Source organism: Juglans microcarpa x Juglans regia, chromosome 1D, assembly GCF_004785595.1.
Source record: "Juglans microcarpa x Juglans regia isolate MS1-56 chromosome 1D, Jm3101_v1.0, whole genome shotgun sequence".
NCBI classification, from domain to species: domain Eukaryota; kingdom Viridiplantae; phylum Streptophyta; class Magnoliopsida; order Fagales; family Juglandaceae; genus Juglans; species Juglans microcarpa x Juglans regia.
In genome coordinates, this window is record NC_054594.1 from 25,330,463 (window position 1) to 25,474,641 (window position 144,179).

Here is a 144,179-nt window from a genome sequence, read left to right on the forward strand (position 1 = left end):
TGAGTCCTTTGACAAGCCATGTGTCAGATAAATGACAAAGTATTATGGAAGATGAAATGCATTCTATGGGACAGAATGGAGTTTAAGAACTTGTTAAACTACCTTCAGATGCTAAGGCTATAGATATCAAGTGGATTTTCAAAAGTATTGTAACGACCAAATCCTATATTATTAGGGATAAATTATGGATAATTTTATTAGACTCAATAAATGAGTTAAAGCCCATAAAAGAGCTTATCGGATAAGTTATATTTATTTGAAGCTAGAGTTAAGGCTCCATTAAATTTTCTTAAACTCCAAGCTTGTGAGTGTTAACTCCAAATATTATTAGTATTCTAGATTCCTCTTCATAATAAAATCCTAACTGAGTTTTCTCTATGAACTTCAAGCCATGCACGACTTTCACCATCAAAATTCACTAGGATTACAACTCTACATAACCTCTTCACATTAAAATTACTTAAACCAACAGTATACAATATATACGTGCTTCTCCCTCCGCCACCTTGATTTTTCGACTCCCACAGCATAAACCTGAACCAACCGCACCTCATTCCTCACGTTACAACCAGGACCAAAACACCTTGACATCTCTCTCCGTTTGTCACACATGCATGTCTCTATGTATATTTATACACTTCATGCACAATCTCCAGGCCATATCCAGGAAAAAGCAACCTAGAGCCACCCTACACTGGAGAAACCACCTCAAGGCGCAACCTCCCTCTACGTTCAGAGCATCCCAATGACCTAAGCCCCACATTCAAGCAACAACCAACTCGTGAACCACCAATTGCTGCTCCTCTCCTCTCCCTCCACTGTAAACTGCACTGTAACACTCATGCTTAGCACTGCCCAGCCCACACTCAGCCCATTTAACACAGCACAAAAACCCCAAACGGAAGCCACCCAACATGTTGAGACCCTCCATAGCGCTGCCCTCCACCACCATCGCCCAACTGCTGAAGACCACCAACAGTAGCACCCTGTTTTGGCTACACTGAAACAGGAAAAAAAAAAAAAAAAAGGCCACCAGCCAAGCCTTCACATGCACCACCATGCCGCAACCCCTTGCAGTTGCTCAGCTACCGTGTGATAGCCAGTGCACAAGCTCCACGCACGGCACCTCTATTTTGCTTCTAAAAAACAGAGTGCTTTTGGAGTCCCCAGTAGAGCCACGTTCTCCCTCGTCAGCCACCATTTCTCGTCAAAAAAAACCACACGTCACGACCACAACCCGGTCGTGCTACCCCAATGCCACCATCACCTCAAATCCGCCTTGTCGCTCACAGTGAGCCATCGCCAAACATTCTCACTGCTTCTTCGTCCCTTTTTCTCATTGTGTTCACTCTTTCTCATCTCTCTCTCTCTCTCTCTCTCTCACTATCTCTCCAACCTTGAGCCACCAAGGAACCACCCAACTCCGTCGTGAATCACCACCAAGCTCGGAAGCCACGACCATTGTCTCGTAAGCCTCCTTTGAATACATCAATAGCATGAAATATTAAGTGTAAGTGGTTTAGTTAAATTACAAAAATGCCCCTATCCTTTTGAGATTTATAGTTGAGAATAATTTAGTGTTAAGAATAATTTAGATTTAGGAAATATAGTTATTTTAGTAGTTTAAATTAAATCACATATTTAATTAGAAATTTATGCAAATTACGTGTTTATTTTTATGGGAAACTAATTTCGTGTCAAAAATAGTGGATTAGTGCTACAAGTTAAGTAACATGATCATACCCTTACGCGTATGTACGGTAAATGACATGTCTTGTATAAAAATATTATGCATGTACGCCCTCCATTGGAATCCTTTTTTTACGTACCCAAGTAATGATAAAATTATAAAAATTCATGATTTTATGTGAACGTTTATGCATTAATTTTTTTATGAAAAGTCTTGATTTTATGAAAGGAATTATGCATCAACAGATTTATGAAAATACATAATTGTATGTGAAAGTTATGCATTAAAATATTTATGAAAAGCCATATATGGTTTTATGTGAAGATTTATGTATCAAAATATTTATGAAAAATCATGATTTTAAGTGAGAAAACCATATATCACGAAAAATTATAAAAGAATGCGATTTCATTTGAAATCTATGATATGACAAGCATGCATGCGATTTCTTTTGAAATCTATGATATGACAAGTATGCAATTATGATTATGATGAACTATGTATGATAATATATGTAACGGCTTATGTTATGATATAAAAATGGTACCTATGTTATGGACATATTACATTGCCAGGTAGTACATGCTGGTAGTGCACCTAGTATGTCTTCCTTATGTATAAATTCCACAACTCGCGACTATGGGTCAAATCAAAATCTACTTAGATTCACTAATCCTAACTCACGGGGGTCAATATGGGGTATAGACCTATGATAAGTGAAAGATAAGTTCATATTCATATTCATTTTATTTATGTATGTATTTATGAGTATGCACGTTTTTTAAGAAACCTTATGTTTATTATGTTTATTGTATGATGTGTTGCTTATTAAGTATTCGATTAATTTTTGTATATTTGTATGTTTTTAAACTACCCCATGTAATGACATTTATGAGACTGCAGGTCAAGACTTGACCTAGGAAGGCCAGACAGAAACTTAGATAGTTTATGTCATGTTCAGTTTGTGATTTAAGATTTAAATAAATTATTTGATGAACACATGAGATTTTAATTTTTTTTTTAAATAAGTGCTTCCATAGACTCTATTTTTGGATTTTAAGTATTTAATAAAATTTGTTTTATTTATGGAATCTTTCACATCCGGTGCGTCATTAAAAGAAAAGTTTTTAGTTAAGTTTAGTAGCACACTAACTCTCAAAAAATTCTAAAAATGTCTTTATTGGAGAACAGAGTGTTACAAAATTGGATTCAAAATGGAATGTTGAACGAAAGAATGCAAGATTGGTTGCAAAAGGGTTCGCTCAGTGATAGGGCATTGACTATAATGAAACATTTTCACCAATTTCGTAAAAGTATTCTTTTAGAATTATTATGGCACTTGTGGTACACTATGATTTGGAGTTTCATCAGATGAATGTAAAGACAACATTTTTTAATAGAGATCTTTATGAAGAGGTTTACATAAGACAACTTGAAAGTTTTGTTGCGGAGGGAAAAAAATTGGTATGTAAGTTAAATAAATCTTTATATGGCCTGAAGCAAGTATCTCGACAGTGATATTTGAAGTTTGGCGATGTTGTAATTTCTCTTGGTTTTATTGAAAATACAGTTGACCAGTGTATATATTGCAAGACCAATGGAAGAAAATTTATTTTCCTTGTTCTGTATGTTGATGACATTTTGCTTGTTAGTAGTGACTTGAGATTATTTCATGAGAGAAAGAAAATATTATCTGCTAATTTTGAGATGAAAGATCTTGGAGAAGTTTCTTTTGTGCTTGGCATTGAAATATGTAGTGATAGAGCTCATGGTTTGTTGAGACTTTCTTAGAAATGCAAAATTAAGCACATGGTGATGTACCCATCATAAAATGGGATAAGTTCAACAAAACTCAATATCCTAAGAATGAGTTAGAAAGGGAATCTATGAAAAATATACCATATGCTATGCTATGGGGAGCTTGATGTATGCTCAAATTTGCACTAGACCAGATTTAGCCTATGCAGTCAGTGTTCTTAGTAGGTTTTAGTTGAATCCAAGGCAAGAGCATTGCAAAGTAGATAAGAAAGTTATGAGATACTTGAAGAAGACTGAAAGTTATATGCTCACATTCTAGCGTTCAAATCACCTTGAGGTGGTAGGCTACTTAGATTTTGATTTTGTTGGATGTTAAGATGATTTGAAATCAACCTCAAGTTATATTTTTATGTTGGCTGGGGGTGCTAGTTCTTGAAAAAGTATTAAGCAAACTATAGTGGCATCTTCTACTATACAAGTTGAATTTGTGGCATGTTATAAGGCTACGATCCAAGCTGTTTGGTTAAGAAATTTTATTTCTGAACTGAATGTTGTTGATTCCATATCGAGATCAATTACTATTTATTGTGATAATAGCGCAGTAGTGTTCTTTTCAAAGAATAATAAGAGTTCTAGTGAGTCCAAGCACATTGACATTAAGTATTTGGTGGTTAGAGGAGGAAATAAGGGAGGACAGACAAAGATAGAGCATATAAATACAGAGACGATGATTGCAAATCCTTTGACTAAGGGACTTGCTCCTATAGTCTTTAAAACACATGTTGCTAATATGGGTATCGTGGAAACTTTTGATTTTTTGGTTAGTGGAAGTTACTTATATAAAAGGAACTACGTTTTGGTTTGATCTCTTTACGAGATATATAGACAACCCATTTGTTTTAAGGTGCAGCCCCTATCCAATAATAATAAAAATACAAATATCTCCCTAATTGTTGTATATAATATAAATCATACCAAGAACATAGTCACAATTCCCAAATCACAGTTTAGAAAATATACCTGTGGAAGACATCTTGAAAGGAAATCTTGATACTCCACAAATATTAGCAACTAAATCTCCATCTCCTTACTCTTCACAAAAGTATTAGCCTTGCAAGCCAATAGATACATATGGAGGGGAGAGGGGAACTAGTCATATAAAGAAAATTTATGGAGTCCTCTCATTAGAGACTCAAATTCTCATAACAAAAACCCGGAAACTTCCTAATAGGGTTTAGGAAATTTCCAGAATAAAACATTTAAGTTTTCTGGCTTAAATACGTAATTTATCATATTAAATAGGATATAATCCTATATTATTAAGGTGCAAAAATCCCAAATGGTCACTCAACATATTGGGTTTAATTAAAGTACTATTATGAGCTATAAATCTAACCTCTTTTTTATAAAATACAAAATATGCAATCAAATGAAGCCCATATTTTGAAAATATTCTAACAAATTGGACCCTTCAAAATATGAAGAGGATAATATTTTTGTGGGTTGTTTTTTGTAATATTGTGAAAATCTTTTATTATGGAAGTTGAGGTAAGATGTTTTGATAATCAAATGTTTTGTTATGGAATTATGAGAAATATTTTATTTCTAAACATCAACTTACCAAAAGGCACCTTTCACGTTTAAGGCTTCAACGTAAGATTTAGAACAACATCTATTTTTAACTGATGGAGTTTATTCTAAATTGGGTTGGAGAAGAAAATGTTAGGAATTAACAAAATTGATATGAGTTACTTAAAAATATGAGAAGACCCATATCAAATTTTTAAGTCTAGAAAAAAATGAACACCTATCGTATTTATAGATGTGTTAGAGAAAACTCAATTTCTAGGAAGAGAAATGTTTTAATCATAAAGAGATTGTACCAAAATAAATTTATAAATTGATATAATTTGATGTGACATATTAGATTGTAAAACTACTTTTATTATAAAGTAGATCTAACATATCAAATGAAATTATGTCAGTTTATGAATTTATTTTTATAAAATTTATTGTATAATTGTACACTTATCTTTAATTAAACCTATTATCTCCGTTTCTTTTATTACTTTCTTCATCTCCATCTTCGAAAAGGAATCTACACACCAAACCAACAAAATGCCTTCTATTTCTCATAAAGCTTGGTTTGGATGGTAAAAACTTTTCATCTCATCTCATTTTATCTTAACATCTAAACACCACAAACATAAACATGAACACTTTTCAATTTCAAATATTTAACATTTTTATCTAATTATAATTATCTAAATATTATAACTTTTCCAAACTTCTAAACAACACAAAAAATAATTTAACATTTTCAAATTTCAAAATAAAAATAATATTAAATTCTTACAATATTTTAATTTTATAATATTTTAATTTAACTTTTTTTTCTTTTTTAAAATTATTTCATTATTATATACATATCATCTCATTTCATATTACTATCTAAACCAAGCATTGATCAATCTTTTAGAGGAAATAGAATAAACCTCCCACAAAACTGAAATCCCACGGGGAGAATTTTTCCGTGGAGAATAGACTCGTAACTATGTGTGTATTTGTGTGGTTGTGGGAGACCAAAACCAAGCCATAAGTGAAAAAATATGGAGGGCAGACATGGCAAGGAGAAAATGCAAATCCACACGGTCAGGTTAGTTTGGTGGATGCCCAACAAGCATGATACATGGATTTGGACAATTTTCAAAAGAAAAATGCTACTATGCCGTCCCAAATATACCGTTCGATTTGATCGCTCAATAATATTTTTTTTACCGAATGATGATAAAAGTGATTTTAAGTGTATTGATGTATTTTTTTAAAATATTTAATTACATTAAAAAAATGTGAATAGAAAAATGAAAAAAAAATTTACTTTTGCAACTTGCGGTAACACTGAGCGATGTTACTCGGGTAGCAGAGTAGCACCGCTCTTTTCAAAATATACATCCTTCCCCCCATTGTCTACTTTTAGACAGCCTGGAGAAAAGGAACGTGCAAAAATCCCCAGCCCCACCAATTTCAAAACAGTAATCATATATTCTTATGCTCGTTTGGTTATATAGTTCAGATGAGATGAGATGATATAAGATGTTAAAAGTTGAATAAAATATTATTATAATATTATTTTTATTTTAGAATTTGAAAAAGTTGAATTGTTTATTATATTTTGTATGAGAGTTTGAGAAAGTTGTAATAATTACATGAGATGAGATAATTTAATTTTGTGTAATCAAACTAGCCCTCGGTTGCCCAAACGCGGTCCAATAGTTCCTTGAAATTCAATCCCTTGTGATATTTTTCTTCCTTTATATTTTTTATTTTATGAGTATGATAGGTATAAATCTCAAATAAATAAATTTTGTATAAATCTTTTGTAAAAATGTAGGTTCCACTAAAAAAAGTTTTTATTTTTAATTTTATGTTTTTATGGTGGGATCTACTTTTTTTATAAAGAGCCTATGCAAGATTTGTCTATTCGAGTTTGTACAAATCATTTATCATATTTTATTCCGTCTGCCATTTTGTCCCAGTAATCTTGTATAATAATTATCTTTTCGGAAATGATTTTTTCTTCTCTTCAACTCTAATTCATCTAATAAATTTATTATCAAGTTTTAAAAATTATCACTCAATGATTAATCCTGAATTTAAAATATTTTTATACATTTTTCTTTTTCATAAAGATCTAATCAAGATGAACAAAAAATAGATATGATCCGTTAGTTAAAACTTAAAAAAAAAGAAACACCAAATTGAGAAAAATAAAAAATTAAAGTGAGAGTACTGATACTCTATATTTTAGATTTTGTTATCTATAACCACAGTTGTTGATTTGGTACATTTTACTATTTCAATTTTTAGGTAATATTATACAACTTTTCATTTAGTCTGCGTTTGGTTGTAAGACTTAGTTGAATTCAATCTAATTTTAAGTTAAATCTAACATCTAAACACCTAACTTTCAAATTACTAAACTCATATCAACTCAAAATCTCCTTATATGTGGGACAATATTTTTCAACTTAACACATCTTTATAGGTGAGACTCACAACCTTTTTCAATTTTTCATAAAAAATATTAATCTCATTTTAACATCCAGATACACTTTAAACTTAGTTTAGATGAGCCTCACATAACTTCATCCATTACTCAACTCACTACTATTCATAAATAACTGAACTTAGTTTAATTCAACTCAACATCCAAACGCGATTTTAAAATAAGCAACAAGTTAAAACGCTTCAATGTTAATATTCACGATTGAGGTAAAAACATTTATAATAAACAATAATATTTATTAATTTATAACTTGATGGAGACTTCCAAAATCGTATCATATCGTCTCGTCTCGTTTTCATGTACGAGGATTTAGGTTCCATTTGAATATAGAAACAATTTCATCTCATCTCATCTTTTCATTACAATTTTTTTAAATTTCTATATAAAATATAATAAATAATTTTATTTTTTCAAATCTCAAAATAATAATATTAAAAAAATATATTTTATTAATATTTTATTAAACTTTTATCTAAAATTATCTTATCTCATCTCACTATCCAAATAAGATTTTAATAGTCAATGTGATGGATCAACATATTTTTCAAATTTTTTGACTTGTTTTAAAAATTAAAGAGATATAAATAAAATATGTGAATTTTGTTAAATTTAATGTTGGATCGATAAACAAATAAAATTTTGTACTCATTTGAACGCTTAGAATATTTTAAAATTTTATAAATAATAATTAAATAGTTTAAATTAAAATATTTTATTAGATTATAGAAAATGAGTAAAAACCAATTAAATAAGAATACTATAAAGTTAAATATTTGTTTGAATATAAATTTTTAATATAATTTTTATTTTAGAATTTAAAAATCATATTGTTTTATGTGTATTGTTTGAAAATTTATAAATTTTTAATAATTAGACTAAAAGTTGAAAATTTGAAATTAAAAACTATTTTAAATTTGAGTGATATTGAAAAATAAAATATCTAAGAATAGTTAAAAATATTTTTGTTATTAAACTAGCATTTATGATTGTTTGAATAAAAAGAGACTTTCAACTCATCTAATCATTACATTTTTATCAAATTTTACATAAAAATATAATAAATAATCTAACTTTTAAAATTTCAAAATAAAAATATTATTAAAATAAAAATAATATTATAATAATATTTTAATTAACTTTTACACCGTCTTAACTCATTATCTTTTATCATTATCTTTTATTTCCATGTTAAAAGTTCACCGGTTGCATTTATTATCGGTCGAAGTTAAAGAAATGATAAAAATGAGTGTAAATTATAAATTATAAATTTCGATTAAAAATCCAAGTAGAGGTAGTCAACCAGTGGGCAGTGAGTATATGAAATTGAAGTTAGACAAGCGTAAACCCTAGAGCTTTATAAACACCGCCTCGATCGATTGTCCCCTTCCGCATCCTTCCTTCCTTCCTTCCTGAACACACTCTCGGCTGTATCCTCTTCTACTCTCTAGTCTCTGTGCGTCTTAAAACCCTATAGAGACGCCGGAAAAGGAAGGGGGGTTTAGATTCAGATCATTTTCGATCGCTGATTTTCTCGATCCGAATTCGTTTCGGATCCTACATACTCCCGCTATGGACCTTCCTAGCCTCGTCGTCGTGCTCCAAGGTGCTCTAAGCCCCAACCCCGATGAACGTAAGGCGGCGGAGCAAAGCCTCAATCAGGTTCCTCATTTCACTGTTCCATCTTTAATTTATTTTTCAGGGAACGATTTGTATCAGAATTATGCTTATTGATTATTGTTCGTTTCAGCTCGATTATGTATAATCTCTACTTCCATGTGAAGATCGTTTCTCAAGAATACAAAAAAAAAAAAAAAAGCTTTGTTTTTCGTAATTAAGAGAGGCTCGTAGATCAATGCATGTTTGTTTTATTTTGGTTGGTGCTGTAATTTCCGTATGGCAGTTTCAGTACACGCCTCAACATTTGGTGAGGCTATTGCAAATCATCGTGGATAACAACTGCGACATGGCCGTCCGCCAAGTCGCCAGCATTCATTTCAAGAATTTCATCGCCAAGAACTGGTCGCCTAATGAGCCTGGTACGGTATGCCGCGTGATTTGTTGTCTTAATTGTTTGCTAAATTTCGATTTATAATTTTGTTCCTTTTTTGGTTCGATGTAGATGAGCAGCAGAAGATTTTGCAAAGTGATAAAGACATGGTGAGGGATCATATTCTAGTGTTTGTACCCCAACTTCCTCCTCTGTTAAGGTAAAATTTTCTAACTGCGATAGATTTGGTTTTGCTTTCATTTTGTTAGTTGTAGTATATAAATGTTCCTAACTTACCTATCAAAGAAAAACAGTATATGCATGTTTCTAACGACCACTTCTGCATGTGTCCATTCTGCTTGACGCATGCTTTCCAAGTTTTAATTTGTTAATTGTAACTTTTCATGATTCTCTGATAAAGCCTATTGCTATTTGTCCAATCTGATATAAAAACTCATTCGTATATCCATGATAAATCATATACTAGCACTTGAAGTAAATTGAAATGCTACGTTGTACAGGGTACAGCTAGGTGAGTGCCTCAAGACGATTATCCATGCTGATTACCCTGAACAATGGCCACGGCTTTTGGACTGGGTGAAGCATAACTTGCAAGATCAACAAGTGCATGGAGCTTTATATGTGTTGCGGATACTTGCTAGAAAATATGAGTAAGTTTATGTCTCATCCTAGTTTAGGCTTAGAGCTGAAAGTAAGAGATAGTAAAATCAAAGTAATGTTCCTTTAAAATTATGCAATGGCTTGTGCCCTTTATTATACATTTATCCAGTTTAGAACTGTTCTTTGGTCCCTTTTTTTACCTAGATAGGAAGGTCAAGAGAACTGACGTAATCTATTTTGTACATGCATGCATAAGCTAATGCTTGCTTTTAAGTTATATATCTTTCTTGATAATTAATACTTTTATGTAAATTAGAAGGATGAAATATTGTTTCTTCCAATGAATTCGTTTTCCTTATTTTATTTTACTTTATGGAAAAAATAATCTGTTGCATTTACATTTCTTAGAGTTGCCTATCTTAATACTTATAAAAAAAAAAGAGTTGCGTATCTTAATGAAGAAAAACCTGCTTTGCGTGAAAGGCTACAAGGGCTTGCATTTATCTCAGTTTCACCTTCATTATTTCAGTCCTTTAGAGCCTGTCTGTTGATTTAACCAACAAGGAGCAATATATTGTCAGGTTAAGCCTTCGGTGTCATTATCTCTCTCTCTCTCTCTCTCACATGTTGAGTTTTAAGGTTCAACATCCTTTTAGTCATTTATGTTCATTCATCTGTGTCCTTGGGCTATGCCTATTTTTGTATTAATAAAATTTCTTTTACTTATAAAAAAAAGTTATTTCTGTTCATTCATTCTTAAGAATCCTTTATATGTTCTCGTGGAGAGGCATCTACTTGTGTTAATGGACATGATTGTGAACACAGTCCCAGCATTTGAGTATTGTAAGTGATTAATAGAGTACACTCAAACATTAGTATTTTAGGAAAAAAATCATGGCTTAACTTTCCGAAGTGTCCATCATATTGTTTTTTATGTATGCTGTTGTCTTGAGCAATGGTACTTATTGATACATTTCTGATTTTTGAGGAACTCTATCCCTAAATAAATTTGCCACGTTGAAGCCTCTTTTATTTCCGTGTTTACTAGATGGACTTTGTTCATGTCAATCTTGCTTACCGAAATTTATTTTATTCTTTTTTATACTTAGGTTCAAGTCTGACGAGGAGAGAACACCGGTTTGTCACATTGTTGATGAGACATTTCCTCATTTGCTCGATATATATAACAAGCTTGTTCAGATTGTCAACCCGTCGTTGGATGTAGCAGATTTGATCAAGCTTATTTGTAAAATATTTTGGTCATCCATATATGTAAGTTGGTAGATGGAGAGTTTGAAAGTCTACCGTCTATCCATGAATTTCATTCTACTTGGTGCTTCAATTTGGGTTTCAATTTTATTTGGTTGCATGTTTGTAGACGTTGCATTAAAGTTGTTTTATAAGAATATCCATTGAAATCCTTCTCTCTCCCTCTCTCTGTCTCCGATCTAATTAGTTGCGAGTATGAGTCTTTTGGATGGCTTCAAAATGGCCTTCCATGTGCTGCAAGCTGTTTTCTTTGGTTTCTCTTTCAACACTCTAACCTACTAGGATAATCATATTGGATATGCATTACCTTATACTTTTTCTTTTTCTAACATGTGGGAAGGTTTCTGGTTTGTAAACAATACTGCCTTGGGGCTAATGCATTTTTTCAAATAAAGTTGGTTTCCATAAAATTTAATTTTTCAGTTTAAAGACTTGGAAAAATCTTGTGGTAGAAAATATTTTAACTATCTTTGTACCCTTCCCTTTCTTGTTCTTTTACCTCTCCATGACTAATTATTAAATTTTGGTTTATGTTTGTTCTTTTCAGTTGGAGATTCCAAAACAGCTTTTTGACCCGAATGTGTTCAGTGCTTGGATGATTCTTTTTCTAAATGTATTAGAGAGGCCTGTTCCATTGGAAGGGCAGCCTGCTGACCCCGAGCTTCGGAAATCATGGGGGTGGTGGAAGGTTAAGAAATGGACAATTCACATTTTAAACAGGCTATACACTCGGTAAGTTATTAGATTTGAAACATGCCAAAAATTAAGAATGAGCTTTGAGACAAGAGGCATTCTGACTTGCCATCGGCATTTAAACTATAATTCACAGGTTTGGTGATTTGAAACTTCAAAACCCAGAAAACAAAGCTTTTGCTCAAATGTTTCAGAAGAATTATGCCGGCAAGATTTTGGAGTCTCACTTGAACTTGCTGAATGTGATTCGTGTTGGTGGCTATTTACCCGACAGAGTCATCAATCTGATTCTTCAATACTTGAGCAACAGGTTTTGTTTTGGCACTTTTTTGTTTTTAAGACTTAACTGTCATATATTAAGCCCATTGTATCTTCCTCTTTTATGAATTTTCTGATTCATTTAATCTTCTTATCAGTTGCATAATCTGTTTGTTATGCGGTTTTTTAGAAGAAGTGGATATCATTTAGTGATTTTCATTTTTCTATGATATCATCATAGGTTTTAAAATCCTAGAAGACCAGTTCATGTTGCACTCAGGCTCATACAAGTTTTTGTGCAACTGAACCCAACTCACTTATTCTTTACATCAACTACAAAGAGTTTGCTGTATTAATATAGTTAGGATAAAAAAACTGATTATCATGCGGAATTCAAATGAAAGAGAGTTTTAAACCATATTCTCCTTGTCTGGTACCTTCCTCCCCCCTTTCCCCCTTCTTTTAGATTTTACTTAATTATTTTTCATTTGAGGATGTTATGGGTAGAGAAGACCAGAGAGAAGCGCTGTTGAAGGTAGAGTAAAGCGATGTGGAGGATGATCCCATGTTGCTTGTTGTGTGTATTTGGAGAGAATGGAACGAACAGAGCTTTGACGATAAGGAAATGATGTTGGCAGATATTAAGGACTGTCAGTTTAAGATCCCTTTTTATTGGATTTGTGCTAAAAAGATCTGGATTTTTTAGCTCTTTTTTTAATTATCTTATTAGGTTTTTGGCTTGGATCTCAGGCAACACCTTTTCTACTCATTAATAAGTTTTAACTTATACAAAAGGGTAGAGGAGAGTGTCATTTTTGCCAATGTGTTCTTGAAGTCATGGATGATGTATGTTTTAAAGGGTGTGTTTTTTATTTTTACCAATAAAAAAGGGTTTGTTTTGAAAAGAAGTATCATAAATGACTCTGGGTGTTGGGGATATGAATGCTTGCATGTCATTGTGAGAAGCATCATATTTTTCCAGGATTGTTACTTTGAAATCTTTTGGGTGGAGGGAACTGGGAAACTTGCATGTTAGGAGAAGAACAATAATAATTTATTTGATTTTCATCAATTTTATTGCATTGAGTTATGATGCATGTTTTTGAAGTTCTGGATTCCACTGACACTGTCTGTCTTTATTGTAATATAGCTCCATGACACGTGAAAGTAGAATTAATGTCATGCCATGCTATCCATCTAGTTTATCTCAAGACCTTCAATATCTTGGTGCATTGCTTCACTTACTGCTGCTCGGTTGCCACGCTATATATCAATATATGTTGAAAGAATCTATTTAACCCCCCCCCCCCCTTTTTATACCATGTATATGCAGTATCTCGAAGAACAGTATGTATAATCTGCTCCAATCTCGACTTGATACTCTTCTTTTTGAGATAGTTTTTCCGCTCATGTGCTTCAATGACAATGATCAAAAGCTTTGGGATGAAGACCCTCATGAGTATGTGAGGAAGGGTTATGGTATGGCCTCATGACATTAATTTATTGCTTTAAATACCTTGGATTGTTGTAGTTGATTCAGGACCTCTTCTGGTTGGCTTCAGATATAATTGAAGATTTATACAGTCCAAGGACTGCTGCCATGGATTTTGTCAGTGAGTTGGTTAGAAAACGTGGAAAAGAAAATCTGCACAAGTTTATTCAATTCATTGTGGAAATTTTTAAGAGGTATGTATTTTAATTTCATTTCATTGTTGCCATGTATGTATCAAAAAATTGAGTGTCTTAATTGTTTCTTGTATTTTTTCCTATACTAGTTATGATGAAGCTCCGGTAGAGTACAAACCCTACAGACAGAAAGATGGTGCTCTTCTTGCAATCGGAGCTCTCTGTGATAAATTGAAGCAAACTGAACCTTACAAGTCCCAACTCGAGCGTATGTTAGTGCAACACGTTTTCCCCGAGTTCAGTAGTCCGTTTGGGCATCTTAGAGCTAAGGTTTTTGAATCTAAAACTCCATTCTGTTCAGTTACTATTGTAACATTTGGCTAGTTATTAGTTTGCATGTTTCAGTTTGTTGTGATATTTGACAATACTCTGCTGTTGGCATGTCTTCTTCAAACACCAATTTTAGAACTAAAGCATTGCATGCCAAATTATCAGAGAAATTTTATTTTCAAGTGATTTATTTTTTATCCCATTTGATAAGGTTGAGAAATATATATTTTCATTATTTTTTCGTAAGTGTTCCATTTAACTGGGAATTTATTTAAGTACACTGTTATTGTACTGCCTTTGGAAAATAGCTTATTATTGTGAATATTGTTCTGGATGTTAGGCTGCATGGGTTGCAGGACAGTATGCACATATAAATTTCTCAGATCAGAACAATTTTCGTAAAGCTTTACACAGCGTTGTGTCTGGGATGCGTGATCCAGAACTTCCCGTTCGTGTTGATTCTGTTTTTGCATTGCGCTCTTTTGTTGAGTCTTGCAGAGGTATATATATACACAATGGGGTTTATGTGTGTTGTTGTGTATCTTACATTTATTTCTCCATTGGTTTGGATGTTGTCTGCTTGATGGAATTAGCACCTTGTTAACTATGCAGATTTGAATGAAATCCGCCCAATTCTTCCTCAACTCCTAGACGGTATGCAGTTTATGACACTTTGCAAAGGCTGTTAACAATGTGACTTATTGAATTTTTCTTATTAGTAAACAAAAAGTCAATAGTCTTATATATCAACTTATTGAATGAAAGATATAACATATGTAATTTTCTCTCATGCAGAGTTCTTTAAACTTATGAATGAAGTTGAGAATGAGGACCTTGTATTTACTTTGGAGACTATAGTGGACAAGTTTGGGGAGGAGATGGCACCATATGCTCTTGGGTTATGCCAGAATTTGGTAATATTTGCTATCACATCTTTTTATTTTTGTAAGTGTCTTCAATGCTTGACAGTCCCTTTTTTCTCAGGCGGCTGCGTTTTGGAGGTGTATGAACACAGCTGAAGCTGATGATGAAGCTGATGATCCAGGTGCTTTAGCTGCAGTTGGTTGTTTACGTGCCATTAGCACCATTCTCGAATCAGTGAGCAGGCTTCCTCACCTTTTTGTGCAAGTCGAGCCAACTTTGCTTCCTATAATGCGTAGAATGTTGACAAGTGATGGCCAAGGTGTGCATTTGATACTCTGATTTGGCTTCCATTGACGATGATTTTCTTTTTTCTTTTTAATTTTCCAAAAATTCTCATTTCATGCAAAATTTTTATGTTGCTTATATTATTTAGTTAGTCTTGTAGACAAGGATTTTTAGGTCTCTCAACGGTATCTTGTTTGATCATCTATTACATTTTCTACTACAGCTGGTCAATCAGTCTTATGGAACCTTTTAGTGGGCATCATTTCGTGATTGGGTTATTTATCTTTCAGAATTTTTTTGTTCGACTTGTTTAGACGATCGGTATCCATGCCATCTATAGGGGTGCGTAAAGGGGTTGAGTATCCTGTCTTTATGCCAGCACATGTAAATTGTTTTTGAGAAGTGAGCACATGTAATTTTTATTTTTGGTAAGAGAAAAAAATCTAATTGGTGTGCATACATGTAAAATTGAATTGATAAGTGTGCAGAAGGGTAAAATTTAATTGATATATGAGAAGTGAACACTTGGAGATACTTTTTCTTTGGCAACATCTCTTTGCATAATGATGCTTTTTTGAATGCCTATATGATTATTTTCAGATATTGGTTGCAAGCCTTGTTTGCGAGCTTAGACGATGGGAGTGTTGGTAAAAGCGCGCTTAAGCACAAAGGCTGAAGTGCTTTCCTTACTGTAGTCGTACATAGAGAGAGAGAATGAATACGTAATCTTTATTAACATTCAACTTCCTGTACATACTACATACAAATGACCATTGTACACTCCTAAACTATACTAATTACAACCATGTCCTCTAACACTCCCCCTCAAGCTAGGGCATATATATCATATAAACCTAGCTTGGAACAAATAAGGTTTAACCAACTACAACACAGTGGTTTAGTAAACATATTTGTAAGTTGATCAGCAGACTTCACAAAGGGTGTAGAAATGTCACCACTTAGTATCTTATCCTGAATGAAGTGACAATCAATCTCAATGTGTTTAGTCCTCTCATAGAATACAAGATTAGACGCAATATGGACTGCAACTTGGTTATCACAAAGTCACTGAAGAGGGACAGGAGTTGGAAACCCAATCTCTTGAAGAAAGTGTTGCAACCATGTCAGCTCACTAGTAGTGTGAGCCATTACTCTGTATTCGGCTTCTGCACTAGACCGAGCTACTACTGTTTGCTTCTTACTCTTCCTTGTAACCAAGTTTCCTCCCACAAAGGTATAATATCCTGTAGCCGATCTTCTATTTGAAGGAGATCCAACCCAATCAGCATTTGAAAAAGCTTCAATTTTAAGGTCTCCATTTGGTGTATGCAATAGTCCAATGCCAGGAGCTCGCTTAAGATAACAAAGAATATGGATTACAACATCCCAATGTGAGACCCTGGACGTTTGTAGAAATTGGCTCACTACACTCACTACATAAGAGATATCAGGTCTAGTGATAATAAGATAATTCAATTTTCTAACAAGTCTTTGATACCGACCTAGATCTCCAAACAACTCCCCTTCATCTTTCAAGAGTTTACGGTTTGAGTCCATAGGAGTGTCAATAGGTCGTGCACCTAACATGCCAGTTTCTTCCGGAAGGTCAAGTACATATTTTCTCTGAGATAGGTTAATGCCTTTTTTAGATCTACCGACTTCAATTCCAAGAAAGTACCTAAGTTTGCCCAAGTCTTTTGTCTGAAACTGATTATGTAAAAATTGTTTCAGCCTAACAATTCTAGCTGAGTCACTTCCAGTAATTATAATGTTATCAACATATACAACCAACAAGATATGACCTGCATCACTGTGTAGGTGAAATACCGAGTGGTCTGTTTGGCATCTATGAAGACCAAATGCTAATACAACATCAGAAAACCTCCCAAACCTTGCTCGAGGAGATTATTTCAAACCATATAATGCATTTTTTAACTTGCACACAGTACCTCGATACTCCCCTTGAGCAACAAATCCAGGTGGTTGCTCCATATACACTTCCTCATTTAAGTTGCCATATAAGAATGCATTTTTAATATCCAACTGAAATAAGGGCCAATCCAAGTTAGCAGCAAGATAGATCAATACTCAAATAGAAGAAATTTTGGCAATTGGAGAAAAAGTCTTGTCATAATCAATGCCATAAGTTTGAGTGTAACCTTTAGCAACCAAGCAGGTTTTCAGACGATCAACAGAACCATCCAGATGGAATTTAATTGTATATACCCATCTACAACCAACAAGGTGTTTACCAAGTGGTAGAGGAACAAGATCTCATGTCTCATTATGGTGAAGAGCATCCATTTCATTTTTCATAGCTGTCCTTCATTCTGGATCAGATAAAGCATCCTGAACTGAACATAAAGTTTTGAAAGTTGAGAAGTGAAGCATGAAAAAGATGGAGATAAGGCATGACCGGAGACATATTGGGTAATCGGATGTTGAGTAACACAAGAACAAGTACCTTTTCGGAGAGCAATAGGTGGAGAGTCTGAAGTACTAGGTAACTCAGGATTCGAAGATGGAGACGAGGTTGGTGGAGGCATGGGAGCTGGGGGCCGCACGCGACGCGAGTACACCTGTAAAGGAACAAGGGAAGGAATTGAGGAGGATTGGGTAAAAGTGGGTGAGTGTGCAGGAGGAAGGGTAAGAGTAGGTAATGGTAGAGGATCACACAACAACCGAAGATGTTGCCGAAAAATAGGGTATGGACTCAAAGAAGGTAACATCAGCACTAGTGACGTAACGTCTAAGAGCAGGACTATAGTAGTGATATCCTTTTTGAGTCCGGGTAACCAACAAAGAAACACTTGATAGCACATGGAACAAGCTTATCAAAGCCTGGGCCAAGATTATGAACATAGCAAACACACCCAAAGATTTTTGGAGGGAGAGAAAAAGTTGGAGAGGAAGGGAACAAGATGGAGAAGGGAGAGGAACCATCGAGGACTGATGAAGGCATATGATTAATAAGGTGACATGCAGTAAGAACACCATCACTCCAAAAACGTTAGGAACATGCATGTGCAGTAAAAGTGCTCGGGTTACATCTAACAAAAGGTGATTTTTGTGTTCAGCCACTCCATTTTGTTGGGGTGTATAAGAGCATGAAGTTTGATGAACAATTCCTTTATTACTTAAGTAAGTAGCAAAGGCACTAGATTGGTGTTCTTTAGCATTGTCAGAATGCAAAACTTGAACTTTTTGTCTAAATTGAGTTTTAATTTCTTTCCAAAAGACTTCGAATAAGGAAAGAAGTTCATACCGTGCCTTCATCAGAAACAACCATGACATACGAGAATAGTTATCAACAAATGTAACAAAATACTAAAACTTGTTTGATACAATGTTGATTCGTCCCCATATATAAGAGTGAACCAATTCAAAAGAACTAGATGCTTGATTATCAACTCGAGGTACAAAAGACACGATGTTGTTTGCTAAGCTTACATGCTTCACAAGGAAAGGAAGATACATTTTCAAGATTTGTAACTTGACTTTTCAAAAGAGAAAGAGATGGGTGTCCAAGGCGACAATGCCATTCAAAAGCAGATGATGAGGATGTGAGGGCTCGAGTGGGTGATGGTTTGACATCAAGGTAATACAGACCACCAGCTTCATGCCCCGTACCAATCTTCTTCCCCGTCTTGAGATCTTGAAAGATACATACAGTGGGATAAAAGGTCACAGAACATTGAAGAGTTTGAGTAATTTTACTAATGGACAACAAACTAAAGGGAAAACTAGGAGCATATAGAACAAATGACAAAGATATAGAATCGGTGAGCTTAGCGGATCCACTTTAGCAAGAGAATCATTAGCAAGAGTAGCACTCTTTGGAGATGTCAAAGTATCTAACTTAGATAAGGAATAAGGCAAACTGGTTAAATGTTCATTAGCTCCTGAATTGATGATCCATGGATCTTGAGTAGATGAGATAAGACATGCAGACGCTGTACCTGAATGGGCACAAGTAGCTATGGAAGATGAAGTCGCTCGTGTGCGATCCATAAACGGATTATACTTATCCTTCGATATGCTAATCATCTCGGGAGTCGAGTTAGAACTCGTTGACGGTGATGTAGTATTTTGGCAAATAGCTTGATTAGCAAACCCAAATGGTCTACCGTGGAGATCCCAACAATAGTCCACTGAGTGGTTAGTGCGACCACAATGAGTGCACTTACGAGATTCACGACCTCGAGTGTGATTACTTCTGGCATCGCGCCCCTCACGTGCACTTTTACCACTCCCGCCTCCACTCCCACCAGGAGTAACATAGGAGGCAGCTAAAGCAGATCTCTCATTACTCTGATCTAAAGAAAATTGAGATCCTTGTCCAGATAATGTGGCTCGCTGAAGTCGGAAGAACACATAAGAAAATGAGGGAAGCTGTGGACTTGCCAGAATTTGAGAACACATTGACTCATACTCAGGTTTTAAGCCAACAAGAAACCAGACACATTAAAATCTTCCTGTTGTTTTAGCATACTTGAAACATTAGAAGTGATAGGTTGATACATTTTGAGTTCTTAACATATGCTTATCACTTGAGAATAATACTCTTCCAGGCCCAAAGCACCCTGTTCCAACCCAAAGAATTGCTGACACAACTCATAAATACAGGTTATGTTCCCAGCACCCGAATACATCTGTTTGAGATGCCTCCACACCTCTTAAGCGGTGTCAAAATGTATTAAGTTGGTGCAAATATTAGGCTCAATACTGGTCAACATTAGGGACAGTATTTGAGCATCTTCTTGCTCTCATTGAGCAAATGTAGAACTAGCTGACTCAGGCATTGGATCAACCAAGTGAGTATGACGAAGACCCTTGCCTTTCAAAAATAATTCAATAGATTTTGACCACAAAATATTTTTTTTTCCATTCAACTTCACTGAAGTCATAGGCATATTAATGTTTGGTGCAAGAGACATTGACTCAAGTTTAGTTGTCATTGAGAAAAGTATCACAACAATTTAACCTTTTTTTTATAAGTAAAAATATTATATATATATATATAAAAAGGAGTAGTCAAGTACACTGAATGTATACAAGAGAACACCTTGCCCATAATTTAAAACCCCTAATAACCCAAAAAGCCCGTGAAAAATAACCCAAAATAGACCAAGCTTGACTCCAACCCCTTGCTTCCCGTAGAACTAAAATTCTATCCAAAATCCTCACTCCAACCCCTTGTTTTCCCGTCTTCACAATGCCCTGCCTTTAGATTTCCGTCTAGATGAGCTACCACCCTTAGCGTTGTAGTTGATTCCCTAAAAAAGACGTAACTCCTTGCTTTTCTTGAAACTTGATTTGGTTTCAAGCGCGTGGCTTGCCTCAATCATAGTAATTAGTTCTTTAAATTGGTCTTCACATCTTCCATGTGAAATCCCCATGAACTACTGAATCTTGTGAACTTTAGGCTGAATCCAATCTGCTATTGGAGGAAGAGAGACCAGAGGAGCCACAATATCCACCTGCACCAACGCCAAATCCATATTCAAATCCGGTACCTTCTCAGCAACTCCGTTGGTTCTCTCCAATGGTATGACATCAAGTCCCTTTACCTCTGGTGACCCTTTATACGCTACTTCAGCGGGTCCCGTCACCAATGGTCTGACACCATTTTCCTTCAACTCCGATGAGGGAGCCATATTTTCTTGAAGTATGGAAGTCACTTGAGGCGAATGACATTCCATTGCAGATGTCTCGATGCCGATACCCGATGTAGAACCCATTTCAAATAACCCAGACTTCCTTTTGACCCGCCATACTGTTCTGGATCTGGGTATAGGAATAGGGCCGAATTTGATTTTCCATTTTCCTTTATCTGAGTTCAAAGCATTCGGGCCTATCTTGGTCTTGTTTCTTACAACCCTATTGTCTCCAGCTGAAAGTAGGTCTATTTTCGTAGACAAAAAAGCTATCGCTGCCTTCAATTCGATAAGTTGTGTTTCCATCTCCTTTAAGGAATTATGCGTCGCGACAAGCTGGTTTTGTGGCGTGATCTACAAACCACTTCCATCAATCCCCTCACTATGAACCCCTGAAGCGTGACCCGTCTTTAGAGCTTCCACATATGATCGCCTCGCCACCATGAATGTACTTGGGTCTTTATGATTTACCTCCAAGTTAATGTTCTCATTCTTCTTTTGGTTTTCTTTCTTTGACCCATCGGCAAAAAGCATATCCGCAGCTCTGCTAATTCCGCAGCAAATTTCTCCCAACCCAGACCTTCATACCCTTCGGGAATGACTACAATACTCCGTTGGCCTCCTCCACCATATTCTGTGACCGTTAGAAACCTACTATTCTCGTTGGAGCATTGTTGAGCCATGAATGTTCTGTTTCCTTCACGCAAGTGTTTTGTGAAATCCAAATTTCTCCCCACCTGTAGTACTGCTTCCACCGTAGCCATCAACCATTCTATACCACTATGACCCATCACTACAAATCTTCAAACCCTTCTACTCCTCCCCACAATTTTTAAGGAAGACATCCATGTTTCTAGCAAAAGTTCGAAAGCCTTTGATTCCACCCAAAAGCGCATCGTCTGACCAATACTAATCAAACCTACTTGCAGGAGCTTCCCAAGCTGCATGTCTTCACTGTCGAGAATGCATGAAAGAGGAACAGAAGCCCCTAACATGAGTTAACAGAGAAAACTGAGTCGCCGGAGGATGATTGACGTCGGAGGCCCACAATGTGGTTGCCAAAATCCGTTGAAACAGTATGTTGAAAGCAGTCCGTCGAAACAGCAGAAAAGCGGTAAACTCCCAGTTGCCGAAGAAGACCGATGTCGGAGGCCCCACAACTGAGTCGCCTGGGTCTGTTGTTCAGGTCTGTGGTGGTGTCGAAGATGACAGTGACAGTTTGACACTTCTGACAATGAAGAAAATTGAAGGAGCCAGTTTGCCGGCGAGGATTGATGCCGGACGACCCACAACGAGGACACCATGGCCTGTCGCCTCGTATGTGACAGCGGTGTGGTGTCACTTGCCGGTCAATGGTGGGTGGGGTGGCGGCGGGATAGATGGGTAAGGTCTTTCTCTTGACCCACTGCTTACTCACGAGTCTCGTATGGAGAGAAAATTTTTAATGTCATCAGCCGTGATCAAACAACAATTTAACTTGGAGACAAGAATCCACACAAAATATGAAACATGGATGAAAAATTTGGAGAGACAATCTGGAAAAGTAGAAACCCAAATTAAAAACCCAAATCTTAGCTCTGTATTGGTTGAAACAAGCCTGTACCAGCCGAAACAAGCATCAGTTCATAATGGGCCTGTATCGGGTTTGAACCGCTTTGTTTCGAGTCTAAACCTATATGTATCGGGCATTGCTGGTGCTAGCTTCAAAAACTAACCCTAAACAGGAATTCTTTTACCGTAAACTTGTTACCAAACGGATGTTATTCTGGGTAGAAATAAGACCTTACTCCAGATTGGGGGCATACGTAGTCGAGGATAGGATAGCCTATCCATGAAAGGGAAGATGATATGTTCTGCCAAGGTTGATGATCCAATTGTCCAACAACAATGGATAAATCTAAGAAGAATGGCCAGCCTTGCACTATTCATTGTGACAAACTAATTTATATGGTGTATGTGTGGCCAGCCTTGATGTCTGGCAAATGTCCAGTTGAGAAAATTTATGCCTGCGTGACTGTTAAGTAATGGACATATAAATTGCTGTGCAATGCATTTAAAGGGATATCTTTTTTCATGACTGAAAGTTGAAAGTCGGTGTCGCAAGTTCCCTCAGTATAGAAGAATCTAGTTTCTAATAATTCCATGGTAATGTTTATTGTCCTACAATATAATCCATTTAAGTTAGTACATTTTTAGCATAGTTTTGGTCATGGAAGTCCGTGAAGCTGAAGTTACAAGTTAGTAGATTGCTTATTTGAGTTTTTGTCACTCTTGAGTTGTTGGAACGTTGCCTGGACAATTTGCCAGGATTTCTTCCTTAGTTGGAGTCTTAGGACGTGAGTGCCTGGCATTTTGATCTCTTTTCCATTTCAAGTAAGCAGGGACCTACTTATAAAAAGGAAAAAGAAAAAAAAAAGAGTAAACAGGGACCTAGGCAATAAAACTTTTTTGTTTTATGAAATTATGAAATACATATACAAATAGCAGCTAGATCTCTTCTTCTGTGGCTGCATTAATCCTTTCAGAAGATAGACTTACAAAAAAGTATATAATATTTTCTACCTTTTTTGTCACTTAAGACCGCTTATTGTGGAGTCCCATGACAGCAGCACATGGATATCTCTTCTGAGTCTCTAAGCAGCACATGCGGTTTTTCAATTTTGAAGCTTTTATACTCGTTGAAATTCAGAAAAGATATAAAATTTTCTTGTTTAAGGCTTTCATTGTTTCAATTAGCCACTGGAGTCCTAACATATTTGTATGAAATTGCAGACTACCACAGCTTTAGTTGCTCTTTTTCTTCTATAGTTTGGTATTCTATTCACACTGCAGCACCTTTTTTTTCCTGTTACCTGTGCAGAGGTTTTTGAAGAAGTTTTGGAAATTGTTTCGTACATGACTTTCTTTTCTCCGACGATATCTATGGATATGTGGAGTCTTTGGCCCTTGATGATGGAAGCGTTAGCAGATTTCGCTATTGACTACTTTCCAAGTACGATTCTTTCTGACCTTTGTATACTTGGCTGGATATACAAGGGCAATTTCATTTGTACTATTGCATTTATTATCTTTTTTAGGGTAATTTGTTCTATTTATGCAGATTTCTTTATGTATCTATGGTTTTTATAATCAATAATTTCTCTACCCCATGACATAAAGCTAGAATGAAACATGTTTATTATAAGTCTTGTGATATAATAGGTGTGTCGGTGGCCGTTAAGCAGTGACACAAAGGTCTGGTTTCACCTTTTGGTTGTCAACTACATTCTTATTTGTGTAATAATCTACTTATCAAGCCCCATGTCACAGGTTTGATTCCCTTTGGGATCAAACTGCGATTTAAGTGGGAGGCTATGGTGGGGGATGTTGTGCTAGTCTCCCCGGGGGTTTAGGTTCCATGGGTGAGTCCTAAGGGCTCTGCTGTGGGGTGGTTCCCCTGTCATAAAAAAAAAAAACCTACTTATCAGTTAAACTAATAAGACGACGCTGTTCCAGACACCCGGTGCCAATAAAAAAGAAAGTTAAAACTGATAATAAGTTGAAAACTTATTGAGCATTATTGTTATTGTAGAATATTTCTAAATTTTCCCTCATTGCACTAATCAAATGGGACATCCATTTTGGGACATTTTAAAATATAGGAGAAGGTATTAGTTTTTGTACGATGGAGGGAGTATTAAAGTAACATCTTGGCAACTTATTTATCAGATAAACGCTGTAACAACTTTTTACCGTATGGCTTAGGTTGCGTTTGGATGTTGAACTGAGTTGAGTTGAGTTGAGTTGAGATGATAAAATATTGTTAGAATATTATTTTTTAATATTATTATTATTTTAGGATTTGAAAAAGTTGAATTGTTTATTATATTTTGTATTGGAATTTGAAAAAGTTATAATGATGAGTTGAGATGAGTTGAGGTGAGTTGAGTAACCAAACGAAGCCTTAAACTTGGCTATGAAAGTCAGTTTGTCCACAGAATTAAGCATTGGTGGTGGACAACCTCCAATAATTAATTATGCTGTACCTATTTTGTGGATATCAGTTATCAAGGTCATGTATTTAATGTCCAGAATAAACAAGTTCCGCCAATCTTTTTGTGGTGCAAATTCTAATCCCATGGCACTTCCTGTTTATTCTGATTTTTTTTTTTTTTTTTTTTTGTCCTCCCTCACTTTACTCCATTGGTCAATTGTAATTCATTTTCATGGCATGACTTTTCACGAATTTCTTGTATCATTAAACTAGCACGCTTAGGCATTGATCTTGTATATGTCCCGTATACTGGGCTCTTGCCTACTCTTTTGATCAATAAAATCTTGTTTCTTAGTATCCTTCCCCCTTCTTCTCCTCCCACCCTTCCCCAATAATAATCGCAAAGCATGGCACCTGATTGATTTTGGTCGTCGAGTTCCTTGGAGATATTATATAAAAAATGCCAATGTTAGGACTGAACAGAATGGAGCATTGTCAAAGGTCCGTGTAAAACTGACAAGTTTTTATTCAATTAGTGGTAGCAATGTGTTATATGTGTCATATGTAGACGATACTGGTAAGTGGCATATATAGACAAATGATGAATTGAAGCATTCCAAGCTGAATCTTTTCTTTAGAACAGATTATCATATTCGTTTTCCATATTTTAATTCTAAGAAGTGCTGTTGTTTTGCAGATATATTGGTTCCTTTGGACAACTACATATCCAGGGAACAGCACGTTTCCTCACTTGTAAAGAACCAGACTACCAGCAAAGCCTTTGGAATATGATTTCATCTGTGAGTTTCTTTTTGCTAAATAAAATTTTTTTTGGTGCCTAGCTGTCTATCTAAAGCATTGGATTGAGAATGAGAAAAGGCAATATTGTTTTGATACATTAATTTTTTTTCATTTAATTTTCTTTCCTTCCATCCCCTTCAGCTGATAAGGTCTGTGTGTTTCTCTGAATTTGCAGATCATGGCAGATAAAAATATGGAGGACAATGATATTGAGCCAGCTCCTAAGCTCATTCAAGTTGTATTTCAGAACTGCAAGGGGCAGGTGGATCAATGGATCGAGCCGTATCTCAGGATCACAGTTGAGCGATTGCGTCGGGCTGAGAAGTCGTACTTGAAATGTCTTCTCATGCAAGTGGTAGGGACCATGAATAAATTTCTTTTTATAAATGCGTTTCATTATCCATTAAGATAAGTCCCTGCTTTTCTTTGGAAATACCTCCCTTGTAACCCCCAGCCAGAGTTTTTTTCTGATAAGTAGTAAAATTTCATTAAGTGCAATAGATGCAGTCCAAGTACACAAAATGTATACGAGAGGGACACCTATCTAGGAACACAGATACAAGAAAATTATGGAAATTAAGCCCATTACTGTCTATAAAAGCTTTCCGAAGGAGTGTTGAAAAAGAAAGTCTTGACCTTCTCCATCATCTGTTCACGGTTCTCTAAATTTCTAGTGTTTGGTCTCTTCAAATACACCATATGAGGCAAGTAAGAACCATTTTTCACATTGCTGCAATTTGTGGGCTACCAACTCTCTCCATGTGTCGAAAAGCTCTACTATTCCTCTCGGCATGACCTAAGCCAAACTGAATTGAGTCTTGATGAATTTAGGCCTTGTTTGGATAATGAACTGATCTCAACTCATCTAAACATTACAACTTTTCCAAACTTACAGATAAAATTTAATAAACAATTCAACTTTTTCAAATTTCAAAACAAAAATAATATTAAAAAACTATATTCTAACAATATTTTATTCGACTTTCAACTCTTATCTTATCTCAACTCAACTCAACTCGCTATCCAAACCTCCCCTTAGTATGACAGATTGAATCTTGCACCGATATTCATGTAAAAAAATAGAGAGATATAGAAATCTATGAGAAGGTTATTGGATATCTAAACTTGATTTTTTTATAGGTAAATCTAAACTTGAATGAATTGAAAAAACTTAGAAGACAACTCACCTAAATGATCAAAGGGAGGCCCGTGTATAGAATTTTTGCTACAGGATGAGAAGGGCTGCAGTTTTAGGAAATCCTCCGAGTTTTGGGGGCTGAAAAGGGGCAACAACGAGGGGGAATTGTTTCTTGGTTGAAGTAATAAGGTTTATTGTTCTTTTTATAAGAAAAAAGTTAGGTTTTTCTTGGGCCATATCAAGGCTCACGAAAAAGTTTTTCAACTCCTTACAAGACTTGGTTTCCTTAGAAAAATATTTTGTATAAGCTCTTAGAGTTTGGCAGCAAGTTTTAAAAGAAAAAGAGTCTAAATCTTGGATTTATCCCAAAAAAATAGGGTTGGCAACTGAATGGCATTCCTCCTTGTAGGAATTGATTTTCCATATGATAAACTTATAAACAACTCCAAACTCGTCTTGGATTCTGTTGACTATTCGTGTTAGAACATTGATTGGCCTTGTTACATGTAGCACCCCATTCCTGTAGGCTAGGAATGTTACATACTTTTGTAGCTATTATTTATTTATTTATTTATTTATAAGTAATACTTTCGTAGCTGTGCCCTGTACAGGGTCCCAACATAATTTGTTTTTGTTTGGTAAACAAAATTTTATTGATCATAGGAATGGGCAAGAGCCCAAGTATATGGGACATATTCAAGAGCAATGCCTATGCGTGAAGTCATGCCATGAAAATCAATTACAATTTACCAATGGAGTAAATTATTGAAAAAGAAACTTCTAAAGCTCATTCATTGACTACTCTTGATCTACAGAACTTTTTATCTTTGACCCCCCTATCAAACGGGTAGGGTACACTAGTTCATAGAACTCCGAAAAAGTGTCTATTTTCCAATCTTGTGCATCTATGAGGGATGTTACGTTCCATTGGGGAGTACCATTGATTAGGATTAAGAGGTCCGCTATCGAAGTTTCTTTCATTATTGCTATACCATGAACTTGTGGGTAAGTTTCCTTGAGTGCCCTATCACCACACCATTGGTTAGGATTAAGAGGTCTGCTATCGAAGTTTCTTTCATTCTTGCTATACAATGAACTTGTGGGTAAGTTTCCTTGAGTAGTGCCCTATCACCACACCATACTCCTTTTTTATTTATTTATTTTATGTCAGTGAACCTCTCCAAGGCAGGGCCCTTCGGATCCACCCCTACAAAGTAAGCCTTAGTCCTGCACCACACCCTCGGAAGTTTCCTTACACGGAACTAGTTAAATCGCTTGCTTTTCCACCAGGAGGTGTGGCCTCAAATGATTGTTTGCACCTATGAGGTGTTGAACCTTGGACCTTGAAGGGAGTGATACCCCAAGAACTAGGCTTTCACCACTTGGGGTTTATCACCACACCATACATAGGAAGTAGGTTGGCAAGTTGGAAAGAGTAGTTTTGATTGAGGTTACCCTACCACCTTTGGATAAGTACATCTTCTAACCAGCCAATTTCTGTTCCATTTTTTCCAGAATATCATCTCAAATCAATTTGGATCTTAATGGAGCACCCAACTGGAGGCCAAGATATTTCATAGGCAGTTGAGATATCTTGCATCCCAAAATGGAAGTCATGCTCTCCGTATTAGGAACATCCCCCACTGACACTATTTCTGATATAGCCAAGTTCACTTCAACCCCGATGCTACTTCAAAGCATAAAAGGGGAGCCCTCAAAACTCGAAGTTGGTCATGACTAGCCCCACAAAAGATTAGGGTATGAACCCACTCTCGCGAATCCAGCTGGAAGTTGCCTCCCCCAGTGAGAATCCAGATATGAACCCACCCTCCACAACACCTGTAGGCTAGGAAATGTTATGTACTTTTGTAATTGTGCCCGGTAAAGAGACCCAACATGTTAAAAATACCTCATTTTTCAAAAATAAATTCCCAAAAACATAACATAATAAAAGAGTCTTATAGCAAGAAAATGGAAAACTGGTCTTTTTGTGTAAAAACACTTAAGTGTGAAAGTCCCTTCAAACATGATCTATGCATGGCTCTCTACTTGTCAACACTATCTTCTTTACCTGGAGATTTTAAAAACATAAAAACAGAAACAAAATGAGTCGAATGCTCAGTAAGTAGTTCATCATACAACAAACATGATAGACATATTGTTTTCTTGAAAATGTGCATATACTTATAAAATATGAAACTTGTGTGGTTCATACATATAAAACATAACATTCTACATGCACTATGCATAACTTTATTGAACTCGTCTTTCACTTTCCTTATTGGGCCAACGCACATTAACCCCATATGCATGGTTGTGCACGATTCCACTGTTTGTGGCCACAAAGGGAACCGCTTAACTTATTAATAACATAAACATGGTGGACCACGCTTAGGTATGTGGCTTGCACATCCATCCTTTTGCATTGATACCATGCATCTCATATGGTCGTTCTTAAAGCTTCTTTCATAACTTTTCTTTTATCTTTATTATTATGATGCATGTAAGACACGTAATAACACAACTGGTCGTTATCATAAATGAAAACATATCATGATTCATGTAAGACACATAATAGTAATTATGGAATAGATCTATGGAAATTATGATGATAATAGTAATTAGAACAACAACAACAAAGAAACACAATTACATATTTCTATTTTGGACCCTTGAATAAAATCGTGGGTGTGACATTGTCACTTGCACGGGCTAAAACTACCTTATCTCTTACTGGGTCTGTTTATTATTTATTTTTTAATTTTACCTGATTGCCCGTTGTTATTTACTTGTTAAAATACTTAAGACCGTTGGATTCAGTAATCCCTTGGAGGTTGTATTAGACATGAAACGATTAAATAGACCACCATGGCCTTGTTAATGGTAGTATTTATTGTACTTAAGCTAATCAAGGAAACCTTCAGAGCCTTGCTAATTGATAAGAACATTCAGAGAACTACAAAGGATGGATTTTATACCTCAATGTGTCTCTAAACTAACAACTGGTATGTTGAATCTAGAATATCACTGTTATATTTCCTCTGTGGCTTGCATAAAATGAACTTTTTGTTAAAAGGTATCTGCTTCAAAATTACTTATACTGAAGCTTCTTTTGAGGTGAAATTGTTCTTAAAAAAGAAAATCATTGCAGATAGCAGATGCTCTTTACTACAATGCAGCCATGACACTTGGCATATTGCAAAAGCTAGGTGTTGCAACCGAAATCTTTAACCTTTGGTTCCAGATGCTGCAACAAGTTAGAAAGAGTGGTGTACGTGTTAATTTTAAAAGGTGAACAGTCAATCTTGTTTCCCATTCTTAATGCCCTCCTCGCTCTTCTCCTCCCCAAGAAAATATGAGGAAAAAACCCTCTTTTTTCCACCACACCCTTTGTCTGATACTTGCTTCTTGACCCTTTGAGAAGGTTTGGCATGTCATAAATTTTATGTTACAGGGAACATGATAAGAAAGTATGCTGCTTGGGATTGACATCACTCCTGTCACTCCCTGCTGATCAGTTGCCAGGTGAAGCTTTGGGACGTGTTTTCAGGGCAACCCTTGATCTCCTAGTTGCTTACAAGGATCAAGTCGCCGGTCTCTCTCTCTCTCTCTCCCCCCTTTTAACATATCTGCATCATTTGTATAGATAATTCTAAACTTGTGTGCTTAATGGGCAGAAGCGGCAAAGGAAGAAGAAGCTGAAGACGACGATGATATGGATGGATTTCAAACTGATGATGAAGAAGATGATGGCGATGTATCTGACAAGGAAATGGGAGTTGATACTGAAGATGGTGATGAAGCTGACAGCATTAGACTTCAAAAGTTGGCTGAACAGGTGTGGATTTTAATCAGCCGTTAAAATTAATTGTATGTGCACTTTTTGAAATAATGGCATGATGGCTACAGGTAATTTGCATAACCCATAAATTTCTTTGGTGTGTATGCAACTTTCATTTGAATCCCAGATCTTGAATAGAACCCCCAGCTTTTTCGCATTGATTGAGAAAGTGTCATCCGAGGCATGCCTAATTATCTGTAGTGCATGCAGAAGAGACGCTAATTGGCAAAAAATGCACAATTTTTTGGGCTGTTGTAATTGTATTGCAAGTTACATGACATGCACGTAGTAAGTTTTGAATCCATGATCTCACGCTCCTCTCCATAAGAGGGGGAAGAAGTTATTTGAGCTAAAGCTGAATGACGTCATGTTATTGTTCTGTTGGTTTTTTACAATGATGCTTGGACCAAATGACACTCACTCCCCAAGGGTGGGTTTGGAGGCCCCATCTTGGTGAGATCCCACGTCATAGGAAATGTTTTTCATGCTGGTTTTATTCGTTCTCAGGTTGTTGCTTTTATTTTTAATACATTTAATTATCATAACTTGACATTCTGTGATGAGCAGGCTAAGGCTTTTCGCCCAAATGATGAGGATGATGATGACTCAGATGATGACTATAGTGATGATGAAGAGTTGCAATCACCAATTGATGAGGTTGACCCTTTTGTTTTCTTTGTGGATACAGTCAAAGGTAAGTGGGAACTCTCTTCAATCCTGTTTTGCTTGAACTCTTTTAATAATGTTACTATTCTGATTGGTAGTGGCCCCACTTTTTTTTTTTTTTTTTTCCAATTGCCCCACTTTCTTTCAAATCCAGTCTTGCAAGCATCGGATCCATTGAGATTCCAGAACCTTACACAGACACTTGACTTCCATTATCAAGCCCTCGCCAATGGTGTTGCCCAGCATGCTGAACAGAGGAGGGCAGAGATTGAAAAGGAAAGAATGGAAAAGGCAACAGCTACTGCTGCTGCTTAAGCTATCGATGGCATGCTGCGGCCAAAATTTTGCTTTGCATATTGCATCTGATCCGTGACGGGTTGCATACAGCGTTGTTGCTATTCACCCCATCTGAGCATTTGGTTGTTTTAATGATCATGGGTCGGTGAGCCCCAACGATTTATCATGTTCAAAGTTCTTGGAAGCTTTGCTTGTCCAAGTCCCCACTGATATACGGTGGGATTAGTGAAACCCTGGAGGTAGTTCTTTGTTCTATTCTGGCGTTCAGAGTTATGGTCGTTTTCTGGTGACTATGGCTATTCTATGGTAGGAGTAAGCCTGTTTTGAACGGTACGCGTTGTCTTTCCCTCCTTTCTTTTCATGTTCATTAGTCCACGGTTTCTCTGGGTGTAGTATTCCGCTTTCCAGGATTTATTGATTTGGAAACCCTAGGACCTGCTTTCTTGGCTTGATAGCAGTTGGGGGTTTCACGCATACAGGTCTTTAGTATTTGTTTCCCGTTTCTTACGGCTAGTTCATGGCTGTATTGATAATTTTTGCTGCTGGGTCGTACCAACAAAATTTTCCCCTCCCCTTTTATAAGGTATATAGAGTCTAGGGTTCAATATTGGTTTATTTGGGTTGATTGCAGGGTGGCTTCCAATTCCAAGGGTTGCCTGCTGCCGATTGTAAAACATTTACTTTTATTCTTTTTATATGATGATGTAGATTAACGAGGAGCAGTCCATTTTGATCCAATGTTGTGTATATACTTCATTTGGAATGATTTTTCTTTCATAGTTGGTGTTTTATTTAAAAATCCGAGTTTCATGAAAAGGCTACAGCACCAAATTTATAAGAGTAATGTAATGGGGAGAGATTGTATAAAGCTTTATTGATTGATTTACCTCAAGACTAATTCAACCAATGGAAGGGCAGAAGTCACATTAAAATTTCTTTGAGAATGGAATTGCTCAAGCGGTAAACAAAACAAGGAAGCTTGAAGATTTCTCAGGAGATTTGAGGTAGAGAATGGCTCTAGAAAACGAAGCATTGTATCCAAGTTGGCTTCAACAATGGAAATGCATTAACTGATTTTACTAATCTTTTATTTTTTTCTTTCTTTATATTTGTTTTGGATATAGACCGGAAGAAAAACAAAGGATAAGAAACAATAGAAGTGTTAAAGCCGGATAGATCTTACAAAAAGTAAACTTATAAATTGATGTGGTTTCATATGATACATGTAAGATTTATTTTATAGTTAGTTTAACAATCTAACATGCTACATCAAGTCGCATCAATTTATGAGTTTGCTTTTGTAAAATCTCGACTAAAACAATTTTTAAGAAACAAAAATAATGCTGAAGGGTTTATCTTACTGAATGAGAGGCGTATATGCAAGTTCTGTGCAGGACACTTGCATCTTCTGCTCCATTTTGTTGAGAATGCTAGACCCTTCATTTATTTGCTAAACCAAAGTTACATAATGACCAACTACAACAACTGTAATGGCTTCAATGATGGTTGTTATTAAGCACCCTTTATATAATTTGCACCTTGATCATACCCTTTTCAAGATGGAAATGATTTGGTGAATTCTGGTTTTGTTGGAAAACATTAAGGGTGATGTGTCAGCCGCTTATTGGATGGTGTAAAGTCAACTTTTACACCATGATTCAAGATGTACTTATTTTTTTTTTATTTTTTTTTTTTAACAAAAACGCTTCTTGCAGTAGATGGGAGAGTAGCTGCGCGTGTTGCCCATGTGGAAAAAATTAAACAATGTGTTTTGGTTGGGATTAAACGGTGCGTTTGATCAATTCTGCTTGTTTCTCTCCCAAAACTTCTCCTTCTCTCCAACCTCCTTGGTTTCGTTCTCCTCCATCTACTTCATTCTGAAACCTTAAACCTAACCGAAATTGTGTTGCGTTTACTAGGTTGTAAAAATTAACCAGGAAACCAAAAAAGCGGCCCGGACTTGCTCTAACGAGTAGAACCGGTTCGGTCCAGGACTTCTTACCCTAGTTCTAAAATTGGTTTGTATTGGTCCAGTTCCATTTATATGTTTTTTAGAATTGGATCAGACTGGTTCACTATATTATATATTTTAAATTAATTTTTTTAATATTATATATAATATTTTTTTTATAATTTTTATATATAATATATATAATAATATAAATTATAATTATATATAATATAATGTTATTATAATTTATAATATAAAATTTTAATCTTAAACATGAAAATTTATTTGATTATATGTTTTAAACATATAATATATATATTAATAACATTTTATGACTTAATAAATTCTCAACATATTTCTTTTGATAAATTTATAATACATTAGTAATATGAATATACATTAGTATATTAATTATATTTCACTTTAATTAATTAGTATGTTAATGTATATTAGTATATTAATTACATTTTATGCTCTAATACTAATATTATTAAAATCGGAAAACTGAACCAAACCGATCGAGAACGGGTAAAACCAAAGGTACCAGTTTATAAGGTTAACCAGTGCGTAATAGGTTTTTAAAAATACAAAACTGATGTATACTGGTTCGGTCCTAAATTTTATACAAAATTAGACTGATTACACCGTAGCATTCACGCATACTACTTTGAGTGTATTGGATTTTTCATTATTTTATGAGATAGGTTGAGATGTGTATCCAAATGAACCTTTAGACTTTTATGAATCAAATTTTAAGATTTTAACTTTTCGTAAAATTGATATCTAAATTTTAGAAACTTAAAATTAGTTACGTCTGCCAATTTGACATTTGAAAACTAATAGGAGATTGCCATGTAGCAACGTGTCATCTTTTGATTAATTGATGTGGCATACTTTATGTCACCTATTTACCAATCAAAGATTGACATGTTGTATTAGAACGCTGCATTGTAGCTTTATATTAGTTTTTTAACGGGAGATTGATCCAAAATATTAAAGTTAAAATTTTGGGCTTCAATTTGTAAAAACGTAGAACATTTTGTTATTGATAAACAGTCTTATGAAATGCTTGGGTAATAAGATAATGTTATGAAATGATAACTTTGTGAATATTATTGAAATAATAAGTGAATAGTAGGAAAATTGTATGAATTAATATATTTTATTAGATTTTGAAAAATGGGATAGAAAATTTTGAATAAAATATTATACAATTTAAAAACTGTTTGAATATATTTTTTTAATATTATTTTGGTTTTAAAATTTTAAAAAAATTGTATTATTTTTTGTGTTTTATTTAGAAGTTTAGAAAAATTATAATAATTTTATGAAAAAAAAATTAAATATTTAAAATTAAAAAAATATTTTATATTTAAGGAAGAAATTATGAAAAGTTTTAAATTGAGTTTGAGAGGTTCTTCCCAATTTAAGGTGTACAAACCCAAGGCATTTTTTAACCACGAGCACTACTATTTTTTTAAAAGAATTGTTGAAGAATTCCCCAAGGGCCACAACTATACTAACGCTACTCTTCGTATTGTAATTAAAAAAAGAGAAAAACTACTTTACCTCTTTTATTTTATCGCTCAAGTTGATTGTTGGTCAAAATTTTTTTATTTTATTTAGTGATTAAGAAAATAATTTTAAGTGTATTGATATATTTTTTTTTATTTTTTTAAAATATTTAAATACTTTAAAAAAATATATAAAAAAAAAATGCTAAACGATATGCTCAACAATAAAAGTGAGGCGGCATAATAGCTCCACCCTTAAAAAAAATGTCATGCTACTCGGCAGACAGCATTTCCATTTGGGCGAACCACTAGTGTAAAATATTTTTTTAATATTTTTAACCAAAAAATACATAATTTTATTGGTAGTTACTTTTTCAATCATCAAATAAAAAAAATGAAGAAGAAAAATAAAATATATAAGCAATAAAATTGAGGAGGTAAAATAGAGTCATTTCGTTTAATTTTACAAAAATTTTTATTTCATTTAATCTTTATAATTTTTTTAAATTTTCATATATAATAAATAAAAAATTATTTTTTTTTTAAATTTTAAAATAAAATTAATATTAAAAATATATTATAATGATATTCTATTTTATTTTCAACTTTTATCTAATTCATCTCAGCACAAATAAATCATTTAACATTTTCCTTAAAAAAAAAAAAAAAAAAAAAATCCTCCGTAGCTGCTTCTTGACTACTGCTGAAAGATCAAAACAAGAAAGGGTAGGAACTAGGAAGAGTAGTCCGGAAGCTTGTTTCAAATAAATAAGGCGGGTGAGGACGGTGATACTAGGTTCTCTCCCACTCTCAGATTCTTTCCTCAATCACTCTCTCTGTCTCTCCCCCAATTTCGTGAGAGCAATGGACTTGGACCCAGATGACGTGTTCAGAGACGACGAAGATGACCCCGACAACGAGCTTTATCTGGTCTTCTCCTCTTTTATTTACTAATCTAAGCACCCATTTTTAATGTCATTTCGATTAGTTCGTTGTTGTTGATAGTATGTGTTTATATATTATTCAGGAAAGAGAGTCGACCAAAGAGCTTTTGGTTTACCTTGTCGATGCTTCCCCCAAAATGTTCTCCACTACTTCCCTTGCCGTGAGTTTCCCTCTACAGCTTAGTTCACATCTCTAAAAATTTATACATCTTTGTGTATTTAACATCAAAAGTATAAGGTTCTTTCATTCCTGTGAATAGTGATTGGTATATAGTATTCTATACTTTCATGAATAGGTAGTTTTTCTTATCTCATGAATTTTCAAATATTGCCAAACAAGGGAAACTTATACAGTTAAACATCCTCAATATTTTTAGTTTATTCAGCAAGTTTGACCAACACAAACTTATAATGAGCACCCTCCTCTGTTGCGACCTGAGACTCTAGCCGGCAGAGTCTCAAGACGTGACTGCTATAGTCTCTTAAAACGTTTCAATGCAAATAAGCCAAATGAGACCAACCTGTCACATCTATCTCAAATCTGAAATGTTTTACTTAAAACAATATTTTTTTTTTATAATTAATAAAGTTTATTGATCTTCAAAATTAGGCATAGCCCGAGTACATAGGTGGTATACAAATGAGAAATGCCTAATAATAATAAATGAATTTGAAGAAGCAAACAAGATTCAAAACAAGCAGAAAGTCTGCAGGAAAACGGTTAGGAATGAGTCAGTAGAATTCAGTAATATTCAGGATTGGAACAGCTTGATATCACAAAAACATCAAAACCAGAGTCTCAAGGTCAAATTATACATAAAGGGTAAATTACTGTAAAAATACATGAAGTATAATTGTAGAATTCAGCTAGGGCATAAATATGGAGATAATCATTGCTTATTACAATGGGCTCATAAATAAGTGTTGAGAATATTTTTTTTTGTAACGACCCAAAGAAAGCCCAAGCCACATCTAGGCTTTTACTTCAAAAGGATTGGTCACTGTTACATTTAGAGTTATTTGTAATCATTATAAAGTCCAATTCCACCAATAAGAACCAATGTGTGACTTAACACTCATTGCACCTTTATCGTACTCATTCACCTCTATCATACTCTTCTTGCCAATGTGAGACTTAGGAGGGTGCTACGTGTTTTCTCGTGGAATCGTAGGTGTTTGAGTTGATGGTGGAGGATGGCATTTCTCAAGAGGAGTAGGAGGGTTGCTTGGGCGGACTCCTTGGGCTTACTCAATATGGTGAGGTTGTCGTCTATGGTGGAAGCTTGTGTTCAATCAGAGATAAGGCCGGAGTTTGTGAAAACTTTCTGTGTCATAAATAAAGCATACCTCACTCAACAGTGCTCAAATGCTCACAACTGTTATTTAGCATTGGTTGAATACGGTGGAGGTCAGATCATTATGCCGTGGCTTACACTTGTTGGCTATACAATCTTTTAGGGGGAAGAAAGAAGATCGTTCAAGGGGAGTTTGAAGGAAAATATTGAGGATAGTAGCATTGGTGAAGAGATGTGGTACATCTTGTAAATGGATTGGTGTTACACGTGTAAGAAGAGTGGGAAACCATCTCAAATATTGCTTCATTGTGAAGTGGCTAGGACCTTGTGGGCAATAATATTTCAACTTATGGGATAGAATTGGTGATGCCATTTTGTGTGGTGGAGCTAATGGTAGCTTGGCGAGGTTATAGAGGCGGAGTCACAGGTTTAGAGGTTGAAGGATGGCGCCTTTATGCTTGATGTGGAGTATCTGAAAGGAACTGGAATTTCGAAGATTGCAAAAGTATGTTTCTATAGTTGAGAACCTCCTTGATTTGGGTTTATTAGATTGGATTATGATACAGTATAACTCTGGTTCTGTATCGATTATAGATTTTTCAAGTGCTTGTTTCACCTATTCTTACTTATAAAAAATAAAAATAAAAACGTGCTTGTTTCACCAAATGTAATACCTCGGATTGTGAATAGGAGGGTAGCGAATGGGATTGTGCATTGCTTGGGAGGGAAAAATTGAAGCCCTTTATAACGATTCCATGGGATTCTAATTGTAGTCTTGACTAGTCCTTTTGAAGTATGAGCTTAGATGTAGCTTGAGTTTTCCTTTGGGACTTGAGCCAATCCCAACCATGTGTGGGATTTGAGCCATGCTTACCTATGGTGAAATGGCCCAATGAGAATGTCGAGAATTGAAGGGGTGGAAATTATAATATCCTGGATTGTGTATATATAGATGGTGAATATAATCCTGCATTGCTTGAGAGGGAGAAGTTGAAGCCCTTTATAACTTGGACAGGTCAATGCCTTATAAAAGCTTTCAAGTTGTAAGTTTTACAGCCATTGAAGTGGTTAAGTAATATGTGGACTCCACATGATTTGGCTATCTAATATATCTTGGGGATTTGTTTCTTGTAATTTTATGACTCTTAAGTTGCACACGCACTTGATGGGTCTTGAACCCTTCTTCCTCTTCTTATAAGATGTTGAGTGAGCTAGAGCACATTGTCATGACTCTAGTAATGTTTTGTAGTATAATTGAAAAATATAAGGCCATGCGAGGAGTTCTGGGTAGTCTACTGCAGCTTTATTAGAGATGCGGCTATAATTGGTGGTGCCAAGTGTAGGATGTGACATCCATTGATTATGCACTTTGGACACCAATGCATGCCATGATATGCAACAACCATAGCTTGTAATCACTCTATACTAATACTTGTATTGCCTGTGGGAATATTGAATATTTTGGAATATATACTTGTCAAATTATGGAAATTGTTGATTCTATTTTTAAGTCATCTAATAAATTGGTTAATACACTCCATTGAGCAAAAGAGACTATATCATCCATGGACTTTTCTTTCAGTTTATTTGGTCAAACTGGTTACTTATGTCTTCTGCAAATAATTTGTAAAGCCTTGTCCTTTTGATGTCGGTCCAGATTCAACTAGTTAGGCTTCAGAACATGCTGATGTCTGTACTATTGCAAACATAATTTGATCAACATTTCTTTATTTGGCAATGCTGGCAGGGAGATCAAAAGGATGAAACTCATTTCCAAATTGCTCTGAGTTGTATCTCACAGTCGTTGAAGACTCGGATCATCAATAGCTCATATGATGAAGTTGCTATTTGCTTCTTTAACACTGTAAGATGTTGGCCGTGTTCACTAAAAGACACGTTTTAAGTTATGAATTTATTTACCATGTATCTTTTTCTACTTCTTATGTTCTGGTTGCTTTACATTTGTTTAGGCAGTTTCTTCTTTTTGGCTTTTCCATTAATCTGTCCTCTAATCCTTGAACATTGTACTATTAAACTATAAAAAAAAAATGACACTATTAAATGTTGGTGTACAGTTGGATTATTAAACTTTTCAGTATAAAGCACAAGCATAGAGGTGAGTTGACCTTTAATTTGGAAGTAGAGAAGAGTTTTCTCCCTAGCTCTCTCTCTCTCTCTCTCAGCGGGTCACGACTTCTTGTTGTATTGTCTTCTCTTTCCAGGCGTTTCTCGATGGGGAAAATCATTAAGGTCCCGTTTGGATAGTGAAAGTGTTTCATCTCATCTCATCATTATAATTTTAACATAAAATACAAAAAACAATTCAACTTTTTCAAATCTCAAAACAATAATAATATTAAAAAATAATATTCTAATAATATTTTATTCAACTTTTAGCTTTCATATAAAACCAGCTCATCTCATCTCACTATCCAAACTTAATTTTCCTCAGTTTCTTCATGTTTTCTTCAAGTTTTTCTATTTTCTTAGTAAGGCTAAGATGGAGCGTAGACTTCGGGTAGAAGCTAAATTGTTTGTTTTTGTTAGGAAAGGTGACAATCTGTTTTGTATTTCAGAGAAGAGTAGGAAGAAGTTGAATTCCCTTTATCTTAGTAGAGGGATGGTAGAATGGATGGCTAGGGAGGTGGAGGAATGTTTGAGGTCAGCTGGAAAAATGGATTCATATTAGACTAAAAGGGAGGGGAATAGAGTTTTTCTGGTTCAGAGAAGTCACAACTTGCATGGAAGATTTGTGAAGTTGGTTGACTATGGCACTGGCACGATGAAAGGTATCATTGTGATCCCTGACGGTTGGAAAGGGAGTGGTTGGGTTGATTTTGCGAGGAAAATGCGTGAATTGGTTAACATTCAACACTCTCGTTTAGCTCCTGAGTACATAGTTGAGAATAACAGTGGTGGTGCCTTACAGGATTCAAGAGGTAAAGAGGTAATTTTGGCAGCATCTAGTAGAGGTGTTCATTCTTCTTGAGAAGCATTGTACTTGTTGGTGTTGTTGAAGCTAGTGACTGAGTCCACTGGTTTACGTCAGTAGGGTGGCTATGGAGATCATAGGAAGGTCGAGTCTCAGCAGGAAGGAAGCATTAGGGAAGAAAGTTTGAATCAAGTGTCCCGTCGGAATCGTAATAATGGAGGAGCTGATGGTTGGTCTTCCGAGATGATGAAGAGATATGGAGTAGAGGGGTCTTTGTGGCATATCAGGGTGGAGCTTATTGGCTGGAAGGAGAGGCTTGAAGATCTGGTGAAGAAAGTAGACGGGGGCCAGGGTTTGCTAGTGGGCTTGGGTCAGGAATTTGTGGGTAATAAGGTGTCTAAAGGGAAGAAGGGGAGGAGTCTGGGTTGAGTGGGGCTAAGGATAATGGGCTGGTTAAGGTCTTGTTTGGTTGTTAGATTGCACTCAGCTTAGCTGAGTTTGGTTCAAATTTAGACATCTTCTAACATCCAAACACTTAACTCTCAAATCACTAAACTCATCTTAACTCAAAACCTCTTTACATGTGAGACCCATAATCTCTTTCAACTCAACACCTCTTTACACGTGGGACTTACAACCTTTTTCAACTTCCCATAAATACATCTAAACTTATCTTAACATCCAAACACATCTAAACTTATCTTAGGTGGGCCTCACATAACTCACTCCACCATCTCAACTCACTACTATTCATAGAGAACTCAACTCAGCTTAATATCCAAATGTAGCTTTAAGGTCTAGTGATCAGGCCTTTGAAGTGGCGGGCTAAAACCAATCTAGAGTTTTACTAAGGGCTCGACACAAGTGGTGGTTCAGCGCAAGAGAGCGGAGGCTCCAATTGAGGTTCCGTCTTCATAGAAGAGGTTGACAATGACATGCGACTCTTCCGAGGGTACTCTGACGTCGAGTTCTTCTTAGGCGACCCTTAATCTGAGTTCTAAGGGTTCGATTTGTGAGGCAGCTCAGCCCGAGCCTTGGACGGCTTTGCTGGAAGCCTCTTAAACATAGAAGAGGGCGATAGAGGTTGGAAACTCTTTTGGGGGTATTCCAGGGTCGAGTTTCATTTCGGCGACAGGGAAGCAATTGTCTTCTCTAGACCTAGTGGCTTTGATGGAAGTTTTGAACTACAGGAAGAATGTAGAGGAATCAGCGCTCTATAATGGTGGTTCTTGGTTGGTGGTAGGGGGAGTTGAAGTGGAGGAGGAAGATTGTAGTGAGGGGATGAAGGTGTCTGGTTCAGGGTATGCCAAGAAGTTTGTTTCTGGGGTTCCGTGTACCCAGTTTAATCATTCTGATCTGTTGATGGTTATTGGTGGAGGGGAGGGTTCCGAGTTTGGTGAGTTGTTTGAATCAAACGAGGATCTTGATATTGATCCTTTATGCTCGATTCCTCTAGGCATTGAATGGACTAATAAATCTTCAGATTGGGTGATGAGGAAGGTGGAAGAAATTAGGGATTGTGTGGGGATCTCTTGTGATGGTTTTGAGGAGTAGTTTAGAGCTCTCCTTATAGCTATTGAGGCTAGTCAACCTTCCTTGGCCAGATTGGCTTAAAAAAAGGAGCGGGAATTGAAGAGATTGGAGTGTTCCATCAACTACAATGCTAGGGGAGGGAGTGCCTTTATAGATAAAGGCAAGGAGAGGGCTGCTAACAGTTATCCAGGAAACCTAAGATCATATCTTGGAATGTTCGGGGGCTTAATGATTTCAGAAAATGTCTCCGGGTGAAGAATATGATCCATAAGTGGAAGGCTGATGTTATTTGCTTCCAAGAAACTAAACTGAAGTTCATCAATCAATTTGTGGTTAATAGTTTGTGGAGCTGCCATTATGTGAGGTGGGTTGTGTTAGTTTCGAATGGGGCATTGGGAGGCATCATTAATTTGTGGGATAGGAGGGCAGTGGAATTAGTAGAACATTATGTGGGAGAATTTTTGGTGGTGTGTCATTTTAAGAATGTGGATGATGGAGTTGAATGGGCTTTTGCGGGGGTTACGACCCAAACTTGGATTGTAGTAGGAGTATTTTATGGGATGAAATGGCGGGTCTATGTGGTTGGTGGGATCTTCCTTGATGTTTTGGGGGTATTTTAATATTACTCGATTTCCTAGCGATCGAGTGGGGGATTCTCACTTTTTCGCATGCTATGACAGTTTTTTCATATTGATTTTCGAGTTAGATTTGATTGATTAACCAATGTCGGGAGGGGAATTTACGTGGTCCAATGGTAGGGCTTGGTCTAGGTTGGACAAAGTTTTGGTTTCGGTTTCTTGGGAAGCTATTTTTTCTGATTTGAGTCAGAAAAGACTTCCAAGAATTGGTTCTGATCGTTTTCCCATTATCTTGGATTGTGGGGGTATTGTTGGGGGGTGTAGGTATTTTAAATTCGAAAATATGTGGCTGGAGGATGAGGGCTTTGTGGAAAGGGTGAGAAGGTGGTGGTCTTCGTACTCCTTTTCTGGTACTCCGAGTTTTGTCTTGGCTGGTAAACTCAAAGCACTTAGAAAAGATTTGAATATATGGAATAAAGAAGTGGTTGGGAATTTGGACAGCAAGAGGAAGATTTTTATGGATCAGTTGCGGTGTTTGGAGGATAAGGAGTTGTCGGGAGATTTATCTGGGGAGGATATGGAGAGAAAAAAACGGGTGGTTGCTGAATTAGAGTTGATATCTTTAATGGAGGAAATCTCATGGAGGCAAAAATCTCGGGTGCTGTGGTTGAAGGAAGGTGACAAGTGCACAAATTTTTTTCACCAAATGGTGAACTCTCATCGAAGAAATAATTCTATAGAGGCGCTCCATGATGGTGTTAACATTCTATTGGATCAAGAGACTATCAAGGAACACATTATGAATTTTTATGAGAAGTTGTTTAGGGAAGATATCTCTTGGGAGGACCAAGTTAAATGGGCTGTTTTTTGACTCTATTGATCAGGTAAGTGCAGAATGGTTGCAGAGTGTTTGATGAAGAAGTTCCTGATGTGGTTAGAGGTATGGCAAGGGATAAGGCGCCGGGTCTGGATGGGTATTCAATGGCATTCTTTCAAAGCTTGTTGGGACATAGTGTGAGAAGATTTTATGAAGGTGTTTCTTGAATTTCATACATTTATGAAATTTGAGAAAAGTTTCAATGCAACTTTTATTGCACTTATTCCTAAAAAGGTGGGGGCTGTGGAGATGAGATACTTTCGGATTAGTTTAGTAAATGAGGTGTACAAGATTATTTCTAAGGTACTAGCTAATCGTATGAGTGTGGTGATAGAGATGATTATTTTGAAGTCTCAAAATGGATTTGTGAGGGGGAGACAAATCCTTGATTTAGTTTTAATTGCTAATGAATGTTTGAAGAGTAGAATCAAGTTGGGTGAATATGGAATTTTAGTTAAGTTAGACATGGAAAAGGCTTATGACCATGTTAGCTGGGATTTTCTCTTTTATTTACTTGGGAGATATGGTTTTGGTGAGAAATGGTGTTTGTGGATTAAACATTGCGTTTCGACGTCAAGATTTTCCATTTTGGTGAATGGTTCTTTGGTTGGGTTCTTTAATAGTTCTCATGGTTTGAGACAAGGCAATCCTCTATCTATTGAGTAGAATGATTGAAGTGGCGGTGGAAGGAAGTTTTTTGTTGGGTTTTGTAGTGGGTGATGAGACTCAAAGATGCTTAAAAGTCTCCCATTTTCTCTTTGGTGATGATACGCTGATTTTTAGGCTATGTTTACCCAGAAGACACTCAGCTCATCTCAGTTGTGTTTAAATTTAAGCCTAGCCCAAAATCCAAACACACAATTCCCAACCACTGAACATAACTCAACTCAGTCTTACCACTGTTGCATGATGGACCCACAATTGACAAAAGCTGGTAAAATGGATGGCCGTTCTGCATTGCGTGTTCTCTCTCTCTCTCTCCTATCAGAAAGCCTGTCTTCTTCCCCAAAGTTCCCTGCAATAGGCCGAAAGCAATTGACACGAGGGAATTTATGTTTGGTTTTTGTTATTTATTTATAAAATATTTAAATAAATTAATTATTCAATCATTGGTAGGACCCATACCTTTTTCAACTTCCCATAAACACATCTAAACTCATCTTAGGTGGGACCTACAAAACTCACTTCACCATCTCAACTCACTACTATTCATAAAGAACTCAACTCATCTCAGCTCATCTCAACATCCAAACACAACCTTAGTGAGCCTAATCAAGAACATCTTTGTGCTTTGAGAGCACTTTTGCTATGTTTTGAAGCTGTTTCAGGACTGAGAGTCAACTTATCCAAATCTGAAATTGTTCTAGTGGGTGCCATTCCGAATATTTTTGTTCTGGCCAATATTATGGGATGCAATATATCTTTGTTGCCTATGAGATATCTTGGTCTTCCCGTGGGGGCCACTCATAAATCTGTCACAATTTATGGGGTGATTGAGAAGATCAAAATGAGGTTATTTGGATGGAAGAAGCTATATTTGTCTAAAGGGGGAAGAATAACCTTGATTAAAAGCACGTTGTCTAATCTTCTGACTTACTTTCTCTCTCTTTTTCCTTTGCTGGCAGGGGTAGCAAGGAGGATTGAGAGGAATTTTTGGAACTTTTTGTGGGGAGGTCTAGGAGAGGAAAAAAAGTTTCACTTGGTCAGTTGGAATAAGGTTTGTCAACCAGTCTCTTGTGGAGGTTTGGGGGTGTGAAATTTAAGGCTCTTTAACAAAACACTCCTTGGGAAATGGCTTTGGAGATATCATATGGAGAGAGGTGCCTTATGGACAAATGTTGTTGATGCTAAATATGGAAATATGTTGCCGGGGGGGGGGAGGGGGGGTGGGGGTTGGTGTTCAAATGTAGTGAGAGGAGTGTATGGGGGTGAGTTTGTGGAAATCCATTAGGAAGGGTTGGGGGAATTTTTCTAATCATATTAAATTTAAGGTGGGGGATGGGAAAAGGTTACTATTTTGGCATGATATTTGGTGTGGGGATTCTGCCCTTAAGATTGAGTTTCCTTCTTTGTTTAGGATTGGATCAAGAAGCTGTGGTAGCTGATTCTTATTCTTGTATGAATGATAATATTCATTGGAATGTAGATTTTGTTGGAGGTGTTAATGATTGGGAGGTGAATGAAGTTTCAGATTTTTTGGAAAGACTTTCTAATTCAAAGGTTATACAGGGAAGGGAGGTTAGATTATTGTGGGATCAGACAGGAAATTCCAGGTTTTCAGTTAATTCATATTATAAGGTACTAACCTGTCATTGTGGTGTTGAGTTCCCTTGGAAAAGTATCTGGAGAGTGAAGGTACCTACTAAGGTGGCATTCTTCTGTTGGTTGGCAGCTATTGGTAAAATTCTGACCACAGATAATCTAAGAAAACGTGGTATTTCTGTGGTTGAGTGGTGTTTCATGTGCAAGAAAGATGGTGAATCTATAAACCATCTCCATTGTGAGGTGGCAAAGTTTTTGTGGAATGAGATTTTTGGTCGGACGGGTATAGTTTGGGTGATGCCTAAGGAAGTGGTTGATCTTCTTGCATGTTGGAATGGTTTTGAGGGGAGAACACGAAGACTAACGCAAAAATTCCTGATTTGAAGACTGCCTTTCCCCTTCGATCTACTTGGTCAAACAATTCAAGATAAATAAACACACAACCTGCAAAGGAAATAGTTGAGTCTAAGGGAAACTTTTCCTATTCCAATTGAAGAAGCCAAAGGGGTGAACGAGCGCTGCGCAAGCAGTAACTCCTATAAACGCTGTCAAAAGTGAGTGTCTCTTCATCTCCACTCTTATATAAGCCACACCGAATTGAGTTTGGTTTTCCTGTTCTCATGGAATTCCTTGTTTAGGCGGGTGAAGGCTGTCCAAGTGGCTGCCATATGAAAGATGATTTCTTTGTGCTTGATGTGGTGTCTTTGGCTGGAAATGAATGGGAGATGCTTCGAAGACAAAGAACGCTCATTGGGAGACATAAGGGATTTTTTCTTTTGTACTCTGTGTTCGTGGGCCAAGGCTCTTGTACTGAATGCTGATAATTTTCAGGATTTACTTTAGACTCTTTTAGATTCTAGTGTGATGTAGGTATTTGCTTATTCTTATTTATCCTTTCTTCTTGGGTAGCCTAAATTATCTGGGAAATAAATATTGAGGAAGAACTTTTCGGAGGGCCGATTATGTTTGTGTTGGTTTCCACTTTGCTTGTTTGGCATCATGACTTTTTTTGGTATATGATTTATTTTATGTTGGGAACTTATTTTCTGAATCATTTGCAGAGGGAAAAGAAAAATTTGCTGGACATAAACGGAGTTTTTATATTTAATGTTGCTGAACGGGAGTTTCTAGACAGACCAACAGCAAGGCTTATAAAAGAATTTGATTGCGTAGAGGGTAAGTCCTATGCTGAGTAATTTTTTTTTTTCCAGGGTGATGAGTTGTGAAAGCCTGGCTGTAATATGGCTTCTCTCCTTTGGACTTCATACTTTTAAATTTTTTTTATCAATCCAATTTGAGTGGTCCATGTTTTGAAACTTGAAACAAATTTCAAATGGTTTCACTTGGGATTTTTAAAAACTTTTGATGCACTAAATTATACTTAGTAATAAAAAACGATCCTCTTTATATACTGCTGCATTGAAGACATTTCGATTTAATTTATCTAATATTTGGATGCACCATTTTTATTTTTGTGAACTATTTGGATATCATGAACCTATCCATATAGTGGTTTGATATAAATGAGCCCATCCCAATGGGTGCTTGTGAGTTGGGAATTAAAAAGTGAGCCTATTACTTTTGCTTGCTTCATTTTTTTTGACAAGTAAGATAATGTTTTATTAATAGAAGTAAATAGGCATAGCCCGAGTACACAGGAGGTATACAAACATCATACACCTAGTTACATACAAAGGAGTTAGAGAGAGATACAAGAAAGTCATTGAAGCATGTCCATTAAGAACACAAGAAGATGCCCAAAGAAATAAAGAATGGTAGACGAAACTTTTTAGCTCATCCAGAGAATGTTCCTTGTTTTCAAAAGTTCTTCCATTCCCTTCAACCCATAAGCACTGCATGATACATGGAGGAATCACTCTCCATACATCCTCAATATGTGAATTGGCCCTGGATTGTTGTCAACAAGCAAATAAATAAACCACCCTCTTGGGCATTACCCAAGCAATGCCCGTTCTATGAAAGATTTCTGCCCATAACATTCTCTGGCCACTTCACAATGAAGTAAAAGATGGTTAATTGATTCTCCTTTCTTCTTACACATATAACACCATTCCGTTACGACAAGACCCCCTCTTTCTCAAATTATCCAATGTCAAAACTTTCCCAAGAGCTGCTGTCCACCAAATAAGGCAATCTTAGGAGGCACCTTAGGCCTCATTTGTTTTCACAACTCATCTCAACTCATTTAATTATTACAACTTTTTTAAATTCTCACACAATAAAATAAACAATTTAATTTTTTCAAATCCCAAAACAAAAATAATATTAAAAAAATATATTCTAACAATATTTTATTCAACTTTTAACTTTAATCTCATTTCATCTCATTTTATCTGCGAAAACAAACGAGGCCTTAGTTTTTCAAATAGGTTTCCTAGGGAACAAAGTATGGTTTTGGCTTGACAAAGCCTTATACAATGACCGAACAGAAAACTTCGGATTCCCAGTCTTCATCCACAACATTGTCCACCTCATAATTACCAAATTGCAAAGAATACAATAAGTTATAAAACTCAGAAATAATTCCAACTTCCCAATCATGAACAGCTCTACAAAAATAAACATTCCACAAATGGAACCCATTGGAATGATCTAACAAGAGAGGGAAAAGTGGTCTTAAGAGCTGAATCATTACACCATAAATCCTGCCAAAAGCTGATCCTCACACCTTCACCAACCTTTAAATTAATAAGCCGAGTAAAATCCTCCCATCCATTTCTGATATTCTTTCATAAACCAACACCATGCACACTTCTCACTTCATTTGAACACCAACCCCCTCGCAAACTCCCATACTTCAACCTAATAATAGTCTTCCATAAAGATTCCCCTTCTTGATGATACCTCCATAACCACTTCCCAAGAAGTGCCTTATTGAAGATTTTCAGATTACGAATTCCCAGCCCTCCACTAGAGATTGGTGTACAGACCTTGTTCGACTCGACTAGTGGAACTCATACTCCTCTCCAATTCCACCCCACAAGAAGGCTCGAAAAATCTGCTCAATTCGATTAGCCACACTAGCTGGCAAAGGAAAAAGAGATAAAAAATGTGGGAAGGTTAGAAAGTGTACTCTTACTAAGTGTGATTCTTCCCCCTCTAGAAAAATACAGCCTTTTCCAACCACCCAATCTCCTCTCAATTTTCTCCACAACTGCATCCCATATAGCCTTAGCTTTGAAGGAGACCCCAAGTGGAAGACCCAAGTATTTCATTGGCAAAGAAGCAACCTTACAACCCATAATACTTGCCAGCCTTCTAATATTCCTAACATCTCCCACCGGTACCATCTTGGATTTCCCAAGGTTCACCTTAAGACCTAAAACAGTTTCAAAACAAATCAGTAAAGCCTTCAATGTTTGTATGTGACCTGGATCCGTATCACAAAATAATAAATTGTCACATGCAAAAATAAGATAAGACACATTATTGAAACCATTGTTAATGCTTCCCATCGAGAAGCCAGATAAAAAACCAGTGCCAACCAAAGCTTTCAACATACAACTAAGAGAATCCATGACAATCACAAAAATAAAAGGGGAGATCGGGTCCCCTTGTCTCAAGCCGCGTCAGCTGTGAAAAAAACCAGTAGGGGTTCCATTAGCCAAAGCAGAGAACCAAACCATAGTTACACAATGTTTTATCCACATGCGCCATCTCTCCCCAAAATCACATCTCTCAAGTAAGTAGAAGAGGAAATCCCAATTTACATGGTCAAAAGCTTTCTCCATATCCAGCTTACATAAAAGGCCTGAGACTCCCATTCGCTTGCTTGTTCCCTTTTCAGTCATATTCTTCATACAACTGCAATTTTTCAAGCTAGTATCGGGGAAATTATATCCATTAATTATTTTTTGGGTTTTTAATTTATTGAAAATTGTCAAGGTAATGCAAGAAATCAATAAAAAATTATAGTTTTTTTCCCTTTTTTTTTTGTTGTTGTTTGTTTCCTGATGAGTTGTATCTGGATCTACTTCAATTAAGCTAATTAAACCTACAATAGTAAAGTTTTTATTTTTATTTTTATTATCTTAGAGACCTTTTATTTTACTCTGGATGGGTCTTAATATTATGATGTGTTAGAGGACATGGTTGTAATAAGTATAACTTGTGAGTGTATAATCATCAATTGTATGTAGTATATATATTGTTGTACATCAATGAATGAAAGATAGGATTCCCTCCATGAATGTCTACATGGCATCAAAGCCATGAGTTGAACTAGGCACCAGGGTTAAACTCGCTGTCGTCTTCTGTGCATCCCGGTGAGTTTTCCGTCTTCATCGGCCACCAAAAGGGCTCTTTGTTGCCGGCAACGTCGAAACTTCGGAGTGTTTGGTTGCAGGTATAATAAGCTTATCCAATCCTTGAGTGGGGATAACTCCAATGTGGAGTAAGAACGTGTTTTTATTTGAAATATTACCTGTTTTGTAACGTGGATAAGGTAATACCCAGAGCACTTATTTTCGTTTAGGATAACCTAATATGTGTTTAAGGACAACATCAAGCCGGTACAGTTCAGGCCCGATATTGGCCGATTCAGACTCGATACCATTCAATACAGGCCGATACAGAACCAATGCAGGCCGATTCAGAACCGATACAGATCCAATATAGACCGGTTCTGAGCCTATACGTGACTGTTTCGGCCGATACAGACTGATTTTGACCGATACAGATCCGATGTAGGGCCGATACTGTGGAGAAGGTAAGGGCTTGGTGGGAAGCTTACTCTTTTGAGGGCACACCTAGTTTCATAGTGGCAGACAAACTTAAAAGCCCTAAAGGCTGACTTGAAGAAGTGTTTAGACATACGGAAATGCAGAAAAACATTCTCTGGGATGAGTTGCAAGCGTTGGAGGAAGGGGACATGAAGGAGGTTTCTTTGTTAAGGAAGGATGTGGTGGTGACTGAAATTGAGAAAGTTCTGTTGATGGAAGAAATATCTTGGAGGCAAAAATCAAGGGCGTTTTGGTTGAGGGAGGGGGATAAATGCACTAAGTTGGTGGCTAACTCTCATAGGCGTAACAATGCTATTGAAGTCCTTCATTCAGGTTCAAATGTGTTAGTCCCCCGAAGAGATTCAAGAACATATAGTGCAATATTACGAGAAGCTCCTAGCTGAAAAAGTAGAATGGCGCCCCAAACTTGACGGCCTATTTTTTGACCAGCTGGACTTGGAGGTATCAAGTTGGTTGGAGAGGCCATTTGTGGAAGAGGAGGTGCATTTAGTGGTGAAAGGTATGTCTAAGGATAAAGCCTCGGACCCGAATGGTTTTTCTATGGCTTTCTTTCAAGAGTGTTGGGAGATAGTGAAGGAGGAAGTGATGCAGATTTTTCATGCTTTTCATTCTAACTTTAAGTTTGAGAAGTCATTAAACGCTACCTTCATTGCTCTTATCCCAAAGATAGTATGTGCTCAAGACTTGAAAGACTTTCGGCCGATTAGCTTGATAGGTGGGATCTACAAAATCATATTAAAGGTACTGGCTAATCGTATGAGTTTGCTGATGGACAAACTCATTTCTAAACCTCAAAATGCTTTCGTTCGGGGTCGGCAAATTTTGGATTTAGTTTTGATAGCAAATGAGTGTTTGGACAGTTGGTTAAGAGAAGACATTCCAGGGGTCCTTTACAAGTTAGATATGGAAAAGGCTTATGACCTGTGTCCTGGGATTTCCTATTCTATATGTTTAGAAGATGTGGCTTCGGGGACAGGTGGTGCGAATGGATTAAACATTGTGTTTCAACTGCTCGGTTCTCGGTTCTAGTCAATGAAAAATCTTGTGGCTTTTTTCAGTCTTCGAGGGGTTTGTGACAAGGGGATCCGCTATCACCTTTCTTATTTGTTTTAGTAATGGAGGCATTGAGTCATATGGTGGAGGCTGCTGTTAGGGGGAGATTTATTGCTGGTTTCTCAGTGGGCAACAACAGTAATGGTGTTAGTTCCATTTCTCACTTATTTTTTTTGACAAGTAAAAGTATTATATACATATCAATAGGAGTAACCGAGTACACTAGATGTATACAAGAAAATCCATACTACAAAGCTCCTATTGCCCCAAAAGCCCACGAAAAACTACCCAACATACATCAAGCCCGAGTTAGAATAAATCACACCTCCCCAACCCCAGCCCAATGTTTCCCATAGCCCAACCTCCATCCGAAATACCCTTTATCCGAATGACTACCCAACATACATCAACCTCTATACCCTTGACTTGAGCTTCCACCCTTAGCATTATAGTTGATTGCACAAAAAAGACGCTTCAACTCCCTGCTTTTCTTAAAGCTTGATTTGGTATCACGCGAGTGGCTCGCCTCAATCTCAGTGATTAGAGCTTTAAACTGGTCTTCATATCCTCTATGTGAGATTCCCACAATATGCTGAATCTCATTAACCTTTTGCAAAGCTCAATCCGAAGATGATCCATCTATATTGTTTAATGGAGGAAGAGATACTAAGGGGACAACATATTCCCCTGATGTAGCGTCCGACGTAGTTCCAAACAGTACCAACGATAAACCCTTGTTCAAATCTTGTGTCTCCTCAACAACACCAATGGTACTTTCCATTGGAGATTCTGGGTTGACAGCAAGTCCCTTCACCTCTGGCGACCTTGTGTGTGTAGCTTCGACGGACCCTACTTTAGACGTCAACGTTACACCATGATCACATGATGGATCATTGTTATATGTCTTCCCACCGTGCTCCAAGCCTTCCACATACTCTGCTCCTGTCGTGGACTTCTCTGATACCCAACCTATCGCCTTCTCCGCCAATATGATTGGGGACAAGTCAGAAACCTCCTCCAAGTGTTCCGTAGAAGCTTGTGTGCATTTTTGCGTAGGAGCTGTTGTCACCGGCACCGAGATAAGGGTCTCCTCTGGCCCAGGACTTCCGTTGGATCGTGAAACTGGCCTAGAAGTGGAGCCTTCTCAAACACGGGCAAATGGAGCTTCGGCCTTCATTCAGGTTTGGAAGGCGAAGTGGGCTTATGCGGCCCAGCCCAAGTTTGGCCTTCCCTTTGTCTAGCCTCAAACTATTACATCCAGCAGACTTCCTTTTTCCTATTTTGGGAGGCCTCAAACGTTGGCCCAAGCCCAGGCCCAAACCTTTGATTATCTTAAAAATCCAAGACTTTATCTCCTTTCTAAACAATTTCAAATCCTCCTTCATGCATGTTACCTCCTTTTTTAAACTATGTAGATACCTCTGCAACTCGTCTCCTTGACATCTATCCATTTTAGGTAATTGGCGTCTTGCCCCTTCCCTCTTCAGACCAAGTCCCTCCGAAAGTTTCCCTGCCATGCCTCCCTTTTTGTGTTTTTGTTCAACCGCCAGCTGCCACCCTCTTCCCTACACCACCCACCGCCACCTCTGCATATGACTTTGACTGCCTCACAATCTCCTTCCCCTTCTCTACCTCTCTATTCGTTTGTGGTGCAAGGACTGGAGCATTCTTAGCCAAACTCTGTTTTAACTCTATAGAAAAGCTCTTCCAACCCTTTCCTTCCACTCCTTCCGAGATCGCTAAGAGACCACAACCCCCCTACCACCACCATAGTCAGTTACTTCCAAAAAATGCCCATAAGCGTTCGACCTCCTATGAACAAACAGAGCTTTGATTCCATCCCTATAAGTCTTGAAGAAGTCTTTCCCTCCCTCCGATAAAACACATTATTCCATTGTACTGCCCAGCCAATAAGCACTGGCATGACTGAGCATCATCTCTTCGGTTACCTTCCTGCCCTTTTCTGTGATACGACAATACTTTCCACCCTCCATAGACACTATAAAAACCTTTGATTCTATTAAAAGGTGTTTAAGGGTACGTTTGGATCCCAAACCCATCTTAACTCATCATTACAACTTTTTCAAATTTCAACACCAAATATAATAAACAATTCAACTTTTTCAAATCCTAAAATAATAATAATATTAAAAAATGATATTCTAACAATATTTTATCATCTCAACTCAACTCAACTCGGTTCAACATCCAAACGCAGCCTAAGAATGCCTACGATTAAACTTCCCCAGATCAAACACCTTTCACCATATCAAACTTCCCATTGTTGGAGTGAGACCCCGAAAAAACCAGATCTGCGCGGCGAAAAAAAACTAGACTGCTCAAAAACTCGGTCGCCGGAGATGGTACCGGCATCGGAAGTCCCTTGCTAGAGTCGTGGGTCTTGTTTGTGTCGGTGGACGTGTCGAGAACACAAATCAGTGGCTTGAGGAGATGACGGAGCACAAAAACTAGAAACCAGAAACGAATCTAGTAAAAAACCTTGTCGTCGGAGGCCTGCCAATGCTGGACGACTCTCGGCGAAGTCGCCAGGGGCCGGCGATCTTGTTTATGCCGGTGGTGCACAATCACTCGTCGGACTAGAGTGGGTGGGTGAGTGTCGGTGTTGACACTGGAGTTATCTCTGTGCAAGAGAGAGACGGTGGCGAGATCACAGGATGGAGGCTAGGGTTTAGAGAGGCCGCCGACGAGAGTGGGACGGCGACAGAAGGTTGAAGGGACGATGGAGGCTAGGGTTTTTTGGGAGGGAAAAGTTTGTACGGAGAGAAAAGTTCAAAAAACTGATGCATACATACTTAACATCTCAACCTTGGCTAAACCCATTTCTCACTTATTATTTGTGGATGATACACTTATCTTTTGTGATGCTATTAGCGACCAGATTCAAACTCTAAGGGCGGTTTTGTTGTGTTTTGAAGCTGTTTTGGTACTCAAGGTGAACTTGGGGAAGTTGGAGTTGGTACCGGTGGGGTAGGTGAGTAATATTGCCTCTCTTTGTTGGGTTGTAAAATCGCTTCCCTCCTTATGAAATATCTTGGACTTCCCTTGTGGGTGTCGTTTAAAGAAAAGAGTATTTGGGATGGGGTGGTAGAGAAGATTGAGAAAAAATTGTCGGGGTGGAAGCGACTCTACCTATCAAAAGGGGGAAGGATAACACTTATCAAAAGCACTCTCTCCAACCTATCCACTTACTAGCTTTCTCTCTTCCCAATCCCGGTGGGAGTGGCAAACCAAATCGAAAAGTTGTTTAGGGCTTTCTTGTGGGGTGGCATGGGGGAGGATATTAAATTTCACCTTGTTAGTTGGCAAAGGGTGAGCTGCTCGATTGCGAACGGTGGGCTAGGGGTGAGAAACTTGAGCATTTTCAACAAAGCAATCCTAGGAAAGTGGTTGTGGAGGTATCCTATGGAAAGGAATTCATTCTGGAGGGAAGTTATTGACCATAAGTATGGTAGTGAGTGGGGGGGATGGTGTTCTAAGGAGGGTAGGGGGTCTTATGGAGTAAGTCTATGGAAATTTATTAGAAAGGGGTGGAACACCTTTGAAAAATATATTAGGTTTGAGGTGGGGTGAGAGGATTTGATGAAACCACCACACATTTGAAGTGGTGAGTATTTTCCATTTATAGTGATTTACATATTGTATGAAATAATTACATATCAATTACAATTAATATTGAATGCATAGAAATGGAAAGTAAATACTAAATAATCTCCTAGAATTAAGGGTTAGCTGTGTCACGTATGTCAAGCCTTAGATCAAGGTAAAGTATCCTCAACACCCCCTCGCAAGCTGAGCGTTGGATTGGAACAAACGTGAAGATTGAATCGGAAAAATTCAAAAAGTGGTCGAGGAATACTTTTGGTGAAGATGTTGGCAACCTGTAGGTGAGAGGGGACATATTGAGTCTGAAGTTTGCCAGCGACAACAAGTTCCTGAAGGAAATGGTAGTCTAATTCAACATGCTTTGCTCGCTTGTGAGAAACGGGGTTGGAGCTAAAAAAAATGGTGCTTTTATTGTCTCACAGGAGAAGAGGCCGCTGTGGAATTGACACCTGTAGATCATGAAGAAGGCGTATAAGCCAAAGAAGCTCGGCTGCAGTGTGTGCAAGGGCATGATACTTAGATTCACAGCTGGAATGGAATATAGTAGGTTGCTTCTTGGCACTCTAAGAAACCAGATTGTCGCCAAGATAAATGGAGTAGCCAGAAGTAGAACGACGAGTGTCGGGACATCTGGCCCAGTCCGCATCAGAATAAGCAACTAGAGCATCATGAGTTGCAGATGGGCGAAAATTGAGGCCAAAGTCGAGGGTGCCTTTGACATAGCGAAGAATACGCTTAACAGCAAGAAAATGATCTGCAGTTGGAGCGTGCAGAAATTGGCTGACAGAGTTGACAGCATGGGAAATGTCTGGGCGCGTGACGGTCAAGTATTGGAGGGCGACGACTAGAGATCTGTAGAGAGTGGGATTCAAGAACAGAGGACCATCAGCAAACAAATGTTGGGAAACAACCATGGGGATGTGGACTAGTTTGATGTCAAGTAACTGAGCCCTTGTGAGAATATCCCATGCATACTTCAGCTGGCTGATGAAAAGACCATCTGCAGTTGAGGAAGCTTCAAGACCAAGAAAGTAACTAAGGGAAACCAAATCCTTAGTGGCAAACTCAAAATTGAGCTTCAAGTGAAGCTGTTAAGAAGAGAGGAGTTGTTGCCAATAACAATAATGTCATCAACATAAAGAAGCAAATAGATAATGTCAGACTGCTCATGAAAAACAAATAGAGAAGTGTCAGCATGGCTGCAAGAAAATCCAAGTTGAACAAGAAAAGAGTTTAAGTGCTGAAATTAGGCACGAGGAGCTTGTTTTAGACCATTGAGAGCTTTCTTCAACTGATAGACATGATTAGGAAAGCGAGGATCAATGTAACCAGAAGGCTGCTCCATATAAACATTTTCAGTGAGAGTACCATTGAGGAACACATTCTTAACGTCAAGTTGTCGAAGAGGCCATTTGTTGGTCACAACAATAGAAAGTATAACACGAACAGTGGTAGCTTTGATAACAGGACTAAAGGTGTCGGTGTAGTCAAGACCAGGTACCTGTATATAGCCCTTGGCAACTAGGCGGGTTTTGAGACGCTCAATGGATCCATCAGGTAGATATTTGGTTTGGAACACCCATTTGGAGCAGACAATGTTGGTGTTTTTAGGTTGAGGGGCCAAGATCCAGGTCCAACTGGTTTGCAAGGCTTGAACTTCTTCATCCATGGCGGCAAGCCAAAAATGATTCTTAGTAGCAGATTTGAATCCTTTAGGCTCAGTAGAGGCAACAAGAGCAGACATAAGTCCAGAGGAGCCCAAGATATGAAGGTTCGTTGGATGACGAGTGTTGAAAATACCAGATTTGGCTCGTGTGAGCATAGGGTGAGAACCCATTGGAAATGCAGGAGTAGGAGCTTGAGGAGCGGTGCATGGCTCGGTGGGAAGCGGGCTAGAATCAGGTGATGGCGAGGAGGGACTTGCAAAAGAATCAATAGCCTGCAAAGACTCATCCACTGGATCATTACAAATAGCACACGGGGTAGATTCGGATTGAGTAATGTGTGGGGAATGGAGATCAGAGGAAGAGGATGGGGGTCTGCATGAAGAAGATGGGGTTCCAGAAAGTTGGAAAACTGTAGAGAGGAAATGGAGAGGAAATGGGTTGAGCCTGAGAGGTATCCATGAAAGGGAAATGATTTTCATCAAACTGGGCATGTCGGGTGATATAGCCGAGAGGTGTGCGGATCAAGGCAACGAAACCCTTTGTAAAAGGGACTGTACCCCAAAACAATGCAGGGAATACTACGAGGAGAAAATTTGTTAGGCATATAATCACGCAAGCAAGGATAAACACGACAATCAAAGGAATGCAACTTTTCATAATTCGGAGAGGAACATATAAGAGCTCAAACGGTGACTTAACTCCAAGAAGTGGGGTGGGCAAACAATTGATGATGTAAGCTGCAGTGCTGAAGGGGTTAACCCAGAAACGGGTAAAAAGGTGGGAGTGGAAAAGAAGAGCCAAGCCGATCTCAGTTACATGACGGTGCTTTCATTCAGCGTGACTATTTTGGGTGGGTGTATATGGACATGAAAGTTGATGATGAATGTTGTGGTTATGAAGATGAGCTTTGAAGCAATTGCTAGTAAATTCGGCACCACCATCACTTTGAAAAATCTTAATATGAGCTGAATATTGATCTTCTACAAATTTTTGAAATTGAGTGAAGACATCATAAAAGTCAGATTTGAATTTCAAAGGATAAAGCCAGGTAAACCGAGAATAATCATCAATGAATAGAACATAATAGGTAAATCCCAAATTTGATTTGACGGGGGAAGGGCCCCATATGTCGCAATGAATAAGATCTAAGAGCACTCATTGGATTAGCTAAAAGCTAAATCCAATGAGTATTTAGCTATTAGAGAGCAAAATATGCTCACATTGGATTAGCTAAATTCTAAATATTTAGAATTTAGCTACAGTGACTTTCAAAAGTTTTTTCAAATTTGAAAGTTACTGTACATACATCAAATACATATTTTATTAATTATTTCTCTCTCCCTTTCTTTCTATCACATATTTTATCAAAATTGATATATTAATTTGAGTTAGTGATATATTAATTTAATAAGAATATGATTATTAATTAATATATAATAGGTAGAATAGGTAAATATGATAAAATAAAATAAATTAATAATTAAAAAAATTAAACATTTTTGAAATAATTAGTTATTCATTACTATATAATGAATAAATGTATAATCTAATGTGGAGATTTGATGTGAATAACCAAAATCAAATTCATCTTATATTATTTTATTATTATATAATGAAAAAATAGCTATTTCAATGTGGAGATTTATGTGAATGGAATAGCTAAACGTCAAATTTCTCTTACATTCATCAAATATGTCCTTTAACTTTGGCTAATCCAATGAGAGTGCTCTAACACATGAGGCGATCTATGTTCATTACATGAAAAAGGCAAATGATGCTTTTTCGCAAGTTGGCATGTACTACACAATGTTGGAGAGGGCAATAAAGATGTGAGATAAAGATGTCCTTTTTTATTTAAATAAGAGATAATAGAATGATTCACTTGTCTAAGGCGAGCATGCCATAAATCATATGAAACATGGAGAGATTTATTTTTAAGGTAAGAAATAAAAGCAGAGTTTCCACGCTCCGGCACATATAAGCCTTGATCTCTCTTACCGGTTGCCACCACCCTTCCTGTTTGACGATTCTGAACAGTGAAAAGATTATTAGTAAATGTAATAGATAAAGGAAAATCAAATGTTAATTTACTAATGGAAAGAAGATTTTTGGTGAGGTGAGGAACAACTAAGAGATCTAATAAATGAAGATTTGGGGTAGGAGAGAGGATACCAGTATGTGTAATGGGTAAGGAGGCACCATTCTCTACAATTACTGAGTCCTTACTCGTGTATTGAGTGGATTGATCCAAAGTGGAAGGGTCATTGGACATATGGGCTGAAGCCCCAGTGTCCAAGAACCAATTAGAGGCCTCAAGTCCATTTAGGGAACATGAACCTGTGAACGCCTCAACAAGCTGCGCGTTGGGCTCGCTGGAATCACTGCGTGCATATGTATGGTTGCACCGGTCAGCATAGTGACCATCTTGGCCGCAGATTTGGCAGCGGGGAGGGCGGTGCCCTTGGCCAGAGTGAGCTCGACCGCGATTTGCTTAGGAACGGCCATGGCCACTAGTTCGGCCATGGGAGTTACGGATGGAGCTTCGTTGGTTCGACTACTCAGGACCATGATGAGCAACGGTGAACGCTGCGGCTGGAGGAGCAGTGGTCTCAAGGGACTTTTGGAAGAGCTCAAAGCTCTCAGCTTTGGAGACTAAATCTGCAAAACATGGGAGAGGGGTAAGCACCATTTACGCGGTGGAGAAGCTGGAGAAGTCGACGTTGAGACCACGAAGGAACCAATGCACCTTATCGGTGTCATCAATAGGCCGGCCAATCGCATGGAGTTGGTCACAGAGGACCTTGAAAGCTCGGGCGTAGGCGGCAATAGGTCTAGTGCTGCGCTTCATCAACTAGAGATCGTCTTTGAGACGAATTTCACGGTCCTTTGATCGGTGATTGAAAGTGTTCTCTAGGGCGAGCCAGACGTCGCGTGCAGTGGAGAGGCCAACAACCTCTGCCATGGCCTCCTCGGTGAGGGAGGAAAGTAGAAGGCTGAAGAGGCGTTGGTTAGCAGCTTTCCACGCCAAGTGTTTGTCATTTGGCGTGTGAGAGTTGGCAGGTTCAAACTTAGGGGGCGGTACAATGGTTCCATCAACATAGCCTAATAAATCTTGGCTCTCAAGAAGGGAATGAGTTGTCTCTTCCATAGGAGATAGTTGGTGGAGGAGAGTTTGATGGTGACCATATGAATTAAGGTGTTGAAAGGGAGAAGGGTGGGGGAGGTTTCGGTAGCCATTGGGAGGGAGGATGAGGGGATCGAATTTAGGATGTTAATCTAGAGTGGCTCGTGATACCATTAGAGGATTTGATGAAACCACCACACATTTGAAGTGTTGAGTATTTTCCATTTATAGTGATTTACATATTGTTTGAAATAATTACATATCAATTACAATTAATATTGAATGCATAGAAATGGAAAGTAAATACAAAATAATCTCCTAGAATGCAAGAACTTGTTTCTGGTTCGATGTTTGGAGTGGAGGGAGTCCTCTTTCCATTGCTTTTCCAGCTGCATTTAATTTGGCTGGAAATCAACAAGCTGCAGTTTCAGATGTTTTGTGTCGTGCCAACGGGACGGTTACTTGGAATGCCACGTTTACTAGAAATGCTCAGGATGGAGAACTTGATGAGATGGCAGATTTTTACAACTACTTGTAATCAGCAAACTTAGGAGGAAATGCGGGTGACCGTATGTTGTGGATTCACACGGGGAGAAAAAAGTTTACAGTTAAGTCCTTCTACAAGGTTTTGACAGGCCAGCCGTCCACATTCTTTCCGTGAAAGAGTATTTGGAAGGTCTCAGTGTCGTCTAGAGTTGCGTTTTTTACTTGAACAGCTGCGCTTGGGAAGATCTTGACAATTGAGAATTTGAGGAAGCGGGGTATGGTGGTCATAGAGTGGTGCTATATGTGTAAAAGGAATGGGGAATCTATAGATCATTTGCTTCTACATTGTGAGGTGGCTGGTTATGGGATGGTATCCTCAATAGAGCCGGGCTGAGTTGGGTCATGCCTAGGAGTGTGGTGGAACTACTAGCGTGCTGGAACAAGAAGCATAATAGTGCTCAATTGGCAGCAATGTGGCGAATGATACCTTTGTGCTTAATGTGGTGTATATGGTCGGAAAGGAATGATAGGTGCTTTAACAACAAGGAGTGTACAATGGGGGAAATCTGGAATTTTTTTATATTCTCTCTTTTACAGTGGTTTTCTGCTATTGTATTGAAGGGTGCGAATGTTCATGAGTTCCTATCTTCTTTTCAGCTTAATAGAATGTAATTAGGTGTCTCACTTTGTATACTTCTTGTGTACTTGGGCATTGCCTAGTTTCATCCTACTCAATAAAGATTCTGATTTACTTATAAAAAAAGAAGCTTTGGTTTTTCAAGTTGATTTTCGGGTCCTTGAGCTGGATTTCTAGTTTTACAGATTTTTTCTTCGGTTTTGTTATCCATACTTAGGATAGGTTTGGATAGTGAGATGACAATTTTTGGTTTTATATGAAAGTTTAAAATATTATTTTTTGACATTATTATTGTTTTGGGATTTGAAAAAGTTGAATTGTTTATTATACTTTGTATGAAAATTTGAAAAAGTTGTAATGATGAGATGAGATGAGATGAAGATTTTGTCTAATCTCACTTGCCAAACCTATTAGGGGATGCTTGGAGAATGAGATGGGATAAGAATTTTGTGAATAGTAATAAGATAGTTTATGAATAGTAGTGAGATAGTTTGAGTTAATGTTTTATGGGATTTTGGGAAAAAAGAGAAAAAGTTAAATAAAAAATATTATAAAGTTAAAATATTGTTAAAATATAAATTTTTAATATAATTTTTGTTTTGGGATTTGAAAAAGTTGAATTGTTTTTTGTTTGAAAGTTTGAGAAAGTTGTAATGATTAGTTTGAAAGCGTTTGTGTTTGAGTGATTTTTGGGAAGGAAATAAGATGGGATGAGATGAAAACTACTTCCAAACATCCCCTTAATATTCTGTGTGAATTTTCTGTGTCCAAGTTGAATGTGATTTTTGTGTGAATTTGAGCCACGGTTGCCTGATGCCACTCGAGGTCTGCGTGGGGGACGTGATGCCAAAGGTAATCGCACTTGAGGTCGAGAATCTCGTAAGTGCACCCATTGTGGTCGCACGCAAGATCCATGGATCATTGATTCAGGAACTAATGAACATCTGACCAGTTTGTCCTCTGCCTTATCTAAGTTAGGTACCGTGACATCTCCAAAAAGTGTTACTCTTGCTAATGGCTCTCTTGCTAAGGTTACAGGCATTGGATCCACTAAGCTCATCGACTCTCTATATCCTTGTCATTTGTTCTATATGCTCCCAATTTTCCATTTAGTTTGATGTCCATTAGTAAGATTACTCAAAGTCTTCAATGTTCAGTGACCTTTTATCCCTCTTCATGTATCTTTTAGAATCTCAAGATGGGGAACATCATTGGTATGAGGCATGAAGCTGGTGGTCTACATTATCTTGATGTTAAACAGTCACCCATTTGAGCCCTTACATCCTCCACATCATTTGCTTATGAATGACACTGTCGCCTTGGTCACTCCTCTCTTTCCCTTTTGAAGCGTCAAGTTAGGAATTTAGGAAATGTGTCTCCCTTTCCTTGTGAAGCATGACAACTTAGTAAACATCATCGTGTGTCTTTTGTATCCCGAGTTGATAAACGAGCATCGAGTCCTTTTGAATTGGTTCACTTTGATATATGGAGACCAATCAACATTGAATCAAATAAGTTTCAGTATTTTGTCACATTTGTTGATAATGCTAGAGAATATCAATCTAGTGCTTTTGCTACTTAAGTAATAAAGGAATTGTTTATCAAACTTCATTTTCCTGTACACCCCAACAGAATGGGGTGGTTGAACGCAAAAATCGTCATTTGTTAGATGTAACCCGAGCTCTTTTACTGCACATGCATGTTCCTAAACGTTTTTGGAGTGATGGTGTTCTTACTACTTGTCACCTTATTAATAGTATGCCTTCATCAGTTCTTGATGGTTCTTCGCCCTTCTCCATTTTGTTCCCTTCATCTCCACCATTTTCTCTCCCTCCAAAAATCTTTGGGTGTGTTTGCTATGTTCATAACCTTGGCCCAGGCTTTGATAAGCTTTATCCACGTTCTACCAAGTGTTTTTTTGTTGGTTATTCCCGGACTCGAAAATGTTATCGCTGCTAGTCCTGTTCTTAGACTCTACTTCACGAGTGCTGATGTTACCTTCGTTGAGTCCTTACCCTATTTGTCGGACACATCTTCGAGTGTTGAGTGTGATCCTTTACCATTACCTATTCTTACACTTTCTCCTTCACACTCACCCAGTCTTACGCAACCCTCCTTAGTGCCTTCCCCAATTCCTTTACAGGTTTACTCGCATCGCTTGTGGCCGTAGGCTCCCATGCCTTCACCAACTGTGTCTCCATCTTTAGATCTTGAGTTACTTAGTACTTTAGACTATCCACCTATTGCTCTCTGCGAAGGTACTCGTTCTTGTGTTACGCAACATCCGGTTAGCCAATTTGTCTCATATCATGCCTTACCTCCTTCATTCTCATGTTTTAGTTCTCAACTTTCAAAACTTTATGTTCCTAAGACAGTTTAGGATGCTTTATCTGATTCGGGATGGAGGAAAACTATGAAAAATGAAATGAATGCTCTTCACCATAATGGGACATAGGATCTTGTTCCACTACCACCTGGTAAATAACCTGTTGGTTGTAAATGGGTATATACAATTAAATTTCATCTTGATGGTTCTGTGGAACGTCTGAAAGCCCACTTGGTTGCTAAGGGTTACACTCAAACATATGGCATTGATTACGAGGAGACTTTCTCCCTAGTTGTCAAAATCTCCTATGTTCAAGTGTTGATCTCTCTTGCTGCTAATATAGATTGGCCCTTATTTCAGCTGGATGTTAAAAATGCATTTCCACATGGCAACTTGCATGAAGAAGTTTATATGGAGCAACCACCTGGGTTTATTGCTTAGGGGGAGTATCAGGGTACTGTATACAAGTTAACAAGGACATTATATGGTTTGAAACAATCTCCTCGAGCATGGTTTGGGAGGTTTTCTGATGCTGTATTGACATTTGGTCTTAATAGATGCCAAACAGACCATTCGGTATTTCACCTACATAGTGATGTAGGTCACATTTTGTTGGTTGTATATGTGGATGACAGTGACTCTGCTAGAATTTTTAGGCTGAAACAGTTTTTACATGATCAGTTTTAGACAAAAGACTTGGGTAAGCTTAGATATTTCCTTGGAATTGAAGTTAGTAGATTTAAAATAGGTATCAAGCTATCTCAGAGGAAATATGTGCTTGACCTTTTGGAAGAATCTAGCATGTTGGGTGCACGACCTATTGACACTCCTTTGGACCCAAATCGTAAATTCTTGAAAGAGGAATATGAGTTGTTTGGAGATCCAGGTAGGTATCAAAGACTTGTTGGGAAATTGAATTATTCACAATCACTAGACCAGACATCTCTTATGTAGTGAGTGTACCGAGTCAATTTTTACAATGCCCAAGGTCTCACATTGGAATGCTGCAATTCATATTCTTCATTATCTTAAGTGAGTTCCTGGCCTTGGATTGTTGTATCGACCAAATGGACATCTTGGAGTTGAAGCCTTTTCAGATGCTGATTGGGTAGGATCTCCTTCAGATAGAAGATTTACTACTAGATATTGTATCTTTGTGGGAGGTAACTTGGTTACATGGAAGAGTAGAAACAAGCAATAGTAGCTCGGTCTAGTGAAGAAGCTAAATACAAGACAATGACTCACACTACTAGTGAGCTGACATGGTTGCAACACTTCCTTCAAGAGATTGGGTTTCCAGCTTCTGTCCCTCTTCAGTTATTTTGTGATAATCAAGCTGCAGTGCATATTGCCTCTAATCATGTGTTCCATGAGAGGACTAAACACATAGAGATTGATTGTCATTTCATTTGGGATAAGATACCAAGTGGTGACATTTCTACACCTTTTGTGAAGTCTTCAAATCAACTCGCAGATATGTTTACTAAGGCCCCATTTGGATAGTGAAAGTGTTTCATCTCATCTCATCTTATCATTACAACTTTTCCAAATTCCCACTCAAAATATAATAAACAAATCAACTTTTTCAAATCCCAAAACTTGAAAAATTTGAATTGTTTATTGTATTTTGTGTGAGAGGTTGAGAAAGTTGTAATGATTAGATGAGATGAGATGAGATAATTTATGTAACCAAACGAAGCCTTATTGTAAAGTAGATCGAATGTATTGTATGAAGTCACGTTAGTTTGTGAGTTTACTTTTGTGGGATTTCTTTGTGGTTGTAGCACTTCTCTTTTTGAAATATTATATTTGTTCTCAAAGAAAACAACTAATCCTTCTCTATCACTAGCATAAACTGTTTTTTGGCATTGAAATAATGTTTGCGTAGATAATCTTTTGAGCTTTGAGGATACTGGTTAGTATTGCTTGTATTGCAATGAGAGAGGTTCTACTTGCTACTTGCCTCTTTGATGGATTAATGAAGGCCTGCCTGATTCTTGGAATCTTTTTCTTGCAGAAAGATTTATGAAAGAAATTGGGAGTCAGTATGGTATTGTGTCTGGGACTCGAGAAAATTCTCTTTACAATGCTCTTTGGGTAGCACAAGCACTGCTGCGTAAAGGGTAACTCTACTTCATTACCACTGTTGATTTTCTGTGGCAAATATTTTGTGTTTTTTTACTTGAATTTGATTTTATTTCCTAAGACTCCCATCTATATAGTATCTTATAACAATCAACACATTACTATCTCAGATCTGCAAAGATGGCTGATAAACGGATACTTCTGTTTACAAATGAAGATGATCCTTTTGGGAATGTCAAGGGAGCAACAAAAATAGATATGACAAGAACCACATTGCAGCGAGCTAAAGTACTGATTTGCAGATGTTTCCTACTTTATTATTTTCTTTAATATGCTATCCTTTTTAAATCATTCTCCCCCTCTCTCTCTCTCTCTCTCTCTCTCTCTCTCTCTCTCTCCAGGATGCACAAGATCTAGGCATCTCAATCGAAATTCTCCCCTTGAGTTGGCCAGATGAGGAGTTCAATGTTTCTCTTTTCTATGCTGTATGGCCAGAGCTCACTTTGATTTCAAGTAATGTTGATATCTAGTTACCTTACTTACTGGTTCAACCTTGTGCATCTCAGGATTTGAGTGGATTGGAAGGTGATGACCTTGCTCAGTTTTTTCCCTCCACAGTAGAAAAGTATGTTTCCTATCCTTTTTTTAATGGTATTATTTAGTTTTCTGGACTTTGACATCACATCAGAAGTGGGGGAACCAAATGTTGTATTATGCACATGACATTTCACATAGTTGCATTATGCATCTAACTAAATTAGTGTTGTAGTTATGGTTTCCCTTTAGCTGTAGTTCTAGTTTCCCTTTAGCATTTTTTCATTTGCACTTAGAAAAATATTTGCTATGTATCTATGATCAATTTTGAAGTGATACCAACCATGGTCTTGTGATGCAAAGGAAATCACTCTTTAGACAAAAGAACTACAAAACTTCTGTTTTTTTATTGCACATTGGTGCTTCCCATGAAGGAAAAAGCAATATACCTTTCCTATACACTTGCTGATGATATGACCTTCAACAGTTCTTGGGTTACCTATTGAAGAACCATCAAAATAAGTATTGATACATTTGCTTTGGAAGATATAAAAAATCTATATTCCAATTTCAGATTGCAAGATATGAAAGATCAACTGAGAAAGCGTATGTTCAAAAAGCGCATAGTTAAAAGAATCACGTTTTCTATTGCAAATGGATTATCAATTGAATTGAATTCCTATGCTTTGATACGCCCTGCTCTTCCAGGTATGTCACCATTTTCTAGTCAAGTTTTGGTGTTTAGCAAAAGTGAGATTCTGTATGTTTAGTATGCACAGTTAATAGCTGAACTTTTTGGTTTTTTTTAAATTCCCCTTCTTGGTTTTATAGGAGCAATTACCTGGCTTGATTCTGTCAGCAATCGTCCTTTGAAGGTGACATTACTCGAATTATATTTCTTTGAATGCAGATGCTTAGAAATATAGTTATTTACACTGTACTCGTAGTTAGCCCAAGTGGCCACTGCCTGAAAGGACGTGTCTTGGGGAACCCCCTTATATGACGTGTATTTATTCTGTAAGAGATGTGAATTGAGTGTTCAAGAGAGTTGATGATTATAGAATAACCAATGTGGCTTTTGTGGTAATGAGCGTTAAATTGGGTATTGGTCAGGAACGGTATATCGACTCATCTATACAATGCTGTTAATTCTAAAATGGCCTGAATCCAGACAGGATACTGTTAATCATTTCTTTATTTGTAGTTTATTTAAATTAGTCCAATGATATTTCTTTTTCAACTTTGAAGTTCATGTGGCTTCTTTATCTTTTGAAGAGCTTTTGGAACTTTTGAGTTTGAAAGAACATAGTTAGAAGGCATGTAATTCTTCCCCTATTGCTTGATGTGGTAGTGTAGGTTAAGTCTTGTGACAGTCAAGGTAGTTGCCAAGGGACAGTTATCTTTTTGGTGCCCCCAATAGCTCATTTCTTCAAATTACTAATCCTTTTTACTTTATTATCCTGATTCTAGCTTCTCTGCCTGTGAATAATTTAGTTGTCAGTTGCCTTCTATATTTCTGCGAGTAAATATCTACTATTTTACTTTTAAAAAAGCACAGTTAGATTGTTGGGGAACTGTCCTACTAATTAGAAAAGATTTTGATCTAGTGTTTCACACTCAATGTGTCATTTGTTTTCATTTGGGTAGTTACCATGTAAACCAGATTTTTAAATCAAGATCAGTTTTGACTTTGTGCAGACTGAAAGATCTTTCCTCTGTTCCGATACTGGTGCATTGTTGCAAGAACCTCCTAAACGATATCAGTCCTACAAAAAGTAAGCGTGTTGTTTTTGTTTATCATAATATATCATACAAGAAGTGCAGTGCTAATAAATCTGTAGTTCTTCATCCTTTTTGACTAATACCTCTCTGCTGCACACTTTTCCTCAATGAATACTCAATACGCCATTCTGAAGAAACATAAAGTGATCTTCACTGACATTAATTGCATAGTTTGATACCTTTGAGGCGTGATTGTATACTCGTGGGATGATAGTGCAGACTAGGATTAGGGCTCAATTTCCAACACATTTTTTGGTGTTGGGATCTATTCGAAGCAACACTGGAAAAATAGTTCTAGTTTAAGCATTACTGTATAGAAATGATAAACTTTGGAGAAGCAGTGCACTGTCCAGGGTGGCATTTTTTTATCTGGTTGGCAGCTTTGAGAAAGATCTTAATGATGGACAACTTGAAAAGTAGGGAGGAATGTCATAGTTATGGATTGGTGTTGTATATGTATGTAGGGTGGAATAAGCATTGATCATCTTTTGCTTCACTATAAGGTGTGTCACGCCCTGGACCCGGAGGGTTAGGGGGTGAGTCCTGTCACTCAAATCAATTATCAACAATAGTAGTGTAACTTCAAGTAAGATAAGGTAACCTCAATAATATATAACTTCATTGTCTCCAAAAATATTCTTCCAATGAAACATAATTGAACTCCTAAGCAAAAATGAAACTCCAGAAGAACAATCTCAATAAATGAATAAATATCTCAATATAACATTCAAGAAAACATTTATCTGCCTAATGAAAATCCTTTGATAAGTTCACTCGTGCCCTTTGGCACTTATTCCAGTATGCTAAAATCACTTGTGCCCTTGGCACTTATTCTACCATGCTCAATAGTCCCACCCATTTGCTTCGTATTTTTTATCCTCAGGTAGAACCTCAAAAAGTGTAATGCCCTAATAGAAGGCCCAAGTCACATGGCTTTTGTTCCCAAGCAATGTGGGATCCTATACATCATTTACCATTATCACTTATCAAAATGAGGTGTCACAATCCCCCCCCCCCCCCCCCCCCCCCCCCAATCCCCTTTATATTATCGATGTTCTCGTTGAGCCAGTCCATCATAGGTGGTATGACTCAAGTCTTACATTTTTGGTTGGGATAAAACTTTGATACCATTTGTAACGCTCCAATGGAAGGCTCAAGCCACATGACCTATACTAAAAAAAGACTAGTCAATGATACAATTAGAGTCCCATTGGATTTGATACCATTTGTATGCCCCAATGGAAGGCTCAAGCCACATGACTAGGGGTGTCAAATCGTGCTAACGGGTCGTATTTGTGTCGTGTCAAAGCATGTATATTATACTATACTATATGGGTCAACTCGAACACGACCCGTTAAGCTTATCATGTCAAAATCTCAAATCCTAACACGACCCATTACCATAATGGGTTGACACGACACGACCCATTTTGACCTGTTAGTGAATACTATGAAATAGGTTAACACGACCCGTTTCAACTCGTTTATGTAAATGGGTTGAACAGATTCGGAATTAACCCGTTTGACCTGATTAAGTTTAGCATAATTTTATATAAATGTTAAAATTACAATATCTATAAAAAAATATAAAACTAACTACTCCAAAATTGCAATCGAAACAATAAAAATATCGAAATTAAAATCCCAACAATTTTACTTTTAGGTATAAGGGTATAATTGTAATTTTAATTTTCTTAACAGGTCATAACATGTTATAACGGGTTAAAACAGGTTGACCTGTTATCAACCCGTTAAACAACCGTGTCTTAATGGATCAACCCGTTTTGACCCGAACCCGTTAAGACTAAACTCAAATCCGTTATTATCATGTTGTGTTCGTATTGGATTAACGGGTCGTGTCACATATTGGCACCCCTACACATGTCACATATTGGCACCCCTACACATGACCTTTACTCGAAAAAGACTAGTCAATGATACAATTAGAGCCTCATTGGAACATTATAAAGAGCAAAAACTTCTTCTCAAACAATGTGAGATCCCATACACCACCTATCCTTATCACTTATTATAATGGGGTATCACAAAAAGTCATTTGAAAAATAATAGAGTTAAACAGGTGAATTATCAACAATCTGTAAGCAGCGAACATATACTAGTACGTAGAACATGAGCCAGTAGTTTGTAAGCAATGCAATGATGGACCAAAAACCAATACCATAGTAGTGTAACTCGATAAAACTTACCCCAAGGTCATGAGCAGTCACAATATCAATAATAGTAGCCACAATTTTACGCCTGTGGTGGAACCAGTAATAGTACGCCTGTGGCAGGTCCAGAAATAGTAATGGTAACCAAGAAGGAGCAGTAACAGTAATTCATGCTCAGGGCTTTTTAAGAAGCAGTACAATAACAATAACAGTGCAATAATAGGAAAACATCTTGTGACTGTAAAGTCAGTACAGAAATTGGTTTCTCTGTTTATACTGTAGGATAAACATGGTCATGTAAAAATAGCTCATCCCTACACCACATTCATGACAATACATCCTGTACAGTGTTCAATACAGAGAATAGTGCTTGGGTTGCTCCCCCCCCCCCCCTCTTTGCTTTGAATATATATCTTTATAAAAAATGATCTGTGGCATATAGAGTGACTTTTTAATAGATAAAGGTGATAGATCAAATTGTATAAGGTTTCTAATTTAATGATACAAAAATTCATGGGTGATTCCTAAGAGGGTGGTAGAATTAGTTGGCTAAACACATGGAACAAATTCTAGTTGTTGAGCAAGACTACATAGGAAGATAGTTTACAAGTCCCTGATACATATGACCATAATATACAACGTACCTGACCAGAAAATGTTAGTAGTGAGAAGTATAGTATAGTGGGCCTTATAATGAAGCCCCATGTGTGTATTTTGCCTTGTCACTCTAAGCCTTCGTTTTTAATTAATATAAAGCTAACGTACCAATCAGGGACTGCAAAGTCACCACTTTTTACTTTTTTTTTTACAGGTAAAATTAAAATTTTGTTATTAAAAAGAAAGCGTAGCCTAAGTACACAGGAGATATGCAAAGAATACACCTAACAACTAGGAACTAGAAATGGATACAAGTAAGTTAATTGAAAATTAGTCACAATACAATCAATGACAGAAGCCCAAGGTAATAGCATGCTGAAAAAGAATCTCTTAAGTTCATCCAAGGAACGCTCCGATCTTCAAAACAACGACCATTTCTCTCCAATGTCTCCATCCAAGGACACCACATAATACAAAGACAAATAATTTTCCATACCGTAGCGATATGGATATAATGGTATTACCCCTAAACCCTCTCCAACACTCAAAAATATCCATCGTCCTTCTAGGCATAACCCATGCCACACCAGTCCGGTAGAAGATATCATCCCACAAGAACCTGGACACTTTGCAATGTAATAACAAATGATCCACCGTTTCCCCATTATTTTTGCACAAGTAGCACTAGTTCATGACAATAAGGCCATGTTTCCTCAGTTTGTCAATGCTGAGGATTTTCCCATGGGAAGCAGTCTAATGAAAGAAAGCTACCTTAAGAGGTACCTTACATCTTCAAATGCTATTCCAAGGAAAGTCACCACTCAACTTTTCCACACGGTGAAATATTCACTAAAGAGTTTCATGAAGTTATCTCAACCAAGCCAACCATTCTTCTGAAAACTGTAGCACATTTTTGTCCCCGGAGATCAATTAACACTTATTAAACATGGTTTTTGACTCCCTTCTGGCCTTACCTTCAAATAAAGTGTTCTCTTTAATTAATCTAGCCGTAGCTGTAATCCATGCTATCCATGGAGTTGGCTTTCATGACATCATTTTAGTTATCATATGCAAGTAGATACTTGACGTGTTTTCTCATCTTATTTTAGCTGTTGTCATGTTAGGTTTCTTCTTGAAATTTCAGTCTTAACTGTTTCATCTGTCTCTAGTGAGAATATTACATTTTCAGTGGAGGAGCTATCAGAGATAAAAAGAGTTACAACTGGAAATCTTCACCTTCTAGGATTCAAGCCATTAAGTTGCTTGAAAGATCATCACAACTTGAGGCCATCAACGTTTGTTTTTCCAAGTGATGAGGTTGCTTTTGTTTTAATTCTTTGATACTATTGCAATGTCTGTTTGCGCTGATGTGCTACTTTTTCTGTTTTACTTTATTAATTGATAATTGAAAACATCTGCTCATCATGATTCTTTTTTTTTTTTTTTTTGTAAATGTGGTGTATATGTGGATTTTCACGATGTGAGGTACTTAGGTCATGGGTTCAACAGATAAACCACATATTTATAAAATTGTGTCAAATTGTGTCCTCTGAAAACAAATTAATTATTCTTGTAACTGAGGGAAAATCTACAGGGGAGAGAGAGAGAGAGATTATTCAGAAAAAAAAAAAATACTTATACCCTTCTTACTAACACCCTACATATTGTATGCAACAGATACATAACTTGAATCTTTGTGCACTAGAGAAGAAAAATATTTTTTTGGGCATAATGTTTCATCCTAAAATATTTGAGAGAGAGTTTTGAAAGTAATTATCCAGTGGTTATATTAAATATGAATTGCCCGTAATATTTGATATAACTACTGGATAATTACTCATTTGTCTTCAAGAAGATAATGATCGTCCCTTGTCCTTTCTGTCTTGCTGGTCAGAGAACATCTTCTGCAATAGAGATCTCTTTTGTATTCATATAAATGGCAGTAGCGTCACTATATAGATAGTATGTAAATGCATATATGAATGACCTTTGCTTGTCTGTTACCTTGACAACTGTTTCCTGTAGTTTATGGTGGTTCTTATTGCAGGAAGTGATAGGTAGCACTTGCATTTTCATTGCCCTGCATAGATCCATGTTACGGCTCAAGCGGTTAGTACCATAACATACAATGCTTTATTCTACTATGGTACTATTTTTCTAACTTTGACCACCATCCCGTACTTAGATTGCTTGTGGTTATATATGCCGTTATCATCTTTTGTATTCAATAGTCACAACTTCGTGGTCTCATCCTTTTTTTTTTTGGTAAGCAAGATATAATTTTATCAAGTGAAAAAAGGGTTTTAACCAAGCACATCATATTGTGTTCTCATCATGATTGACATTTTGTTATTATTCCTCTGGATTTCCTGTAACACATTTATGAATGCTACCTTTACCTGCAATGATACTATTTCAGTTTGCGGATTTAAATAAAGAAGATTTGGTAGTCACTTCCCATCAGAGTTTTTATTTTATTTTAGTTTTTTTTTTTCTGCACCACGTGCCTGGAATTATCATATCAAAATTCTCTACTTGGATTTCTTGGTTGAGCTATGAACAGAATAAAGAACTACATATAAAATAAAATAAAATAAAGAATAATGTTTATTATGCCCTGTAGAGTTTTACTTGGAAAATGTATACCATTTTAATGCCGGTGATATTTGGTGACACTACCCCCCCCCCCCCCCCCCCCCCCCCCCCCCCCCCCCCCCCCCCAAACAATAACATTAGCATGGTGCTTGCAGAAGTGCAAACTTCATGCATTCTTGATGCCTGGTTGGCTATTTCAATTGAATTGTATTAGACCTCTTGATTACTTTTTATGGGCTGATGTTGGATGGTATTAAAGGTAGAGTCGGTGCAAAAAGTTGCGCATTATATTGAAACTTTAAAGTTTTTTACTTTTTTCAGGTTTGCACTGGCATTTTATGGCAGTTCATCTCGTCCTCAGTTGGTTGCTCTTATTGCTCAAGTAAGGTGTTAATACTTTCAAAAAAGTCTGTATATTGATACACGTTATTGTCTATTATCTATTGAATGAAAAATAAATTATGCATAAGCTATGAAATGAACAATTATATATCTAATCGAGTTACTAATTTTCGTTTAAAGTTGGTAGAATCTTTTGGTTTTCCTAACACACACCTTGTTGGTTTCTCAATCATGCCTTTCTAATTTTGTAATCAATAGATTCATAAAAATTGAATTTTAAAGGACATTTAAGAGATTATAGTTATGACTCTTGATGGCCATGATAATTTGGCACTGTATATAAAGAGCTCTTGGTCCCTCTCTCCACTAGAACAAAGTTCGTCAATTTTCCCATCATTAACTTAAAAACAAAAGAGATTGGGAGGAGCGTGGATTAATGTGCTTAACTAAATTTTGGAGATCAAGGTGCTATTATTGACACTCTGTAAAGGTTCTAGCACTCATTTAAAGGTTCTATTTATTGTTTGATGATCCATAGTATGGAACTAACTTAGTTATATATATTATCTTTTAGTTAATAAATTTAGTAATTCTTGCGCATCACCCATGTATGAGACTAGTTTTTCTGAATTCAGTAACATTACACTTGATACACTGAAGTCTGTCTCATCGTTAAGGGGTGGCCCTTAGGGTGATAATGGAACCCTTGATATCAACAGAACCAATAATGATAGTCACATCTGCAAGCATAGCCTCAATTGCCTTCTTCCTTCATGTCGTCTCTTTGTCTCTCTTCAAAACCTGGACCAAAATTAATTGAATTGAGGTTTACTACGGGCTTTAAGGGGAGTTCATTACATAATTTGTAGTGTTTTGTGTTACTACGGGCTTAGAAGAGGGGGGGGGGGGGGGGGGGGGGGGGGGGACGGACCTGGTGGGTTTAGGGCTTAGTTTGGTGCTTTTTCTTTCCATTTTGATTAGGTGGTTTTCTTGTCTACATCTTGTGTACTTGGGTAGGTCATTTTGTTTTTAATAATTTTTTATTACTTATTACAAAAAACTTTGCAGTTCAGAATTTTTCGTATTTCATCAATATCAAAACATGCATACTCAGTTATTGAACTTGAATAGATTCGTAATATGGTTCTTCAATGGTGAAGGTTTGGATATAAGAAGAATTATAACCCAAAAATATTTGAGGGTAAGTTATCAAAGTTCCTAAAAAGTTCAATTTCAAAGAGCGAGAAGAGAGTAGTAGAAGAAAACTGACATCTGATACTCAAAACCAGCTTCCAAAACTTATAATATAATGTCATCAGTTATCTAAGATCTTGGAAGAATAACCGCCGATTACTTAACAATGCTATTTGGGAGTCCACGATTTATTTAAACTACTCCAGAACATGTCTGGAGTCTTCAAATCACAATCAACCTACATAACAAGACTTTAATCTCTTCTCTCTGAGAATTCTCAGGATGAGATTATCAGCCATGGTGGTCAGATTGAGCCACCAGGAATGCACATGATACATCTTCCTTACTCTGAAGACATCAGGCATGTCGAAGAGGTGAGAGAAATAGTTAAGTTGATTAGAGTGGGTTTCTGGTAAACTTATCAACAACAAATATGTGATATTTTGCAGGTTTATTCATATTCAAATGGGGCAACACCTAAAGCAACTGATGATCAAATTATGAAGGCTGCTGCCTTAATGAAACGGATCGATTTTAAGGATTTTTCAGTATGCCAATTTTCTAACCCTGGTATGTTGCCTATTACATGGTAGTTCTGTAACTTAAAACAGCTAAGGTTTTTAATCAAGGTGTAATTTTCTTGCAATGGCTGTTTATCATGCATCTCTTTTCGGCCATGTTTTAAAGTGAATGTCACTTGAAAGGAAATATTTTTTGGTGGCATGAGCAACAATATACTGTAACTTATTCTGTTGTTTTATAATTATTAAGGACATTTCTGAAGTTGTGGAACAGTATACTTGAAAGGTCTCGCTTTTTAGGAATGGTTGATACTTATTAAATATGTTGTTAAAAAAAGGCTCATCCTCTGATCCATAGACTTTGACAATCACAATAGTCATGAAAAAAGAGAATTAAGTATATTTATGTCGTGTAGAAATTGTGAAGTTTTAAGTTTCGCTGTTAAGTTTACCAGGTGATGCCAGAGAATTAAAAAATGATAGCAAGAGTTGGTCTCACTGAGGAGTCTGTTATTATAAAAAAAAAAAAAAAAAAAGCCTCTAAACATCTGTCATTGTGAAGATATTTTAGTTAATCTTTTTTATTGTGTTTATATTGGAAGAAAAGCTATACTTTATTTCCAACTGTTAGAAACCATTAAGCTGCAATCAGTATATCGGTTTAGTGGGTTTAGCAAATTAATGAGCTATAATAATCAACATATATCGAGCAATGTTTACTTCAGTGAGTGGAACACGAAGCTGATTATGATGCCTATTTCCATCTCTAGAGTTTTTTGGGATTACATGGTGTGTTACAGAGTAATTTCTTGCAGCCTTGCAGAGGCACTATGCAGTACTGCAAGCTCTGGCTTTGGAGGAGCTTGACATACCAGAAACAAACGATGAAACCCTCCCTGATGAAGAAGGCATGTCTAGGTTAGGACTGATACCTTCTTACTGTCCTTTTCCCCATACTATTGCGTCTCAGCCAAATGAAAGAACAAAAGGAGAAAAATCTGCCGGTCTCACTTCTGTATTTCTCCTGTATCTTGACAAAAGCTTGTTAATGCTGTTAACTTGAAGTTGTGTTACTTATAAAAAGGAAAAAAAAAAAAAAAAACCTTGAAATTGTTTTTGCATGCACGGGCTGCAGGCCAAGAGTGGTAAGTGCATTGGAAGAATTCAAACTTTCTGTGTATGGGGACAACGATGATGTGGAAAGTGAACTTGTGGATAATGGAAAAGCAAGTGAGACCTCCAAAAAACGAAAAGCAATTGCTGAAAATGCAGTTAAGGAGTGTGCAAACTTTGATTGGGATGACCTTGCAGATAGTGGGAAGGTGAGATTACAAGTTTTTTTGTTGTCTTGCTTTGATCCTAGTGCTTTTTCCTGGGCCAAAAAAGAAAAAACATCCTACTCTTAGGTGCAAAGTTTGTGGAATTGAGATTAGAATAGGGTCTGTCTAACCTTAATTTGCAGAGTACTGCTGCTTTCCTTCTAGACATTCTATTGGTTAAAAGGAAAAAAGAAAACATAAGAAAAATATCATGACTTAAGTTATAACTTGATGATTGGGGGTGTTTTTGTTACAATCAGCTGAAGGATTTGACAGTGGTGGAGTTGAAATTCTACTTGACAGCACACAAGCTTCCTGTTGGTGGAAAGAAGGAAGCTTTGATCAGCAGGATATTAACACACATGGGAAAGTGAGGAACTTGGGCATCAAAATACATCCTTTGCAAAGTGTCTAAAGCTATGACAAAAGACATGGTGGAGCAATTTTTTTGTTCCTTTTGAATGATTATGTTGTACTTGATCAGTTTGTGCATGTAGTAGCTCTTGTTTGAAGATAGTTTTTGTTGTACTTTTGTTTCACACACAGACACACACACGCAATAGTATTTTAGTTCCTATGTTTCTTCGTGGGGGACCGATTGCTCCCTTGAGCTTTTGAAACCGATCCAAGACCAAGAGGTTCTGTTTCTAACGGGACATTTGCTTGGTATCACTTTCGCTACATCAACAAACAGTATTGTCCATTTGTCACGTGTTATTTATCAGGTCAGGTACTCTCAAAAAAAAAAAAAAAAAAAAAAAAAAGACCCAAAGAAGCATAATGCTGACTCAGCGTTCAAATCCATGTGGCATGTTACATGTTCGTGACAAGTGGAAAAAATTTAGAAGTAACAGAATAATAGATTTAAGTAATTTTAATTATTTCTTTAAAAGGGGTGCTGAAGTATCATTTAAATGCTAGGTGTTGAGCTCTAATTGGTTGTCACGTGGAAACAATGCATGTGGCAACCTGCCATTAGTCAATTAAAGTGGTGTAATTGGCCTTTGGTATTTTGTAGTGTTTCATCATCAAAGTCCGTGTAGCACAAAATGTTTCAAATCCTAACACTTGAAACTTTCTTAAATACGAAGAAAAATAAGCGTAATTAACATTAATCTTTACCAAAAAAAAAAAAAAAGAATTTCCTTGAAGAAAGATATATCTTTTATTTATTTATTATTATTTCCCCTATGCATATAGGATATAGAGATGTAACATTAAATTTAATCAGATGATCGTTTGAAATGCCCATATTTGTTTTTTTCATTTAAAGACTAGCTCAGCAGTATCTGATACAACTTGCAAAGCTCTAGTTTACCCGCATATTTTGTGCATTCTTCTTTTTAAAAAAATGAATAAATTTAAAATTTATATAAAAAAATATTTTTAATGGTAAGATCCCGTTTGGATTAAGAGATAAATTGAATAAAATATTGTTAGAATATTATTTTTTAATATTATTATTGTTTTGAGATTTAAAAAAATTATAATGATGAGATGAGTTGAGATGAATTTTCAATTCAAATCGAGTAAGTCTAACTTCTTTTAAAAAGAAGTGTGCAGAATTTACCTATCCTAAAATTCCATATAGCATTAATCTAATTGATTTATCCAGACATAGCTTGCTAGTTAGTATGAGCTTGCAGATTTTCTTAACGTATCATATAATATAATAAAAAAGCTCAAAACAAAAACGATTAATGCAGTCAACTTTCTCCGTAAAAAAGAAGAAAAAAAGGGTCCTGTTTTCCAAGTTATTGGTTGCAAAGTGATTAACAAGAAACGTCAAAGGGTCCACATTACGGATATGATTAACGATGGCTAACCAGACTCTAGCTAAGCCAACCATTAGGCAGCCATGGTAGCTGCTGCTGCATGGTATTCATCATGATTGACTTTGAGGATATGTATCTCTCCTACTCATGTTTTGCCATTTTGATATGGAACATCGATGCTTATAACATTAATTGGTTTATCTAATAAATAGATTTCGTAAAAATAAATTTATAAATTGACGTGATTTAATATGATATTTTTTTTTAATATTTTTTTTTTATTTTTTTTTACAATCTGATAAATTTACTATAATAAATCTAACTCTAAAATCAAAGTGGGTTGTTATATAATATAATATAATATAATATAATGTCTTATTATAAGGTCTTGCTTCTAATTAAGTAGACTGGTTAACCGAACTGTCGTCCACTTGACCTAACAATTATTGATCAAGTCCTCTCCCACAAGCATCTTTTATGAATTTTGGGCATTCGTAATCTAATCACGATGCCTTTTTAATGCTTTATATCATATTTGTCATCTTCATTTCAAATTGGTGGGTGCGCTGGCACTTCTCTTTCAGGCATGTTTACCTTTATTGCTATCTTTTTCATTTTCTCATACTTTGAAGTAATTTCAACACCACCCGGCCCGGGCGTCTGTCTCTCATTCTCTCTCTCTCTCTCTCTGAGTTCAAGCATGCATGCAGTTCAATTCCTTACTGTTGTAATATTTTACACAGATTGCAATTAACGTACGGCTGAGATTCGAAATGAGATCGGACGTTAATATATATCAAGATGGAGTAACATGAAATAAATAGTACTTTACGGTATATATGGATGATGATGATGATGTTAACTGTGGAACAACCAATTTGGAGAGCATGAGCTTATTAATTAAGTTTCCTACGATTCCGTTCTTATCTAATATTATATATGATCACTGCCTTTTTCCCATGCATCCTGTTGTTGATAACTTGATAACTTAAGTACATTTCTTAATCATAAGACAACAATCTCAGACCAGATGACACAATGGACAAGTACCCACTTTGCAGATATATTATATATATATATATATATATATATATATATATATATATATCCTTCATGTATAATTAATTCAGGTTTTTCTTTTTATTTTTACCCCGTTTTCTTTTTAGAAGATCAGTAATTTGGCTCCAAGAAAAGGTGAAAAATTGGAGAGTTGAACCAACATTAATAAATCTGTATATATATAGTAGTTAAAGATAAATAGTTATTTTAATTAGTTCCTGCTGATGATCAGAAGATCATATATACACAAATTTTAATTAACTTGATCCCAAAAAACCTCAAAATTTGCAGTCATTTTCCTACATTTAATTTAATTATTTAAAAACAGCTTATCATCATCATATCACTATAGGAAGTCAGCTTAAATATAATTGCATGGATGGCTACTTTAACTCCGTAAGATCTATAAAGCAACTATATATGATAAGGTTTAATTATTTGTTCTTGACATATAATTATAGCTTATCCATATGTTATCTTCTATATATATATATTTACAGACACACACACACATATATAAATTATGCATATATCATGTTAATCTTCAAAAATATTGCTTTAACACTTTATGTCACATTTAACGGAAATAGCCATGCACCAATAGTAATATCATGACTTTTCTATTCAAGACTTTGATTGCAACTTTCATGTGTGATTAAAACTATCTATGTGGGTACGTAGTACTGATCATCATAACCATCCAAATTAAATTAATGATGTGACACATGCACATGTAATTTTAAGCAAAGTTTATTTTTTTGTTAAGACCTTATATATAAATCCATATATATATATATATGCTAGTCATGTCATGGAAGGACCTAATTATATTATTATATCCTCTCAAGTTATTTGAAGCTTTATTAATTTGTCACTTTCTAAATCTAGAGACCGAGTTGGATTTTTCAAAAATAGCTGAATATCGTACTATATATATGGCTGGAAACAAATTCTCCAAGTTGGCATAATGCGCACGGTTCCTATACATGACAAAGAAATGATAGTTGCAGTGCACAAATACCATGCAATTATTTTAAAAAAGTGAATAAATACGAGATCCATATGAAAAAATAATAATATTTTAATAGTAGATTCCAGTATTTTTTTTCAAAGCGACTGTACGATACTTACGCACTCCGACCACGACTGCATATAGTATTACTCATATGAACAAATAATATTTCTTATGATAGCTTTCAATAATACAAATGCCAATTGATCGGATATCGAATTTTGTTCCAACTTTATCTTAATTTAGAAAAGAGTCTATGTAGAAAAAAGTTGAACCATAACGCAAAAGTCGATTTTTTCATATGAGAAATAATTTAGTCACAAAAAGATTTTACAAAAATAAATTTATGTGACTTGATGTGATACGTTAAGTTGTAAAACTACTTTTATTAATTGTAAAGTAGATCTGAGATATGATCATATGAAGTTACGTTAGTTTGTGAATTTATTTTTAAGAAATTTCTTTATAGTTGTAATACTTTTATTTTCATATATATGATAGATATGCCCTATTTTTTTTTAAAAGAGATTGCATAACATTTACATATCTCAAAACTGCACATGAAATGAACCGTTTTCTATCTATAGTAAAGAGTTAGATCGTTTACTGTCTTGTCCTGATATATTTTAATGTGGTTAGAGTAATATTAGATATAATTTTATATAGATAAGTTTCGCACATTTACTTTTAAAAAAAGTAAAATTTATTATTAAAAAAATAATTTTTATATGAATTTTATATTTATCAATTTTTTTAAAAAAATATATATAATTTATACATTTTAAAACTGCAAATATGATTTGGTTTCTACGGTTGTCATCATTTATGTTCATATTATTCACATTCATATTTGATTAAAGTTGTGCTAATTATAAACCGGCCAGCTATTCCTTGGAAAAAGATGCAGCCTATACTTCACTTTTCGTTGTGGGGAATGCCGTAGTACTAGCTACATTAGCTAGGCCAGCTGAAAGTCTTTCTCGTTAATACTAATTAAGAGCACTTGACATTTTCTTTTTCCTTTTTTAATTTCTAACATCCTTTAGCTAATTCTTGATCTTCTAACTTCTTACGATCGATATTATTACTCCATATATATATATATATATATATATATATATATATATATAACATCCTTTAGCTGTGGAACATCATGTACATGATTAAGCTAGCTAGCAAGCACCAGGCTGTACTAGGCATATTTGCATGATCGATCAAGACCATGATATGTATCAATAATAGTACAAACACACACACGATATATATATATATATTATCGTATGGGAAAATATTATAATTAATTAATTTATCATATATATATATATATATAATCTCTTGGCCAGATCGACTGTTGTAATTTATATATTGTACCAATTTCTTCGTTAATTTACAGCTTGTAGATCGATGATTTATGGGCGATAGTGCATATCCCGATCGAGGCTTATAATTGGTACGTACGTAGATAGCTATATAACCAGTCATGACATGAACTTGTTATAATTGAGAAGAGGTCGATATCATGATATTGATCAAGACTTTTGTGAGCCCATTAATTAAATTAAGTAGTGGAATATCGATGCTCCTCATGAAATTTAGTCAAAAAGCAAATCTCATATATAATGCTCTTTCGATCGAATAATTACCTCATGAATTCCTGATCATAATACACTCGATCAATCGTAACGTCGACCACACGTACAGCTCATGCATGCATATATATATATATATATATATATATATATAATTAAAGTTGATCAAGCCAACTAGCTACGGCCTTCTGATCAGAATATACTTATATACAATATATCATTCCTCTCCTAGCTCTTCATGGTTCGTGCATGCTAAAACCATGCAGTACTACTTAAAAACAAAAGAAGCAAAAGAAAAAGGTAGCTCTTGAAATAACATGACTCAAAAAGCTGACTACGTACCAAAACAAGATTAAGACGTTTGTTATGATCAGTAGTGCATCATGCATGGAGTATTAATTTTTCTATATATTCACGGTCCCATTAATTTAATCCATCTCTCTCTCTCTATATATAGTTGAAACGTCACATTAAACCTTGACATATACAGCAAACCGACAGCCAAAAAGCTCGATCGATCAATAACGAGATTATATATGAATTAGAATCATCTCAAATAAATAAAAAGCTGGTCATGATACATGTTGCTGTTCGAGTGGAGACTTTTCCATGCATGGCACCACAATGAAAAGCCCCGCAGTAGACCTCATGGATGTTTCCCTAAGGCTAAGATAATTTGAGCATATAATTTCGGTTGGCCTCTCTGATCAATCGCTGTTGAAACATATATTGTGATCTATATGCATATCTACATCCAGGAGAATAAATCAACGGTTTTTGTCAATGAATTTGCTAGCTAGCTACTTATAATTAATAAGGGCAATATAATTTGAAACATTTTTATTCAAGAAGCATGCGTTAGATTTATTATAAAGAGATCTTTTAAAAAAAAAATTAAACTTACAAATTGATGTGACTTAACGTAATATATATATATATATATATATATCAGATTGTAAAACTTCTTTTTATTTTTAACTAGATCTTATATATATATATATATATATCATGTTGAGCCATGCCAATTTATAATATTTATTTAATTTGTAAGATCTCTATATAGACCAAACACTTCTCTTTTTATTTATTTATTTTTATTTTATCACTAGCTATATTTAGTTATATATTTCACACATGATGAGTACTGATCAGGTTTTCCATGAAAAAATAATATTAGATTAATTTAATATTATAAGTACTGCCTGTATACATAGCACTGCATGCCAACATTTTCTTCAAATTAATTAATTAACCAAGTTCAAAGTTCGGGACCAATTAGCTTATAACTTGAGCTGATCAGGAAAGAAGAAAATTAATAACCAAGACATAAAAATTATCATTTGATTTTCTATCTTTCTTTATTCAAGCAACTATAAGCAACTATCGAGTGTTTGGATATTCAGGTATCGAGCACTTCTTCGCAATTTAGAATTCGTTTGGAAGTTAAACCTATCTCAACTCATCTCAATTCATCGTTACGACCTTTTCAAATTTCAATATAAAATATAATAAATAATTCAACTTTTTCAAATCCTAAAGTAATAATAATATTAAAAAATAATATTCTAATAATATTTTATCATCTCAACTCAACTTAACTCAATTCAATTCAGTTCAACATCTAAACGTAACCTTAGTGTTTGGCAGATGGGCTAGCTTCAATTCAACGATGGATCGAGCTGGCTTCATGGCCTACCAATAATTAAGAAGGTTGCTTTGATCATATATATATATATATATATATATATATACACATACGACGATGTAATATTACTGTATACATATGTACGTACGTATCAGTAGTACTAGTAGTACTTATAATTATATATGCATGCACTGTACGTACGTAATGGATCCCATGGCTTCAGCTAGTTTACCATATACCCAACACAAAAAAATTAGTTACGTAAAAGCTGGGAGATCAAATTATTAATCCGTCCCCAAACAGAATATACATAGATTTAATTATTGGCTAGCTTCATGAACATGCCATCTTCCATATCATAAACTTTCTATATATAGTAGCTAGTTTATGCTTAATTAAGGCATACCACCGATCTCTCTCCCTCTCTGATCTCTCTCTCTCTACTTCACACAATCATAATCACGTACAACATGCCGATCTCCTCTCGTTCAAAACTAGGAAATAATTCATGGGTAGTCTTAGTACTATCTGTGTTGGTAACCACTGAAATCTTGTTCTTTGTTGGATTGGCAGCTGGATCTCTGCCAGCAACAACTGCACCAATATCATCGTCCCATTTCTCCAAATTCTCTTCTGGAGACAACATTTTCTCAGCTTATTGCAAGCGCGCCCCCCACAAAGCAGCGTGTGAATCCATGCTGTCATCGGTGCTAACTACAACAAGTACTACTACTGCGCCCCCACAAACCCTAGCAGATCTGTTTGACCACTCGGTCAAGTACAGCATGGGCCAGGCTCACTCGGTTCGAGCCCTTGCTTACAAACTTAGCCTTTCCTACCCCGGCAACCTAATTGGCGGCGGCATGAATGACTGCCTCGAGTTGCTCGAGGACAGTCTAGACCAGCTCTCCAAAGTTGTCAACCGCGAGAATACGCCTAGCACCAGTATCGATGATGATGTCCGGACATGGCTTAGTGCTGCTCTTACTAATCAGGCAGCATGTCTCGAAAGCCTTGAGAATTATCGATTTAAGGTAGGGAAAGGAGTGATGGATGCTAAGGCTCAAAATTTGAGCCATTTCATTAGCAACTCCCTAAACCTTTACATGTCTACCAAGCCAAAGGAGGAGGCAAAACAGTCGAGCACAAGATCAACTACGGGTGGCAGGAGAAAAATGTTGTCGGAGGATTTTCCGACGTGGGTGTCGGCGGCAGAACGGAAGCTTTTGCAAGCTTCGATAGGAGAGATAGAAGCAAATGCAGTGGTGGCAAAGGATGGGAGTGGGACGCACGGGAGCATAGGAGAGGCACTTGAGCTGGTGGCATCATTGGCGGATGGGGGTAGGACTGTAATTCACGTAAAAGCAGGGACTTATCGGGAAAATCTAAATATTCCCACTAAGCAACATAATGTCATGTTGGTTGGGGATGGAAAGGGCCTAACGGTCATTGTTGGTGATAAGAATTCTGATGATGGCTGGACCACTTTCCAGACTGCCACCGTTGGTACGTACGTACATCTTATAAGGGAACTCAGTACTACACGTACAATTTTTGTTTTTTTTTTTTTTTTTTTTAAATTTATTAAAAAGGTTATTATTATTATTATTTTATTTAGTCCAGGCACCAATAAACTTAATTTCAAATCGGTTTTTATTACCACTTTAAGATAATTTTGGCAAAAAACAAATGGGAATTAGCTCATTTATTTATTTATTTATTTTTGTTTTTCTAACACCTGGTCGCGCCTTCTAGCTTGATCTTCCCTTAGAGTATTGACAATGTCTTGTATATTTTTATATTTACATAATATCTCTCTAAATTGATATATATTAGATTATGCATCATCAAAGTTTTGCATAACTATAAATAGTATTTCTTTTGAAGAAATACTATATATATATTAACTCTCCAAACATTATAATCTAGCTATTGTAAATCGAGAGATGGTACTTCTAAATTAAGTTGTTTTTGTTTGAGATCAGTACTAGATACAAATTTAAAACATATAAATACGTACGTTAAAAAACTTAACGGAGTCCTAGCTAATTTTTTTCAAAATGCTTCCATCGGACTTGCACACATAATTTTGCTGTAGGTATATATGTATTTTAAAAAGTACTTTGAGTTAGAGATAATCATGATCTAAGACTAATTAATTTAACCCTTTTAATTGTTCAAATATAGCTAGCTTTCTTAGGAAACATTAATATTATATCTAAAAAAAAATAAAAGGAAACGTTATTGTGACAGTCCAATTAATTATATTACCAAATTATGAACTGATCCTATAAGAAAAATGTTTATTTTTAACCAGTTATTTTTAGTAAAAATAATTATTTTGTGTTAAAATGAATATATTTTTATCACAAATAGTCTTTATCGTCATAAATAATCTGTCACAAGTTAGCTAGCGCTCAAATTAAAATTGTGGGTGGAAGGGCAGGCCATCGATATATCGATGATCTCTAGCTTCACGTAGCCACACGTTGATTAAAAAAACACCATAACCAGCTCATGATAATTTGGTGGTTATGTGTCTCTAAATAGTCATTCAAATTAAATTAATCATGTGGGGCTGACCATATATAATTTTGATACACATCAATATATATAATATGGATGCGTGTCTCTTTCAGCCGCCATGGGAGATGGATTTATAGCTCGAGACATTACATTTGTGAACACTGCGGGCCCGGCAAAACACCAAGCTGTTGCCCTTCGTGTTGGTTCTGACAAGTCGGTGATTTTCCGATGCTCCATCCTCGGTTACCAAGACACCCTCTACACTCTCTCCAAACGCCAGTTTTATAGAGAAACCGACATCTATGGTACAGTAGATTTCATATTCGGCAACTCCGTGGCCGTCTTCCAAAACTGTGGCATATACGTGAGGAAGCCTGTGTCAGGGCAGGACAACTTCATCACAGCGCAAGGTCGGAGCAGCCCAGATGAAAACACCGGCATTTCGATCCATAACTGCAAGATAGAAGCAGCATCCGACCTCGCTCCTGTGCAGTCGAAGTTTGCTACGTATCTTGGAAGGCCATGGAAGCAGTATTCAAGGACGGTAATCATGCAGTCGTCTCTCGGTGGGTTAATTCACCAAGCAGGATGGTCGCCATGGTCGGGGTCTTTTGCCTTGAAAACGCTGTATTATGGGGAATACATGAACTCAGGGCCTGGTGCCTCCACTTCTGGTAGGGTTAAGTGGCCTGGCTATCATTCTTCTCTCACGTCTGCTGAAGCTCAGACTTTTACCGTCGCCGGTTTTATCGCCGGAAATCTTTGGTTGCCCTCCACCGGGGTGTCTTTTGATTCAGGACTTCTTGGATGAACCATGCACGTCCTTGATTTCAGGCCTAGCTAGCCACCTTTCAAGTGTTCATATTCAAAAGCCAAGTGTATGTTGCTAGCCGGAAAACATGATCCGGTCCCTAGCTATATTTGCCAATATCTCATTAATTACAAATAACTTGTTAATTAGTTTGCATTTTCTTTCTTTTTCTAAGCAACTTCGAAAAATCAGGCATAAAAAGAAGTTGGTGTATGCATGTATATATACATATCGATCGTGTTTGTATGAAAGGATTTCAGAATCAATTAGTAAAGTCTGATCACAATAATAATATTAATGTTGTGTCCGTAAGTACTGTATTTCCTTTGGGTTTTAATTTTCTTTGTAAATTTTCCTTGGAAGTCAAAAGTTGTTATTAAATTCAAATACAGCATACGTGCTGGTTCCCACTGTATGTGCAATCAGGTCGTCATCAAGGCCTACAGTAGTTGCCGCATTAAAGTCACCCAACATCTCGTCAATGTCATTAATGTAACCATCATCACTAATATCATGATTATCTTTGTCTTCGAACCCCAAGTTAATAGGGTCTTCCTCCTCATAAAATATCCAATCAGTGTAGCTTGGATCTATACCCGTCATAAATAAATGTCATTCGACTTTGCTTATAGGTAGGAATAAATTATTACAACATGTATGACATGGACATTTGACAGTACTGTTCTTTCCCAGAGCAAGAGCTCGAGCCTTTGTGAGAAATTGCTTAACCCCTTCACCATTTTCCCTTGACCTAAATCTATTGGCGATTTGCATCTAACTTTTTTCCATCTAAAAAGAATTTAAGGTGAGAAGTACGTTTATTATCATATACATCGAACGGAACAAAATGTGATTGGACTTAGTAGGCAGAACGATGTAACCAGAACATAATGTTAATACCTTAAGACCTTCATTATCTTAAATTGAAGGTATCATAGAATTTTCATTAAGCATCTTCACTACAAGAAAACTGCTTATTTGCGACCAGTTATTTCCAGTGAAATGACTATTTTTAATTAAAATAAGTCCGTTTTCATCGCAAATAGTCTTTTCATCGCAAACAAATGGTCACAAATACTCATTTTTTTTTTGTAGTGCGTGAATGAGTGAATATGTTGCCATGAAAAACTCATACATTTGGAAAAATTGAAGATGGGTTTCTTTGAAAAAGATGTGCAGGAAAGAAAATGAGAATATATAATTGAAGGAAGGAAAGAAAGCCAAATTTTTTTTTCATTACTCATTTTGGTCCTACCACCGCTTAAAACTCTATAGTGATGTTCATTCTCAATGTGTATAATTAGTTGGGCAAATTTTAAGAAATGACTTTGCTGAATTTTTCCTTCCTTCAAAGTTGTTTGATCGTAGTTAATGTTAGGTACCGTAGATGCAAGTCCTTTCTCTAATTAGTAATGTAGTCATGCATTGTTATTTAGTCAGGCTGTCTCTATGTGATTAGGGCTAATTAATTCTATTTCGATTTTTCCCTAAAAGTTATATATGTACATAGTTATAAGATATATACATAGTTAATTGCTAATCGCTTTGTTAACTAAAGTGGGATATGATAGATGTATAATGTTTGACTTATTTCAATCCACATTTAGAATATTGACAGTCGAAATTTCTGCAATATAGATGAAGGTTAGTCCTGCTAAGTAGATGCAACCAACAGTTCGTCTAGAAGTACCTCTAATGTCGAAATACTATTTAGAAGCATATGTGCTTGTCGAGAAGTAGTTAAGGGACCAAAGTCAGTATTATAACTAGCAAATTCAAATTTGAAAGCAAAGGTGGTTTCATGATCATGATTGATCAGCTGCAACCTTACTCGTCAATTCAATTGTATTTTGGTGAATTTTAGAACCCACAAATTATGTCATTGGATAATCATTGTTTCTCCGATGATCTTTTTATAGACATATGATCATATACACGTTGTTTGGAGTATGTATATATAGAAAAGATGTAACACTAGGACTTAATGTTAATACCTTCCCTTGCACATTATATTAAATTAATGGTAGCACATAAATGTATTATGATAATCATAGTGTTCAAATGAGCCAATCTCTTATACTTTTATTATTACTGGATGTTTGGGAGTTTTTGTGTATCTATTCTTTTCAAACCAAGGTAATCAAATAGGATGTAATTATTATCTAACACACTTGCACTACAACCATAACAAAAGTCCTCTAAATTTCCATCTACGACATGTGTTAAGGGATTTAGTCGGCCATATGTTATAATGCACTATGCCCCTTGCAATATGATGACCTAGTTAGAGCGAATTATGTGAATATAATTGGCTTAAATCAACAATCACTAGGGATTTTTGCATATCCTAATTGTAAATTTCATAAGAATTTCAAAGCACAAAGAGGAACAAAGAGTGGAAGTTAAATCTCCATGTCTACCCATTTTCAAATATATGATTTCTCATTGTAAAAACCATCCTGAGCAATTAAGAAAAAAATCATCTAATCCCATTAGCAACCAAACACAGCACAATTTACAAAATACATCATAATGATAATGTTTCGTTCCCTTGATCATTGTGATTTTATTAATGCTAGCACACAACTATATTATGCTAATCATAATGTTCAAATGATAAAGTATCATAAGTTAACAATGCTGAATGTTTGGGAGTTTTTAAGTACCTATCCTTTTTAAGCCAAAGAACTAAAATGGTTGCAATTGGGTCCAACACACTAGCACTAACATCTAAATTCCCACTCTACAACATGCATAATCAGTTTATTTAATAGGTTGTAATGCACTATGCCCCATGCAATATGCTGACCCAGTGAGAGGGTTGTATCTATGTGATTTAAATTGGTTTAAATCAACAATCACCTATATATTTTGTAAATCCTAATTTAAATGCAAAAGAATTTCAAAGAACAAAAAGGAAAAAGAGCCTAAGTCATGGATCCATGTCTACCCATTTTCAGATTATTGTACAAATCATCATGAGCAATTAACTGGACATATCCTTCTAATCCCATCACCAACCAAACATAGCACAATATACAAAATAAATTATAATGATAGTGGGCAAGAGAAATGGAGAGGGGGTTTACGGGGATAGAGCAAAGTAATGGCAAATCTATGACAAATTACCTTGTTTTGCGGCCATGCGGTTGTGGGGTAGAGAAAATCCCTTGAAGAACTAAAGATTGTGAGACCGATTGGCAAGATTTGTTGCTGTGATGAAAAATAGAGAGAGAGAGAGAGAGAGAGAGAGAGAGAGAGAGGAGTAGAGGGACAAATTGTTACCAAAAGGGATAGAGAGAGATAGAGAGAGATTAGAGGAGAGAGAGACTTACCGGTGACGGATAGTCGGTGAAGGCACGACATGGGAAGGGGGCTAAAACAACCACTTTATGCGATAGAGAGACATAGACGTTGAAGTTAGAGGGGTTTTAGATTATTGTGCTGGGGGAGTAGAAAAATTTAAGAGTATATAAATGAAGCACATATTGTGGCGAAAAAATTCGTTGCAACACAATTATCCCTTCAAAATTTATTGTGTCAATTTGGCATCGCCGTAATAAACACATCAATCATCGCGCGAAGAATTTTGCGTCAGATTTAAAACCAGTGACAATATTTTCGCCGCAATAAAAACCTATAGCATCTCTGTTATGGTCGATGTAATTAAATGGACATGGTTAGCTAATTTCGTCAAAACTATACATCGTTGAAAAAAATTTAGCCGCAAAATGTGGAATCTCTTGAAGTGAATGCATTTTGAAAGTGATATAATGAATTGCAAATTAATGTGGCTTCATATTATATTTTTATCTATACTCTATTCTTTTGCTCTTGAGACATTATATATCAATGTCATTTCCGGCCTCATCGGTGGACCTACATGCTGAGAAATAATTGTATCTAAAGTTGATGAAATACTTGATAAGGTCTAGTCGAACTTAACATGCCATTTTTACAACTTGTATCTTGAAATTACCAAATTAGAAACAACATTAATATTTGATTTGAAAGTTAGTAAGAGCTAGCAAAAGAACGGGGGGCTACATGCATGCATGCATGCTTTCGAATTTTTCATTACTCTTTAGTCTTTTATACCACTCTAATTAGTATTCTACTTTAATTTTCAAACCCAGAACCAAATTATAAATCATTATGGCTCATGATCCCCACTTCCAAATTTCTATTTTGAGTTATGGATTTCTTCAAATCCAATCATTATCTTGATCATGTCACTATGTTTTGGTTTTAGTTTTAGTTTTTCTTTCCATATTTGGGGCACTTTTTTTGATCTTATATATATATATAAAAATTCTTTTTATAAGCCAATGTGTATAACACATCTACTAAAGTGCTTACCTAACATATATCACAATAATTTTATGAAATGTCCCTTTTCTGTTTGTCTCTATGTGCATCATGTATAGTGATCATATTCTTTCAACTCACGCTCTCTAAATATATCTCCTTGAATACGTACTTTCAATTTCATATATATATATATATATATAAAGAGACGAATATATTATAAAAATGGCTCTATGTAAAAAATTGTAAAAAAATTATAAAAATGGATCATAACAAAAATCTTCATAATAAGACTACGGATACAATTTAAAGAATAATGTTACTATGCCTCTTTAATTTACCTCCTCATTTTGACCATTCATGCATTTAATTTTTTTCTTAAATTTTTTTAATGATTAAGGAAGTGACCATTAATATATTTATATTTTTTTTTTATTTTTTAAAAATATTTAAATATGTTTAAAAAATATTTTAAAAATATATATATATATATATATATATATATATATATATATATAATTTACACTAAAAGACATAAATAGTGGGCAGGCGGAGAGTACCCCTCCAATTTAAAAGATTCAACTTTTGATTGCCCAAGAAAACAAGTTTTGTACGTAATCAGGACTGATTCTCAATGTTATCTATATCTTTTGGGTTCAAAGCCCAAGCTTCATTGTTTTCAAATAATCATTTCCCAAATCTGGGCTTCTAACAGTCATACTCTCCGAAATCGTTTTGTTGGGGCTGAATACATTCAGGACAATGCTAGAGGCACCCATTGAGATTCTGCTGGCTCTAGTAGGTATTTATTTATTTATTTTTTAAAATTATTTTTTGTATAAAATTTTTAATATTTTTTAATATTTTAAAAAAATAAAATAAATTTAGAATATCTTTAATTATAAAGTAAAAAAAATTATTAAAAAAATACTTTCTTAATCACGAAGTAAAATAATAAAAAAAAAATACCAATAGGAAGATTAATTTTTTTTATAATTTTTTAGGTTAACAAATTATTTTTTAATAATGTTATGAATTTTTTATATTTTTTTTAAAGGATTTAAAATTGTTAAAAAATTTTATATTTTCTTAACATTAACCAAACATTTATTCCCCAATAAGAGGCGGCCTTTGTGGTCACCACTAATTAGTTTTCTACCACCAGTACTCATTACCTACGTCCTACCTTGTCTCTCAAAAGTAGCATACATACAAAGGGGACATAGACCTACGAAAAGTCACCACGTTGAATACTCTCTAATATAAATTAGAGGGATTAAATTTACCTTATTGAAAAAAACAAAACAGATATCATCAAACTGCATATTGCATGGTTACAATCACAGATTTATCATGGTCATCATTAATTAATGATATGCAGTTTACATGTTCACATGTGATATTAGATGATAAGAATCCATTGAGAAATGGGAAAAAAATGTTTATAATATGAAGAGTTTGTGTACAGAAACTAAGCCCATTGTTTACCCACCAACCTCACATTTTGTCTACTTAAATTTGGAATCTCATGGCATCGATGCCACGACCAAATGAATAAGATGATGTAATTTGTGAGATTGTGAGTCTTGGATCCCAAATTTTCTTTAGCTTTGTTAGGTTTTTTGATTTCTGGCTTTATACAAGATAGATGAATAAAATAATTTTAAATACAATAATAGTATTGGCAAGACAATACTATTGAGGATGTTGCTGAAGCACTGCTACAACCACGTAATGAAAGGGTAATCTCTTGCACTCTTAAATTTATAATACACAATCATTATATTTTCTTTTACTTTTTTTTAAAAAATAACAACAATAGCAAAACAGGAACAAACACCCTAAAGTAAAAAGCCTTGAAAAAAAGGCCTAATATATATATATATATATATATATTTTATAACTATCCAAACAAAGAGGTGATCACAAAGTTTTTACTTTTTGGCAATTTTTATATTATAAATTTCCAACAGATTAAGTTAACCCATGAGAAAAAAATGTGGAAGGATCCTAACCCAATTAAACAAACATTTACAAAGAAATCCATAACCAAATTGTGGGGTATTTATTTTTTTATAATCTTTCAAAATTTCCTGATGGGATTCCCAGGAGGCCAAGAAGCTTATGGCCATTTACGAGAAGCTCTCCAGAATCTCTGTCAAAATAAATCCAGGCCTTTGGCAATAAAAAATCTCTAAACAATTTGCAACCAACGAAAATAACCCACAACTAGGAAAAAAAATGAAAATAAACAACAACCAAAAAGGCCACAACTGAATCCCAAAATTAAAGAGACTCGCTCAAAGAGTCAAAATCATTGCCGGCCAAAAGAAGATGCATAAATATTTATATATATAAAAAAACAAGATGTAGAAACAAAATGAAGATGCAAAAACAAGATGCATAAATAAAACTACAACAAGATCTAGAAAAGCGTACCAATGGTCAAGACAAAGAAGAACAACCCTTAATCACCATGCACAACAGAAATTCTTTCTTCCTCTTCGGCACCCCATTCTCAAAGCTCCGTAATTGACATTCAAAAACCACAACGCACGACTTTGCCTTCCATCCCTCCTATCAACAGGCCAAAACATCCCCTCGGCTGACAGCTTCACACCACAAAACTGTAGGACCAATCGGATGCGTGACACCTAACGAACAAGAACCAAAATCGTCACTGAAAGAATGAAATAAATCATGGAAACGAACGAGGGACACCAAAAATACAGACTAATATTTGGTCATACAGGGACGAGACGACACTGTACGAAAAAGAAATAAATAGAAATGGAGACATAAACGTAATAGATGGGAGAAGTCGATCAGGCATTATGATGAAGTTTGAAAAATACAAGAGATTGCACTGAATTGAGCTACTGCTGTATTTTGAAAATATTCACCCAAACATTACAATTATTGGTATCGGAATAAATACAAATTTATTGGAGCTATTCCAAGTATCCTAGAGTTAAGACTAGCTGTTACAGAGCACCAACAAGTAATTTATTGACTGTTACATCCTTGATTTGAGGCTGAGAATCTGCTTCCTCTTTCTGTTGCTTGATTTGAGGAATTTTCTTATTTGAGGAATTTCCTTGATTTGAGGATGTTTCCGTTATACGCCCCTGCAAGATGGACCTGCCATTGGCCAAACCAATCTTGTCCATTAGATTTTTAGTTCCTTGGCATAAAAGAGCTTTTGTGAGAAGATCAGCTAGCTGGTCCTGTGTGTTAACATGATGGACATTTAGAGTTCCCTGTTGAACCATATCTCGAACAAAATGAAGATCAATCTGAATGTGTTTCATTCAAGAGTATTGAATTGGATTAAAGTTGAGATGTGTGGCCCTCAAATGATCACATAGCAGCTTGGGTTGTCCTCTTAGTGGTAGACCGAGTTCTTTGAATAGTGAGAGAAGCCATGATGTTTTGGATGTGGCATTTGCAAGGGCTCCATATTCAGCTTCAGTGGATGAATGTGTTACTGCTCTTTGTTTCTTTGAATTCCAAGAGATGAGATTTACACCAAGAAAACTTATATATGCTGAGGTTGAGGTCCGATCATCATAATTGCTTGCCTAATCCGCATCAGAATAGGTTGTGAGTTCAAAACTGGATTTTTTTGTGATATGAATGCCATGAAAAATGGTCTACTTCAAATAGCAAAGAAGTCGCGTTGCAGCTGTCCTATGTGTCACTGTTGGTTTGTGCATAAACTGTGAAAGTTTATTTATTGAGAAGGAGATGTCTGGACGAGTGAGGGACAGGTATTGAAGGGCACCAATAACACTTCTGAACTCGGTACTGTCAATAGAGGATGTTCCATCAATTAATTTGAGAGGTGTGCTGGTTGACAGTGGAGTTGAGACATCTTTAGCTCCAACCATATTGGTTTTGGATAGTAGGTCTCAAATGTACTTATGTTGAGATAAAACAATTCCAGATTTTGTTGAAATAACTTCCATTCCTAAGAAAAAATGGAGCTGCCCCATGTCCTTTAATGAAAAACGATTACCAAGTTGTGCAATTATCTCAACCACAAAGTGTGTATCATTGCTAGTGATCACCAAATTATCCACATAGACTAATAAATAGCATATAATAGAATTCTGACTATAGATAAAAAGAGATGAGTCTAATTTTGAATTCTGAAATCCAAGGCCCATAATTGCTAATTTAGGAGTTGAAAATCATGCTCTTGGAGCTTGTTTGAGGCCATAGATGGCCTTCCTTGACCTGCACACATGATTTGGTTTGGTAACATTTTTAAATCCCAGTGGTTGTACCATGTACACTGTCTCATTTAACTCATCATGCAAAAAAATATTGTTTACATCAAATTGTCTCAAGGACCACCCTTGTATTATAGGCACTATCAAAACAGTTCTAATAGTAGCAGGTTTCATCACTGGGCTAAATGTTTCTTTGTAGTCTAGCCCTTCATGTTGATTAAACCTTTTTGCAACAAGCCTCGCTTTAAATCGATCAACCGTCCCATCTGATTTTCGTTTCACATGAAATACTCATTTACACCCATTGGGTTGCAGTTTTGGGGTGGGGAAACAAGTTCCCATGTTCCATGCCGCATGAGGGCAGTGAGTTCATCTGACATGCTTGTCTCCAGTGAGATTCATGGAATGCTTGTCCCACACAGGTAGGTTCAATGGTTGGTGGGAGAGGGTGCTTTGTCACGGAATTGAACTGTCTGGGTTTGTGAATATTGTTCATGGACTGAGTGGTCATTGTGTGGGTTCGATGGTGGGTTTCGATATTTGAGGCTAATTGAGAGTCATCATGCATAGTTGTGGTTTGTGTGGCTTGAGTGGTGTGTGAATCTGAGTGAGAGGTCACATTCTCATTCGATTGAGAAGAATTAGGGCAAATAGGTGAAAGAGGCACATCTCGAAAATTAGAAGAAGTGGAAAAGGAGTGGTTACCTGAAGATGATGCAAAAATAGTGTTGCCTCCTGTTGTCGCTGGTGGTGGTTCCAGCAGAGAAGACACAGTGATGGGTGGCTCACTTGTCGCAGATGAAGGAAATTTCGAAGCGAGCTCTATTTCGACCGAATGCAAGTGAGGATAGGTTTGACCCTCGTCAAATAGGACATGTTGAGATAGGTAGAATTTGTGGGCTTTCGGGTCAAGACACTTATACGCATTTTGGGTGGGAGAGTAGTCCACAAATATGCACGAGGTGGCTTTGGGTTGGAGCTTATTTGTGTTGTATGGCTTGGTGTAAGGATAACATAAGCACCAAAATTTCTTGAGTTTGAGGTAGTTTGGTGACTGATTAAATAAAGCTTCAAATGGAGATTTGTTATTTACAAGGGGTGTGGGCTGTCAGTTTATAAGGTAGGCTGCCGTGGAAAATGCATGGGGCCAATATGATAATGATAAAGATGCATCAGTTAAAAGAGTAAGGCTCGTTTCTACCAAATGACGATGACGACGCTCGAATATACCATTTTGCTGTGGTGTATGAGGTGCAGTGGTGTAATGACTTATTCCATGTATGGAAAAATATTTTTTTAAAGCAACAAATTTACCACCATTATCCGAGTAAATACTTTTGATTTTTGATTGAAATCGATTTTCAAGAAGATGTTTGAATTGTGGAAATATCGTGCTAACCCCATATTTTGTTTCCATAGGATAAAACCAAATGTATTTTATGAAGTGATCAACCAAAATCAAATAGTATCGTGATCTGTCAATGCCAATAGTGTTCGATGGGCCCCAAACATTAGTGTAAATTAAATCAAGTGGTGCATGACTTTGAAGACTATTGGATCGAAATGGTTATTTGTGCGTTTTATTGATAGAACAAGAAGTACAAAGATGAGAACTATGTCCTTCTTGTATTATTGGAAGGGAGAAATTTTTAACAAGATGATGAACGATTTTTTGAGACAGATGTCCAAGACGTTTGTGCCACCCATCTATAGAGGTCCGTTCATGCACGTTTGCAACCATTTTCGGGAAAACTTTCACCAATGATTCTGGGAGTGTGTAGACACCATTTTCACATGCACTTTTGAGTAGAACCGCCCCCCTGGTTTGATCCTTAACAAGGAAAAACAAAGGGTGAAATTCAACAAGAACATTATTTTGTGAGGTAAAATGATGTATTGAAATGAGATTTTTGCTGATATTAAGAACACAAAGAGTGTCATTTAAATGGAAAGTGCATGTGGGTGAGTTGAGAACCAATGAACCAATATAAGAGACATGCAAACCTGAATCATCACCTATGACAACTTCATCGGTGCCATCGTATTTAGAATGAACTGATAAATTTGCCAAATAACTGGTGATGTTGTGTGAAGCTCCTGAATCAATAATCCATTTTGTGTCCTTGGTAGGTGAAGTTGACACAGTTGACAATGGGTTCAGCACGGTGCAGACGTGGGCAATATTTTGCCGTATGGCCCAGTTCATCACATATTTGGCATTTTGGTGTATACCCGCGCTGGCCATTGGACTTGTTATTTTTTTATTCTCTTTTGGGCCTCTAGATTGACGATAGGAGCCCGAGTTGGCGTTTGGTTTGGAGGAACCATTGTCACGGCCAAACCCGTTTTTTGGAGAAGCCCTTAGAGCTGTGGCCGCCAGATGAAGACCCAGAACGCCGATTGGAGTAGTTGGCCAATGCAACCAGTTGCTGAGTGGTGGGGTCGAGACGATGGAGGTATGCATTGTGTCTGATGAGGAGATCGTGAAGTTCCTTGAACGTTAGTGGCTTTTCCCGAGTGCAAATAGGTGTTGTGATTTTGTGAAAATTACTTCCCAGTCCATTAAGGATGTACAGAGTTAGATCATCTTTTGAAATGGGATGATCAATCAAGGAGATTTTGTCGGCAAGGGCTTTGATAGTGTGTAGGTATTCTTGAACCGATTGTTTCCCTTTCTTGATTATAGTAAGCTCTTCCTTTAATTGCATTGCTCGAGTGCGGGATTTGCTTGCATACATAGTATGCAATTTGGTCCATGCTTCTTGGGATACTTTTGCAGCGAATAAAAAGGGAGTGATTGTGGTGGTAGTGGAGGCTAAAATGATACTAAGGATAAGTTTATCTTGTCTTACCCAATGAGTTTTTTGAAGGTTGGGGATGGAGGGATCAGTGGTAGGAGGGCATGGATTATCATCAGTGACATAATCGAGTAGATTATATCCATTGAGGAAGGCTTCAAACTGGGCATGCCATTGAGGGAAGGTTGAGGGTGTGAGTTTTTCTTTAATTAGGTAGTAATATTGAGTGCAATGAGAGGAATATCTATTGGGGAAGGTGGGGTTGAGACTGGATTGCGGGTATTTTCAAAGTTTGGGATCGAGTTCTCGTGGGAGGATGGCTCTCCTGATACCATGATGATGTTTGAAAAATACAAGAGATTGCACTGAATTGAGCTACTACTGTATTTTGAAAATATTCACCCACACATTACAATTGTTGATATCGGAATAAATACAAATTTACAGGAGCTATTCTAAATTAGAATCCTATAGTTAAGGCTAGCTGTTATAGAGTATCAACAAGTAATTTATTGACCGTCACATCCTTGATTTGAGGCTGAGAATCTATTTCCTCTTTTTGTTGCCTGATTTGAGGATGTTTCAGTTATACATTACACACCAATAAGGGGCAAAAATGTAATAATACTATATTAAACAAGGCAGAAGAAAGAAATCAGATAACACATGAACCAAGGGTAAAAACATAATAACTGTGGCAGACAGAAGTGCACATGCAAAATGTAAAATACAAAAGCAAGGACTAAACTGTAATAAGACCCAGCCACCAGGGGCATTGATGGAAAAAAAATGTCAAGCATAAATCACTATTCATTCATGTTCATCTCAAATAGCTGCTTTTAATATATAAGAGATATATGGAGCACGCAACAAGCATTGTTGTAGTTCTAATTGGCTAGCACCAGATGGAATGACATCATTTGGTCGGATGACCACTTCTATAATTTTCTTGCATTTTTGCACGTGATCATAAAATGATGTTCTCAATTATTCATATTTTTCTTTTCCTAAGCAAGCAAATATTTTATTAAGAAATAGAAAGCGAGTTACATGAAGGGGTGAGGTTCCCCAACAAACACCCAATTACAACAACTATAGCGCTAAGGTGAAAAAGAAATTGGGTTTCGAGACCAAAAACCCACCCATACCCTACAAAAAAGGGCATCGCCTTAAATGAAGATTTTTTACAATTCGCACAACTTTGGGAACTATGATGACACCACTGGAGGTGGTGGATACTGAATGTGCACTGCAGTTTGTTGTCTTGAGATGTTTCCTAAAGAGACTTATATTCCCTTTCTTTCTCAAGATCATCAGTTAGGCAAAATGGAAATATAGTAGGAAGACTGACATCAAATGGGCTGGATTGCGGCAGATCGAGTTTCTTCACGCTCGGTGATTATGAGGTGGGGTGGGTCAGATCTGGAAGATCTTGAGGTGAAAAATCTACCAGTGCACCGCTTGTAACCGCCAGACACATTTTGTCGCGGTGGCGCGTGGCGGCCACACGTGGAACAAGCCACGCGTGAGCCTCACGCTCATGGATTTTCGTCGCAGTTCTGTTTTGTCTTAATAGATAGGCAGATGGTGAGTTGTGTGGTGGGACGAGTACAGGTCATCGGTCGTTGGAGTGCGGTAGATCTAACTAAAATCGAGCCGGTGGAAAGGAGAGATCAAAAACACTAATTGGAATACTTATACATAAACAAGAACTGAAAAAGGAATAGAGAGGAGGATGAAAGCCCTCTCCAGTGGAAACACTAATTGGAGAGGATGAGAACTTTCTAAAGAGGAGAGAGTTTCTCTTTCCAGAAGAGGTGAGATATTTTGAAAAAATTACTTATTAATATTGTTGTTGTTATTATTATTTTTTTGTTTACAGTGCCTTAAATTATGTGAGTAATTTCAGTTGTAATTACAACTTCAGTTGTTATATATATATCTAACGTTTTCATGATGTCCAACTTGTTTGTCTATTTCTCTTCGGCTAGCTCGGCCGCTTGGTTTCGGAGAAATATAGGAACATTGGAAAGATTTCGACACATGTTCATTAATTGGTTGTTTAGAAAAAGTGATCGGGGCAAAACCATGATTATATACATATATATTATTCCTGGGCGGCCCACTACTCAGCTAGCAAATGTAAATGACGAAGGCTGATCATGACGACTTTTTGCCATTGTTCAGCAGAAAGTCAAACAGTTCGTTGCTCATTCTTATTTCTCCAAAAAAAGTAGTCATCTCAGGTTCGAAGGCACAGGTCCCAACAAATACTAATGATAATAAAAGCAAAAACAATAGCGCTAATTTAGCCCCACTACTTGAGCTAGATCAAGAACGTGCGTACTGATCATGATATATGCATGCAGTGCCGCCAATGCCAATACCCACGTTTTAGCTCACAAAAACATTAATTTTATATTTCCTGTCTATTATATATATATATATATATATATATATATATATATATATCCAATGCCAGTACCCACGTTTTAGCTCCCAAAAACATTAATTTTATATTTCCTGTCTATTATATATATATATATATATTGTTACGGACGTAATTTACCGTCACTATCTTACGATCACTTGCAACCAAAAAGTAGAGAGCACGGTAGTTCGAGAGAACGCCTCCGATGCTTAAGTCAGTGATTTGAAGATGCTGATGATGATGATGATAATAATAATAATAATAATAATAATAATAATTCGATCTCTTTACTTACCTGAATTTTCCTTTATATAGAGCTCCGTGAGTTATTTTTGTCCTCTTATCGGATATTGGCTATCATTTATTTGAATTCAAATTTAGAGATGATGATTCATCTTTTAGCAAATTTGAATGATAACCTCTTTTATCTTATTGGCCATGGGTTGGGTTCCCTTGATACTGGACTGGGCTTCTTGGTAATGATACATGTTTTGGTCATAAGTAAGGGCCCGAGTCCACCTTAGGGGCTAACTGGTCGGGATGCCCTCTCCAGTTACCCTGCGAAGTCGATTCTAGGTGTCGTTTCTTTCTTCGAGGCGTGTCAGTACACCATTTCGTTTCCTCCCCTCGGGCACGTCAACCGTCACTTCATTTCAACTCCTATTTAATGATTATTTTCCCTCTTCTTTTGGTCTTCTGTCTTATTCACGTTTCTTACCTTCTTCTTCTTTTCCGAGTTCTTGCATTTCCTTTCTCTGAGTTCTTGCCTCTTTCTTTTCTTGCGACTTACTTCAACCTTCCATGGCTTCCTCTTCTTCTAAGGGTAACGTAGTGGTTGCTACTCCGGACTCTTCTCTACCCCGCGACTCCCTTCCCCGAATTGCTGTTGCTCCCCTGGCTTCCATTTTTGTGGGTTCTTGCGGGTCTTCAACTATCACTTCGCTCGAACTGGAAAATGCTTGAAACAACTTCAACATTCCTGATTCTGTCGACTTGAAGGTTCCTACTCCTAACTAGAAAGCCATTGATGCCAAAGGTTTGGCCGTCTCTATTGCCCTCTATTTTGCTATGTTTACCATGGGGCTTCAATTACCCTTCGTGTGCCTAGTTCGCGACGTGTTAGACGTCTTAGGGCTTGCTCCAGCTTAGTTGGTGCCTAATGCTTGGAGAATTTTGATGGCTTGCTGTGTTTTGTGACAACGGGTCTTGGAACCTGTGGGCGACAAATACCCAGATCTAACAGCTCGTGAATTTTTCTACATTCATGGTTTTAGGCGTTTGGATGGAAGTCTTTGCAGTTTTATAGCCTGTCGGGCCTTGGTTGATTTAGAGCGTAAGTATTTGCATGTGAATGATTGCACTCACAAATTTTTCCTTGTGATTGGCTCTGGTTGGGAATTCTCCGCCAATAAAGCTCTTAACAAGGAATTTCCTGTAAGGGCATGCTGGTCCCCTGTCCCCAACGGGGATGACTATGAAGCGATTCTTTCTCCCAGTAATTTTGAGACGTTCCTGATGGTCCCCAGTCGGGCCCACGTCTTAGAGAGTGAGTTTTTGGGTGCCTCTCACCGGCGGGTGTTTTGAAAAAGAAGAAACATCCTGGCGAAGGCGGGAAGAAGCAAATAAATGTTAAAAAGACTCGTATCTCACCTCGTTCAGACGAGTCTATTTCATCCAAAAGTGGTTCTTTACTTCCCTCGGCGGCAGGTGGAGGTACAAAATTGGTATCTCCCACTAAAAATAGAGTGGGGCATCCCTTCTGGCCATCTGTAATGTCAAGTTGAGTTCTTCTCGAGAGTTGTCGAGTAAAACCACCTCCCAGGAAGGTGGAAGCACCAAGTTGGCCACTTATTGGGAGAAACCGAGTGTTATGTCCACCTCTATGGATCCACCACCTCTTTCTCTAGATGACGTCATGTTGCAGGCCGAGGAAGATCTTGAAAGTATAATCGCTACGGAATGCAACCCTCGACGGCTCCAACTAATGACTTCCAGCAGTAAGGTGATAATACTTTGGAAGAAGAGGATATGCTTATTTTGAATCCCATCCTTCTTACAACGCCCCTTCCACTTCTGCGAGCTTCTTGCCCTTTGAAACTTCTATGTCTCTACTGACTTCGCCCTTGCCAATCGTTTTTGTGCCCTCTGATGGTCCTTCGGATCTTCCTTGGTTGGAGGGGGCGAAGAAGGGAGTGTTGAAGAGTTAACTGTTGTGTCTAGTCCTCCTTGACTCGACAACTTCGGGTGGGGTTACTCCAGACTTGCCCTCTGTGTTTCCAGCTCTCTTCCTCGTCAGTGGTAGTAGGTTTTTGATTCCTTTGCCATCGTTCAGTGTTTCTCCTCGAGGATTGATAAGGTTGTACCCTGTCAAGATGAAGCTGGTGAGATGGAGGGGGCCAAAGACTGCTCTGGTCCTCCTGCTGATCTACATGTTAGCGCTTCTTTGTCTATTTTGATTGAGGTTGCTTTTGCTCAGGAGAACTTTGCTACTGCATCTTTGCCGGCCATCAACCTAAGAAGTTCCTCATGTTCTCATTCGTTAATCTCCTCGGTATCTATACATACTTGTTGAGCGGAGGTCATCAATGCTTTTGTTCAACAGCTTCGTAGTGTCTTTGAGCTGGTATTCCCTCCGTGCTCGTTCTCTTTTTACTTAGTGATTTGATCATAACATATCTTAAATGTGTTCCCCACCTTTTTTTTTTTTTTAAGGGAGTTGATTGCTTGGCCGTTAACTTGATGACATGCTTCATTTGGAGGATGAGAATAGCCAATTGGCTGACGAGTTGGGCCAGATTAAGGCTCGTTCCCATTCATTCGATGGTGAGTTAGTTACCCTTCGTGCCCAAATTGCTTCGCTCCGGGAGGAGTTGGCGAGTTCTGCTGTGGATGCTGACCACTACCATTAAGAGGTGGTAGCAATCGGGAAAGAGCAGGATGACCTTGCCATTCGCCTAAATCAGGTTGAGGGAGTTGTGCAGGAAAGGTACTATGTAGTTGCATAGGTAGAGGCTTTTAAGAAGGAACGAGATGAGTTAGCTGTTCGGGTAGAGCGTGCCTTGAAAGAGCGGGATGGCTTCGTCGTCAATTTCTACGTTGCAAAGTTAGAGGTTGAAGAGTTAGCCAAGTCCTAGTCCGACTTTGCTTCTCGCCTGGCCTTTCTCGGAGACAAGCAAAGGGAGTTGCTCATAAATCTGGGGGCGGCTGAAGGGGTGAAAATTGAAGCTGAGAAGAACTTGGCCGAGGTGAAGGGCCTTCTCAAAAACAGTGACCGTCAATATCTTCAGCTTGACGAAGTTGTTAAGTCTGCCCAAAAAAAGATTACTATCCTAGAGTGGCAATTGGCTGAGCTGGGCCCAGTCTTGGAGAGTTCCTAGAACGACCTTAATCGGGTTCTTCCCTAATTGGTTGCTGCCCCAAGATTCGCTTACGAGTGTGGTATATAGGTTTTAAGTTGGGTGTAAAATAGCTCCGTGAGCTTCTTCTTCGGGAACCCACAACGAATCTGCATACTTTGGAAATGAAGTCTATTCGGGCTAGTGAGGTTGCCCTTCATTTTCGTGACTCCCTTGGTCGGGCCGAGATGCCTAATGCTTTTTGCCGCCCATCCTGATGTTTGTTTAGCTCGGAGTTTTTGTATCCCCCTCGGGATTTGTTTTTTATTGCTTCTTCTGGGTGACCTACATCATGATATCAACTCAGATTATTCATACCTTATGTATTAGCTTTATGTTGTTTACAATTTCGAGCGTTATGTCGCCTATCGGCAGGAGCTTTCCTTGATCTCTTTAGCTCTTTTGGGCTAGTGTGAGAGTTCCTCGACCACGTCACCTAATGGCGAGAAGGTGTTAACGAGAGATTTCCTCGACCGTTTTAGCCTTCAAAGTTTTAGGCTCATGGGAGAGTTCTTTGACCACGTCGCCTTTTGGAGAGAAGGTGTTAATGTGAGGTTTCTTCGACCGTTTTAACCTTTAAGTTTTTAGGCTTGTCTGAGAGTTCCTTGACCACATCGCCTTCTGGCAAGAAGGTGTTATTGGGAGATTTCCTCGATTGTTTTAACCTTTAAGTTTTTGGTCTCATGGGAGAGTTTCTCGACCACGTCGCTTTCTGGCGAGAAGGTGTTAACGGGAGATTTCCTCGACTATTTTAGCCTTTAGATTTTTAGGCTCGTGGGAGAGTTCCTTGACCATGTCGCCTTCTGGCGAGAAGGTGTTAATGAGAGATTTCCTCGACCGTTTTAACCTTTAAGTTTTTCGGCTCGTGGGAGAGTTCTTCTACCATGTGGCTTTCTGGTGAGAAGGTGTTAATGAGAGATTTTCTCGACCATTTTAACCTTTGAGTTTTTGGGCTAGTGGGAGAGTTCCTCGACCACATCGCCTTCTGGCGAGAATGTGTTAACAGGAGATTTCCTCGACCATTTTAACCTTTAAGTTTTTAGGCTCGTGGGAGAGTTCCTTAATCACGTCGCCTTCTGGCGAGAAGGTGTTAATGGGGGATTTTCTCGATTGTTTTAACCTTTAAGTTCTTTGGCTCGTGGGAGAGTTCCTTGACCACGTCGACTTCTAGCGAGAAGGTGTTAACGAGAGATTTCCTCGACCGTTTTAACCCTAAAGTTTTTAGGCTCGTGGGAGAGTTCCTCGACCACATCGCCATATGGCGAGAATGTGTTAACAGGAGATTTCCTTGACCGTTTTAACCTCTAAGTTTTTAGGCTCGTGGGAGAATTCCTTGACCACGTTGCCTTCTGGCGAGAAGGTGTTAATGTGAGATTTTCTCGACCGTTTTAACCTTTAAGTTCTTAGGCTCGTGGGAAAGTTCCTTGACCACGTCGCCTTCTAGCGAGAAGGTGTTAACGAGAGATTTCCTCGACCGTTTTAACCTTAAAGTTTTTAGGCTGGTGGGAGAGTTTCTCGGCCACGTCGCCTTCTGGCAATAAGCTGTTAACGGGAAATTTCTTCAACCGTTTTAACCTTTAAGTTTTTGGGCTCGTGAGAGAGTTCCTCGACCACATCGCCTTCTGGCGAGAATGTGTTAACAGGAGATTTCCTCAACCATTTTAACCTTTAAGTTTTTAGGCTCATGAGAGAGTTCCTTGACCAAGTCGCCTTCTGGCGAGAAGGTGTTAATGGGATATTTTCTCGACCGTTTTAACCTTTAAGTTCTTAGGCTCGTGGGAGAGTTCCTCGACCACGTCGCCTTTTGGCGATAAGGTGTTAACAGGAGATTTCTTCAACCGTTTTAACCCTAATGTTTTTAGGCTCGTGGGAGAGTTCCTTGACCAGGTCGCCTTCTGACGATAAGGTGTTAACGAGAGATTTCTTCAACCGTTTTAACCTTTAAGTTTTAGGCTCGTGGGAGAGTTCCTCGACCACATTTCCATATGGTGAGAAGGTACTAACAGGAGATTTCTTTGACCGTTTTAATCTTTAAGTTTTTAGGCCCGTGGGAGAGTTCCTCGGCCAAGTCGCCTTCTGTAGAGGAATCCCTTGTTTTGGTTTGTTATAGGTTGAAATAAATAAATCAATTAAACACGAATTTTTGGAACGTCGCCATTCTATTCTCAAAAATAAACAAATAAATTACTAATTTGGAAATTTTACATATCTTTGCCTTAGGCGTAATCTTCATTCTGATTTGATTGTATCCCAAGTAGGCATCAATAAAGCTAAAAATTTTATGCTTTATTGTTGCATCTACTATCAGATCTATCCTTGGTAATGGAAAACTGTCTTTCAGGCAAGACTTGTTGATGTCGGTAAAATCCACACACATTCGCCAATAGTGGGAGGACTATTTGTTCTTCAGTATCCACGATACTCACCTCTCCTTGCCCTTGTTTGAGTTCCTGCACATAACATTCTCTTGCTAAGATCTTCGCCTATTCCTCTTGGTCTGTGCACCTCATCTGTTGGGAACTTCATTTTTAGATGATAGGTCGAGGTAATGGTCTTTAATGTATTCAACGTGGGTCATCCAATGATAGCATTATATGTTGATCGAGTTCTCACTATTAAAAACTCAGTTATCGCCGTGGCGACATAAGGGTCTGTGCCTACAGATATTGGTAACGTAATGGACCCCATTGATTGTAACGCATCTTCAGTGAACCCTTTCAACGTAGTTGGTGCTGGTTTCAGCTGTTCTTTGCCGATTCTCATTTTGCTGAAAGCATCCCAGAACAAAATATCTGCCGAACTTCTATTGTCAATCAATATCCTCCTGGTAGTAAAATATGCCACAACATTGTTACCACCAAAGCATCATCATAGGGATATACAACCCCTCAACAATCTTCCTCATCAAAAGATATTGTGGGGGATATTTGTACTAGGGGCTGTTTGACAGGCCTCTATACATTATAGACTTCTTCCTGAGGAAGTTGGGCCACCTCTTGCATATTCATCGGCGATTGTGTGTATCTCTCCCAAAGGTGGGGTTCTCCAATTTTCATCTGCTCTTGTTCTTCGGTCCCTAGGTTCATTTGACCTCCTCTACCTTTTTGGTGATTCCCATCGCCTAGGGCTCTTACTTCTTCATTTTTTGTGCTCATTCTTTCGTTCGCTTGTTCGTCGTAGGGGGTAATGTTCTGGGCGATCAATCGTTCCAAATCGCCACTATTCCTCATTTCTTCTACTTTTAGTTTCAACTTGTAGTAGTCCTCAGTTCTATGTCCCCTTGTTTTGTGATAAGCGTAGTACTTCTTGGTCTATCGTTTGTTATCATTGATTGGTTCTTTTTCCTTTGTTTTTTCTGAATAGTGTACATAATTGCCACTATGCCTTCTTAAATTACCATCCCGCCTGGACTCATGTTGGTATCTCTTCGCCTTTTGACCTCCATCTCGGTCTTTCTTCAGTCCTCCTTTTGGTTCTTGTTCACTTATTCTTTCTGGTTGGGTGGTTAAGGAGATCAAGGTGTTTTCAGCATTCACAAAATCATTAGCCCTGTCCATGAACACTCGTAAGGAGGAAGGGTTTTTTCGGGCCATGAAATGGCTCCTTAGCCAAACACAGCGCTGCTAGCATGATTTTCTCGTCTTGGTCATCGGCTGTCATTTTTTCTTTATTGAAGCGTGTCAAATATGCTTTCAAACTTTCATCCTCCCATTGCTTGACAGTCAACAAGTATGCGGTAGGTCTTCTACGCTTTCTACTCGCTATGAGCTGGGTCAAGAACTGTGGGCACCAGTTCTTCAAAACTTTATGTGGAGTTTGGTTGTAGTGCACCAAACCACCCTCTACCCGATCCCTTTAGAGTCAAAGGGAAAGCTTTACACGCAATTTCTCCCAGGAATCTATGAAGCGTCATATGGGCTTTGAAAGTCTCCAAGTGCTCCACAGGATCTTTCGAGCCATCGTATAGGTCCATCGACGGGACTTTAAATTTCGCGGGTAGAGGCATCTTCATGATTTCCGTAGAAAATGGTAGATTTGTGCTGGACAACAACTGATCGACCGAAGAGGATGTTCCTATCTTCTTGGCCATCTCCTCATATTTATCCATCAAGCTACGTATGTCGTGGTGCAACTTCTTCGCTTCTTCGTTCTCTTGATGTCCTTTTCCTGCACTATTTAATCCATCTATACCCTGTCGGCCGGACTGGTTGTCGCATCCTCTCCTGATGGCCCATTTCGTGACTTGAGAGTCTCATTTTCCTTACGTAGTGAATCCACCTCTATGGAAAGCTTCTTTATCATCCCCTCTATTTCCGTAATATTCTCTTTCATGTTTTGTGAAGTTTCTTCCTGATCTCTAGTTGCCTGAGACCGAGTGGTGATAGGCATGTGAAAAGCACATAAAGTGTGAGACTTAACAAATCCAGCAGATGGCACCAACTATTATGGACGTGTTTCACTGCCACTATCTTACAATCACTTGCAACCAAAGAGTAGAGCACAGGGGTTCGAGGGAACGTTTCCGATGCTTAAGTCAGTGATTTTAAGATGATGATAATAATAATAATAATTCGATCCCTTTACTTACCTGGGTTTTTCCCTTATATAGAGTTTCATGAGTTATCTTTATTCTCTTATTGAATAGTGGTTATCCTTTATTTGAATTCAAATTTAGAGATGATGATTCATCTTTTAGCAAATTTGAATGATAACCGGACTGGGCCATGGGCTGGGTTCCCTTGGTACTGGACTGGGCATCTCGGTAATCATTTAGGCTTTGGTCACAAGGGCCCAGGTCCACCTTAGGGGCTAACCGGTCGGGATGCCCTCTTCATATATATATATATATATATATATATATATATATTAATTCTCTAAGGAATGATATATCCAGCTAAGATTGACAGGTTAATCGATATGTGTTAACATCGTGTTTCGCACACCTTTAGGCCAGACTCCGACAACTCAGGTATTTAAAAATGGATCCTGCACAAAGTATGAAAGGCTATAACTTTGAGAGGACGGTCTTGGGGCCGGGTAACCTCCGATGTCAAAGTTAGTAAATATTCTTGGAGAGTAGCAAATAAGTAAGAAAGTCTAGGGATTAGAGAGACTTTTTCGATACCTAGAGCTTTCTATTTATACTCTTTTTAGGGAGGGTGCATATAGTCTTTTTCCCATAAAGTCCATGCTTCTCTTTTTGTGTATGCTGTCAGACTTTCTTTAATGCAACATGGCTTTGCGTCGGTTTCAAATTTGGAATGTGACTTAATCAGCAGCATCATTAATGCGGTGTGGTTACCTGACCCTTGATCCAATTTATATGAGCCATAGATGACCTAATGTTGATGAATCAGGGGTCCTCTATGTTTTTCGTGTGTTCTGTACATATACTATTCCCTAAGGCAGCCGCAGTGTGTCAGGTTGATCTATCTTGTCGACTGTATAGTGCCCCTCCCTGGTTGACGTTCTGTTCTTTGCTTGGATAGGGAACCCCTTTGGGCCGGGTTTCTGAGCCGAGGCCCGATGGGCATTTCTTAGGGGGAAAAACCCCCTTACAGTTACCCGGCCAATTCTTCCCGGACAAGTTCGGGAGGAATTCTTTTTATTCCTTTTATTCTCATGCCTGTCAAGTTCCCAGCATGGCCACACGCTAAGTGACTGTTTGTATTTCGCCTATGTGGCAGCACAAAGTCAGTTAGGCTTTCGCATCGAATGACTCCCCTTCGACTTCCGCATCATGGCTCCAATGTTTCACAGCCATTAATTCGTGCGTCGTGCCAGCAGATATGCTTTTCAGAAGTTGCGTTAATTAAGGGATCCTGGTACTTGAGTGGGACACATGTGAGATACGTGGAATTATGATGCCTCGGGAGGATGATCGTATTTATTACGCTTTTGTCTTGTCATGCTGCGATTTCCTTTTCTTACTTTCCTTCCGAAGTTTCTCATCAACCTTTCCTGCTCTTCATGGCCTCGGAGAAATCTTCGTGTTCTGGAGATCGGGAGGTGCCCTTTGGCACTGTTCAAGCTACTGTCATTCGTGGTGATTCCCTTTCAGATGACTTTGTGGGATTTTCATGGTGGTCGGTGGTTACTTCCGACGAATTGGAGGAGTTGAAGGTGACCTACAGGATCCCCTTGAAGGTGGAGCTCGTAGTGTCTTCCCTCACTGGCGGAGCGGTGGAAGAGGAAGGCTACGAAACCAAAGTTGGGGTGTATTTTGCCATGTTCTCCTGTGGCCTGAGGTTGTCGTTTTGTCGAACGGTGCTTGAAGTGCTAAGCTTTTTTATGCTGGCGCCCGCTCAACTCCCTCCTCTTGCATGGAGGATTTTGGTCTCGTATTGTATTATCTAGCGTCGTGCTTTGGAGGAGGCCGGGTTAGATTTTCCCAATCTCATGGCCCACAAGTTCTTCATTACTCATAGTCTAGTACGGAAGGGCCGACATATCTATAGTTTCTAGCCGATTCAGGAATGGGCTTGGATAGAGGAGACATGAGAGGCATAAGGTGGTGAAGGGATACCCCCGCAAGTTTTTCTTCTTGTCGGGTGAGGGGTGGGAATATCTAGTTGGGTAGACTGTTAAGCAGTTGTTTTATGTTCGTGCCAACTGGGGCACTGTAGATGACGCCTTGATTAGCGGCCCTAAACCGAATTCCAACGAGCAAGTGAGACTGGGGGTCGTTCGGGCCTGTGTGATGCGCATCCAAGCGTTGTTTGTTTGGAGGCTCTGTTGTCAAAGGGTTAGTCTTCACCGGTATTTGGTTCCCCTAACCAATCGACGCTTTGATGTGGGGATTCCCATGAATCCGATTGCTCCTCCTGTTTGCAGTTGTTCTCCGAGCCCATTGGTTGAGCAAAAGGGGAAGAGACCCCACAGTATTTCTCCCACTTCTGCTGACTCTGATAATGTTCCCATTCCTCATGGGGGCCGTCCATCCTGGTGCTTTGACTCCCTAGACCCCCAAAGGTATCCAACGAGACGATGCCGACTGTGACTCCTCCTTGCATCGTGCCGCCGGCCCAAACAGTTGCAGTTGACGCTGCCAGCGATGTAGCTTTGTTGAAGTATTCAGAAATGGTGGAGGATCCTTTCTTAAACATAGCTAGTTGGTATTGTGTCTACATGATATGAGCAGACGACTGAGCAGCAAATAAACTCTGCAAAGTGGACCAAACCTCGTGTGAGGTTGTACAGGAAAGAACCCGAGCAAGTACAGAGTTGGACAGGGAAGCATTAAGGATAGAAATGATAAGTTGGTCCTGTAAGAGCCATTTTGAGTGGGCAAGATTTGGACTACCATTGATTGTGGGTGGTGGAGGAGGAAGAGAGCCATCAACATAGCCAAACAGTTGATGCCTATTTGCATAAAAATATTTCTGTAAGTGTACAAAATCGTAACAAATAGTAAAGTGTTTTAAAGAAAACGGATATCGAACCTATAGGAAATAATTATGCTATTGAGTATTGAAATTGACTAAATTAATTACGATTTGAAAAATCAAAATTGAAGAATGGTTTATCTAAATTAAACTGAAGAAAAGAACATTAAAATTAAGATTTTAAAAATAATAAAAATAGATATAGAGCATTTGACTTCACCTAGCAAATCCCACCCAATTTATTCTTCCTTGTTATAGAATCCCAATTATCTCAAGTTGATGATAACAATCCGTGAACTATTCAATATTTTCTCTTGATTAATATCAAAAATATCTCCAACTAATAACTCCATATCTCTATGTGAATTTAACTAATTAGAGACTCATTAAGTTTTTTGGATTTTTCTTGACAATCACATTAGTCGCGGTAAAGCATCTCTGTTTTCGCTCAACTAATGGTATTTAATTTTAGAGCTTTAATCACAAATCATCTCTCAGTCTCATTACAATCCAAAAGATCGAATAACAGTTAGCTAGAAAATTGTAAGCATTAATAACAATGAATAAACACTCAATCATAGAAATATTGAAAATAAAATAACTTGAAATGTAAACTGTGTGTTCAATGCTAGGCTACATCAAAACTCTAGAAAATAAAATTAATTCATAATGAAATTAAAAAGAAAAAGAATAAAACTAGTGTTCTCCATTAGAGTCAGTTGATGAAATATGTGGCTCTAGCCTATGCTCCCCCATATCTGCCTCCTTCAAAGAAACTCAAATAATAAACTTTGAACCATGGAAACCTAAACTCAGACTCTTTAAAACTCAAAACTAAAGCTAAGATTAAGAAACAAGACCCTTTATTCATTCCACAAGACGGGATTAAATAGATGTCAAGACTCAAATCCGGAAACAAAATAAATGCAGCTACAATCTGGCCTAAAAATCCAGAAAATAGTTTCTAAACATAGATGTTAACATAAAAGGAAATTATCCCAAGAATATCGAAATTATCTAAAATGATAGATTCAATCATATGCGGCTTGAATTTCGGAGTTTGGGAGGATTTGCTTGCCAATAGATTAATTGCAGAAGTTAGAAGGGTCCAACCGGGTAGATGCTGTGTGCGTTGAATATAATTAGTCTTCTCGCCTAATCGCCAAGATGTAAGGTTCCTGACCGAGATGGAAGACTCCTCTCGCCAACCTACTGAGCGGTAAAGGTGCTTACCTTTGCTGGTTGTCACCCATGATGTTGGTCTCTGATCGCCAAGTATTCTCACCTATTCTGATCGCCATTGGGTTTTCTCACCCACCGAGAGGTAAGTCTTCTCGCCTTTGGGCGAGAAAGATCACTTTGTTGCCCACGGGACAAGGCTCCTCGCCCAAATCTCCTCGACTCTCTTTAGATCTCGTCGCCTTTCTTCGGTTTGGATCTTTTTTTGTACAAAAATGCACACCTTTTGCACTAAAATCTTCTAATTCCTTCAAGTCCAAGAAAATAAATAAAATATAAAATAAAATAAATAAAATTGAACGAAAACTGACACTTTTCATAATTAAAAGAGTAATAAAATCACATCAAAATCATACTTATCAATGCCTTCTCAGAAATGGAATGACCTGAGCCTTCCATAAAAGATAGTATCAAGCGTGAGCTTGATGGTGACAAAACGAGTTGAGGAATTAACAATGGAAGAGTTAGAGACGGGTGGGAGGGAGGAATGTGAAACGTTGGAGTTTTTTGAGGAGGCCATGATAAGGATCGAAAAAGAAAATTGACGTTAGTCTTGTTGTTTCTCTGATACCATGCTTAGACAAATGGAAAAGACGATAGAAAGACATGCACACAGGGTGTTTGACAGAATGTGTAGCAGAAAGCATATTCTTTGTGACTATTCATTCCCAACGATTACATACAGACTGCTCATCATTTTATACACATTCTCAGCAGAGGAATTTCAGTGCATTTACCACTCTTGTGGTTACACATCAACAAGGTTGTCATGCTAGATATTCTAGAGAGTGCCAGATGTCAAGATCTTCATTTGTTGATGGCAGAGTCTGTTAGTCGTGGTGCAGCAGGAAGATTCTCGTTATGCAAGGCTTCTTCTTCATTTGTACCGAGTGCCTCAATACGTAGGAATATAGGAACATTGGAAAGATTTCGAGAATTTTAAAGCCCAACACATGTTCATTAATTGGTTGTTTAGAAAAAGTGATCGGGGCAAAACCGTGATCATATTAATTCTCACGCCAACGCACACACATGTATATATATATATAATTTCCCCGCGGGCGGCCCACTACTCCAGCTAGCTTCTAGTAACTTGAGTTTTGTTGAATTTCTCACGGACGTCGTTTGACATTAATCAAAACGGCTAGCTAGCGAATGTGTATGGGGAAGGCTGATCATGAGTACGACTTTTTGCCATTGTTCTGCAGAAGGTCAGAGAGTTCGTCGCTCATTCTTATTATTCTCCAAAAAAAGTCGTCATCTCAGGTTCGAAGGCACAGGTCCCAACAAATAGTAATGATAATAAAAACAAAACCATTAGCACTAATTTAGCTGCACTGCTTAATTAGCTCCATCAAGAACATGCGTACTGATCATGATATATGCATGCGATGCGGCCAATGCCACTACCCACGTTGTAGCTCCCCGAAACATTAATTTTATATTTCCTGTCTATTTTATATATATATATATATATATATATATATAAATATTGTTATAGACTTATTTCACCGCCACCACCTTATGATCACCTGTAACCAAATAGTAGAGAGCACGGGATTTTGAGAAAACGCCTTCGATGCTTAAGTCAGTGATTTGAAGATGATGATGATGATGATGATGAGATAATAATAATAATAATAATAATAATAATAATTTGATCTTTTTACTTAACCTGAGTTTTTCCTTTATATAGAGCTCCGTGAGTTATCTTTGTTTTCTTATCGGATAGTGGTTATCCTTTATTTGAATTCAAATTTAGAGATGATGATTCATCTTTTAGCAAATTTGAGTGATAACCTCTTTTATCTTTTGCTACCGACTAGATAGTTATCCAGTCGGTATTGGCCATAGGTTGGGTTCCCTTAGTACTGGACTGGGCCTCTTGGTAATGATATAGACTTTGGTCACAAGTAAGAGCCCAGGTCTACCTTAGGGGCTAACCGGTCGAGATGCCCTCTCCAGTTATCCCGCAAAGTGTCATCGCGCATGGCGCGATGAGACTTGATTCTAGGTGTCGTTTCTTTCTTCGAGGCATGTCAGTACGCCGTTCCAGTTCCTCCCCTCGAGCACGTCAACCGTCACTTCATTTTAACTTTTATTTAATGCTTATTTTCCCTCTTCTTTTGGTCTTCTGTCTTATTCACGTTTCTTGCCTTCTTTTTCTTTTCCGGGTTCTTGTGTCTCCCTTCTTTGAGTTATTGCCTCTTTCTTTTCTTGAGACTTCATTCAACCTTCCATGGCTTCCTCTTCTTCCAAGGGTAAGGCAGTGGTTGCTGCTCCTGACTCTTCTCTACCCCGCGACTCCCTTCCCCGAATTGTTGTTGCTCCCCCGGCTTCCATTTTTGTGGGTTCTCCCTGATCTTCAACTATCACTTTGCACGAACTGGAAAATGCCTAGAACAACTTCAACATTCCTGATTTTGTCGACTTGAAGGTTCCCACTCCCAGCCAGAAAGCCATCCATGCCAAAGGTATGGCCATCTCTGTTGCCCATTATTTTGCTATGTTTACCATGGGGCTTCGATTGCCCTTCATGCGCCCAGTTAGCGATGTGTTAAATGTCTTAGGGCTTGCTCCAGCTTAGTTGGTGCCTAGTACTTGGCGAATTTTGATGGCCTGCTGTGTGTTTTGCGGTGACAGGTCCTGGAACCTACAGGCTACAAATACCTAGACCTAACAACTTGTGAATTTTTCTCCATTCATGGTTTTAGGTGTTTGGACTGGAATTTTTGCAATTTTAGAGCTTGTCGGGCCTTGGTTGATTTAGAGCGTAAGTATTTGCATGTGAAGGATTGGACTAACAAATTTTTCCTTGTGACTGGCCCTGGTTGGGAATTCCCCGCAAATGAAGCTCTTAATAAGGAATTTCCTGTAAGGGCATGCTGGTCCCCTATCCCTGACAAGGATTACAATGAAGTGATTCTCTCTCCTCGTGAGGAGGCTTGTGTTAGGCTGGTGGAGTCCTAGGCTCAGGCTCATCCCAAATTGTGCCTCTCGGATGTGCTTCTAACCCCCAATAATATTGAGAAGTTCCTGATGGTCCCTAGTTAGGCCCACGTCTCAGGGAGTGAGTTTTTGGGTGCCCCCACGCTGATGGGCATTTTGAAAAGAAGACACGTCCTGGCGAAGGCGGGAAGAAGTAAATAAATGTTAAAAAGGCTCGTATCTCACCTCGTTCACACTAGTCTATTTCCTCCAAAAGTGGACTTTTGGTACAAAATTGGTATCTCCCCCTAAAAAACAGAGTTGGGCATCTCTTCCAGCCGTTGATAATGTCAAGTTGAGTTCTTCTCGGGAGTTGCCGAGTAAACCCACCTCCCAGGAAGGTGGAAGCACCAAGTTGGCCACTTCTTGGGAGAAACCGAGTGTTATGTTTTATGGATCGACCACCTCTTTCTCTAGATGACGTCATGTTGCAGGCCGAGGAAGATCTCGAAATTATAATCACCATGGAAGTGGCCGTCGAAGCTATTGCATAGCCCTTGACGGCTCCGAATGATGATTCTTAGCAGCAAGGTGATAATACTTTGGAAGAAGAGGATATTCTTATTTTGAATCCTGTCCTTCTTACATTGCCCCCTTCCATTTCTGCGAGCTTCTCGCACTTTGAAGCTTCTATACCTCTACTGAGTTCGCCTTCGCCAATCACTTTTGTACCCTCTAACGTTCCTTCGGATCTTCCTCGACTGGAAGGGAGAAGAAGGGAGTGTTGAAGAGTTAACTGCAGCATCTAGTTCCCCTTGCCTCGACGACTTTAGGTGGGGTTACTCCAAACTTGCCCTTTATGTTTCCAGCCCTCTCCCTCGTCAGTGGCAGTAGGGTTTCAACTCCTTTGCCACCGTTCAGTGTTTCTCCTAGAGGAAGTGGTGAGCCATGTTGGACAGCTACTGAGGAAAATCTTGGGATTGATTTGGTTGTACGCCGTCAGGATGAAGCTGGTGAGATGGAGGGGGCTAAAGATTGCTCGAGTCCTCCTGTTGATCTACCTGTTAGCGCTCCTTTGTCTATTCTGACTGAAATTGCTTTTGCTTAGGTGAATTTTGCTATTGCATCTTCGCCGGCTATCAATCCGAGAAGTTCCGCAAGTTCTTATCTGTTAATCTCCCTGATATCTATACATACTCGCCTAGCGAAGGTCATCAATGCTTTTGTTCAATAGGTTCGTAGTGTGTTTGCTCTAGTATTCCCTCCATGCTCGTTCTCTTTTTACTTAGTGCTTTGATCATAACATATCTTAAATGTGTTCACCACCCCCCTTTTTTTTAGGGAGTTGATTGCCTAGCCACTAACTTGGTGGATGATAGGCTTTACTTGGAGGATGAGAATAGGGAATTGGCTGACGAGTTGGCCCAGCTTAAGGCTCGTTCCCATTCATTCGATGGTGAGTTGGTTACCCTTCGTGCCCAAGTTGCTTCGCTCCGGGAGGAGTTGGCGATTTCTGCTGCGGATGTTGACCACTACCGTCAAAAGGTTGTAGCAATCGGGAAAGAGCAGGATGACCTTGTCATTCACCTAAATCAGGCTGAGGGAGTTGTGCAGGAAAGGGACTATTTTGTTGCTCAGGTAGTGGCTTTTAAGAAGGAATGAGATGAGTTGGTTGTTCATGTAGAGCGTGCCTTGAAAGAGCGGGATGGCTTCATCGTCAGTTTTGACCGTGCAAAGTTAGAGGTTGAAGAGTTAGCCAAGTCCTAGTCTGACCATGCTTCTCGCCTAGCCCCTCTCGGAGACAAGCAAAAGGAGTTGCTCATAAAGCTAGGGGAGGCTGAAGGGGTGAAAACTGAAGCTGAGAAGAACTTGGCAGAGGTGAAGGGCCTTGTAGAAAACAACGATCGTCAATATCTTTAGCTTGAAAAAGTTGTTAAGTCTACCCAGAAAAAAGATTACTATCCTAGAGCGGCAATTGGTCGAGCTGGGCCCTGCCTTGGAGAGTTCCCAAAACGACCTTAATCGGGTTCTTCCCCAATTGGCTGCCGCCCCCAAGATTCGCTTACAAGCTTGGTGTATAGGTCTTAAGTTGGGTGTAAAACAGCTCCATGAGCTTCTTCTTCGGGAACCCACAACGAACCTGCATACTTTGGAATGGAAGTCTATTCGGGCTATTGAGGTTACCCTTCATTTCCGTGACTCCCTTGGTCGGGCCGAGATGCCTGATGCTTTTTACCGCCCATCCTGACATTTGTTTAGCTCGGAGTTTTTGTATCCCCCTCAAGATTTTTTTTTTGATTTTGCTCTTGAAGATTTGTACATAACTGAACTTCGGAAGCCCTTATTTATTTATTTATTTATTTATTTTATTATATATTTTACTTTTGTAAGCCATTTTCACGTCCTTTGAACTTTGCTTGTTGGTTGTGAAGTATTTATTGCTGCTTCTAGGTGACTTGCAAGGGTGACTTGCATCTTGATATCAACTCAGATAATTCATATCTTATGTATTAGCTTTATGTTGTGTACAATTTTGAGCGTTACGTCGCCTATCGGCGGGAGATTTTCTTGATCTCTTTAACTCTTTTGGGCTAGTGGGAGAGTTCCTCGACCACGTCGCCTTATGGCGAGAAGGTGTTAACATGAGATTTCCTCGACCGTTTTAGCCTTCAAGTTTTTTGGCTTGTGGAAGAGTTTCTTGACCACGTCTCTTTTTGGCGGAAGGTGTTAACGAGAGATTTTCACGACTGTTTTAGCCTTTAAGTTTTTAGGCTCGTGGGAGAGTTCCTCGACCACGTCGCCTTCTGGTAAGAAGGTGTTAACGAGAGATTTCCTTGACCATTTTAGCCTTTAAGTTTTTAGGCTAGTGGGAGAGTTCCTCGACCACATCGCCTTCTGGCGATAAGGTGTTAACGAGAGATTTCCTCGATCGTTTTAAACTTCAAGTTTTTGGGCTCGTGGGAGAGTTCCTCGACCAAATTGCTTTTTGGCGAGAAGGTGTTAACGAGAGATTTCCTCAACCGTTTTAACCTTTAAGTTTTTGGGCTCGAGGGAGAGTTTGTCGACCACGTCGCCTTCTGGCAAGAAGGTGTTAACGGGAGATTTTTTTGAACGTTTTAACCTTCAAGTTTTTAGGCTTGTGGGAGAGTTCCTCGACCACGTCGCCTTCTGGCGAGAAGGTGTTAACGATAGATTTCCTCTACCGTTTTAACCCTAAAGTTTTTAGGCTCATGGGAGAGTTCCTTGACCACGTTGCCTTCTGGTGAGAAGGTGTTAACGAGAGATTTCATTGTCTATTTTAACCTTTAAGTTTTTAGGATTATGGGAGAGTTCCTCAACCACATCGCCTTATGGCGAAAATGTGTTAACTAGAGATTTTCTCGACCGTTTTAACCTTTAAGTTTTTAGGCTTGTGTGAGAATTCCTCGATCACGTCGCCTTCTGTAGAGGAATCCCTTGTTTTGGTTTGTTATACGTTTAATAATAAATCAATGAAACACAAATTTTTGGAACTTCGCCATTCTATTATCGGAAATAAAAAAATAAATTATTGAATCGGAAATTTTACATATCTTTGCCTTAGGCGTAATACTTTTGTAGATGTTCTAGGTGGGGCAGTGCATACCTGGTGGTGTCTTTGAGATGGTAGGTTCCTGGCCTGTGGCATGTAGTCACGACATAAGGGCCTTCCCATCGAGAGCCCAACTTTCTTTCTTCTCCTGTGGTGACACCGGTCTCTTTTAGAACTAAGTCACCGATTTTGAAAGATTTGGGCCTCACCTTTTTGTTGAAATAATGCTATACCTTCCTTTTAGAAGCTGCAACTCTGGCTTCTGCATCTTTTCTTATTTCCTCCAATAGATCTAAGTTTTCTTCCAATCTTGCTGCGTTTTTTTTTGAATCAAAGTTTTCCTTTCTTTGGCTTGGTAACCCCACTTCTACAGGAATCATGGCATCGCTTTCGTAAGCTAAGGCGAAAGGTGTTTCTCCTGTTGAAGTCTTTGGTGTAGTCCTGTAAACCCATAAGGTTTCTGGGAGTTTGTCGGCCCACACTCCCTTTCTGTCGCCCATCTTCTTTTTCAATATACCTATGATGGTTTTATTGGTTGCCTCGACTTGTCCATTCACCTGAGAATGACCTGGGGAAGAGTATTTGACTTTGATTCCCAACTCTGCGCAACATTGGCGATAATGTTCAAAATTGAACTATCTTCCATCATTCGATATGATACATTAAGGTATCCCCAACCTGCACATTACTGCCTTCCACAAGATCTTTGTCACACTTTGGGTGGTTATGGTAGCCATCGCCTCAGCCTTTGCCCACTTTCTAAAGTAATCGACGGCTACAATGATGAACTTAGTTCCTTCTTTGCTGGGGGACATAGGGCCTACCAAGTCTACTCCCTATTGGGCGAATGGCCATGAGGACATTATGGATCGCAGCTCTTCAAGAGGTGCACCTGGGATTGGTGCGTGAACTTGGCATTGGACTCACTTTTTCGTGAACTTCTTCGTATCTTTGAGTGCATTTGGCGAATAGTACCCTGCCCTTACAATCTTTGCGGCGGGTGATCGTCCTCCTGAGTGACTCTAGTGATTCCCGTCGTGAATTTCTTTCATCATGTACTTTGATTCTTCCTTTGTTATACATTGCAATAATGGGTTTGAAAAACCCCGCCTATTGAGCACTCCGTTGACTATGCTAAACCTGGCAGCCCTGCTTTTTAACTTTCTCGCTTCTTCTCGAGATGAGGGGAGATCACCTATCTCCAAATATTTTTTTTATGTCATCCGCCCATCCTGGCGTACTTTCTTTGATATGCAAGCTTTCTTCTCTTATTGCTGGAGTTGCCATCGTTCATAATTCAACCTTCCATGGTAATGCTTCTTCTTGTTTTGCCAAGGCTGTGCGTGCCAATCGACCAATTTTGAAATTGTCTCCTCGAGGTATCTTCTCGATTCGAAAGTATTTGAGACCTTTGCTCTACTCTTGAACTTGGTGAAGGTATTTTATTAGCTTGGCTCTCTTCGCCAAATACTCCCCGATGATTTGCCTCATTACTACCTATGAATCGGCTTTCATCTTAACTTCTTCACCTTCTAATACCCTTGTGACCGCCACATCGGTGAGTACTGCTTCATATTCAGCTTCATTGTTTGTCACTTTGAACTCCAATCGTACTGCATGGTACAACTCTTTCCCATCACTCGTTACTATGTACACACCAACTCCTCCACCTTCTCGGCAGGCTGATCCATCTACATACACTTGCCATGGATTCTTCTCAGGTGGTTTGTGGTCTTCTTCTCTGAAATTTAAAAATTCTGCTACAAAATCGGCTACTATCTGTCTTTTCACAACATTTTTTGGTATGTAGCTGATGTTGTACTTACCTAGTTCAGTTGACCATTTGACCAATTGTTCTGAGGTGTCTGGTTTCTACAACACCTTTTGTAGAGGCGACAAAGTGATTACCTTTGCTACTATCATAGCAAAGGCGACCAACTCAACCTTTGGATACCTGGCCTTTTCTCCTCTCAATGCCCTGCTTACGTAATACAACATTTTTTGCTCCTTCCCCTCCTCTTGTACCAATGCGACAGATACTGCGTCTGGAGTCACTGCTAAGTACAACGATAATGACTCTCTTGTTTTGGTATGATTGAGCAATGGTGGCTTAACCAAATATTCTTTTAACTGAATAAATGCTTCCTCGCACTTGGCATTCCACTCTCGTGCTTTCTTAAACACCTGAAAGAAAGGAAGACATTTATCTGTTGACCGGGATACAAACCTGTTCAGAGCTACGATCTTGCCTGCCAATTTCTATACTTCGTTCAAGTTTGTGGGTGACTTCATCTCTATTATTGCTCTGAGTTTCTCGAGATTTGCTTCGATTCCTCTCTCTAACACCATAAAATTGAGGAATTTTCTCAACTACACTTCAAATGCGCATTTTGTTGGGTTAAGCTTCATTTGGTACCGACGTAAAACCTGAAAAGCCTCCCTAAGGTCTTCTATGTGTTGGTCAAACTCCTTGCTTTTTACTAGCAAATCATTGACGTACACTTCTATGCTTCTTTCGATCTGGTTTCTTAAAATTTTGTTTACCAACTTTTGGTAAGTTGCCTTAGCGTTCTTCAAGTGGAAAGGCGTCACCTGATAGCAATATGATCCTCGGTCAGTTATAAAAGTGGTTTTCTCCTGATCAGCCTTCTTCATTCTGATTTGATTGTATCCTGAGTAGGCATCCATAAAGCTAAACATTTTATGTCCCGTTGTTGTGTCTACTATCAGATCTATCCTTGGTAATGAGAAACTGTCTTTCGGGGAAGACTTGTTGAGGTTGGTAAAATCCACACACATTCGTCACTAGCGGGAGGACCGTTTGTTCTTCAGTATCCACGATACTGACCTCTCCTTACCCTTGTCTGAGTTCCTGCACATAAAATTCTCTAGCTAAGACTTGCTCGGCGCGCACTTCGCCTATTCCTCTTGGTCCACACACCTCGCCTATTGGGAACTTCATTTTTAGATGATAGGTCGAGGTTATAACCTTTAATGCCTTCAACGTGGGTCACCCAATGATCGCATTATATGCCGACTGAGTTCTCACTACTAAAAACTCAGTCATCGTTGTGGCGACATAAGGGTCTGTGCCTGCAGATATTGGTAACATAATGGACCCCATTGGTTCTACTGCATCTCCAGTGAACCCTTTCAATGTAGTTGGTACTGGTTTCAATTGTTCTTCGCCAATTCTTATTTTACTGAAAGCATCCTAGAACAAGATATCCACCGAACTTCCATTGTCAATCAATATCCTCCTGGTGATAAAATTTGCCATCAACATTGTTACTACCAAAGCATCATCATGGAGATATACAACCCCTTAGCAATCTTCCTTGTCAAAAGATATTGTGGGGGATACTTGTACTCAGGGCTGTTTGACAGGCCTCTCTACATTATAGACTTCTTCATATCTTGCCCAGCTCGCATAGGCCTTTCTTCCTGAGGAAGTTGGGCCACCTCCTGCATATTCGCCGGCAATTGTGAGTATCTCGCCCAGAGGTGGGTTTCTCCTATTTTCATCTGCTCTTGTTCTTCGGACCCTCCCTAATTTGACCTCCTCTCCCTTTTTGGTGATTCCGATTGCCTAGGGCTCTTACTTCTTCATTTTTATGCTTATTCTTTTGTTCCCTTGTTCACTGTAGGGGGTATTGTTCTAGGCAATCAATCGTTCCAACTCTCCACTGTTCCTCATTTCTTCTCCTTTCTGTTTGAAATTGTAGCAGTCCTCAATTCTGTGTCCCCTTGTTTTGTGATAAGTATAGTACTTATTTGTCTGTCGTTCGTTATCGTTGATTGGTTCTTCTTCTTTTATTTTTTTTGAATAGTGTACATAACTGCCACTATACCTTCTTAAATTACCACCCTGCCTTGACTCCTATTGGTGTTTTTTTGCCTTTTGACCTCCATCTCGGTCTCTCCTCTGTCCTCATTTTGGTTCCCGTTCACTCATTCTTTTTGGTTGGGTGGTTAAGGCAATCAATGTGTCTTCAGCATTAATAAAATAATTAGTCCTGTCCATGAACTCTCGTAAGATGGAATGAGTTTTTCGAGCCATGAAAGGGCTCTTTGGCCAAATACCTCCCAACAACGCTGCTAGCATGATTTTCTCGTCTTGGTCATCAGCAGTTATTTTTTCTTTATTGAAGCGTGTCAAATATGCTTTCAAACTTTCATCCTCCTGCTGCTTGATAGTCAACAAGTATGCGGCGGGTCTTTTGCGCTTTCTACTCACTATGAATTGGGTCAAGAACTGTTGGCCCAGTTCTTCAAAACTTTCTGTGGAGTTTGGTTGTAGTGCACCAAACCACCCTTTCGCCGATCCCTTTAGAGCAAAGGGAAAGCTCTACACATAATTTTTCCTGGGAATTCGTGAAGCGTCATATGGGCTTTGAAAGTCTCAAGGTGCTCCATGGGATCTTTTGAGCCATCATTTAGGTCCATCAATGGGACTTTAAATTTCGCAGGCAGAGGCATCGTCATGATTTCCGTAGAAAATGGTAGATTTGTGCTAGACAACAACTGATCGACCGAAGAGGAAGTTCCTATCTTCTTGGCCATCTCCTCATATTTATCCATCAAGCTACGTACGTCATGGTGCAACTTCTTCGCTTCCTCGTTCTCTTGACGGCCCATTTCGTGACTTGAGAGTCTCATTTTCCTAACGCAATGAATCCACATATGTGGAAAGCTCCTTTATCGTCTCCTCCATTTATGTAATTTTCTTCTTTATGTTTTATGAAATTTTTCCCTGATCTCTAGTTACCTGAGACTGAGTAGTGATGGGCATGTGAAAAGCACATAAAGTGTGAGATTTAACAAATCCCACAGACGGCGCCAACTGTTATGGACGTGTTTTACCTCCACCACCTTACGATCACCTGTAACCCAAGAGGAGAGAGCACGAGAGATATTCTTGGAGAGTAGCAAATAAGTAAGAGAGTTTAGGAATCAGAGAGACTTTTTCGGTACCTGGAACTTGCTATTTTTACCCTTTTTGGGGAGGGGGCATATAGTCTTTTTTCCAAAAAGTCCATGCTTCTGTTTTTGTGTATGCTGTCAGACTTTCTTTAATACGGCATGGCTCTGCGTCGGCTTCATAAATGTGCCGTGTGACTTAATCAGAAATATCATTAATGCGGTATGGTTCCTTAACCCCTAATCCGACTTATATGAGCTGTAGATGACCTGATGTCGATGAATCAAGGGTCCTCCATGTTTTTCGTGCGTTCTGTGCATATACTGTTCCCTAGGGCGGCTGCAGTGTGTTAGGTCAATCTATCTTGCCGACTGTACAACACCACTCCCTGGTTGACCTTCTGTTCTTTGCTTGGATATGGAACCCCTTGGGCCGGGTTTCTGAGCCGAGGCCCGGTGGGCATTTCTTATGGGGAATCCCCGCCAATTCTTCTAGGACAAGTTCAGGAGGAATTCCTTTTATTCCTTTTGTTCTCATGCCCTATCAAGTTCCCAGCCTGCCCGGCCGCACGCTAAGTGATCGCTTGTATTTCGCCTATGTGTTGCACAACATCAGCTAGGCTTTTACACTGATGGCGCTCCTTCGATTTCCTTATCATGGCTCCATGTTTCACAGCCTTTAATTCGCACGTCCTACTAGCAGATATGCTTTCCAGCAATTGCATTAATCAAGGGATCCTGGTACTTGAGTAGGAAAAGTGTGAGATACGTGGAATTATGATGCCTCGGGAGGATGATTGTATTTATTCTGCTTTTGTCTTGTCATTCTGTGATTTCCATTTCTTACTTTCCTTCTGAAGTTTCTCATCAACCTTTCTTGCTCTTCATGGCCTTAAAGAAATCTTTGGGTTCTGGAGATTAGGCGGTGCCCTCTGGCGTTGTTCAAGCCGCTGACATTAGTGGTGATTCCCTTTCAAATGACTTTGCGGGGTTTTCATGGCGGTTGGTGGTTACTTCCGACGAATTGGAGGAGTTGAAGAAGACCTACAGGATCCCCTCGAAGGTGGAGCTCGTAGTGCCTTCCCTGCTGGCAGAGCGGGGGATGTGGAAGGCTATGAAATCAAAATTGTGGTGTATCCTGCCATGTTCTCTTGTGGCCTTAGGTTGTCGTTTGTATGCCGGTGCGCAAAGTGCTAAGCTTCTTTGTGTTGGCACCCGCTTAACTCCCTCCTCTTGCATGGAGGATTTTGTTCTCGTGCTATATTATCTGGCACCGTGCTTTCGAGGAGGCCGGATTAGATTTTTTCGATCTCACAGCTCGCGAGTTCTTCATTACACACAGTCTAGTACGGAAGGACCAACATATCTACAGTTTCCAGCCGATTTAGGAATGGGCTCGGACAGAGGTGACAGGTGAGGCATAAGGTGGTGAAGGGATACGCTAGTAAGTTTTTCTTCTTGTCAGGTGAGGGTTGGGAGTATCCAGCTAGGCAGACCGTTAAGCATTTGTTTTATGTTTGTGCCAACTAGGGCATTGTAGATGAGGTCTCGATCAGTTGCCCTAAACCAAATTCCAACGAGAAAGTGAGACTGGGGGTCGTTCGAGCTTGGGTTACAGCACATCCAAACGACGTTTGTTTAGAGGCTTTGTTGTCAAAGGGTAGTCTTCACCAGTATTTGGTTCCCCCTCCAATCGACGCTTTGATGCTAGGATTCCCATGAATCCGATTGCTCCTCCTGTTCCCAATCGTTCTCCTACCCCTGGTTGAGGGAAAGGGGAAGAGACCTCGCATTATTTCTCCCACTTCTGCTGACTCTAATAATGTTCCCATTCCTCATGGGGGGTCGTCCATCCTGGTGCTTTGACTCCCTAGACCCCCAAGGGTGTCTAACTAGACGATGCCAGCTGTCATTCCTCCTTGCTCCTTGTCCCCGGCCCAGAGAGTTGCAGTTGACGTTGCCAGCAATGTAGCTTTGTTGAAGTATTCAGAAATGGTGGCTTTTCTTAAACGTAGCTAGTTGGTATTGTGTCGACATGATATGAGCAGATAACTGAGCAACAAATAAACTCTGCAAAGTGGACCAAACCTCATGTGAGGTTGTACAGGAGAGAACCTGAGCAAGTACAGAGTCGGACATGGAAGCATTAAGGGTAGAAATGATAAGTTGGTCCTGTAAGAGCCATTTTGAGTGGGCGGGATTTGGACTACCATCGATTGTGGGTGGTGGAGGAGGAAGAGAGCCATCAACATAGCCAAATAGTTGATGCCTGTTTGCATAAAAATATTTATGCAAGTGTACATAATCATAACAAGTAGTAAAGTGTTTTAAAGAAAATGGATATCGAACCCACAAGAAATAATTATGTTATTAAGTATTGAAATTGACTAAATTAATTACGATTTGGAAAATCAAGAATTGAAGAATGGTTTATCTAAATTAAACTAAAGAAAAGAACATTAAAATTAAATTTTCTTTGTTATAGAATTCTAATTATCCTAAGTTGATGATAAAAATCTCTTAATTATTCAATATTTTCTCTCGAATAATACCAAAAATATCTCTAACTAATAACTCTATATCTCTATGTGAATTTAACTAATTAGAGACTCATTAAGTTCTTTGGATTTTCCTTGACAATCACACTAATGGTGTTTAATTCTAGAGCTTTAATAACAAATCACCTCTCGATCTCATTGCAATCCAAAAGATCAAATAACAGTTAGCTAGAAAATTGTAAGTATTAATAATAAGGAATAAACACTCAATTATGGAAATATTGAAAATAAAATAACTTGGAATATAAAATGTGTGTTCAATGCTAGGTTACATCAAAGCTCTAGAAAATAAAATTAGTTTATAATAAAATTAAAAAGAAAAAGAGTAAAACTGGTGTTCTTTGTTGGAGTCAATTGATGAAACATGTGGCTCTCGCCTCTGCTCTCCCAGATCTACCTCTGATCTACCTCCTTAAAAGAAACTCAAATAACAAACTTTGAACTATCGAAACCTAAACTCAGACTCTCTAAAACTCAAAACTAAAACTAAGATTAAGAACCAAGAGCCCTTATTCAACCCACAAGATAAGATTAAATAGATGTCAAGACTCAAATCCGGAAACAAAATAAATGGGCTTATAATCTAGCTTAAAAATATGAAAAATAGTTTTTAAACATAGATGTTAACATAAAAGGAAATTATCTAAAAAATATCAGAATTATCTAAAATGGAAGATTCGGTGATATGCGGCTTGAATTTCGGAGTTCGGGAGGATTCGGTTGCCAATAGATTGATTGTGGAAGTTGGAAGGATCCCACCGGATAGATGCCATGTACGCTGAATGTAACTAGTCTCCTCACCTAATCTCCAAGATGTAAGGTTCCTGACCGAGATAAAGACTCCTCTCGCCAACCTACTTAGCGGTAAAGCTGCTTGCCTTTGCTAGTTGTCGCCCACGATGTTGGTCTTTGATCGGCTAGACTGGTCGCCTAGTCTTATTACATATTTTGATTGCCATTGGGTCTCCTCGCCTACCGAGAGGTAAGTCTTCTCGCCTTTGGGTGAGAAAGATCACTTTGTTGCCCATGGGACAAGGCTCCTTACCCAAATCTCCTCGGCTCTCTTTAGATCTCGTCGCCTTTCTTTGGTTTGGATCTTTTTTTGTACCAAAATGCTCTCCTTTTGCACTAAAATCTTCTCATTCCTTTAAGTCCAAGAAAATGAAGAAAATATAAAATAAAATAAATAAAATTGCATGAAAATGACATTTTTATAACTAAAAGAGTAATAAAATCATGTCAAAATCACACTTATCAATGCCTCCTCAGAAATGGAATGACCTGAGCCTTCATAAAAGATAAGCGTGAGCTTGATGGTTACAAAACGAGTTGAGGAATTAAAAATAGTGGAGTTAGGGACGGGTGGGAGGGAGGAATGTGAAACGTTGGAGTTTTCTGGGGAGGCCATGAGAAGGATTGAAAAAGAAAATTGACGTTAGTCCTGTTGTTTCTTTGATACCATGCTAAGACAAATGGAAAAGATGATAGAAAGACATGCACACAGGGTGTTTGACAGAATGTGTAGCAGAAAGCACATTCTTTGTGACTCTATTTTCATTGATTCATTCCCTACGATTACATACAGATTGCTCATCATTTTATACACATTCTCAGCAGAGGAATTTCAGTACATTTACCACTCTTGTGGTTACACATCAGCTAGGTTGTTATGCTAGAATATTCTAGAGAGTGCCAGATGTCAAGACCTTCATTTGTTGATGGCAGAGTTTGTTAGTCGTGGTGTAACAGGAAGATTCTCAGTATGCAAGGCTTTTTCTTTGTTTGTACTGAGTGCCTCAATTGCCCCCTCGATCCAAGGAGCACCAATGACATGGTGAGACTTGATCGCAGAAAGTTAAAGCATGCATTAGAGAGTGGCTTAGTAAAAATGTCAGCAATTTGATCTTTGCTAGAGAGAAAGGAAACCTTAAGTGCTTTGGCAGCCACACGATCTCGTTCAAAATGGTAGTCAAGTTTAACATACTTAGTGCGAGAATGTAAGATAGGATTAAGAGAAAGATATGTAGCACCAAGATTATCACACCAAAGAGTGGGTGGATGAGTGAGAAAAATACCGAGCTCACTAAGTTGAGATTGCAACCAAATAAGTTCACAAGTGGTATTTGCAACAACCTTGTGTTCAGCTTCAATGGAGGATCAGGCAATGGTGGGTTGTTTCTTAGAATCCCAGGAGATTAGATGAGGGCCAAAATACACATAGAAGCCACCAGAGGATTTACGGTCATCAGGGCAACGAGCTTTGTCAGCATTAGAATAGGCAGACAGAGAAAAGGAAGAAGAAGCAGAAAACTTAAGACCAAAATTTTTTGTGAGACTCAAATATCTAAGAATGTGTTTGACAGCTTGCTAGTGTGAAATTCTAGGACAATGCATATACTGACGCACTTTGTTAACTACAAATGGGATGTCTGGATGTGTGAATGTCAGATATTGAAGACTCCCAACAATACTATGGTAAAGTTGGGGGTCTTCAAAGGAAGATCCATCAATAGCAGTTAATTTGACCGAGTTTGACATGGGTGTGGACACATGGTTAGAATTATGCATATTTGTCGATTTAGGCAAATTATAAATGTATTTTGATTGGGACATAAACAGAGAGTTAGGGGTGCATGTAATTTCTATCCCTAGAAAATAATGGAGACCTAAGTCCTTAATTGGAAAAGAAACATGCAAGCAACTAGAAAATCAGAAACAAAGCTAGGGTTAGAGCCGGTGACAATAATGTCATCAACATAAATGAAGATAAAAATTGAATGATTAGACTGACAGTAGATAAATAAAGAGGAATCTGATTTAGATGTATGAAATCCGAGAGACAGTAAACAATTACTCAACTTAGCAAACCAAGCCTTAGGGGTTTGTTTAAGACCATACAAAGATTTACGTAACTTACAGACATGGTGAGGGTAATCGGGATTGGCAAACCCAGGGGGTTGTTGTATGAACACAGCTTCTTCTAAGTCACCATGCATGAACGCATTCTAGACGTCCAACTGATGCAACGACCAGTGAGAAGAAATCGCAATAGAAATGAGCAAACGAATCGTGACAGGTTTAACAACTGGACTATATATTTCCGTGAAGTCTAAACTAGCCTGGTGATGTAATCCTTTGGCCACAAGGCATGCCTTGCGGTGCTCAAGGGTTCCATCAGAATGACATTTAGTCTTGAGCACCCATTTAGAGCCGAGGACATTGAAGGTGGGAGAGGGTAAGACTAGATCCCAAGTTTGATTGTCGAGTAACGCTTAAAATTCAGCAGCCATGGCCATGCACCATTCGGAGTATTTAGAGGCCTTTGTGAATGATGTGGGCTCTTCATCTATGGAGGGCAAAATGGAGACTGAAAGGTGAAGGGAAGGCTTCGGTGTGGGCCATGAGACCATGCCATCAGTTCCAAGAAGTGGTCGATGACCATGATTCTTGGATTGGGTGACCATGGGGTGGAAGGAGAGTGGCAGAGGTGAAGACGGTACAGTGGGATGAGAAGGGTGCGGCAGAGGTTGAAGGGGTTGGGAAACCCTAGGGATCGAAGGAGAAGATAAGGAACTGGGTATGTGACTCGGTGTTGGACTAGGTAGGGAGGAGTGGACTGGGCCTAAATGGGCTGGATTATGCGAGGAAGTAGAGGAAGGGTTTGTATGATTTTGAGGAGAAGCTGTGGGTTGTAGTGAGCTAGGCTGGGTTTGTGATGGACTGGGTAGGCTGAAAGAGGGAGTATGAGTTTGTTGAGGTTGGATCAGTGAATGATATGGGCTGGATGTAGACGAAAAGGGCAAGGCTATAGGCATAGAGGACTTGGACTGGGATGGACTGGACATAAAAAAAGGGAAATATGCTTCTTGGAATTGGACATCTCTAGAGGTATAAATTTGGCCCGTGGGAATACGAAGGCAATGATAGCCTTTATGATTCAGGCTATAGCCCTTGAACACACATGGTTTGGATCGAAAATCCAACTTGTGACGATTGAACAGTCTCAAGTTGGGCCAACACAAATACTCAAAAGTCCTTAAAAAATTGTAATCGGGAGAGACACAAAAAAGAGTTTGAAGGGAGAATTATGTTGTAAAATTGGAGTGAGCATTCAGTTAATTAAAAAGGCCACCGTTTGAAAGGCTTTGGCCCAATATTTGTGAGGGACCGAAGCATGGGCTAGAAGGGATAGGCTATTTTCTACAATATGTCTGTGTCATCTTTCAACTGTACCATTTTGGGGGTGAGAGTATGGACAGGTAATGCGATGATTAATTCCATGGGACAAAAAAATTTTGTGTAGGGGTTGAAATTTCCCTCCACAATCCTATTGTATCATGACAACTTTTGATGAAAAGAAATTGTTAACATATTCTAAAAAGGCTAACATTATGGTTGAGACATTAGATTTAGATTGAGGAGGAAAAAGCCATATGTATTTAGAAAAGTCATCAATGATTGAAAGATAAAACCTACATCCATCGGAGGACGGCATAGGAGCCGGTCCCCAAACATCAAGAAAAAGTAATGCAAAGGGCTTGTTAGACCTAGAGGGGGAAGGGGGGGGGGGGGAGGTGAGGGAGAACATGTGCTTTAGCTTGTGGACAAGTAAGACATGGAGACATATTTGTATGAGAAGTGATAGGAAGCTTAAATTTACTTATAGTAAAAGAGGTGGTTCGGGGTGACGGATGACCAAGTAGTGTGTGCCATGTTGAGGTGGAGGTCTGTGTACCCAAGAAAGCTTGAGGTGAGGCAGCGGGTTCATGCGAAGAGATGGTGGCCGATACATCAGTTGGCAATTCATAAAGGCCATTCCTAACGTGGCCCCGATGAAGAGCTGCCCGGGTGTGCAAATCCTTAAAAAAATAATTAGAGTGAAATTCAAAAAATACTGAATTATCTAAACAAAACTGATGAACCAAAAGAAGATTTTTAGTAATTAAGGGGACATGAAGTAATTGAGAGAGAAGGAATTTGCCAGAGTTAGAATGGAGGTGAGTAGTGCCAATGTTTTGGATGGGAAGCGTCAAATTATCACTAATGCTAACTTGATCGGAGCCTTGATAAGATGTAGAATCCAAGTTCAGGTTAGAGAATTCTGAGGGAAAATGGTTAGTTGCGGCTGTATCGGGAAACCAAATGTTGGATGGAGGTGTGTTGTTTGGCAAAGCCGTATAATGAGCTGTGAAGGATGAGGGTGGTGGGGCTTGATTGGCCTGGTTAAATTGGTGGTAACAAACCAGAGCCGTGTGGCCTGGCTTGTGATAGACTTAGCACAAGGAACGGTTATCCGGTCTATTGGAAAAGGGAGTAGATCCTCCTATGTGACCATCACGTCCACGACGACCTCGAGGGAAAAATCCTTTGCCTTGACCAGATTGAGAGTTTCTTTGGCTAGGATGAGTTGAGGTCATATGAGTTGCCATTGGAGTACCTGAAAGAAGATTATTAGTCTGAAGAACAATTATGGACTCATGGTTTAACAAGTAACTATAAACTTGGGGAGTTAAAAGTGAGTTAGGCCGAGTGGTAAGGGATATCATAGGGGACTCGTAATTTGATTCGAGGCCAGTTAACAAGTAAATGATAAACTCAGATGAAGAAAGGGGATGGCCAACAGCACCAAGGGTTGCTGCCAGCGATGTAGCTCTGTTGAAGCATTCATGAATGGTGGAGGATCTTTTCTTAAGCGTAGCTAGTTGGTATTGTGTCTGCATGATATGAGTAGACGACTGAGCAACAAATAAACTCTGCAAAGTGGACCAAACCTCATGTGAGGTTGTACATGAGAGAACCTTAGCAAGTGTAGAGTCAGACAGGGAAGCATTAAGAGTAGAAATGATAAGTTGGTCCTATAAGAGCCATTTCGAGTGGGCGGGATTTGGACTCCCATTGATTGTGGGTGGTGAGGAGGAAGAGAGCCATCAACATAGCCAAACAGTTGATGCCCTCTCAGAAATGGAACGACCTGAGCCTTTCATAAAAGATAGTTATCAAGCGTGAGCTTGATGGTGACAAAACGAGTGGAGGAATTAACAATGGAGGAACTAGGAGCAGGTGGGAGGGAGGAATGTGAAACGTTGGAGTTTTCTGGGGAGGCCATGAGAAGGATCGAAAAAGAAAATAGACGTTAGTCCTGTTGTTTCTCTTATACCATGCTAAGACAAATAGAAAAGATGATAGAAAGACATGCACATAGGGTGTTTGACAGAATGTGTAGCAGAAAGCAAATTTTTTGTGACTCTGTTTTCATTGATTCATTCCCCACGATTACATACAGATTGCTCATCATTTTATACACATTCTCAGCAGAGGAATTTCAGGACATTTACCACTCTTGTGGTTACACATCAGCAAAGGTTGTTATGCTAGAATATTCTAGAGAGTGCCAGATGTCAAGTGTTGGGTTTATGCTCCTTTGGAGTCCCACATCGGTGGGAGAAAAATAAGGAGGAGGCCCCATGGCCTATAAAAAGGAGGTTTAGCCTCCTAGTTAATTACACTAAGTCATAAGCTTAATTAGTAACTCGTGACTCTAAGAAAAGTCCTCTATTAGCCTTTTCTTGTAAAAAAGGAAAGAGATGAGAGTTAAAGTTTTACTAGTGGGAAAGTTTTGTGGGTGTCGTTTGGGGTGAGGAGAAAAATTGTGTGATTGTAATAATTTTTTCACATAGTGTATTTTCTTCTTTGTGTCTGGTTGTTTTTCTCCTGTTTTTGGGAGTTTCCACGTAAATTCTTGTGTTGTTATTATTTCTCTGGTTTTCTTCATATTTCACCAAAAAGTGGATCCTGGAGGTGAATTTGGTAGGTCCAAATTCCTAACAAGTGGTATCAGAGCCACTAGATTCTTTTTGGTGGGTGGAGCTTTGGTGTGGTAGTGCGAATACGTACAGTCTAAGGAGGTTCTGTCTAGGAGATTGGTATTTAAGTGGTTTAGTGTGACCCTCCAATCTTTCCTGTGAACCTTGAAGTTCTGTCTAGGAAAGAATAATCTTTCCTGGGAACTTATTTAGTGAGTACTATTCATTTTTACGGTAAAAATTCATCGAAGCAATGTCAGGAAGTAAGGCTTCAAATTCTATCAGATAGGAGGTGGAAAAATTTGATGGGAGAATCAATTTTGGCTTGTGGCAAGTTCAAGTCAAGGATATTTTGATTCAATCAGGATTACACAAGGCGTTGAAGGGCAGACCAATCCCTGAAGTCAGCAGTGATACTAGAGTGACTGATGAAACAAAGAGCAGATCTGTAATGAGCGATGAAGATTGGGAGGATCTGGATTTGAGAGCAGCAAGTGCGCTACGTCTGTGCCTGGCCAAGAATGTTCTTGCAAATGTGCATGGAATATCTACGGCAAAGGAACTCTGGGAAATGCTCGAATAGTTGTATCAGACGAAGGGCGTCTCAAATTGGGTGTACCTAAAGGAGCAGTTTCATACACTGCATATGAGTGAAGGTACAACTATTTCAGATCATTTAAGTGTTCTCAATGGCATTGTCTCTAAGCTATAATCTATTGGAGTTAAAATTGATGATGAGGATCAAGTCTTGAGACTCATTTGGTCTCTTCCACCTTCCTATGAGTATATGAAGCCTATTTTGATATATGAGAAGGAGAAAATAATTTTTTCAGAGGTTACCAGTAAACTCTTTTCTGAAGAGAGAAGACTAGGTGGTGGAAGAAATGGTCCACCTGGGAACTTAGCATTGGTAGCTGGTAATGGGAAGAAGAAAAACTCCATGAAGATGAAAATAGTCTGCTGGGGGTGTGGGCAATCTGGGCACGTCAAGAAAAATTGTGCAAGAGCAGGTTCGGCAAGTGGCTCCAAGTCAGTAAATGGAGATACTGGTAATGAAACTAACGTTGTGTCTCTTTCCATGGAAGACGATGTCTGTTAAAGGGACATGTACATCCTCATGGCATGTCGCTAATTCCCAAAATTGCCATGATATAGGATGTGTTAATGTTAGTGGGTTCACAAGTTTGCACACAGGCATTGGTTTGGCATTAATGCAGAGTGTGTGGTGGAAATTTATGTCGATGGCTGATGAACTTCCAGGAAAGCCAAACGTGAAAGTTGTATCATAATTTTTCAGTAAGGTTATTTTCGACATGGGCCGGAATTGAAATGTTTGGAATTGATTTATTCTGAATGGGTATACTTTTATGGTGGAGCATGATAGCAGAAGTTATGAAGATCTTCATTGCGGTGGAGTGTGGCTGTGGGATCGGCCAAAGTCGCAAGGTGGAGATTGTTGGGTTTATGCTCCTTTGGAGTCCCACATCGGTGGGAGAAAAATAAGGAGGAGGCCCCATGGCCTATAAAAAGGAGATTTAGCCTCCTAGTTAATTACACCAAGTCATAAGCATAATTAGTAACTTGTGACTCTAAGAAAAGTCCTCTATTAGTCTTTTCTTGTAAAAAGGAAGGAGGTGAGAGTTAAAGTTTTACTAGTGGAAAAGTTTTGTGGGTGTCATTTGGGATGAAGAGAAAAATTGTGTGATTGTAATAATTTTTCACATAGTGTATTTTCTTCTCTGAGTCTAGTGGTTTTTCTCATATTTTTGAGAATTTCCACGTAAATTCTTGTGTTGTTATTATTTCTCTGGTTTTCTTCATATTTTATCAAAAAGTAAATCCTGAAGGTGAATTTAATAAATTCAAATTCCTAACATCAAGATCGTCATTTGTTGATGGCAGAGTCTGTTAGTCGTGGTGCAGTAGGAAGATTCTCGGTATGCAAGACTTCTTCTTCATTTGTACCGAGTGCCTCAAAACGGAGAAATATAGGAACATTGGAAAGATTTAGTGAATTTTAAGCCCAACAGATGTTCTTTAATTGGTTGTTTAGAAAAAGTGAACAGGGCATAACCGTGATCATCTTAATTCTCATGCCAATACACACACATATATAATATATATGTGTGTATATATATATATATGTATATATATATAAAATTTCCCCGCGGGCGGCCCACTACTCCAGCTAGCTTCTTGTAACTTGAGTTTTGTTGAATTTCTCACGGACGTCGTTTTACATTAATCAAAACGGCTAGCTAGGGAATGTATATGGGGAAGGCTGATCATGAGTACGACTTTTTGCCATTGTTCTGCAGAAAGTCAGAGAGTTCGTTGCTCATTCTTATTATTCTCCAAAAAAAGTCGTCATCTCAGGTTCGAAGGCACAGGTCCCAACAAATAGTAATGATAATAAAAACGAAACCATTAGCACTAATTTAGCTGCACTGCTTAATTAGCTCCATCAAGAACATGCGTACCGATCATGATATATGCATGCGGTGCGGCCAGTGCATGCCAGTACTACTTAATTTTATATTTCCTGTCTATTTTATTTATTTATTTATTTTCTAAGATGTGATATATCCAGCTAAGATTGACTTGAGGTTAATTGATATATATACATATGTTCTTAAAACAAAACAACTACCACTCCTAATGGTTTTTGTAAAATATACTTTTCTTTAAAATATAAAGAAAAATAATTAAAATTCATTTATATTAGATCATCTATTCTATTTATATTTTACATTTAATTATAGTAAAAGTCCCTTCCAATATAGAGGTTATCGTTCATTCCTCTAAATAATTTTTTATTATTTTTCTCTCATTTCACCATTTTTTATTTTTATCTTATTTTCATTTTAATCATTTTATCACTTTTGCACAGGTCCCGCTCTCTTATCTCTCATCTACTCTCTAGCATTCCATTTATAATCCTTTCGACTTTTATGCATGTAGAAATTTTGATATTGTTAATAATAAAGACATGTATTTTTTTTATCGTTTTACTCACTTTTTAAGTAATTTAAAATATTACATTATATATAAATAAATTTACAAATATCAAAATATATAATGTATAGAGAAATATTTGAAATAAATAAAAAATATTAAAAATATAATATTTAAATGATATAAAAAAATAGATAAATTGATGTATGATCACGTATTATAAAAGTCAGTATATAAAATAGAAAAAATAAGTTTTAGTGTTGTATTTTAAAGGATAGGATAAAAGGAACAATTTGGAATACTCTAACTTAGAATTGTAAACACGAGAAATTAATGACTTTTTAATTTTATGGATCCTAAGGTGAAATAAATGCTACAATTGGCACAAAAAAAAAAACTAGTTGGGGAGACCCGTATAAGATTACAGTACTTAGCTACCTCGTTTAGATTTAAAGATAAGTTGAGATGAGTTGTAAATAGTAATGAGATAGGTTGTGAATAGTAGTAAAATTTATAAGTTAATGAATAATAATAAGATGAGTTGTAAATCCAAACCGGATTGATTCTCAGTCGACCCAAGGCCTCTCCATGGGGATAGAGAGTACTAGCAATCCCTTCAGCTTTTGAAATAATTTTTTTTTTGTTTTTTTTTATTATTTGTAATTATAATTTTGTTTTGGATATGATTTGATTCCTTTTTGTTATACTTGGACGAGCTGAGACGGCACCAGACTCTGCTTATTTTTGCAATTTCGTTCAAGAAATTGACGAAAACTAATCAGAGAGATAGATCTAGTTATCTAATTTTCCTAAAACGACTACTTAATTGGGTCTTAATTATAAAATATTACAAAAACAATAATCCAATATTTGATCTTAAAGTGGGAAAGTTCAAAATCTCACGATCGAGGGAATTATATTGTCTTTATTTTTCAATGCGTCAATGGAAATTAATATATATTAAGAAAAACTCTACTAATTTTCAGAATAATTACTAATCCATCTCCCTAAAGGATCAAGTTAATGGTACGTTTCCGAAACTAAAAAAATCATATAACCCTCTAGCTAGCAAGTGTTTTTCCTGATCGGCTATGTACGTACGTCTATATATATATATATATTTATATAAATGACTTCTTATATATGTATAATCAAGATAAGAGTAATGCTACATGTAGTCGTAGAGTATGTAGGTACTGTACAGTCGTTTTGAGAAAGAATAGAGTCTATTATTAAAAAATTAATTTTTTTTTATATAAATTTTATATTTATTTATTTTTTTTAAAGTGATTATATAATAATTACATATTTATAACTGCATCAATAATTTTTCAATTATTAATGTGCATAGTTTTTATATTGTGGGCGGGGAAAGTGGTGTACGTACTTATTAAAAACAGAAAACAAGACGAAGATCAAGAGTTCATGACTATCAATATCATCATGTCTACGTATGTACGCGCGTATACCTAAATCAATAAATTTCAAGGGGTTAAAATAATTACGTAACAAAAAAATTAACACGAAATTGACACAAAGTCAAAGATGAGCGAGCATGACATGATGATACCAGCGAATGAAAAACTGATCAAAGGTGTGCCGAAAATCAAAGCCAAGCCGAGTATTGTCCTGGATTGTGCAAATATCTCACACTTTTTTATAAAAATAAAATTAATTTATTATTAAAAAATTAATTTTTTTCTTGTAAATCTTATATTTAATCATTTTTTTTAAAAAAAAAATATATAGCGTAACTTACGCACTCTATGACTATAAATATTATTTCTTTTTTCCTTTTTCAGATTAATTAGAAGCTAACTAGTTAACCCGGGCGACCCTTTTTATCTTATCTCTTTCTGATCTCTTTATCCCTAGTTCTAGCCTTCCAGTAATTAGTCATTGCAATTTCCAGGTTTCAATATTCTCGGTGCTAAATTAGTCGTCTCATGATGACTTTGAACATTAATATTTCATGTACATGAATTTTGCAAGTACGTAAGTATATACGTTCCCATTCGATTTTAACTAGTGTTAAAATGGAATTAGGAAAATATGTGGCATACTTATATAGGATTCTATTGCACGCACTACAAAAAAAATTACTTATTTACAATCAGTTATTTTTATCGAAATATAACTAAAATTACTTATTTCGTAGAAAACAATAGTCACAGATATCCGTTTTTTTTGTAATGACGCACAGCTCGCTAGTTAACCCTAGTTAGTTGTAAAATGAAAATATTAAAATTACTTATTTTGTAGAAAACAATAGTCACAAATATCCGTTTTTATTTGCAAGGTCATGTCATAAAAGTTTGCCACGGAGGTATGTATATATATATATATATATGATTTACAAGCTGGTCATGTCTTAAAAGTTGTCAACGAAGGAAAATTAATTAAACTTTTATATGAGTTACATGATGACCTTGTAAATCACACAGATATGACCTTGTACTATAGATGATTTACAGGGTAAAGAATATTTGTATGTAGTACATATAATGATAACTGATAAGCTTGCATGTAGCAATTAAAAATCCTTCGCTGACTCTACTGCATGACTTCTTCTGTTACAAAAAATATTTTCTTAATTGACAACGACTTTTTTCCATTGAAAAAAAGCCAAAAATAAAATCCTGGCCATAGCAACGACAACGTTCAGTTGCAAAAAAGAAAGATTCAATTACCAACGACAAGTTTTTGTTGGCAAAATACTATTTCTATCAATAGTTTTTCTAATTTGTTGGAAATTAACAAAAACTATTTGCAGCGATTTTGTAATTTGTTGCAAATAATTATTTGCAACGAAGTTTTTTCTCTATTTAATATTTGAAAGGATGATAAGCACGCTACCTAATGTGGGATATTGTATTTTTTTTTTCCTAAGACTATTTGGAGCGAGATATATTCGCTGCGAATAGCTTTTTTCATAGCAAATAACTATTTGCAACAAACTTTACATTTCCTTGCAAATAGGCATACTCTTTTGCATCAAAATTTACAGTCCGTTGCAAATAGGCATACTCTTTTGCAACAAAATGTACATTCGTTGCAAATAGACATACTCTTTTGCAACGAAATCTACATTTCTTTGCTAATAGAACCCTATTTGCAATTAGGGGTGGCAAATTGTGTTTTTGGGTTGTATCCGTGTCGTGTCAAGTCATGAATGTTCGACTATATAGGTCAACTCGAACACAATTCGTTAAGCTAAATATGTCAAACTTTTAAATCCTAACCCATCCTATTTAGATAATAGGTTGTGTCATCCATTTTGACATGTTTAATAATTAATTAGAAATGTGCTAACATGAAACGACTCATTTAAACCCATTTGCTTTATGTAAATGTATTGAATTAAAACGCATAACTTATTTGAATTAATTAACATAATTTCACATAAAAATTAAAACCTATATTTATTACTAACCACAATATCTTAAAAAATATATATCAATATTTTTAAAATTTTAACATATAATACAATCAATATTACAAATCATACAATATAAAATATGAGCATAGGTAAAAAATTATAATAAAAATAATAAAAACAATAAAAATATAAGCATATTGAGAAATACCAATATTACAACTTAACAATAATAAAATTTTAATTTTGAAATAAATTCTAAACTGATCAAAATGAATTGATTTCTTGTTAAACAATAGGTTAATATGTTATTGACCTATTTATAAATCGTATTTTAACAGGTCAACCTATTTTGACCCCAACCTGTTAACATCAAATCCAAACCTGTATCGTGTTGGGTTTATGAGTCATATCACATATTGTTATGCCTACTTGCAACGACTGCCTGTATGATTGCGAACCTTATTTGCAACGATGATAAATCAATTTGCAACATAAAACCTCGTAGCAAAAGGTGACTATTTGTAACAAAAAACGTTTTGTTCAGATAAACTTTCACCAACGTGGCATTTGCGAGAATAGGGCCATGAGATCGATGTCATTGTCGCAAATAGTACTCTTTTGCAACGAAAATTGAAATTTTTGCAACGATTGTTTTCCTTTCAAAAAGGCAATCATGTTGTAGTGATGTAGTTTTAAAATTGGAAGATCCACACCGTTGGTGTTTTCCCTTTTTTTTTTCTTTTTTTTTTTTTTTTTTTTTTTGTGGTACGAACGTTTAAGAGCTACAACATTTAATTATAATTTGGTGGCCACCGAATCCTCTTTAGTTCAACAAATTAAATTAAAGAGAATCCTTGTCAAAGAGACGTATCCATGATATTTTAACTAGGGCTGAAATAAATGGTTACAATTCAAGTATGTCTATATATATATATTCCTTTCTAATTCGAGCTTAAGATCTAGAGACGTTTAATTTTATTGAGATTTTAAGAATATTGTGACTGAAATTGAGTAATTAATATGCATAATTTTTTTTGAGATGATGGACAAGATTAAATATTTAGTAACAGTACTGACGGTATAATTGGTTTGGCAATATTATTAAATCATGTCTTTGATGAATTAGAGGTTATGACTTCAAGTCTCGCTACTTAGGTTGCATTTGGATAGTGAGGTATTTTCAGGTATTCTGTAAATATATAATAGTAAAAAAATACTACAAGAAAAATAGATTTTTGTGACTAATTTATTGCAATCAAAAGACTATTCGTAACTAAAATTAGTTGTAAATAATCATTTCGTTAAAATTAACTGATCACAAAAGTTTATTTTTTTTATAATGAAATAATAATAAAATATTAAATAATAGTAATAAATATCTGAAGACCCAAACTAGAACTTAATTATTCAGTTTTGGGACATATCTGTGCACGACTATATATCCCGATGAATAGGGTCGGACCCTATATAATAATAATAATCTTGGAGTGATACCTACCTCTAACCTATTTGCTTAAAAAGAAAAGAAAAAAAAAAAAAAAAGATTAGCAAAGAATGAGGGATTCTTTAGACCTAACTCGGACACAAAGCATAATTTGATTAGAAAGTAATGGAAGATTAGAAAAGAGAAAAAGGTTCCATAAGACAAGTGGGTTACTGATCCATGTGCTATCATGTGGTGGTTGGCCCTTGGTGGGTCCACCAATCCACTTCTCCCACCCTTATTCCTTGAAAGTGAAACTACACAGAAAAAATAAGAAAGAGAAAAAAATATTGGACTGTCTGCATGTGGTTGATCTTGTGGCAAGTGTTTTGCACGCGATTCACTCACGGGCTGGCTTAGAATCATGGCTTACCTCTCCCTCTCCTTTGGTGCTAACAACATTCTTTCACAACATAAAGTAATCTGCTGCAAATTTTCTGCAGTAATATATTAATATTTCACGACTTTTTTGCCAGCCCTGGCGTGATTCCCACGCTCTCTATTGCAAACAGACAAATGGCACATCTTTATGATAAAGATAACTAAGTTTAGTTGATTAAGTTGTATGAATAAGACCATGGTTACAAAGTCTAAATTCTCTATGGCCGCTCAATTTCAATCCCCCTCTCCTACCCTTCTTCTCCCTCAAATCTAAACCTTCCTGGCAGCTTCCTTATTATCTGCATCCAATACCCATCTCTCTCTCTCTCTCTCTGTGTCAAGCTGAGTTTTGCCTTTTGTACTTGCAAGCAAGAGGACCCTTTGTGTCAGAAGGAAATCCCAACTTCCAATCTTTAATGGTTATCTGTTTGTCTCTCTTTCATCACAAAAGTCACTTCTGTCAGACTAAGTTGTACTAGAATTGGGATCCCCACCACCATCATATAACCTCTCAGTCTTTGTTTTAGCATTCGGTATTAGGGATCTTCTTTGCACCAAACATGATCCCAAAGGGTGTATCCCTTAATCCCAACTCCCGCAAAACAAGGTTTGCTCGTAGATTTATCTGTGCCCTCTCGCAAATGAGAAACCCTAGACCAGTTTCCTCCTCCAACGAGGAAGAAGTCCGTAAACGAAGCCACAAAATAAAGATCGCTGCTTATCTGTCGATGGCGCGCGCAGTTGGGTCGAGGAGGGCTTGGAGCCGGGCCCTTCTTTTCAAGCTTCGAACGCGAGCAAGGCGCCACAATATCATGATCGGGAGGAGGTCTCTCTGCTTGAAGAAGAAAAGGGTCATTAAGAATGATCCCCTAGGGGAGCTAAGCCAAACCAACAAGCTTAGACATCTTGTACCAGGTGGGAAAACCATGGATATGTGCAGCTTGTTGGAGGAGACAGCCCACTTTGTAACGTGTCTTGCTACCCAGGTTAAGGTCATGCAGACTATAGCCGATCACTTTGCTAAATGAGCAGGCCAGATAAAAACTTTTCAACATGCAGTAGAGGATAAGAAGATGGATGGTAAGTTATATATATATATATATAGTGAGTGTTAAGTATCTAAAGCACGGATCGTAAATAGGTTAGATAATTGGTTTGACACGCACATATGCACAAATATACAAATTTAAAGACACTCATAAGTCAGAGGCTCAGGACGCTTGTCCGGGCAATCTTGATCTTGATCTAATATTGTACATAAAAAGATAATGATCTGACTGGTAATGCGGGGATAAATAACCAGCTTTTATATTACTCTCTGTATGTTTGTGTGCATGTTGCGTGCCTGTTTGTCCGTGTAAGTTCGCTTCTAAGCTGGCCTTTTTTTGTTGGACTGAAGAAATTAAGGATCTTTCTGCTTCTTATGTAATTAATCAGTACGACATGTAAGTTATTGGCCATACTGTTAAAAGTAGGACGTTTAAATTACAGACTTGAAATATATATATATATGAAAAGAAATTCAGCCCTTGCGTACAGGCAGCAGGCATGTGTTGGGGTTCGTCAAGTTTGGAACAAGCTAGCTGTTGGATGATATATATTTATGCTAGTGATACAAGATCGAGGGAAAGTACGAGCTGGGTTTCTTTTACTTCTTTCTAAGGCTCATGATGATAGCATATTTGGAGGTAAGAAATGTATTAAACTCCTCCATCGCTACTCACAGCCTGCAGGATGAATGCTTAATAATGCACGTAGTACTACTGGCTGTTTATGATAGCTAGATAGCGATTTAACACGGACAACGGATCTAGCTAGCTAGCTAGCTATAAACGTATAAATGATTTTCTATTTCAAACTTAATTCCGTGTTGATTTACATGTTTTCTTCATGTTGGTTTACATGGCCGGTACTATTCATCCAGCTTTGGGTTATCAAAAGTTTTAGGGTCCCGAAATTAACTAAATCCTTTCATCGATCTGTCAGCATTTGCACAGCTCGTCTTTTTAACTTTGTTCCGTTTGTATATTTATGATCAGGCCCCTTTGGGCTAGCTATCATACCATGACCACGTCCTAGCTAGCTATATCCTGAATTCAGGCCTACGGCCTATACCTAAGAAAAGGGGTGCTAAACCAGGTTGCCGGAGTTATTATATATTATATATATCGTTAATTCTAGTTATGATCAACTGAACTCTCTTTGAGATTTTAGCACTTTTTTTTGACAGATTTCATTGTCTTGTATGTCCATGACATATGTCTGAACTCTGAAGCAGTATTGGCCATCTAATCCCCTTTTAACATCGAAGATTTTTGAGAAAGACGAAAACATTTACATGCAGGAATTGCAGAAAAAAGGAAATATATATAATTAAATCCTTCTATTTGTCTTGTGAGATAGTCAAAGGAATGTTTGCTTTAGACAAGCATAAGGATATAACATGTTGCACATGGTAGGCCCAACT

The 144,179-nt window shown here is 37.5% G+C and overlaps 4 protein-coding genes across 5 annotated transcripts; all 4 read left to right on the top strand.

Annotated features, from left to right (window-relative positions):
• The first annotated feature begins 8,820 nt into the window (after positions 1-8,820).
• LOC121254303 (importin beta-like SAD2) lies at positions 8,821-32,558 on the top strand. Its single transcript, XM_041154297.1, is given in 23 exon segments — positions 8,821-9,173; positions 9,415-9,550; positions 9,634-9,721; positions 10,023-10,172; positions 11,232-11,394; positions 11,939-12,123; positions 12,221-12,394; positions 13,676-13,821; positions 13,905-14,028; positions 14,118-14,298; positions 14,639-14,798; positions 14,911-14,952; positions 15,094-15,212; positions 15,283-15,481; positions 23,965-24,096; positions 25,775-25,804; positions 25,807-25,877; positions 26,054-26,233; positions 30,168-30,307; positions 30,471-30,610; positions 30,694-30,854; positions 31,425-31,551; positions 31,678-32,558. Coding segments are annotated over 23 exon segments (3,099 nt in total). The 5' UTR covers positions 8,821-9,083; the 3' UTR covers positions 31,839-32,558.
• A 3,402-nt stretch (positions 32,559-35,960) lies between these two features.
• LOC121254309 (ATP-dependent DNA helicase 2 subunit KU70) lies at positions 35,961-77,038 on the top strand. The gene is made up of 19 exons (XM_041154306.1): positions 35,961-36,215; positions 36,313-36,390; positions 39,272-39,388; positions 46,768-46,882; positions 65,404-65,509; positions 65,642-65,759; positions 65,873-65,956; positions 66,038-66,096; positions 66,580-66,713; positions 66,837-66,880; positions 67,704-67,780; positions 71,725-71,872; positions 72,603-72,664; positions 73,472-73,532; positions 74,968-75,060; positions 75,136-75,256; positions 76,023-76,125; positions 76,343-76,529; positions 76,787-77,038. Exons 1-19 carry the CDS (start codon positions 36,150-36,152, stop codon positions 76,898-76,900), a joined length of 1,887 nt encoding a protein of 628 aa, XP_041010240.1. The 5' UTR covers positions 35,961-36,149; the 3' UTR covers positions 76,901-77,038.
• A 6,860-nt stretch (positions 77,039-83,898) lies between these two features.
• LOC121254320 (pectinesterase-like) lies at positions 83,899-87,232 on the top strand. The gene is made up of 2 exons (XM_041154314.1): positions 83,899-85,112; positions 86,246-87,232. The coding sequence occupies exons 1-2, from the start codon at positions 84,077-84,079 to the stop codon at positions 86,941-86,943; spliced, it is 1,734 nt and encodes a 577-aa protein (XP_041010248.1). The 5' UTR covers positions 83,899-84,076; the 3' UTR covers positions 86,944-87,232.
• Positions 87,233-141,890: 54,658 nt separating this feature from the next.
• Positions 141,891-143,575, top strand: LOC121254328 (transcription factor IBH1-like). 2 transcript variants are annotated; one of them, XM_041154332.1, is made up of 2 exons: positions 141,891-142,792; positions 143,239-143,575. In XM_041154332.1, exon 1 carries the CDS (start codon positions 142,273-142,275, stop codon positions 142,738-142,740), a length of 468 nt encoding a protein of 155 aa, XP_041010266.1. In that variant the 5' UTR covers positions 141,891-142,272; the 3' UTR covers positions 142,741-142,792; positions 143,239-143,575. The 2 variants fall into 2 exon arrangements, with proteins under 2 accessions (XP_041010266.1, XP_041010258.1); XM_041154324.1 differs by having other exon boundaries at positions 143,252-143,575.
• Positions 143,576-144,179: the final 604 nt, after the last annotated feature.

Excerpts from the sequence above, each read along its gene's own strand:
- LOC121254309 (XM_041154306.1), top strand. The coding sequence starts at position 36,150 with ATGGACTTGGACCCAGATGACGTGTTCAGAGACGACGAAGATGACCCC. Across the intron at positions 65,510-65,641 it reads CAAGCACTGCTGCGTAAAGG|ATCTGCAAAGATGGCTGATA; the intron begins GTAACTCTACTT and ends TTACTATCTCAG. Across the intron at positions 72,665-73,471 it reads TCCATGTTACGGCTCAAGCG|GTTTGCACTGGCATTTTATG; the intron begins GTTAGTACCATA and ends TACTTTTTTCAG.
- LOC121254320 (XM_041154314.1), top strand. The coding sequence starts at position 84,077 with ATGCCGATCTCCTCTCGTTCAAAACTAGGAAATAATTCATGGGTAGTC. Across the intron at positions 85,113-86,245 it reads TTTCCAGACTGCCACCGTTG|CCGCCATGGGAGATGGATTT; the intron begins GTACGTACGTAC and ends TGTCTCTTTCAG.
- LOC121254328 (XM_041154332.1), top strand. The coding sequence starts at position 142,273 with ATGATCCCAAAGGGTGTATCCCTTAATCCCAACTCCCGCAAAACAAGG.